Source organism: Argopecten irradians, chromosome 16, assembly GCF_041381155.1.
Source record: "Argopecten irradians isolate NY chromosome 16, Ai_NY, whole genome shotgun sequence".
In the NCBI taxonomy this organism is placed as follows: Eukaryota; Metazoa; Mollusca; class Bivalvia; order Pectinida; family Pectinidae; genus Argopecten; species Argopecten irradians.
The window spans coordinates 12,399,506-12,511,012 of NC_091149.1; the positions used below are offsets into that span (position 1 = coordinate 12,399,506).

Below are 111,507 nucleotides of genomic sequence, written 5' to 3' on the forward strand. Positions count from 1 at the left end.
CACAAAATTGAAGAAACTCTCTGTTTGTCACACCTCCTTGACACAGGCGGTTTGAATCGGACGTCGCGTCACAACTACGTTAAATATCCTGCCACGTTATGAATTGTGTAAGCGTGTGTAATCATACGAAGTAAAAGATTAAACCTAAGAGTGCTTTGCACCATGGTGTTTTTAACAACAGATAAATAGAACGATTTATAGTTTCATACCGGGAAAACCCCAGATATATGCTTCATCAGACGGAACTCATTTTATTTGTATGTTCATTGATAAATTGGCGGGAATTTCCGCCACTTCGAGTGGCTGTTCCAAATGCCTGTCGGAACCAAACGATATAATTCAATTTTAGTCATATAAATGCCAGAAACACTATTAAGGGTACATTTTGAGCTATGAAAATAATAGGTAAGACTGTAAATATAAGGATTAAAGTCTCTTTCTGGTGGTTCTATCGAAGGATAAAGTTGAGTAGGGTATCGATATTTGTTTCATGGACCGCTTCGCGGTCCATTCCAAATATCGATACCCTACTCAACTTTATCCTTCGATAGAACCACCAGAAAGAGACTTTAATCCTTAAATAATGTAAGTTAACAAGATGTGAATGTAAAACGAGATCGATAACTTTGTAGAGTCGTAAAAATTATTAACTTACTGTTAATACTACACGTATCATCACCTTCTAAATAATTTGATTAAAATAAATAAAATGTTAATTTTCATAACGCGGGTCGTCTTATGCAGAAACATATATACATAGGTATATATGTTTCTGTCTTATGTTTCCCGCCGTCGTCCTAAATACCGCGCGGTAGTTGAGTATCATTGCGTCAGACGGCAAATCAGCGAAGTGACTCTCAACTGTTGTCACATATTACACAGAAAATCTTGCATATGAACATGTATATTTGGTGTTGTAACCTCATCTTAGCCCATCGGTATATAATTTCTGATGTTATCAATGTTTTAAGAAACCTTTAATTTTTGCTCCGAAAAGGTGGTGGGCCTTTTTAAAGATAACCTACCAGTCAGTTGTACATGTACATGTGTATATGAAATAAATAAAATATTAAGAGTGTCATTCTCAGTAACTTCTGTGTTAAAACAAAATCATTTTCAAATTATTCCTTGAATAGTAAATACTTCATAGCAAAAGGAAAGCTTCATAGACACTATATATAATTTCATTTAATAATTTACCTGATCTACCAAAACTTACAGAGTCAGAGTCACAGTCTCTAGAAGGGGAGATCACTCTCAGAGAAGCAAGCTATTTTTAAAAAAACATGAAGAATAACAAAAGTCCAGGATTAGATGGTTTCACAGTAGAGGTTTTTTTTTATATTTTTTTTGAACAAAATTGGTAAATTTGTAGTTCTATCTTTAAATTTTGTTTTTTTTTCAAAGGAAGAATTATCAGTAACCCAGCGGCAAGGAATTATTACATGCATACCAAAAGGTGATAAAGTTTTTTTGGCTTTGGTAGTGATATTTTAAGATGGTTTAATACTCTACATAACAATGTTACATCTGCAATTAATCAAGGTGGAAATCTTTCTCAATTTTTCGATGTAAAACGATCTTGTCGTCAAGGTGACCCAATAGCTCCCTGTATTTTTATTCTTTGTGCAGAAGTATTAGCAATTCGACTAAGAAAAAAATTGAATATAAATGGAATCATAACAGAGAACTTTGATATTCTCACATCACAATATGCTGATGATACCTCTCTCACTTTAGATGGGTCTGAGAAATCACTTCGTGAGACTCCAGGGCTTTTTTTCAGCATGATTTGGGGCCGAAAATCGGCCCATTCCCCATGGCAAAACCTCTAAATTTTTCCCAATTCAACCCTAAAATTTCTTAAAATCAAAGTTTCTTGAAACTATCCAAAAATAAAGCATGAACTTAGTTGGTTAAGGCTAAATATTTGTGAATTGGCTTCAAAAAAAGTATATAAACTACACTGGAAATAAAAAAATCTTAATTGTTATGCTTTATTTCATATTTCATAATTTTCCCAAATCTTGGTTTTGGCGCTCCATTTTCCCAAATTCAAATCCACAGGCCCCATTCCCAAAGCAGTGAGAAAAAATCCCTGGACTCTAACAGAACTTACTTCTTTTCAAAAAATATCTGGTCTAAAAATGAATGTAGACAAAACTGAAATAATTTGGATTGGTAGTGTATGGTGGCATATTTCTGCCATCGAGTTGCCGACTTACGACTTAATGATGTCGACATAATTAAGGCATTAAGTCGACATCATATCGGAAGATGTCGACATAAACAGAAGAATATGTCGACTGACACCGACTTGTCAGTTATTGATGTCGACATCTAAACTAAAAGATGTCGACATCTGGTCTTGAAAGTGGAATTCAAAGGCCACCCTTTCATAGGGCACTGTGTATATGCAGCAAGGCACCATACAGCAGAGTTCGACGTTGATCTTGTTAATTCAGAAAAGTTTTTATTTATTTGATTTCAAAATTAAAAATTGTGATCCTGCACATCCCGGCCATGCAGCTGTAGCCTGCGTGTATGTACACATTGTAACTGTTAGTCCGAGCTGAGGAAGTTAGAGTGCAAAAGGACTCTGCTTTGTACAACAAATTTCCATCTTCTTGGCCATAATCATTTATTAATATATATAACCGTGGGTTGAAAATTCGTTTAAAAGCTGTGTTTGTGCTTTGTGGATTAGCATTCGTACCAAGTCCATGTGGTACATACCGTACTATACTATATTACAATGATTTTTTCAAGATTTCATTTTTTTTTTGCGAATCACGAAAAATACCAGTTACGTAATTTAAAAGCCAAAAAGGTCACAGTACAGATACACAATACCCATTTGGAAACCAGCTTTACTTGTTAGCTTGCCCTGTCCATATATACATGTGTACATAAATATTTACATCCCTCGATACACTTAAATAAAGGCACAACGAATTTTTGTTACGGTCTTAATGGCCAGATTCAACCTTTGGGCTAAAAATCCTCCCGCGGGACGCGGTTTTAGCTCCAAACTCGGGATATACATTGTATCTGCATCTATTTTTTGTAGTAAAAACGTAGTAAAAAAGTCACGTGCTTATACCTCATTCATGCCATTGGCCGGAATATACAATTGTATTATTGGTAACTAGTGATCACGTGATTTTGTGTTTACTTCCAAATATGGTGATAGTTTGCATGCCATTTCTTCGGAGAAATTGATTTATTTGAAAATATTTAGACTCCAAAATGTTATTAATATTGCATGCATATCATTTTGACTTGCACATATGTATTATTTTACTATAAATAATGAACTGAAATGAGTTATAAAACTGTCATTTCCACGTTTTGTAAATAAATGATATAATGCGAATTGACCAATTCAATAGGTCTAACCGTCTAATCTAGGATCAGCGAAGATCGGCTACTCCCGGCTAAATTCGTAGAATTCTAAATTTATATTTATATGTATTATTACCTGCTTTAGGGTTCAGAACATATTCATATAACACAGAGAAAATAAGATCTTCTTCAAAAGGCCTAATTATGTATAAATACCAGATCAGAGAAATCATTCTATTTGGAAGTAAACACACACTCATGTGATCACTAGTTACCCACTAATACAATTCCATATTTATTTTGGCCAATGGCATGAATGAGGTATAATCACGTGACTTGTTTTACTACGTTTTACAACAAAGAAAGCGTGTTTTGTACCATTATGGGGGAAATCCTCCGCGGATCGTGGTTTCATTTCCACCATTTGAAACAGAAGGCTTAGAGTAGACTTTGATTGTGAAACATTGATAAATTGAAGATTACATGTTGTGCCATGGCAGATGTCAAAGTTCATGTATATATACTCGACAATTACTTCATCTAATAAATTTGTGTTAATGTACCAGGCTAAATTTTGGTTGAATAATACATGGGAAGTGAATTAATCCAGAGATTTAAATAGTATCTTTTAGGAAATGCGCCGCAAAGCGGCAAAATTTTCTAAAATGAAGTACGAAAAATGTGCAGGAGGACCCTTTTCTTCCTACGCCCCTGCAGTTGCACATTTAAAAAGTTTAATGAACTTGGTACCCACTACTGACTGATGTAAATCATGTCAATAAAAGATGGATCTTTTCTCTATTTCTGTTATTCTTTACCTTTTTCTTTCCTCTTGGAAATGTTTTTATAACATGGGAAAACTAAAAATGAAGTCTATATAGCAGGAATAACAAAACACATAGCCACCTGTCAGCCATGCATGTTTTTTTTCTTCTGATTGGTCACCCGAGTTCGGATAAATAATGAAACAAATACATACACTGTACAATAATGTATATAAGCACCATATATTTGGCCTATCAGGCCCATGAAATCAGCCAGTGATGATACCCATTTAACCTTTTAATATATGAAGAGTATTTGTTTCAATTGCATCTGTTTCCTATGAAAATTGAGCGAATAATGCTCATAAATGTGTTTCCCTATATAAACTATGTTACAGACCCTATCCCCTGGGGAAAATTCCGAGACCCCAGGGCCATGAAATTCACAATATTGGTAGAGGGCCTTGAGACCTTTCAATCTATGAAGAGTTATTCTGACAAACAAAATGATACATTTTCGTACGGAACCTACCGAAGCAAATAATGAGTTAGGTCCTAGGTCCCAATTTACCAGGCGAGAAGCTGCCATGTAAGCACATATACCCGTGTTTCTTAGTATATGTGTACATACATGTACATGTATGTATTAGATTCCCAAAAAGCAAAGTGGGCTATGCGGAAGCTTATACTAGTTGTTTGGAAATAATATGGAAAATAAACTATGATATGATAGTATTGCTAACAATTTCAAATGGTGCAAATGAAACCACGATCCGCGGAGGATTTCCCCCATAATGGTACAAAAACACGCGTTGTTTGTAGTAAAACGTAGTAAAACAAGTCACGTGATTATACCTCATTCATGCCATTGGCTGAAATAAATATGGAATTGTATTAGTGGGTAACTAGTGATCACATGAGTGTGTGTTTACTTCCAAATAGAGTGATTTCTCTGACCTGGTATTTATACATAATTAGGCCTTTTGAAGAAGATCTTATTTTCTCTGTGTTATATGTATATGTTCTGAACCCTAAAGCAGGTAATAATATATATATAAATATAAATTTAGAATTCTACGAATTTAGCCGGGAGTAGCCGATCTTCGCTGATTTTAGATTAGACGGTTAGACCTATTGAATTGGTCAATTCGTATTGTATCATTTATTTCCAAAACGGGAAAATGGCAGTTTTACAACTCATTTCAGTTCATTATTTATAGTAAAACAGTCCATATGTGCAAGTCAAAATGATATGCATGCAATATTAATAGCATTTTGGAGTCTAAATATTTTCAAATAAATCAATTTCCCCGAAGAAATGGCAAGCAAACTATCACCATATTTGGAAGTAAACACAAAATCACGTGATCACTAGTTACCCATAATACAATTGTATATTCCGGCCAATGGCATGAATGTGGTACAAGCACGTGACTTTTTTTTTACTACGTTTGACTACAAAGAATGCATGTTTTTACTACGAAAAATAGATGCAGATGTATCGCGAGTTGGGAGTTTAAAACCGCGTCCCTGGAGGATTTTTGTAGAAATCGGCCAATATTACATGTGATGTATTAGAATCGCATGATTATTTTCTAAATACCACAGGTAAGATAACATTTGTGTCATTTGTAGGCCATGTTCAGAAAACATCACGGGACATATGAAGAAAGCCCGTTGAATGAAACCTATTTGTCACATGACCAAGTGTCACTAGAGGTCACTGCCATGTTTCCACCTTGTATGTCACATGTACACAACATCCTTTCATCAAGACATCGACTTCAGCACAACGCACGGGTATGTATATGTTCATTCATCACACAAAAATTCATCCCCGATACTCCAGGGGTTCCGATCACTTCCAATCTCTACACCCCTGGACTATCTCATAGCGAAATTGAAGGCATCTCAGTGGAAAACATTTGACCAATCACAGGCTAGCAAAGATTCCCTTTGAAGACTACAGAGAGAGCGACGCCTAACATCAAAGCCACACAGTTGACCACAGTGTACTGTTATACGGCTCTTTTGATGTACATCAAATGACTAAATTACCTGTTCTATTCTGTTACCTCCAGTTTTACAATGAGATAGTCCAGGGGTGTAGAGATCATAAGTGAACGGAACCCCTGGAATATGGAGGTTGACAAAAATTTTGATTTTATAGTTTTTCAAAAAAAAAAAAAAGTCAAATAGAGATTGCCAGATGGATACTAAAAGACTAAAGCTAGTTACTATGGAAACTTTATAGGATTAATAATTATAAATAGATTTATAATTTCTTTATTTTTCAATATAGATACAGTATACTCTATTTCTGAAAGAAATTGGAATGCCAGTTCACGAAGCCCTGATGTTTTGGAGGAAAGAATACTCTGAGCCTGTGGAATCTTCTGATGGCTGCTGTCACCGCTGGCAACAAGATGGCCGCCGTTATACGTACAACATTCGTCATCTATATGGTTTAGAAGGTGCTTGTATAAACTACAGAGGGCACAGCTGTTCAACATTACAGGTAAATCAGCTTTAAAGATGCTCCGCCGCTGACAGAGCATAAATGATATTAATCACTTGAACAATAATTAGTGTTTAATCGTGTATATATTTCTAATTAACACTAAAAATTTTATAAAATAATTTATTTTGCCTTTGGTGCTTGTGCAATCAGTGCTTAATTCCATAAAGGATATAGTGCCACGGAATTTTTTCGGGACGCAATTAATTATTTTTTGTAACTTTAACTTGAAGTGAAATTAGAAGCTCAAACTTTTCAATGGTGGTAATGGTGTAAAGTAAGGAACTTTTGTAACTGAAGAAAACACTAAATCGTCTGCTCGTATTTTTGATTGTGAAAAAAGGTCATTTGTCAACGGTTGAGCATCTTTGTATAACTAAACTATTAATGTTATAGACAACATATTCAACTACATATACAAAGGTAGTCAGAACTATTTTTCTGTTCCACTGTTATTTTTATATATTTACACTTGCTAGGCTTGGTCACTATACGCTAATACTAGCCGATTTTGTTTACCATAACTGCATGGTAACATTGAACTTTGAACTTGCGTAAGGAAATGTTCTGTGCAACGTAAAAGGACTACTTTTTTTAAAAAGAAACACATGGCTTTGTTTACATTTTGAACATTACGTGTATATTGTTGTTTTTCATATAATTTTGGAAAACTTTAAACAATATATACATGTTTTATATTTATATGTGATTCAAACAATTTTTAAATTAACAATTGTATAAAGAAACGGAAAAATATCCCGACCGGGGCGACGTGCTTTCATTTTTGTTAAAAATGATGGGTGTCAAATGTAAACATTACCTCTGTGCCTATGTTCGTCCTACGATCGAGCCTTTGGGGTGGATGGGTGTGAGACCCTCTGATAGAGGTCAGTTATAAACATATCCTCTTGTCTTTGTTCTTTGAGTATTTAATCATGTGTATTATAAAACATGCACCGCTAATAATCCACGTGTTGATAGTTCCGCGTCACCACAAATACATTGTATCCCTCGAACACAAGTGAATTTGTTTCATCTATCGATGGCGATATGGATCTAAGCGTAGATTATATAATCACATGGCTCCCAAGGATGTAATACCGTCAAGTCAGACGACATCTCAAACACATTGAGCTACTTGAAAATCGGTGTTTTGCCAACTTCGGCAAACTAAAGTGTGTAATTAAGCATGCGTCAGCTTCGCCTCGCTGCACAATAACGGTCACCGAGTTCACACATGTGGCCGTGTACAAATTCTTTATGTTATTATGCTATATATATTTAAAGTTCTGATCTGATTAAATAAAATTATCTCTGAAATTTACTTTGTTTGTCATGTTTATTTTACACTAAAATATTGAACTTTTTTGTCGTCGCGGATGAATAATTCTATCTTACGTGAAGCGTCACCATTCGCTGTTCAAATGAGTAAGCTTCTCCCACTAGAATAGAATATATTCTTAGAGGAATTGCTCCATACAAGCATGGTTAACATAAAAACGAAATCCAATCCCTATATATGCCTTGAGCCCATGAACGTCAGAATTCCGTCCTTATATAAACTTGATGACATCATTAGCAGGCAGCCTTATGTCTAGGGCTGGATCAACATATCGATATACAATATTTATCGGTTTTCAGCAGCGTATCGAATATCGATACGCAAACATGCTGTATATCGCTGTATCGTTTTAACAACTCAACCTACTGTTTTCGTCATAGAAATAGAAAATTCCAAACAAAATTCATTCTAAAACATTATTCAAGTAAGAACATTTCAATTGAAAGGAAGTGTTTAAAGCATCCGTGTCACGAAGATGGATTAGAAATGCCTCTTCATAACTAAGAATACGAATTGACAGAAATTAATTCACACAGATGATATAACTCAAATCAAATGTTTGGTTGATTTTTTCCAAGTTATAGAATGTTTTATCAAAATTATCTTTTATTGTCACAATATTCAAAACACAATGGTCAGCTGAATTTGAAAAAGAGGTCCACTGTATCGTAAATACGTATCGTGTATTGTTTCAGTGTATTGTCAATACGTATCGTATTGTTTTAGACCTTCCAATACCCAGCCCTACTTATATCTAGTATGAGGATCACCTTGAGGATGGCTTTCTTTACATTACACACATACAAATGTACACTCTTGATTTGTTTAATGTCCTGTTAAATGCCAGTGTCATTAAAAGATGTGCCAGGTTTAGTTAGTAGAGGATTTCAGGAGTACCACGAGAAAAGACATCGACCATTGGTCAGTACCTGGCAACTGCCCCACATGGGATTCAAACTCACAACCCAGAGGTATAGTACCAGGTATGTTGGGACATCTTAAAGGCCAAATATACATAACTTTTATGTTTTTTTTTTGTTTTTTTTTTGTAATCACAAACATTTATAAGAAATTACCACATTCTCTCTGCATAACATGTTGGCCAAAGCCAGGCAAGTTGTTATTGAGACTAACTGTTCTATGATGACAGGTATGTTTACAAGACAATTTACTTGCATTAATATACATACAGCGCCTCAGGAGATTTTTCAAACCGAGATGCCTACCTTTAACAGAGATATAGCTAATTTAATTATCTATTTAAATCTCTGCTTTTAATAGTGCTGTTAACACGTTGCCAACGACTTGACTGGCCTGTACTTGCGAGTTTAGATAATATTTACATAATTTTTTGTTACGTACTTTTTTAGAAAACCGTATCTTAATTATCTTATTAAACATGTTGGCCAAAGCCAGGCAAGTTGTTACCGAGACGAACTGTGAAATTTAAAAAAAAAAAAATATTAATGTGGTTCACAATAAATACAAACTGATATGATACAAAGAAGTTCATGGAAAGTCTCAATATCTGGAAAATATCCTGTGACACAATCAACTTCGAACGAGAAAAACAGAAACAAACATGTTATCGGTAGTAGGAAATGTGTAGACCTACATATATATACGAAATGCTTCTGTAATTGTTGGTTTTGCAATGACAACTGTTTTAAGATGACAGGTATGTTTACAAGACGATTTTTGACAGTTTGATATCATAGGTTTATCTACACGGAATTATGTCATAATACACGTCTTTCATCTTTATTCTAGGTCATTGGTACACTATTCGACCATTGTATATGTTTGTGATTACAAAAAATCCTGAAAAGTGACATATATTGGCCTTTAACAACTCAGCCACAGCAGTATCTCTGCCTTTGGTCATTGATATGTAATTTATTGGTTGAGTGGTTAACATGTTCCAACAGATTATTGCTAACCATCCACCTTTCAGTTGCAAGTTTGAGACCCATGTGGGACAGCAGCGTGCTGCTGATGGTAGGCTGTGATTTTTCTCTGAGTACTCTGGCTTCTCTCCCCTTTAAACCTGGCACATCTTGAAATAACCCTGGCTGTTACAGCCTGTAATAGGAGACATATCAGTCCAACTTGCCATTTGTTGAATGTTAAAATATACCTGTTACCTGTTGTTGAGGTCGTTAAATATGCCGGAGGCATCTTTGACCCATTTGTAAGTCTAAAATAAGTTAAAATATGGAAGATCCATACCGTATTCGACCCAATAAGCGCCCATGTCCCTATAAGCGCCCTGCCCATTTTTGAGGCCTTCATTTCAATTGCCAAGGCATAAATAAAGACTAAAAACTGTATAGATTTTCAATAATTTCGTCTTATTTGCACTTTTAGCCCACCATCATCAGATGGTGGGCTATTCAAATCGCCCTGCGTCCGTGGTCCGTCGTCCGCCGTCCGTGGTCCGTCGTCCGCCGTCCGCGATCCATCCGTGAACAATGCTTGTTATCACTATTTCTTAAAAACTGCTGCAGGGATTTTGTTCAAACTTCACATGGAGGGTCCCCTTGGTCGATATTTGTGCCATACAGATTTTGAGGCTGATCGGAAAAACAAGATGGCCGCCAGGCAGCCATCTTTGATTTTGGCAGTTGAAGTTTGTTATCAATATTTCTAGAGAACTACTGAAGGGATTTTGTTCAAACTTCACATAGAGGTTACCCTTGGTCCCTAGTTGTGCCATACAGATTTTGCGGCTGATCGGAAAAACAAGATGGCCGCCAGGCAGCCATCTTTGATTTTGGCAGTTGAAGTTTGTTATCGATATTTCTTGAGAACTACTGAAGGGATTTTGTTCAAACTTCACATGGAGGTTACCCTTGGTCTTTAGTTGTGCCATACAGATTTTGCGGCTGATCGGAAAAACAAGATGGCCGCCAGGCGGCCATCTTTGATTTTGGCAGTTGAAGTTTGTTATCGATATTTCTTGAGAACTACTGAAGGGATTTTGTTCAAACTTCGCATGGAGGTTACCCTTGGTCCCTAGTTGTGCCATACAGATTTTGAGGCTGATCGGAAAAACAAGATGGCCGCCAGGCAGCCATCGTTGATTTTGGCAGTTGAAGTTTGTTATTGATATTTCTAGAGAACTACTGAAGGGATTTTGTTCAAACTTCACATGGAGGGTACCCTTGGTCCCTAGTTGTGCCATACAGATTTTGCGGCTGATCGGAAAAACAAGATGGCGGCAGGCAGCCATCTTTGATTTTGGCAGTTGAAGTTTGTTATCGATATTTCTTGAGAACTACTGAAGGAATTTTGTTCAAACTTCACATGGAGGTTACCCTTGGTCCCTATTTGTGCCATACAGATTTTGAGGCTGATAGGAAAAACAAGATGGCCGCCAGGCGGCCATCTTGGATTTTGATAGTTAAGGTTTGATATCCCTATTTCTCAAAAAGTGCAGAAGGGATCTTTCTCAAATTTAATATGTAGGTTCCCCTAGGGCCCTTGATGTGCAAATTGCAATTTTGGACCAATCGGTGTACAAGATGGCCGCCAGGCAGCCATCTTTGATTTTGGCAGTTGAAGTTTGTTATCGATATTTCTTGAGAACTACTGAAGGGATTTTGTTCAAACTTCACATGGAGGTTACCCTTGGTCTTTAGTTGTGCCATACAGATTTTGCGGCTGATCGGAAAAACAAGATGGCCGCCAGGCGGCCATCTTTGATTTTGGCAGTTGAAGTTTGTTATCGATATTTCTTGAGAACTACTGAAGGGATTTTGTTCAAACTTCGCATGGAGGTTACCCTTGGTCCCTAGTTGTGCCATACAGATTTTGAGGCTGATCGGAAAAACAAGATGGCCGCCAGGCAGCCATCGTTGATTTTGGCAGTTGAAGTTTGTTATTGATATTTCTAGAGAACTACTGAAGGGATTTTGTTCAAACTTCACATGGAGGGTACCCTTGGTCCCTAGTTGTGCCATACAGATTTTGCGGCTGATCGGAAAAACAAGATGGCGGCAGGCAGCCATCTTTGATTTTGGCAGTTGAAGTTTGTTATCGATATTTCTTGAGAACTACTGAAGGAATTTTGTTCAAACTTCACATGGAGGTTACCCTTGGTCCCTATTTGTGCCATACAGATTTTGAGGCTGATAGGAAAAACAAGATGGCCGCCAGGCGGCCATCTTGGATTTTGATAGTTAAGGTTTGATATCCCTATTTCTCAAAAAGTGCAGAAGGGATCTTTCTCAAATTTAATATGTAGGTTCCCCTAGGGCCCTTGATGTGCAAATTGCAATTTTGGACCAATCGGTGTACAAGATGGCCGCCAGGCAGCCATCTTGGATTTCGATAGTTAAAGTTTGTTATGGCTATTTCTCAGATAGTACTGAAGGGATCTGTCTCAAATTTCATATGTAGGTTCCCCTAGGGACCTAGTTGTGCATATTGCATTTTGGGACCAATCGGTTTACAAGATGGCCGCCAGGCAGCCATCTTGGATTTTGTTATTCAAAGTTTGTTATGGCTATTTCTCAGAAAGTACTGAAGGAATCTGTCTCAAAATTCATATGTAGGTTCCCCTAGGGCCCTAGTTGTGCATATTGTGATTTGGGACCGATCGGTCAACAAAATTGCTGCCAGACAGCCATCTTGGATTTTTATGTTTAAAGTTTGTTATCGCTATTTCTCAGAAAGTATTGAATGGATCTTTCTCAAATTTCACATGTAGATTCCCATAGGGCCCTAGTTGTGCATATTGTGATTTGGGACCGATTGATCAACAAGATGGCCGCCAAGGAGTCATCTGGGATTTTGATAGTTGAAGTTTGTTACCGCTATTTCTCAAAAGGTACTGAAGCGATCTGTCTCAAATTTTATATGTAGTATGTTTGAAAAAGTTTAAAAAGTAGAGAAAAGATCCATCTTTCCTTTGTCAGATATAGATCATTCTTTGGTGGGCGCCAAGATCCCTCTGGTTCAATATTTTAAATGCCCTGGGCGCTTATTGGGTCAAATACGGTAATATCTTTAGTTCATGTTGGACAGCTTATTATGGAGTAACATCAAAATATTTTGAAATAAATGCTTTGTTTGATTATAACCAATTTTGTTTGACAGAATTCTTCGTCTGGTGTAGGGGAACAAGGTGGATGTCCATTCCAGTGCTTTGACCTTGAACATTTGGACCGTATACTTCAGAGAGAAGAAATTCATGATTCCAGGAAGGTAATTCATCAACTCGCATCAAATGGGAAATACTCGGAGGCATGTAAAACTCTTTTTGTCGAAAAAACTAAGAAAATGATGCAGAGAATGGAAGACCAGTGTACACATTATTTAACAGACGCTCAATCCGGATGTGACGGATACCAGGAGAATTGTGAATATAAAGTCATGTCCAACGCTAAAACAAACACCACTTTTGATGGCAGTGAATTGGACGCTTTCCCACATTGTCCAGACAGAGTAGGAAAGGATTTTTTTCCAAGTGTTAAAACATCAGAGAGACATTCAGTTGATGATACAAACTCTGATTTAAGCATTGAAACATTAGAATGTGATTTCCATAAAGCGAGGACTTTGTCAGAGGATTGTGAGGTGACAGTACGTAGCTCCTGTCCAGGTAGTAAATATTGTCCTAGATCTTCAGAAACACAGAATTCAGAAAGAGGAATCGAAGTTGTATTTGATCATATATACAAACCGTCACAATATTACTTCAGTCTCAGAAAATTGATTGAAGGTTTAAAACATGTAAAAAAGTAAACTTTATAAAACAATTATTTCTTGGATTTTCTTTCCTGATTTTCCTCACCATTCAAATATAATGAGCACAAGGCTCTTTTTGATTTTTAGGTCATCTGACCCAAGGGGTCAGGATGCTTGGGTCAGGATGACTTATATTCATCATGCTTCCTCCCTTGACCTGTGCCACGCTCAGTGTGCCGTTCGTTAACTTTTCATTCAAACAACTTTTTCTAAATTACCGAAAGGCCTAGGGTACGTTTTGGCCTGAAGCATGCTGGGATGAAGTGCTACCAAGTTTGTTCAAACGAATGACCTTGACCTTCCTTCAAGGTTACTGGGGTCAAATAGACTAAAATCTTTAAACAACCTTTTCTGAATAACTAAGAGGCCTAGAGACCTGATATTGGGCCTGTGACATGCTGGGATGAAGGGCTACCAAGTTTGCTCAAATGAATGACCTTGATCTTCATCAAATATATCAGAACCTGAACTTCTTCTATTGAAAGAACTCTTTGTATTCCCTTAATTGTTTGGGATTCTTGTTCTGTTTTGTGTCGTTGTATTGTGCCAATAGTCAGATGACTCTTAAGGCCCATGGGATTCTTGTCCTGTTTTGTGTCCTTTCGGTTTTGTGGAACCTGCAAGCAAGGTTAAAAACATACTCAATTAATAAACTCAACATTTTCTTTAAGAACAAAAGCTTTCTAGCCATTCAAACTGATAGTTTATTTTGCAATTTCTTCAAAAATAAATGAACTCATTGTAATTGATCAAATTGAGAGAATAGTTTCAATGTTTCATTGATTTTACACCTTTGGAGATGGTAGGAAGCGTTGTTACCGCTATTCCTGAAAAGAATCTGTTGTGAATTATCGTTTTAAAACTCCATGAGACAAATAACAAAAATCGGATAAACAAGCAACACATTTATTTAGTGATATAAATTAATGAGTTTTTAGTAAACGGTTTTTATGAACATGCAGCATAGAAGATGTTTAAAATCAATTCCCTTACCTAGGTAATCTAGACTTTTACAAAGTCAAAGTGTCTTTATGTGAACTCTAGTCGATTCCAATTCCATGTGAAAAGTTTGAAGTCAAATTTACCCGAAGGCATGTATAAACGTAAGCTAATGTAAAAGTTCTTATGTTAAGTGAGACATTAAAATTAATTTTTCCAGTGCAAATGTACCGAGTGTGCAATAACTAGACAAAAGTGTATTGATCTGCGGTATCATGTGAAGTAAGAAGCTTTTAAAAAGCGTCTACCTACATCGAATCATCAAATTAACGATTGGTTTTAAAAGCTGAACATTGACTTAAAGATGCTCGACCAACGAAAGAACATATTCTATACCAGGTATATCATTTGAAAAAAACCCTGATTATAGTCATATTATTTGTGTCTAATTAACACAAAAATGCATATAAAACAATTGATCTTGCTTTTGGTGCGTTCACAACCAGTACTTAATGTATCAATATAGGACATATTGCCATGGGATTTTTGTGGGACGCAATTAATTATTTTTAATATTTTTATCTTAAATTAGAATAGGAATCTCAAACTTTTTAATGATGGAAATGGTGTACATTAAGTTACTTTTGTAACTTAAGAAAATACTTATTCATTGATCATCGGCTCTTGTTTTTGATAGAGAAAAATACCATTTGTCGGCGGTGGGACATCTTTAATAAAATGATAATTGCGAATAAAATCACAAACAAAACTTTCCACTAGCAATTGGTCTATCAATCAATGTTGTATGAGTAAGTTTTATAATATACAAATGAAGCGATCATGTTTGACAGTGGCAGGTAATAACACATGTATCAAAACATTATTTACAAAAAAATGTATGAGCAAGCAACTTTGTATGAGCAAGTAAATTATGAGTAAATACATGTATAACATTATGCCTAAAATCAAAACCTATGCGCCATCCTAACATGACAACAGTTTAAACATCATTACTAATTTTTAAAACAAAAATTTATTTCGTATTTATAGCAATAAACACAAAATCACATATTTTAATTTGTTGAACAAAATGAGTTGTTCTACACTCGCACACAGTTTTCCCCGTTACTATTAATAATGATATGATGAAAGAAGCATAAAAACATAATTCACGTCAAACAATCCGTACACAACATAATTTATACATGTCTATAATAATTAAGATTTATCATGCTGACGAAACAGTCTAAAGTTAAACTGAATTTTATTAGGAATGGTCACGGATCATTTTAATCGAAAATAACATCGTTCTTTTTCCCTTTTTTGAGCCAAAATCACTTTATAATATATGCAAGTGGTCGACACAATAATATAGTATGAATTTTGTGAGTACAGCACATACAACATACCGTAGTGACAACCTTTGTGCGACGACCGCCTGCTTCATAAATTATTTTCATTGGGTATGTTCATCACATTTTTACTGGTGTACAAAAACTATACTAGCCCATAAATAACCCAAACCCGCCTTTAAATAAAATATTTTTCTCCGTTTGGTGGTATTTATAGGCAGGTCGTACCAATATTAACTGACATACATACATAGCTGTATAATCCTTTATTACATGGATACAACATTAACTTCATTATATACCATTATCACAGATAAAATATACCTTTGTTTGTTTGATTAATTAACGTCCTATTAACAGCTTTGGTCATGTAAGGACGGCCTCCCATGTATGCGGTGTGTTGCATGTATGTTGGACAAGGTTCGTGTTTTGGGAGACTGCGGTATATTCATGTTGTGTCTTCTTGTATAGTGGAACTGTTGCCCTTTTTATAGTACTATATCACAAAAGCATGCCGCCGAAGACACCAAGCAACACACCCCACCCGGTCACATTATACTGACAACGGGCGAAATATACCTGGTGCAAGCAATAAGCTTCCATTAAGTCTGAAGCCTACATGTTAGGGTCTTTCAAGTTTATTGCAATGTCAAATCCACTGAAGATTGCCTCCTTGGAGCTGCAAATTGTCCCGGTTCCCATGACCACATAGATTTTTTGAGGACTTTACATACAATTAAAATAAGCTATTGTTATGTCATCTGTTGAAAAACTCGACTTGGTATGTTTATCAAATCAACTTTTTTAATCTTAAAAGGGCGTAATAATCAATGACTGTCAAAGTAAATAATAAATGATAAATAAATATAGAAATAAAGCTATATTACACAGATAAAGGAAATGATATGCTATATATTGAATAAATTTAAATAAATGATAAATAGATATAATAAATAAAAATTACATAGATAAAGGAAATGCTACGCTATATAAATAGATTTAATTAAAAGATAATTAAATAAAATAAATAAATATTACTTAGATAAAAGAAATACAACGCTATAAAAGTAAATCTAAATAAATGAGAAATAAATCTAATAAATATTACACAGATAAAGGAAATGTTATGCTGTATGATAATGTACGTTATATAAACTCGCCCACTCACTCATGTAATTGTACAAGGTGTTCCAAGTTTAGGTCAAAGAGAGTTCAAATACATGTTTACGGGTGAATGATTTACAAAAACAGGTAAACAATTCAATTATTTATCTAAATCTCTACACATGATTTTTTTTTTAAACTAGTACATAATTAATGACGCTCTACAAACACAGAATAAATATCACATACATATACAAGACAGGTAGTCATTTTGTCTATAAGGCTGCATACTTATTAATGTACATGTGGAAATTACACTAGATTGATGACTCAAGGAGTTTGGATGTTTTAGCTTCTTTTTCATTCCAGAGATGTAGAGAGCGAATATGCATAGCTGTATATCTACACCTGTTAAACATTCTTAGGAAATTCAGATTATGCTTACTACATCAGACAATGTAACTAACAGTTGATAAATGACAACAAGAATAAGTACGCTAATTCCACATTTTGCCGTAGTTATACATAAGAAACACTTACAGACTTTCTTATGTTAATATGCTTCGGAACATATTCCGTCTTTGAATATTATAGATTTATCTCCCTTGTGGGAAAGTTTCGATCGGTAGGTCATTGATTTGCATGAAAAACATACGTTATCTTTGAAACACCTGGCGTCACAATGTATACCTGCCCGCAAGGGAAGATAATTATTTGATAAGATGGAACTGTATATGTTAAAGCTTCTTAATATCAACATGTCGGGTAATATGGACAATGTTTCGTCAATTACAACCAAGCTTAATTAGAACCAAATTAATTAATTCAAAAATGAAAATGATATAAATGCACAAATATTTGAATTTATATATATTGCATACTATATACCACCAGGAATCAGTTGCCAGAGTCAGCGAATAACGTATAGCCAGTTAAAGTAAAACAATCTTTCAAAACCAGGATATAAAATTAAATTCTGGCGAATTAGAATAAGTATCTGCATATACTATACTGTATATATGTACAACCTAAACTTGACTTCGCACTTAACTGTTGTGAATAAAATTATCATTTTTATAACAATATTCAAAAGATCTATCCTAAAATCGATTATGAATGTTCTTGAAAAATGAAGCAGCACTTGTCTCAGAACACTATTTTATGATTAGGCTAAAATGGTAATACTTAAATGGAATTATCTCCCTTGTGTGAAAGTATCAAATGTGGCGCTATTTCTATGTGAGCAAAACTTTCGTTGTTTTTCCTTCTTGAAAAATATGACATTACACTCATACAGACATGACGTAACAATCAAAACCTCCTCTCAAAGGCAATAAAGCATCACTTGGACTTATTAACGTACCACGTGATACCCGATAACGTTTGTACGGGACTCCAGATCTCTAGTGGTGATGGGAAGGAACTCTGTAATCTTCCCTATGGAATGACGTTAGAGTGGGATATCATATTTTGACGTCTTTACATCGCCAGTAGAAATAACATTCCCGCACAAACATTATATCACATATTGACGTCATTCCATCACCAATAGTGATAATAGTCCCGCACAAACATGATCACATGCACCCCTCTCCGAAACCTGCGAACCAATATTTTTCTGAACCCTTAATTATGACCTACTGATCATCAAGATGGCCGCCATCTCGAATTTCACTAAAAATGAAAAATAGTGATAACATTGACATTCAGTTTTATGCCCCTACATGCTCGATGTGTTGCTCTTGCTATCCAGACAAGTGTATTGCTGTTGTCTGAAGTAATTTAGCGCTGGTTTCGACCTCAAATCCTGAGCATTTGGTAAGCTTAACATAAGGAGCTCGGCATCTGCAAGTATAAACATAGTTTTTTAGATGATTATTGAAGATGCTCCATCGCCGACAGAGCATAAACACTACTCATAATTATGATAATAATTGGTGTTTAATCGTGTATATACATAATATAGTTAACACAAAAAATGATATAAAATAATTTATATTGCTTTTTGCGCATGCGTAATCAGTACTTCATTCCACATAGGAAAAAGCGCCACGGGATGCAATTAATTATTTGTAAGTAAGTAACTTCTGTAACCGGAGAAAAAAACTAAATCGTCTGCTCCTGTTTTTGATAGAGAAAACATACCATTTGTCAGCTGTGGAGCATCTTTAAATAATGGTGATTAAATATAGTGTAAGGTTGGACTGAGTGGTTCTGGACAAAAGAAAAGAACCTCGTTGCCCATGTGCTAATTACCGTAATCAACAAGAAAGTAAATTTAGTTTGGTGTTTTTCAATGTTACTTTAATATACTAAATAATGAGTGGTTAATGCACTATTCCTACAACTTTCTAATGCAGCTAGTTAATTTATAATTTATTGTCATGATTACGATTCAATTTAGCTTTTAGATTTCTTATAATCAATTATCATTTTCAATATTCGTTTAACACATTCCGGTATACATGTACTAACCTAAAAGGCTCACGGCATATCAAGTTAATTAACTTGTTTAATAAATTTCATATTTCATATTAGTCGCCCTATTTAAAGCATTCCATTATATATTATGCTTTTGGCATAGTCGCCCTACGCTTTAACAGTAGTATTATCGATTAGTAAGTTCTATTGACCTTTTCACCTTTAACAGGTATTCCGGCTAATTGCAGTAATGATAGTAGTTATATAGTCAGAAATGACGATAACTCTATGAGACAATGTCTTTAGGGATGTCCGATGGGCCATTGCGATAAGGCAACTGTTATCATGAACTGGGTAAGGAATGTTCGACAATATATTGACCATTAATGATCAATTATGCGATTGCAAGACTGTAAACAAATGTAATCAGAAAAGTTCAAATAGGGTATTGGCGTATAAGTTAGTTAAGCTTTGAAATACCGTAAACAAACTTTCTTTCGAGGGCGTTTTATTTCTGCAAATTTCCCGATCAAAGTAAATTTGAGAAAGTTTATCTCCGCGAATTAATATCTTAGACAATTCCAGCACAGTTCAATTCAAAGATATCTCCATTCAATTTCAAATCTCCGCGAATTAATATCTTAGACAATTCCAGCACAGTTCAATTCAAAGATATCTCCATTCAATTTCAAATCCGCGAAACTTTATATTCGCAAAAATGCTTTGAAAGGGAAATCGCGAAATTTAGTAACAGCAAAAGAAAGTTGGTGTATAGTAGGTCATTACCGGAACCTGAATGAATTCATTAGACATTAACAGATACGTGATGCGTATAATATGGGGGTAGTCATTTCGCCCTTCATACACACCGGGGCTAATCGTACAAACTGGGCTACTCTATTTACGCGCGTGGAAACGCTTCTTTTACATAGAAAATTGTGTATTTGAGTGGTATTCAACTCATGGCCAAGAATTCAAAAATACAAGATGCCCACGGAACAGTAGAGTGTTTCACCAATGCGTAGAAGCAAAATTGATGTTTAATTGTATTCGCGCACAGTATAGACAGGTATGCCATATCATGGTTGAAAAAGAATGTCGTATATTCAAACAGATATATATCTTAAAGAGATAAAACTGGATTCAGTTCATCAAATTACCCAGATTCTAATGATTCGGTGTACTTTTCTTGTTAAATGTTACTGTTATAACTATATTTTCATAATTACGCATGCGAAAACGCTGCGGACTGGTATAGCTACACGCATATGGAACACTTGAAACAATGTGCAAGGCAGTATATAAAATATAATTTCTTCAGTCAAAAGCCATTTCCATGTATATATGTATACACGCGATATGTTATTAGTTTAATTATTCGAATAAATTGAATCCTTTCTTATGAAAACGGATCAACTTCGCTTAATTTTGATAATTCCAAGAATTACTAGCAGCATGTCCCAGTTACAGAAACGTTTCTGTTTTTAGTACGTACCTGGCTTTCCGTCAAATTGAATACGACATACGACATCCCGTTTGAACGAAACCGGTTCGTCTTGTACATCTCGTTGTATTAAATAATGCATGCTTAGAATATGATTGATTCATAAAATATAAACTAGAACGTTCCCTAAAATTTTAATTTCTCTGTTTAAATTGTCTAATACCTTATTGGATTATATGCATACATGTATGAAAATGTCTAAAAGAAAAAAGAAAAAAAAAACAACTTCGGCATCAAACCAAGAAAAACGATACATGTATTTTAGAATCTACGTTATATAGATTCTAAAATATCGCGCGCATACCATGTATATATCTGTAACCATGAAAATGATTTTTGATTTTTTTCGTTGATAATAAGGACGACCTCCCATGTGTCCGGTGTGTTGCGAGTGTGAAGTGCATGGTTCGTGTTTTGGGAGACTGTGGTATATTCGTGGGGTATCTTCTTGTATAGTGAAACTCTTGTCCTTTTTATAGAGATGTACACTGTAAGTATGTCAACGAAGACATCAAGCAACACACCCCGCCCAGTGGCATTCAGTCTGCTTAGCCGGCCCATATTATGCAGGTTTTTCGGTCAAGTAAGGAAAAAAACTTATATTATGCAGGTTTATCGGTCAAGGTCGCATAATACAGACAACGGGAGAACCAGTCGTCTCCCTTCCATAATGCTGAGCGCTACATGTATAAGAACCTAAATACTACCTCGTGTCAGCTGTTGTCAAGAGAGACGTTACGAAGGAGAAAATAAGTAAAGAAGAGAAAAGATAACAATCTAAATTATAGTTTTTCAATCATGTAATAGGGGCAGCACGTACTGTTCTACTGAAAAATAAAGAAATGATTTAGGAACTTATATGTATCCACTGCCTTGTATGTTGTTTAGTGTACATGTACATACCGGTTAGCGTTTTTACATTCGTAATTTAGAATTTATAGTTATAGAAGTTAAATTTAACAAGTAAAGTTATCTTATCATTAAAATCTGTGATAGTTTTATCGTCTGAATCAAGTTTTATCTCTGATTCTCGTTTAGATATATATCTGTTTCAATACATAACAAAAATCACACTTTTCAACCATGATATGGCATACCTGCCTATAATGTGCGCGAAATACAGGACAAAGTCTAATACAATCAAAGATCGATTTTGTTTCTAGGCATTGGTGAAACACTCTACTGTTCCGTGGGCAACTTGTATTTTTGGATTCTTGACCGTGAAATGAACACCGAGCAAATATTTATCATATACGCTCTCCCAGACAACAGTTTTCTACGTAAAAGAAGCATTTCCACGAGTGTAAATAGCGTAGCCCGGTTTGTACGATTAGCCCCGGTGATACAACTCTGATTGAGCTTACCTTTTAATAAAAGTGTATACGAGGAACATTCCTTGGTATATTAAAATGATCTTAGAATATCCTAAATAGATATAATAGATTTAATATTAAATTACATCTCATGTTTTTAAAGCACACCAATGGACCACTGATCCAAACTTAAAGCAGATATCATAGAAACGATGTGATTTATTAGAAGATGAAAAATTTAACGCTCCCATTGATAACACACAGACTGAAAATAAGAAAAGGAAAATGGTGATATAAATTAATCAACTTTTCTTTTTCTCAATTTTAATTTACATCCATTTAACGCCAAGTGTCATTTGAGGACGTGCCAGGTTTAGGATGAAGGAAAGCCGGTGTAGCCGCCGGAGGAAAACACAACCTAGTGCAAGTTACTGGCAAGTGCTGAACGTAGGATTCGAACTCAAAACCAGAGGTTAAGAGCTTGTGATTGTGTGTCGGCACAGTTTAATCGCTCAGCCAACGCTGTCCCTATATAACTATATCTCCACAAGGGTACTGCTATAATCATGCTGTTAGTGTTTTCCTCTACCATTATTTTGGCTTTCCTCGACGAATATATTTGCTTTCCTCAACCAATACATTGACTTTTATCAATCAATATATTGCTTTCATCAGCCAATCTATTAGATGTGTTTGCAAGTATCCATCGGTTTTTAGTATAGACACCAAAAGACTCTTATTTATTGTAGCTTATACGTTTAAAAATATAAACAATATTTTTCTGTCGTAAATCAATTCCTATCGTGATCTTATTTACCTTTTACAGTGTATCAGTTAGTATCAGAAAATGCTATGTCAGTACAGGTAAGATCAGTGACCAGGTGAGGGGGTGTGGCGCCAGGGGACATGCTTGGTGGAGTTGGTAGTGACGTCAGTGGAGAAAGATGCGTCGGTGGCTTTTGTGACGTCACGTGTATTATCTCTGACGTCACTTTAGAAGGTGGGAGTGCTGGCGTGAGTGGCGGCAGATGTCCGGGTAAGGTTGGAAGGGTCGAGACGTTACCTGATAGGGGAGGTAACGCTGTTTTCTTTGGTATCTTTCCAAAAAATATGTTATGTGTCGCCGTTTGAGCTGCAATAAAGAATTAAGCAAGCTTGTTAAATTATGATATTCTACATTTGCATATTTAAGAGTTGTCTGCCCTTGTGGATATATATTGATTGTTACTTCATATATTTTCAATGCAAGTCCTATTTTTCAATAAAAACGACGTAATATTCGCTCACAAAATGATGACGTCAAAATCGATACCTACCAGGAAAGGATGATAACTCTGCAAAGATGGAATAAATACAAAACGGCACCAGTGAGTTGTCGGTTTGATTAATACTTATTCATCCTTAATTAGATTTATCTTTTATGTGTTCGTAAAGGGAGCCTTTGTCATGTCATGGGTGATTGTTTATAATAAACCAGATATTTCTGACGTAAGTCTGAAGTCGATGTACACTGTAGGGACCATACATTATTTACATACAATACCACAAGTACATAACTATGGATATTACCTTTTGGTGTCGGCATTTTCTGCGCTAGATTATCGGTTGTGTCGACCTGCTTGTTCCTTTTCCTGTCCTGGAACTTTTTGAACAGGATGGCAACTGCCAACAGGAGGGCGAAGAGAAATAACGCACCAATAGCAACCCCCACAACTGTACCGAGGGCAACACTGGTCTCACTTCCGGCCGTAGAACTTCCGGTTGATTGCGCTGAAGACATATGATACAATTATTTGCAATTGATAGCAAAACTATCAATATTTATTTGAAAAATATACAACAAATGCATGCATTTCTATTTTCCACGTTCAAAGGTCAAATATAGACAATAAATCTGTGACGTTACATCTTTAAATAATATATTGAAATTGTTCTCACATTGTAGTTAGCATCGAAGCATATTCCAACAAGTACTGCGAAAAATAAGGATTATTTATTGTAATATAAAATATCAATAAAATCTATTGAAATAGAATATAAGATATAAAATATTCCGAATTTGCATATTACAGAGTTATCTGCACTTGCGAGTAGGTATCGATTGTGACGTCATGCGTTTGGGAGCGTAACGTCTGGCGTTTCGGAGAAAACGACGTGGATTGCGCTCACAATATAATGACGTTACAATCGATACCTATCCGCAAGGGAGCTAACTCTGTAATATGCAAAGACGGAATATGTAAGGTTAGTACACCATATACCACTGTTACACAATGACGAAAATATGTTTACCTTCTTATAATGGTTATTGTTAATGTGTTAAAAGTTAATCTCATTGGTATTAGACAATATCACAAAACAGTGTTAGAGGCAAGAAACATCACGGAATACATGAAATTAGAGAATTATTATCTCCATTTATTCATTTCTCGATCCTCCTCTTCCCGTCCTGGCGTTTCATCTCTTTCTGAAGGGAATGATACAGCCTGTTGTCGTTAAATGCATGGCAAGACAGCGAATTTAGTGAGTATCAAAACCTTGGTTTCCTTTCATATGAACTTAATTTTAAACTTTATTTAAGCAATTTCTCATACAAAAGTTACAATGTAAATTAAATTCTCAATTAATGTGTATTCATCATCAACCATGATATATAAAAATTCAAAACGTGATCATTCTGATCAATTAATATCACTTCCCTTAGTTTCAATGACTGACGGGGTGAAACGAAGGGAAGTAACTCTAATATATCAGAATGGACGTGTACAAACTATTAATGTGGTATAAAATCATACTTACAGCAGGTGACTGTTGAAAATGAAAAGAAACACATGTTAAGGTAAAATATACAAATCAAAGTAAAATATCAAATAATAAATTAATTATGTCTTTAGACAAAATTGAAAATAAAAACTAAGTACAATGTTGATTTAGTTCATGATTAAGCGGCGCCTCTTACCTTGAGCAGTGAGAGTAGCTTTGGCACCACCGGAAGGTATAGAAGTAGCTACCTGATCTCGGTCACAACTACCATGCTGGACACTCGTCAGGACATTTGATCCCTGTGACGTCACTGCCTATAACAGTTATAAAAAGACTAATAAGTAGAAAGTATGTACAATTTGTTATTTGTTTCGATGAAAGTTGAGTCAAAAGTATAGGGCAAATTATATGTTCTACACAAAATAATGTGTAACATATTTGATAAATAATTGGGGTAGAAGTAGCGATTAAATACCTTGGAATTTATATGTAAGATCAATTAACGTAAAAAATATGTCCAAAAGTTTGCGATGAAATGTGGATGCGCTAAAATGTTTTCTGTTGGTTGTTCATGTAATAATCCGTGGTTGCAACATAAATTTGTTTGAAATCAATTTTAAACTAAAGTATTATTGCGCCAGAAATAAGTATACGTTTAGACTGTTATACCATACCCTGATACCGTATGTATATTTCAAAAATTATCAGTAGTGCTATCATCACTGCTAGCAAGATAAAACAGCGCGGAAAGACCATGTCAGGAAATTTAAAACTTAAATTTTAATTGTTCTTTTCCTGATACATCAAGTGAAATTAATCGGCATTGGAAACAATTTTTACAGGATATTGTAAAGAAACTAGATAACTACATATACAGCTAATGATTAAAATCTACGAAAAGATAACTCCTTATTTCAACTCCATTCGTTAATATATGTAGACATCAAACACATAACATTATTTTTCCATTTGAAATAGTACGATCATAGCAAAGTTAACTTACGAAACACGAAAACCGGAAGTAGTTCGTGTTGTCCACTGTACCGGTGTTTATAGCGGACTGGTAATAAATATTTCCGGAAGTGAGTGTGTTAACACAGTAGAGCTGACCTTCCTCTGTAAATAGAAAATCAAGCAATGTGTCAGTGGAATATATGTATAAGGGACATATATTTAAATAAAAAAATATGAATTTGAATGGAATGAAATGATTAAAAACAAAATTTAAACTCCCCAATTTGATCCACATTTTCTTACCGTACAAGTCGTTTAAATATAAAAAAAAAAAAAAAAAAAAAAATAACCCCCCCCCAGTTTGATCCACATTTTCTAACCGGAAGTCGTTTAAATTATTAAAAATTATATGCTATTACTATGATTATACATTTATAAGTTAAAGATTATGAAGCAAACATAACAACAATATATATCATCCATACACGTGTATCAGCAGTATTCCTATTCTTTGATTTATTTTAAATTTTGTCTTCAAAAACATATATATTTTCCTTGCATTTGGTTTGGTATGATTCCGCCATCTAGTTTAAATAAGTGTGAATGGTTATAGAACAAAAGACTACATTCTGCTTTACGTACGTGTAAAGGCGACCTTCGTGGAACACATGCTGTAGTTGAAGGTCATCATAGAGTTATCTGAGCAGACGTCCCACTCACTTCCGGCTCCACATGTGGTACTACTACCATCATTATACTCGTATGTAAATGCTCCCAAAAATGGTGAAGCACAAGTTTGCTTCGAATTAGTTTCATATCCTGTTGAAAGACAAAGAATGACAATATATCTTATTCTTTAATGAAGTTCATGTATATGACGTAAGGTAGAAGTATATGTTATTGTTTATTGAAAAAAACCCACTATTTATTGGCAATTTAAAAGCAGTCCAATGACCACCTGACTTTTGCAAAAGTGAAAATAAAAGACTAGTCATCAAAATACAGAAAACATCATTTACAAATCATAAATCGCTGATAGAAAACTAATGACGTGATTGGAATAAGAAACGGAAATAACCTTGTTTTACGAGTACGTGGAACTCTTCAGTGTTTGGAGGGGAGGTTGTCGAGCAATACGTTGTGACAGACCCAAGTGCGTTTGTAGCATCTAAGAGCAACACACGGAAATTGTTTCCATTTGAATTCGTGTCTGCAAAAACAAAGTTAACATCGCAATAATTAAAATGTTAAGAAACTTTGATGCTTTGTAAGTTATCAGAAGTTTAAAAAAAAAGTAAAATTGTGCAATGTGATCTTTGTAAGTTATCAGTAGTTTAATACAGTTCAATTTTGCAGTATGACCTTTGTATGTTATCAGTAGTTTAATAAAGTAAAGTTTTTGCAGTATGATATTTGTAAGTTATCAGTAGTTTAATACATTTCAATTTTGCAGTATGACCTTTGTAAGTTATCAGTAGTTTAATACAGTTCAATTTTGCAGTATGATATTTGTAAGTTATCAGTAGTTTAATACAGTTGATTTTTTTGTAGTATGACCTTTGTAAGTTATCAGTAGTTTAATAAAGTTAATTTTTTGCAGTATGACCTTTGTAAGTTATCAGTAGTTTAATAAAGTTAATTATTTTGCAGTATGATATTTGTAAGTTATCAGTAGTTTAATAAAGTTAATTTTTTGTAGTATGACCTTTGTAAGTTATCAGTAAATTAATAAAGTTAATTTTTTGCAGTATGACCTTTGTAAGTTATCAGTAGTTTAATAAAGTTAATTTTTTGCTGTATGATATTTGTAAGTTATCAGTAGTTTAATAAAGTTAATTTTTTGTAGTATGACCTTTGTAAGTTATCAGTAGTTTAATAAAGTTAATTTTTGCAGTATGATCTTTGTAAGTTATCATTTTATAATGTAAACTGATGTTATTTGTAACGACGTCTCTGATTGGCTGATATAATGGCGTATTTATTCATCAGAAAAAAAGTCCCTCATAAGAATTGAAATTCTGACGGGATTAGATATGTAAGGATTATTTTAATATATGAATTCATATGAAGGTGTTATTGTACATAAATCAGAGTGCACTTCGACTAAACAGCTATAATAATATCCATGCTTTAAATCTATTCAAGTTTATATTTAAATATCACAAAAAGAGTGTCTTACCTGCATGAAGATAGTAGTAGTAGGTGTAATCTGTTATTTGCGTCCACCTCATACAGAGGAAAGCACTGTACGTCGTCCCAGACAGCGTGACGTTAACGTCACCCCTGGTACATTATACATTCATATTAGTCAAATCCTGACTCCCGAAACAGATCAATAAGCATTACATCTTGTATTATATAAATATTTTATAAGCCAATCTTGGTTGTAACAAGGATTTTCATTGCCTTAAATTACTTTATCATAGCCGTAGCCGTTTGGAACAGCGCTTCTTATTGGCTAATACAACTGTGTAATGATTGAGGATTTTATGAAGTGATCTTCGTTAAAAATTGAATTATAAGGATTAAACATATTAATCGCTATAACAAATAATTATCATATTTGGTCAGCGTTTTAGACATATACTACATTGCGATAAGAATTACAAAAATGGACTAACATTTGGTGAATGATTTTAATTAATTTTTTCTCATCCCGAGCAAAGCATCATAAATTAATTTTAAACATATATCACGCATTTGTATCTATGTTGTTGAATTCAGTCTTATTTAAGCAGATTTAAATAAATAGAATAACCTTTATTATAATATTTATTTATTCTGTACCAGTTAAATAAAGATAATATCATTCAGTGATGCAGTTAGTACAGGTGTTATATTTCTGTTCTAATTTTTTCAGTCGTTTATCGACCAAATGCCACCAATCTTTGCACTGTAATATAATCAAATTCAACAAATTCGTGCACAAAGACAAAATTATGTCTTAAGCTTGAAGAAAACATATAAAAAAGACAACAAAAACAAAATATAAACACTTCAGATTCAAACGCTACAAACCTGAAAATAAAAATATCCTGAGCTGTGTCCTCAATGACGCATGTCCATGACGTAATAGTTGTAGATGACACAACCACCGACCAACCAGATACTTGGGAACTGGAGAACGTGAATGTGACGTCACTGTCATGTTGACTGTCCCACCATTTGTTGTCCCAGGTTAGCGGGAATATACATGCTCCTTTCGGAAAAAAGATATAGTATGTTTGTTGAGAAAAAGTAAAAAAAAGTTATCGTCTGGAAACGAAATCCGGACAGACAGACACTATAAAGATAGCACATGCTATTTATGTACTCGATTTCTGCTGAACCTCTGTAATACTCAGTGATAAGCATAAACTAAAAGGCCTAATCTCTAGACAAAGATGAAATATCGAATATATAATGTTCTGTCATAGGGGATTTATACTCACTTTTATTTTCGCAGTTCGTGCCATAATAGCCTACGACACATGAACAAACGTGCGACCCCGATGACGGGTTGCTACAAGAAGCGCCATTTTGACATGGATTGTTTATCTGACATGGATCTGAGGAGAACAACAAGAAATGTCACGGAAATAATAATACACAGTTACGTGCATACTAATAATTAAACATATTTAAACATATCGCAATGAAGTAAACTGCATCACTTTATTGTGATATTATTCTATATGCAGGATGCATCCCCATAATTGAAATTTCATTAATTGATTCAGTCAGTAAAGCAAAAATGATGGAGTCAAACGTGCAATATATATTGCATTTTTCCTAATGTAAAAGTATGAAAATATGGAAAACAACAGTTATTATAAATGCATCAAAAGCCTTTTAGCCTAGAATAATGCCCCAATCTGTATATTCTAGCTGTATATCCTTTGATGAGGACAAAATCGACTGATATGGCCATACTTACTAGCATATGTACAGTTGTCACCACTATATCCGCTAGCACATGTGCATTGATATGACAAACCACTACTCTGGCAACTTCCGCCATTCTCACAAGGATTTGAGAGGACACAGGGTACTTCGTAATAAAAAGAAAATTAATTTGATTAATGACAAAAATATTTAAAACTCAACAAAACTAGAACACTGACACGTCAGAAAGGGCCCCGCTATGTGTCTGACGTGCCAAGATGACTGATTTGCAGCCATTTTGATTCAAATCATATTGACTTTAATTAATATATTAAGCAATGAATAATTTTATTTATTATGTCATAACAAATTGTAAATAAGTCCAAAAATGGAAAATGTGTCCACAACCTTTGATGCAGTGACCCCATGATCTTACCTTTGGTCAGTCAAAACTTTGGTGAGTTGACTTCTTGTTTAATTCTGAACAACTCTGCTTCATTATAAATGTTGTAGCAAAATGTTCATGAGAAAATAATTTTTTTTAAATTTGACCTTGACCTTTGACTTAGTAACCTTGGCCCATGACCTTACCTTTGGACAGTCAACTCCTTGTTTAATTCTGAACAACTTTGCATCATAATGTTATAACAAAATGTTTATCAGTTAAGAGCAACAACATTGTGATTTTTTTAAATGATAAAATCCAAGATGGCCGATTTTTTAATTTAATTTCAGCCTGAAAAATTACCAAGAAGATCTAGGATGGATGGGGAATCATCATGTAAAATATGGGGAAAATACTCCACTCCCTTCCATCATTAATGTGCAAAAGAAAAAAAACGGACAGACGGACGGACGGAAGGACAGACGGACGGACGGACAACCTGATTACTATAGGGCACCCGCATCTCGATGCGGGCCCTAATAACGATGTCCATTTATCAGAACTGATAATCTTAGTAAAAATGGATAGCAGTAAAAATAATATGATTCACAAGGAATGGCTTAATGAAGCCTTACTTTCGCTAATGCATGTAAGGTAAATTCGATTTATGACAAGAATACTTAAAAAAATTCAACCAACTCAAAATAGCGATGTTCTAGGAATATGGATAGCAGTTAGAATAACACGAGAAAGCTTACTTTCGCTATCGCATGTTGTTCCACTGTATCCGGTTGAACATGCGCAGGAATAACTTCCGGATGATGGATTAGAACAGGTTGCACCGTTCAAGCATGGATTTGTTGTTATACAAGGATCTACAACGGAAACAAATAAAATAAAAAATAAAAATAAATCGTAGAAATTAAAATTCATATAGAGCTACATGTATTGCATTCTATTGAAACTATTTCGCTATGATGGTCTACAAATAATCTTAACAATATTTGCGCATTGAAACAAAATATCATATTCCCCTCTCATGTGTCAACAACCTTCTCGAAATTGATTTGACTAAAGTATCATTTACAATGTACGTAGTTTGTCTATACAGGCTAAATATATTGCTGTTGTAAAAATATTTGATAGCACTGTTATTAAATCGTGTATTAAAATTAACTATCGCAGCTAATTAAACATTACCTGACCAAGTACAATTAGTATCGCTGTATCCGTTGACGCATGCGCAGGTGTATGAAAAACCGGAAGGTTGGCATGTTCCCCCATTCTGGCAAGGATTAGACAGCACACACGGTACTAGATTTAAAAAAATAGATAGTTACAAATTCTCGAAAGGCACATTTCAAATGGTAAATTATAAAACAGAAAACAATTTTCATTTTCTTATTTCTAGTTTCACGAATAATAATTTATACTTACGTTCACTTTCGCAGTCTCCTCCACTGTAACCAGATGCGCATGCACACGTATAGGTATCGGAAGATGGATTTGCGCATGTCGCACCATTTTGACAAGGGGTATCGACAATACAGGAATCTTAAAATCAAATTAACACAAAGAAATAAAATCAAGTTAAAATGGAATTATAATAATACATCATAATAGTTTCGTGAATGACACATATACGATCTGTACTACCCTATGATGAGATTTTAGCATCATCCTTGTACCTTTTTGCGTAACACTACATAGACATAAAATTATATATGCTATGAGTAGTAGGAAAGTTTAATGCTCGAAAATACTGTTTGCATAAAGAAGTATTGTTTATACTGAATATCTTACCTTTATAAGTACAGTTGGTGTCACTGTATCCTGATACGCATGCGCATGTGTAGTCAAATCCAGATGGCTGACATGTTCCGCCATTTTGACACGGGAGGTCGATTATACAAGGTACTGTAGGATAACAACACTCCATCATAAGGCATACAAAGTACTTAGAACAAAGATTGTTATAGAGTACACTGTCTTGTATCATACCTACAGTCAAATGATTTCCATTTCATTAAATATACTTCTGATTTCAACAATTTCATCTCAAATTTCTCGAGAAATGCTTGTATTATCATTGCAAAAACTTTAGAAGATTACGTGGGTGTAGACTATGTTCGTTTTAAATTTTGGAAGATGTAAAATGTTGTCACAGAATAGTAATAGGTTGTTTACCATAAGATCAGTACCAGGAGTGTCGTATACTAGTGTATAGCGCTTACTGTTTAATTAGGATAAAGTATATGTATAACTTTAAGAACTATAAGGCAAAGAAGTAATTCTAAGTGTGAACAAAAGATTGTCGAATTTTCGAGGCGATCTGCCCCTTTGTCAAGACAAAACTTTAAGAACTGTAATATTGATAGCTTGTATATGAACTGCGTTTTTAAACATGAAATTGCTTGTACAAATATAAGTGCAGCAAATACCATGATGAAATAACATTATTTGATATCAAGACCTTGAGATAAAATTTCGTTCGAATTTTTGCTTGACTCCAAGGTAGACTGTAAAAACTTGTAATAGAAGTAACTTTTTGTTTGAAACATATCAATCTTACAATTTACTACCTTAAATATGACTAAATATGTAAATTCTCATTTAAAATGCTAATTTATATATCTACCGTTCGGAATTTTTAGCCAAATAGACCTCTCAACTTACACTTGTTATCACAATCTGAGCCACTGTAACCATTTACGCATGTGCACGTGTAGGTCCCGGATGATGGGTTGATGCACGTGGCTCCATTCTGGCATGGTGACGTCAACACACATGGGTCTGAAAAAATATAGATTATTAAGTATCATTTTCAGGATTAGTATATCCTTCATATTAGGATCATTTTACTGTTGTTATACTGTCTTTGTAGATAGGTATTATGACGTCATCATTTTAGCGGAAATAACGTTATTTCTTTAATAATGTGACGTTATGCTCACAAAAACATGAGGTAACAATCAGCACCAATGCACAAGGACATATATCTCTGTAATATACAAATGAATTATTGTACCTGATAGTTCACAGTTGTCCCCGCTGTACCCCGCCACACATCCACACGTGTAATTAAAGCCTACTGGCTGACAAGTTCCTCCGTTTTGGCACGGCGTACCCAGCTCACATGGTACTGAAAGTAAGAATGAAATGATATTCTTGAAAGTGTATTTGCTCGAGGCTTTTTGATCTACTTTTTCATTATGGCGTCCTTATATCCCACCATTCTTTGCCATGCCACATTTTGTCGAAACCATTCGATCCAGTTCTTATCAAGCTGCACATTTCATTTAATTCTATACAAAATATCATAATCTCTATAGCAACTTCGTTGGTCAAAGGTACAATTAACTATAACATTCTATGCATCATAAAATACAAAGGCCTAAACGAAAGAAATGATAATCTTTGAAATACTTCATTACCCTGAAAAAGTCGACACTTACACGTGTTTTCACAGTTAGTTCCACTGTAGCCCGTCCCGCACGTGCAGGTGTACACATGTGATGAAGGATTATTGCACGTGGCACTATTCTGGCAAGGAGAGGTCAATGTACACGGATCTAAAATACACAATGCTTATGTTTTTAAACTTGTTTATGGGCATTGCCGGTATCATTGCAAAATTATTACAGGCACTTCAATTCTGTTATGTACATTGATTTTTTTTATTTGATTGGACAATCTTTCATCGACTTGAATCTTGAAATAAAATTTTTAAAAATATGATTTCAACATTATCACTACTATTGTATTACAAATGGAATGTACTGTTACTCACGGAGCTTATGTGTATATGTAAGTATTGCAAATAGTAATATTACCTGACCAAGTACAATTAGTATCACTATATCCGTTAGCGCATGCGCAAGTATATTCAAAACCGGAAGGTTGGCATGTTCCTCCATTCTGACAGGGATTTGATAGTTCACATGGCACTAAAAATTCAAGGTCGGTCGCATCATTAATGACAAGTGCAGTAATACAAAGTATAAAGATAAACCATTTATAAGTCATTCCTGTTTTGTAATACATTAAAACTGTATATTTTCGTTCGTTTTTTTCTGTTTTTAAATCTTTGGTTAATATAATCCACCGCTGACAAATGGTATTTTTTCACTATCAAAAACAGGAGCAGACGATTTAGTATTTTTCTTCAGTTACAAAAGTTACTTACTTTACACCATAACCACCATTGAAAAGTTTGAGCTTCTAAATTTACTTCAAGTTAAAAATATGAAAAATAATTAATTGCATCCCGAAAAAAATCTGTGGCACTATATCCTATATTAAATGAAGTACTGATGCGCATGCATCAAAGGCAAAATAAATTTTTATATATTATTTTTTGTGTTAATTAGACATATATATATATACGATTAAACACCAATTATTGTTCAAATGATGAATATCATTTATGCTCTGTCGTTTTTAAATCTTTGGTTAATATAATAATGTAATATAATTTGTTAATCGAATGTTTTCTCTCTAAATGCATCACAATATAACGTCTTTACTTGTTAAAACATCAAATAAATAATTCTTTATAAATATTTTCATCTTACATTCACTTTCGCAGTCACCGCCGCTGTAACCGGCTGTACAGGAACACGTGTATGTACCGGAAGACGAGCTTGCGCATGTTGCACCATTCTGGCAAGGAACATCCACCACACAGGAATCTTGAAATGAGATAGAAATTAAAACTTCAATGCAGAAAAGTAAATTTAGAACTTAAATTGTGAATGACACTTCATCAGCCTTTTTTATAGACAATGACATGTTAATTTTAAAAAATTTGAAATTGCAAACAAATTATCTGTTTGAACCATATATAGAGATATGAAAATTCACACTGATAATTGTAACACACTTAAAGTCGTCACTGAGAAAACGAGTCGCACTTAGTAAAAGTATATAATGTTTTATCCATTCAAGCAATTTACATGCGATGCGTAAATTGTACGTATATGGAAGCATATTTCCGTCATCGTGTTACTGCATGTCGCGTTACGGTACTCGACTTTGCCGAGATACCTTGTTAATAACTCGACTTGTCCACATTATAATCTTGGTTAGTCGATATTATCGCGGCTTGCAATCATGGAGATCAGCGTAATAAAACAGAGGAATTTTCAAAACCGACTTCCCGACATAAATATCGCACAAAGTTGCGAGGTATACGCATGTGGGTTTTATCCGCTGATGACAATATCTCAATTATTGCTTATAGTAGTTTTTACTAATGATATGTCTACAGTTTTCATAAAGATGGTTCATGAAATGTTATTTCTTTTGTATGGTTTTTACAGTTTAAAAATCTACGTTAAGAAATAGCCTATGCCAACACACAATACAAGACAATTTCTGCGGATTATCCACTACAAAGTATTGTATTAGATATCCAACAATATATCACATTTACATTAATGGCGTTGTGGGTCAAATTATAAAGGAAAACACAAAGAAAATGTGTGTATGCAAATATGTTTTTGCATGCAATGATGCGTTAACTAAAAAAAAAAGATCGTATCATATGTACATAGTACATCAATAAATCGTACAGAATATGATTACATTATATGCATTGTAAGCTAGGAAACATCCAACAACATTATGCAAATTTATCAACATATTGGATTAAAATAATCCAGAACCTTTATTTATTTATTCCCAGTTGGTACAAGATTCACATGCAAACTCATACTCGACATGTTTTGCTACATTTACTTTAGAATTAGTACGAATTAATGCAGATTTTCCTGGAAGATTTTCCGCAGAATTCATTTGTAGACACATTTCACTCCAGATTATCATGGTGATTTAGGTGATGTTTTTTCCTTTGATGATGCTGTCACAATAAATAGCCAGAGAAGTTAACTCTCGTCGCTATCATCCTCCTGGTTGTATCCATTGGTCCAGATTTGACGGCAATGTTAAAATTTACATTACGGACCTTTATGTTAATGTTGTTTACGTGCTGTACTGACAAACATCTTCTATTCAGCAACACGCTGCATGATTGCATTGTGTGAATCCATATCTACAATGCCAAGCACAAAGTATATTTACAAATCGGGTGTCGACTACATGTTTACTAGCGTGGATGTGAATAGTTATGAAAAGCAGCTTAAAGCGTTAACCGAGAGTCATCAATAAAGACAATTTAAGGTGTATTCTATTATTTTGAAGTAAACATAAATATTGCAAGCCAATTTCGAATTAAGCAAATGTGATTAAAATAAAATGAATCAGGAACATCTAAGGTAAGCGTGTGTGTAAACAACCAAAGAAATCTAAATAAAAACCTAACATATACATAGGTTATCTGTTGTTTACCCAAGGCGGGGATATTTTTTTTCTCTCCAAAATGTTCCTAGACTTCCTGATTACGAGTATGAATACCACTCAAATGCAGTGACAGTGACACAATAAAGCATACTTAACATCACCAATTCTACCAAAATTATAATCACAAAAATAGTAGATATGTCGGAAAATTTCACTTTGACCCCAATACTTATTTTTTTTTACCTTTTCAGTACCAATAATTACAATAAGGCAAAAGGTCCACAAAAAGCACTGGCTGAAATATTCATATCAATCTGTGACACATTCATTAAGATTGAAATGATAATTAAATAGAAGGTAACATTGTTTTGTAAATATGTTACCTTTATAGGTACAGTTGGTGTCGCTGTATCCTGATACGCATGCGCATGTGTAGTCAAATCCAGACGGCTGACAAGTTCCACCATTTTGACAAGGGAACTCGAGTATACAAGGTACTGTGGGATAAAATCAGAACATCCCATTAGAATGTACATAGACACCAATCAAAGAAGGGGGGATGGCATGTTAAGCCAATTTATATTCTAACTTATAGTGAAATTTTGATTTCAATTAAATTAATTTAAATTTGAAAACAAAACTGGAAAAGATGCCGTTATTGTGGAGATATTTCGTATAAATTCATAGAAGATCAAAAATGTTAATTTTTTAATTGGTTGTTTACCATTCGACCAGTTGCACGGTTTTCGTTGTCGTAGGTATATCTTCAAGGTAACATTGGGGCGCAATTAACCCTTCGGTAAATGACAGCCGAAGGCCGGATCTACCAAAATGTAGCCATCATAATTGCGCTCCATTGTGCTGTTAAATGTTTGTCTACTTCTATTGTCCCGTATTACTCTTCGCATCATATTATGTAATCCTGTCGTTTTGTGTGTCTTTATAAAGGGGCAGATCGCCTCGAAAATTTGACAATATTTTTTCACTCATTTTCAATTAGACCAAATATTTTAAAGTACACACTTTTAAAAAAAAATGATTTTTGAAATAATGTTCCGTGATTATTTACTACATATCATGCATTATTGGTCCTTACGTATATTGTCGCAATCAGGTCCGCTGTAACCATCTACGCATGTGCAGGTGTAAGTTCCAAATGATGGGCTGAAGCACGTGGCACCATTCTGACACGGTGACGTCACAATACATGGATCTACGTATTAGAATAAGAACATGACATTGATATTTTGATTAACCATATTTTGACTAAATACGTTTGTTCACGATTTCGCAAGCAAATTTGACTCATCAAAGCTTTCATTATTTACCTGACAGTTCACAGTTGTCCCCGCTGTACCCCGCCACACATCCACACGTGTAATTAAAGCCTACTGGCTGACAAGTTCCTCCGTTTTGGCACGGCGTACCCAGCTCACACGGTACTGTAAAATGTAACATGCTCGTTATTAATAGAAACCATATAAATTTCAAAAGAACTGTCTTCAATATTATGATGGAATTTACAAACCACACATGTAAAGATACTTTATATTGATGCGCAGTTGATGTTAGTAGACATAGCTTATGCTGGTGGTATCAGGATGTATCTTGGGGATATCGTGGACGACTTTCGCAACATTTTAAAATGTGAAAATGAGTGCATTACATTTGAAATGAATATTTGACTGATTTCTATATCAAAAGTAATATTATTCACACAAGCGCGTCTTAAAATTTGTTTTCGCAATATTCTGGTTATGAATAATATAGCGCTATGTTAAAGAAAAATGATGTTATTGAACATCCGAGTAGAGTTCATATCTGTATACACATATACCTTTTATACACATATGCCTTTTATATCCCTCTTGTAATTACTTTTCTTTCAATAAATTTGTACAATATGCATGTCCCGATGTTAGATATTTTCATGAATCGGAGTGTAGCAACAAACCATGTTCCAAATCTTGCAAAATCTTATATACTTGTAGTACATGTATGCATTGAAGCAGTAAAAGGAATTCCACCAATAAGATACCTTATAAAAGGAGGAGGATTCTTACATCACATCAAAATGAAATTGCGGAGTAAAATAAAATATTATTTGAAACTTGAACATAAACATGTTTAATGTATGCTCACGTTTATTTTCACAGTCGGTTCCACTATGACCATTAGCGCACGTGCATGTATACACATCTGATGAGGGGTTATCGCACGTGGCGCCATTTTGACAGGGAGACGTCAAAGTACAGGGGTCTAAAATAAAGTGTAACGTAAGTAATTTAAGATAAAAAAATGTCTTCATATTCTTATCAAACAATTTCACTTGTCGGAAAATATGTTTTGTGTTGGCTATGTGCTGTGTTGAGAATTTTTTTACTTTAAATCCAATTCTACAGTATCGAACACAACATTCTAACATAGCTCTTTTAGCAATCATTCCGATATATTCTACGTCGATTTGCTCTTACAAAATACTTCAAACCACTTAACTTTTGAGTATAGAACAGTTCGCGGTTTCGATCGGTGATCCTGACTGAAAATCACGCATTGATATAGCGGTATTTAATATACATGTACACTAATTGTTGAAACAGTTCCAGCTCTCTCGCGGAAATTTTTATATCACGATGAAACATTTACAGTAGTCCGAATAAAACAATATGATAACATCAAAATAAAATGGAAATAGTAAAAATTTTCAGACAATATTATCAAAATATATAATGATAGCATCATTGTAGCTTGGAACGTTAGACTTTCAACAATCCAACGCCAATTTTATATGTAAGAGGATCATAAGGCATTGACTGAAATATCCGGTACACCATCCATTTATCATAATTGATCTGGTAAATAATACATGGATTTTGAGAAGCAAACATAACTTCATACAATTATCTTACCTTTATAAGTGCAGTTGGTGTCACTGTATCCTGATACGCACGCGCATGTGTAGTCGAATCCAGACGGCTGACATGTCCCGCCATTTTGGCAAGGAAACTCGAGTATACAAGGTACTGCAAAAGAAAAACCAAAAAGACTCGTACGTGATTCTTATACCCATTAATGATAAAATAACAAAATATTCCCTTGGCAGTATTATAATCAAATTGAAATTAAAGATTATAAGTAACATCTGTCTTTTTTCTTCATTTATTACATTTTCGCAGCAATTATAAGGTTTTAGAGTGAACATAAAAGCGATATACTTTACTCCCGTGAAAATATCAATTTTGATGTTTTCATTCGCTCTTGACCAATCGGAATGGAGCATTGACAGTGAAAATATCATTTTGATTGTTACCTCATTTTTTTGTGTGCGAAAATTACATCATATTTTTGTGTAGATATATGACATTATGTTCACAAAAATACGACATAATAATCGCAAAGACAAACAACTGTGTAACATACAATGACAAAATAACCTTTGGCGGAAATTGTCGTAATAGTCTTTTAATATTTCTTCTTTCGAAATGAATCTGCAGCTCCAACCCGCGAATGAATGTAACCTCTAATATTTCATTTCGTACAATTTCAATTTCACTCACTTTTTTTTCACGGAACGAATTTTCGTGATCAATTCAATCTACCGCACAAGCGCGTAATTAATCATATATCCTTCAAAACATTTCATAATATTGTTTATCACATAACTGGCCAGTACATCCATGCCATATGGTAAATATTGTAAGACAAAGGTCTAATAACATTAGTATGACGCTACAAGTAATTGCAGATATGACGTAATAATCAGTATACTATTGCATGACTGTTTCGGTAGGCGTTTTGCCTATATTTCCAATAACACAGAAATGTGATAAATGCAATATAACACCCGTGTTTACGTAAAATAATTTGAAAAACAAAGAAACTTTAATATTTCCTATCACATAGCCACTCATTTAAGATTCTTCATTGCTAACATATCAAGAGTGGAGTTAATTGTTTACCGCAAAAGAAATATGTATTAATTAAATATTTCGCTCTTACAGGTGTTATCACAATCAGGTCCGCTATAGCCATCAACGCATGCGCAGGTGTAGGTCCCGGATGATGGGTTGATGCATGTGGCGCCATTATGACACGGTGACGATAATATACACGGATCTACCAAACAGAAACATGGAGGATTATTGAAAATTGCATTGAAACCATAGTTATAAGTAGTTATGCATACTTTATATAAACAACAACATCATATTTTTTTTCTTTCGTCAGTAACTTTTACCTGACAGTTCACAGTTGTCCCCGCTGTACCCCGCCACACATCCACACGTGTAATTAAAGCCTACTGGCTGACAAGTTCCTCCGTTCTGGCACGGTGTGCCCAGCTCACATGGTACTGAAAGCAATGTGAATCACACTGTTAAACTTATTCGATACCGTCTCATTCCGTTTTATGTGAAAAATATGAATATACATGTAAAACAAAAGATAATTATAATATTCTATTATGGCCCTTTCCAGAGGGAACAGTTCTCCTATAGTGTTGTCTGGCGAGGTATAGTTCCCGAGACGAAGACGAGGAGACTATACCTCGCCATACAACACTATAGGAGAACTGTTCCCTCTGGAAAGGGCCATAATATATTTAGTACGTCACATGACATTCATTATGACGTCATATATTTGGTCGCGTGCTTTTTCCCGGGGGACTATACTTTGGTATAGTTCCCGTAGTCAGGTATAGTCTCCCGAAGTCAAGAAGGACAGGGAACTATCGCAAAATAGACCATGGCTGTTATCCAATCGAATTCCTAGTAATTATCATGTGATGTACTAAAACATGTTAAATCCCCTTCCCCATTCATACCATTTGTAAATCAAACGACAATTCTAAAATATCTTAAATCGTCACTCCTTTCCTATTTGTAAACCATGAGACAATTCGAAATACCTCCCCTCCCAATATTTTTGTTTGACAACACAGAATATTATTGGAAAATATATGAACATTACAACAAAAAATATAATGATTCTTGCACATATCGTCCGTCAAACATTTTAGGTAAAAAAATAGATTTTGAAGAGATATAGTTTGTTTGATAACTGCCTATACCCACGTGTATTTTCACACTCGGTTCCACTATAACCAGTAGAGCACGTACAGGTATACACGTCTGATGACGGATTGTTGCACGTGGCGCCGTTTTGGCAGGGAGAAGTCAGAGTACAGGGATCTTAAAGCAAAAATAAACATTAGTTATATAATTAACCTCAATCGTAATGAAGTGAATGATTGTTCATTTTAAATATAACTGATATATAAAAATGTTATTTTCAGTCGAAAATATCAAAGATAATTGAATACGCTTTTACTTTGATGATCAATGAAACCTAATACCAAATTATCGTTACCACTATGCATCACACGTTGTCACAAAAGCGGTTACAGAAGGACGCTCTTTCTGTACATACAAAAACCATATAACTATTCTACAAATACGTAGCTCCCATACATTACCTGACCAAGTGCAATTTGTATCGCTGTATCCATCGGCGCATGCGCATGTATATGTAAAACCGGAAGGTTGACACAATCCCCCATTTTGACATGGGTTTGACAGAACACATGGTACTGCAAATACAACAAGAACTCTGTTTTGTTTACGTTTTTTGTCATTGTAAACTGCCATAGATTCAGTTGTATTTTTTTGACATACAACACAGATCATAAATAACTTTAATGATTTTTACGGCATGAACATTAAAGATGCTCCACCGCTGACAAATGATATTTTTTCACTATCAAAAACAGGAGGAGACGATTTAGTAATTTTCTTTATTTACAAAAGTTACTTACTTTACACCATTACCACCGTTAAAACGTTTGAGCTTCTAATTTTAATTCAAGTTAAAATATGAAATATAATTAATTGCATCCCGAAAAAATTCCGTGGCACTATATATCCTATATGGAATGAAGTACTGATTGCGCATGCACCAAAGGCGAAATAAATTATTTTATATTATTTTTTGTTTTAATTAGGCATATATATACACGATTAAACACCAATTATTGTTCAAATGAAGAATATCATTTATGATTTTTACGGCATGAACATTAAGGTCATTAATCAATACAGTATCAGTTAAGAATTTACTTACGTGCACTTTCACAATCTCCGCCACTATAACCGGAAGCGCAGGAACACGTGTAAGAACCGGAAGAGGGGTTTGCGCATGTTGCACCATTCTGACAAGGATCATCAACGATGCAGGGATCTGTTGAATGAAATAAAATTATTCTTAAAATAATTTTTTTGCTTGAAGGGAAAACAATAACCTCTTCTGAGAGAATATATAAAGAGTTCATAGATCACAGTTTGCCGTGTTAATTTGTATAACACTTAAGACGGTCGAACTATCTCCATTGGCTAAGACCTATTGTATTATGACAAAAGTAGTTTTTGCTCCTGCTTAGTGTTCATCATTTAGAGAGTAGGACGACGTGTTTAAGTGTGTTGCTCGGTGTCTTCAAATCGCATGTTTCAGAGAAATAATAGTGCTCTCAGTAGGTAATTCTTGAAATATTGCAAATATAATTTGATTATATATATAAAGATGGATCTTTTTTGAATTATTAGTAGATAAAGGTTATACAAAAGACTCTGCAAATCATTCTGAATGTCCACCTTATTAAACAAATATTGTCCCCAAATGTGTTTTCGGTACAAAGACTACACTTAATATCCACCCTCTATTGGCAACACGTGCACGAGACATGCATGGTGGAAGGAAAAAAAGAATAACAATGTAATTCGACCTAATCCTGGATATCTTGAAACGAATTTTCCTGAAATAATATTACCTTTATAAGTACAGTTGGTATCACTGTATCCTGATACGCATGCGCAGGTGTAGTCGAATCCTGACGACTGACATGTCCCGCCATTTTGACAAGGGAGATCAAGTATACAAGGTACTGTGGTGTAAAAAATAATTTAAAGATATATGTGCCGTAACTGGGCGAAAATTTTGACATGTGATTTTTTTCTTTTTTAACTTATTGTAATCCATATGGTTTGGTAAATTAAGTTCAGATGTCTTATAAACCTAAGCTACAACACAGCAATTATGTATTGTAAAACTATTGTTTTTTATGTCTGAAGTATGTTTAGATGGAAACATATTTGCAGAAATCACTTTACAATTACTAATAACACTATAAAATGTGCAATTAAAATGTAGACCACAACTTGGCTTCATGGTCTTACCGTATGTACTCATTTCACTTTAATATAGATGTAAATATAATGATTTTTGGCAGTACTGCCATAAATCATTTTCAGCTCTTATTTGTGCATGTAAAATTAAAACCTCTGCATTCAAAGTACTGGAATTCTCAAATTGTTAGTAACTTTTGGTGATGAATAACATATTAGAAGCTCATCTTAATTCGTGAGTATGAAAAATACGCACATATAACTTTAAGTGTTAAGACAGACAAATGATACGATACTGCAGGAAATTTAGTCAATACGCTCCAAACCCAATTCTTTCCATATTTTTTTAGTTTGAATAATGTAAACGCGTCTAAGCATTTTGAGTCTTACATTCGTTATCACAATCTGTTCCACTGAAACCATTTACGCATGTGCAGGTGTAGGTCCCGGATGATGGGTTAATGCACGTGGCGCCATTCTTGCATGGTGACGTCAGTATACATGGATCTGGAAAATGGAAAATTAATAAATTATTCGTGCGTTACACTTGCGGATTCTTGCCATTTATACTAAATCGAAATGGCATCTTTCGAGCATTACGAATATAAACCAATAAAAAATAAGTTTTAAAATGCATTAAATTACGTAATAAATCAAATTTAACGAATACAACATCTATTACGTCTCGTTTTCACCAAACCTGATATTTCAACGCCAAACGAAATACATCAGGTCCGCTATCTTAGATCAAAGTCGTATGCCTCAAGAAACGAACCAGTTACGTTCCATAACTGCAGAACCCACAAATGAATCACACAAGGTATTACTCAATCATTTTCAATAAATAGTTTCTTTTAAGTTATATATATATTCATCCAACATTTATGCTACCTGACAGTTCACAGTTGTCCCCGGTGTACCCCACCACACATCCACACGTGTAATTAAACCCTACTGGCTGGCAAGTTCCTCCGTTCTGGCATGGCGTACCTAGCTCACATGGTACTGTAAACATAAAGTATAATTATACCATTATGAAACAATACTGTTAAAACAAACCAAACCCAAAAAATGACAAAATGAAAATGAAAACGTTTATAAAGATCTATTTTAATATAAGGTATGTTCTCTCTATCACACCTTTTAAAATTGTTCCACATTACTGTATTACAGATTCCCTGAATTTTTGTAGACGTAATTTTATGAAATATCATACTTTTTCTTCAATGGTTTAGAGATTATGATTTGATCATTTGTTATAAGAATAAATACAATGCAAAAATAATGCATACAATGTTATATTCTAATTATGAGAACTTTGAAAATGTACAGTAAGCATGATTCGGAGAAGGAATACGTAAGGACATGATAAAGTAAAGATGTAGCCGATCTTTCCTGTTTCATACTGTTAAAGGCAGGCGATCTCCTAATTTTCATTCATGTCATCAGTGAAACAAAGTAATAAAGGTATGTAGTAAATTCAAATTATTATGTAGTTCTAAACATATTAATATATCAAAATGTATATATAGACAATGACCACTACTTACATTCATTTTCACAGTCGGTTCCACTATATCCAGACGCGCACGTGCATGTATACATGTTTGATGAAGGATTATTGCACGTGGCGCCATTTTGGCACGGAGAAGACCAAACACAAGGATCTATAAATAACAGCGATGTAAAAGTATAACTAGGATAATAATGTAAAAAGCAATAGAATAATTTATCTACATTATCATTTCTGTGCAAGATTACTAGTTCAATCAGCAACTAGACCAGATTAAACTTGAATTTCGATCGACTTAGAATTTCTAATCATAAGATTCGAATAAATTTTTATTGAATATACTTCACCTGACCATGTACAATTTGTATCGCTAAATCCGCTAGCGCATGCGCAGGTATATGTAAACCCAGATGGTTGGCATGTTCCTCCATTATCACAAGGATTCGATAGAACACATGGCACTAAAATAAGGGGAAAGATAAAGCATTTATGTTCCCAATGAAAAGATTCGTTTTGGCTGCCATTAACCTTGGTAAATAAGTTACATTATGAGCATAATAATGATGATAATATATTTCATAAAAAAATAATTCTTTTCCAAAAATATATCGAGTTAAATCATTGTTTCCAAGTTTAAAGTCGTAGCATATAATTAATTATCATTACAAATTGCTTGGTGTTAGTCTGGGCATTCACCAGAATTTTATCAATGATACAATATACTTACGCTCACTTTCACAGTCTCCGCCACTATAACCGGAAGCACAGGAACACGTGTAAGAGCCGGAAGAAGGGTTTGCGCATGTCGCGCCGTTCTGACAAGGAGCATCGACTATACAGGAATCTTTGAATTCGGATTAAAATATTGATCATATCTTATTACGAACACTATCATTGAATGAATAACCATTTTTCTTCCCATTGAATAGATAAATACATTTTCTATATTAAACATTGTAATGGTATATTCAAGCAATGAAATTTGATATTTCAAAACATACATGTTCTTTAAAAATAATGTCATGTTTACACATCATAATCTGCTGCTTCAATTTCTGAAAGGCAATTTTTGGGTTATATGTTCGTCATCAAAGATTTTGATAGTAAAACGATATGGCCTTCATTACCGAGACCAGTCTATAAAAGTGGTAGTATTATTACGCTGAATACATACAACATTAAAGAAGTGGAAATTTTTTTTCTGCCGTTTGGTATTAAATCCAGAGTAACCAGAGTGATTGTGCAGCGTGTTTCGATGTCATAACATTATACAATGGACAATTATTCCATCTTAAACATTTATACCACAGCTTCAAAAAACACATATGCACTCACCACACAAACATTTGGAAAAATTGGAAACTCATACAGATGAATCGTGATAATATCTTCATGAAATGAAATCTGAGGCACATACCAACAAAGACAATCATGGTAGACCCAAGCATTTCACAAAGGTGAGACCAACGCTTTATTGCAAAACAACTTTCTTTCGCGTGCGATTTACTTTCGCGAAATTCACGATCAAAGTAAATTCGCCAAAGTTGATGTCAGTGAATTAATATTTACATCATTGATATTGATAGGAAATTTCATCAAATGTTTAAATCCGCGAATCTTTGCGAATTTGTTTTGAAATGGAAATTGCGAAATTTAGTTGCCTCAAAAGAAATTTGGTTTACAGTGATTACATTTACCTGCTTCTGTAATGTGAGGCTTAAAACAAGATTCTTTGGTTTTAGAAATATTAACAAATGCTCCCATTCCTACTTGGTTTGAAATTTGAATTTGAAATGATGTTATTTCTTATGGTGGTCTTATGACGTAAAGGGAAAAAAATCACCGAGGACCTACAAATATGAAAAAATAAATGATAAATTTGGCCAACGCTAATTGACAAAAACTGAAACATTATAAAGAAACATTACCTTTATAAGTGCAGTTAGTGTCACTGTATCCTGATACGCATGCGCATGTGTAGTCAAATCCAGACGGCTGACATGTTCCGCCATTTTGACACGGAAGATCGATTATGCACGGTACTGTAGAAAAAAGTTTAATTTAGAATCAACGACTTTATACATATATAAAAATTGTTTATATGTATATAATAACATTGACACTTCTTTAAATACTAAAGTAATCTTTCTTTCTTAGGCTTAAAAACTACTGCGATAAAACAATGTAAAAGTATAAAAGAACGAACAAACAGTCTTCTTCATTTAAGAAAAAATAAGAAAAAACAATGATAATCGCAAGCTTAATAAACGAAATTCCTGCGTTGAATCAGCATTGAAACTTACATCTGTTATCGCAGTCCGTCCCACTGTAACCATTTACGCATGTGCACGTATAGGTCCCGGATGATGGGTTGATGCACGTGGCGCCATTCTGGCATGGTGACGTCAGAATGCATGGATCTAAAATGAGAATGGTATGACATAACTTATGTTTACATATTTTAATCCATCTTTAAAGAAACTTTACGTTGATCAATATTTATTTTACCTGAGAGTTCACAGTTGTCCCCGCTGTATCCCGCCACACATCCACACGTGTAATTAAACCCTACTGGCTGACAAGTTCCTCCGTTCTGGCACGGCGTACCCAACTCACATGGTACTGAAATGTTATTAAAAAGAAATTTCTGGGCAATAACCCAGACTTCGCAACATGTCTATTTGTTGAGCAAAATTATATAGGAAATAGACGAAAGAATGAAGATTACGTTATAAGAGATGGCTGATTGCCAAGCGGTCTGAGCCCAATAAAGATGATATATCACCGATAGATACATGTATAACAATACTGTTTTTGACCTCACAATAGTGGTTTTGATCTTGGCGAATGAAGTTCATTCAATACGGGCCGGACGGCTAAAGAATTTCGTTCTTCTGTGTGTGTTAACTATAACGAAACCATAAGAAGCTATAAGTTCTCAAAATTGTTAATATGTCACCTATCTATACCCCTCTGTATTACTCACGTGTATTTTCACAGTCGGTTCCACTATAAGCAGTAGCGCACGTGCAGGTATACACGTTTGAGGACGGGTTGTCACAGGTGGCGCCATTTTGGCACGGGGCAGACAAAGTACACGGATCTATGAACAAACGTCTTAGAAACATGATATATTATCATAAATGCAATAAAGTGACGGTCCGGATTGAAATGTTTTATAAACATGACATGTTATTATCAAAGTAATAGGGTTTTAGAGTTTGGATTTTATTTCATTACCGTTCTATTAACAGCCAGGTACATGTAGGGACGTGCTAGGTTTGTTGGTGGAGGAAAGCCGGAGTACCCGGAGAAAAACCACCGACCAGCGGTCAGTACCTGGCGACTTCCACACGTGGGATTCGACCTCACGACCCAGAGGTGATCGGTCTGGTGATTATATGTCGAGACATCTTAACCACACGGCCACCGCAGCCTCTAATGTTAATGGGCAGGACGTAAATGCAGGAATATTTAATACGAATAGCTAACAAAACATTTTTTACCGAAATAATTTTATTGAAGAAGTTATGTGTGTACATAGGTATGATAATGTCTGTGAGACTTTCTGGGGAGATCTGTATTTTTGAATTTTGACCTTGATGTGTTTTTGGTAATCAATCGAGCACTTTATCGCACTTTTGCATATGTTACATGTATTAGAGCCGGTATATTACTTCCTGCACACCTATCTAATGGTTATGATACATTGAACCTGTTCATTAACTACCTGATTTACACACGCTTAGAAAATTATTTAATATGGTACCGGGATTACTTTAACATTTCAAAAAGTGAAATATAAACTTCTAATGATAGTTGATCTTTTATGAAAAAAGATCGAACAGTAATTTAAACCCCATTCTAAGTTTGTATTTCTAATCCTGGACTAACCCTGTCGAACACACCTCGCGGTACGTAAAGCGATTTTTGTATCAATAACATTACAATAGGTATATCAAAATGAATTACAAAGTTGTGAATAGGTCTAAATTAAGCTATTAATATTCAAGGTATGGATATATAGAAGATCACAATCTGTATCGTTCGACAATAAATTAAACGCCCCGCGGTGTCATCGCGTTGATGCATTGTATCTCTGTTTAATGATATACTCCTTTACAATGTGGTCATTTTACCAGTAATTCCAAATATCACATTTTTGTTACAATGCATTTGCAGCCCGATCTATATTGCTATTGTGTCTTGTCAGTCACAGTATTAAAATCAATATTAGACATGAGGAGTCCGATACAAAATGGTTCCATGTGTCGTCTTCAATGGTCTATCAAATACCATTGACAGGTGAACATGTAAGCTGGAACCATGTTAACACTAGCCCAAAAACCATGCAAGAAGAGTTTTGAAGGATGGCTTATATTGTATAACGACTTTTAATGTTGTTGATCATTGTAAAGTAGCATGTGTTGTTATATAATTGTTGACAATGCAATTCATTTTAGTATTTCTGGCTTTTCACTTTTAGTTAGTATACTGACTCGTGCTTTGAGTGATTGTACGGAAATTGCACAACAATATAATCCAAAGAGCAATGTAGATTAATCAAACGGGACATTATTTTTACTGAAACTTAAGCTTTATTCTTATTCATAATTGTTTTTTTCCTGTGTGACAAAAAATAAAAGCATAATTTAAATGAGATTTATACAATGTTCTGAATAGATATTTAATTATTACAAAAAGAAAGGAAACATAGTCAATTACCTTTAAAAAACGGAAACCAATTACGTAAATTTACATGCATAAAAAAGTTGATTGGATCAAATATTCAAATGAAAATACTTACGTAATTTTAGCCGCTTATTCCAAGAATATCCAATGGTTGACTTAGTATTTATATTCATTGTTAGATATAACACGGGGTAAAGGGGGTATTTTACATTTATTAAAGTAGGAATGACACGTTCACGCACACTCCATTAGTTTTAATTGTTACCAGTACTACTGTACAGTCGGTTCTTTTCGCGGGATGATATTTCCGCGATTTCGCTGTACGTCATGGTCACGAAATTTAGATCCGTAAAATATCAAAAACTACTTGAATCATTTATAGCTTTACAGCCAAATAGCGAAATTTTTATTTCTAGTTTAAGTCAAAATCAAGAACTTTTGAATCCGTGAAAATATCCGACTATACTGTAACGTAGACATTGTGTGTGTAAAAGCCATGTATACTGTAAATTATTATTTTAGAACATGTACATACGTACGAGTTGACGCAAACGAATCTTTATTATCTTTTGCCCAATGGGTAGATAAAGAACAAAACCAAGCATCAGAGTTATCGTTTTAATCATAACTATATATAGCTATTATCTAAAAGGTATTTTACTCCGTAAAAGCATATTAAAGAATAATACTGTTATATAATATTTTACATTATAAATAAGCTGTACACGTGGTTATACTGTAGGTGTTATGATCATATAAAATGTTTGTTGTTAAATTGTCAGAAAAATATTTTGAATGCTTATTTGTGAGTGAAAACAGCATCACAAACCAACACAAATAACTTACCAATCAGCTCACAGTTTGTTCCTCCGTAACCAGCTTGGCACGTGCACGTGTACACTACGCCCGCATATGTGCACGTGCCTCCATTCTGACAGGGGTCAGGGTCACATGGCCCTGGATAACAAAAGTGATATACCAAGTTATCTGTGTTGAATAATTCGCTATATCTATCGTGTGTCTTTATTTTGAAAAGGGACCGTTGAAGCCAACGATATTATATTCTACAATACAAACGCAATGGTATTTTTCCTTATTCTATCTGTACCTCGACAATTACAGGAGTGATAATTGTAAATTGTTTTAAATGATTTGACGAGTTTAAAGATGATTTATTTCTATTTTTTAATCAGTCATGCACTTGTAGAAATCCATGTAGTATTTTGCTGATGGATAAACAAAATTCCTAACTAGACATGAGCAATGAGAAACCCTTGATTTAATTCTTCCAATTAATTTGAGGTATATGCTTGGTAATGTGTGACTATGATACTGTATTGATTAAGTGAAATAAAATTATACTTACGACACAAAACTGCAAACGGCACATGAAAAATAACCATATTTATTTTATAAAAGAAAAAAATACAGACAGTATTAGACTAGGAATATTGTTTTATAGAGTTTTGTGCCAACGGTCGTTGGAGATAAAAAAAAATGATACTTTTTCGTTGAGTAATATCCTAATGATACCATATACTGATTAACCCTATTTGTATAATATACTAATTATTTAAATGAGTTATAAATCATTATCTTACAATGAGACCGATGTCACATAACGAATTATTTTATTTTATTAATTGAACATGCGTACAATCAATCTATTTACCGTCAGGCGTAAGAGTTGCTATTCCGCCAGCAGTCGGAGCCACCGTCGGCGATTGACTTTTGTCACAACTCCCGTGGGACATACTGACCTCTGTGGTAGAGCCCGACATCTGAACGGCCTTCAAAGCAAACATATAAGGCATGAAACCATACAGCAGAACCCAGCATATAACATTACCAACAGAGTATGTAACAAGTGTGAAATGTTATGGGAGGAATCGGCATCGCTCAAAACCCTCATATAATGGCATAAAACCCTCATATACCGGCATAAAACCCTCAAATACCGGCATAAACAAATTTTCACTGGAATCGTATGATATATATATATTTTGACAAACCAGAAGCTTTGTATCGTGACTTGATTACAAAAAATGTATACAAATAACTGAAATCAAGATTTTGAAATCTTTGAAACTTTTATAGCTTATTTTGGAATGTACGCCATTTTATATGCAAACGAGAGAAGACAGAACAAAAACTATTGCAATGTCCATTATGTCAAAGGCAATTGAAAACCAATATGACAGAAGAAAATACAAAGGGAACTGAATTATGTATGGTTATCGATGTTCTGACAGCAACAGACAATTTATTGATATTGCGCAAGTATCAAAAGAAAAAGTACTATGATATGTAGTGTTGGTTAAAGCTTAAGTTGTGTCAATAAAACCGCATTGATACCAAACATACTGTTGATACTTACAAAACAAGTAAACCGGAAGTAGTTTGTATTGTCAACACTGCCCGTGTTGAGTGCCGATACGTAGGACACTGTACTGTTAGTGACGTAGTTCACACAGTTTAATGTTCCTTCCTCTGAAACAAAAAGTCATCGGAAATCTCTTTTTAATTCGACATATAATTCATTTAATGTCTCTTATTGTTAAAAACATTTCCCATGTTTATAATATGTAAGAGATCCCCGATAATGTAATGACATTAAAACCATCGGGGTAGTTACAATTTCTGTTTTGAGACATATTAATAGATATGTTCCTATCTGTAAATGGCACATTTAGTGTTACCTCTCACGTGTTAATGCCACATTTGTGGCACATGCTACATTAGAAAATTCAGTGTTAAAACTCACGAGTAAATGCCACATTTGTGGCACATTTAGTGTTAACACTCACGTGTAAATGCCACATTTGTGGCACATTCAGTGTTAAAACTCAAGTGTAAATGCCACATTTGTGGCTCATTTAGTGTTAACACTCGACACGTGTAAATGCCACATTTGTTGTACATTTAGTGGTAAAACTGAAATGTAAAGGCCACAATTGTGGCACATTTTATATTAACACTCACTTGTAAAGGCCGCTTTTGTGGCATTTTAGTGTTACACTTACGTATTAAACAGTTGGCAAATTCAGTGTTAACACTCACGTATAAAGACTACATTTGTGGCACGTTCAGTGTTAACACTCACGTGTAAAGGTCACTCACGTGTAAAGGTCACATTTGTGGCACATTCAGTGTTAACACTCACGTGTAAAGGTCACATTTGTGGCACATTTAGTGTTAACACTCACGTGTAAAGGTCACATTTGTGGCACATTCAGTATTAACACTCACGTGTAAAGGCCACATTTGTGGCACATTTAGTGTTAACACTCACGTGTAAATGCCACATTTGTGGCACATTTAGTGTAGTCGAACGTCATTATGGTACGGTTGTTGCACACATCCCATTGGCTGTCAGATGAACACGAGGTGGCGCCACTGCTGCTTGTGTATGCGTAGGTGAAGGTCCCCATCAGATCTACGGGAACGAATTGTCTTGACGCTGCCTCGTGACCTGTAGTGAAGGTGTTTTAAGTGCTAGTATTACTTATTGATAATTATCCAGTTGATAACTAACACAAGTTCGGTGACAGAGATTTAATAGATTAAGAATAAAATTAAATGTAATGAACTAATCCAAACACCCTTCCGGAGATTCTGGTTCCATTTAATCCTTGTACTTCATGGTATTATTTATTCCTATCTGTATACTAGATAAATCGAATTTACTATTATATCAGATACCTGAAAATTCACCTATTTAACTAATTCATTATTTTCAATTTAATCATTCAACAAAAATTCAATGTTACTGTGCAACTAAAGGGAAATTAACTCAATCAAATAATATTTAAAAGACTATAATGGAAATGATTGGAGCTTATGAAAGAGTAGTAATATGCTCTTTCCTTCAGAATTGGCAGATTGGATATGATTATCTTCCATAACTCGCCACTAGGGTGCGCTATTAAATATGTTTTCGAAGCAATTATCGGTGAGGCCTACCCAGTCTATCTACTGAATGGTGTACACTGACCTGACTTCACCATCATGTGGAACTCTTCAGTGCCCGGACCGGAAGTGCAGTATTTTGATATACTGGATGATAGTGGAAACGCGGCATCCTCTACCAGTACTCTGAAGAAGGCTGCGTTTACTTCTTCCTCTGTACAGAAAGATTCAATGTAGTTCAAAAGATACTCTACCATGCATATTAGTGTTATATGATTTCAATCTTATTTGTAACGAGCATCTTCATTGGCTTAAAAATTATGTTGGCATCTCAGAACGTAAAACATGAAATAATAGTTTGTAATGCTGCCTTTGGTTGGCTGATATAACAGCGTACAAATTCATAGAGATAAGAGTCCCAAAAATTTGGAATTATCAGGGATAAGATTCAAATACAATATGATTAACTTGAATATTTTTTTTATTTTATGGTGATACAACACAAAACATTAGTTAGAGTATTTCAATAAGATAAAAAATCTATTCAAGTTAATCCTTAAAACGAACTAGATCCAGAATTGTACAATTATATCAAGTGTATTACTGATATTGTACAAGTGTATTACTGATATTGTACAAGTATATTACTGATATTGTACAAGTATATTACTGATATTGTACAAGTGTATTACTGATATTGTACAAGTGTATTACTGATATTGTACAAGTGTATTACTGTTGTTAAGCTTATTACTGATGCACGGGTTAGTGTGTTTATATAAATTTTACACGTACCACGATGGGGTGAAGCATAAAGACAGTTATTATTTCATATTTGATAAGGTTATTAATGAAAGGAGAAATTAATCCCTTAAGCATGATAAGAAAACGACTATTGGAATGAGTATTTAAAGATGTTCCTCTACCGACAGAGCATAAACGATACTCATCATTTGAACAATAACTGGTGTTTAATTAAGTACATATATGTCTAATTAACACAAAAGAAAATATGACATATTCATTTTTGTTCACGCCAATCAGTATTTCATTCCATGTAGGACATAGTACTGTGAATATTTTTTCGGTATGCACTTAATTATTTCTAATATTTTCAACCTTGAAGTAAACTTAGAAGCTCGAATGTTTCAATGGTGGTAATGGTGCAAAGTAACTTAAGTAAGTAACTTTTTTTAGTGAAGAAAAATACTTATTCGTCTTCTCCTGTTTTTGATAGAGAAAAAATTACCATTTGTCACCGGTGTAGCATCTTTAAAATGGGAATGAAATTCAATTTTCAAGTGAAATTTCTTTAGAACCAATGTCGTACCGCCCGAGGTTTTCCCGGGATTCAGAAAGAAATGAGATACTTACTATACATGAAGTAGTAGTAATATGAGTAATCTGTGACTTGGTACCATTTTACACACAGATAAGAATTTTGAAGGGCTCCGAACAGGTCAACGCTTTGGTCCCCTCTGAAAAAAATAAAGTAAACCATCCCTGTTAAAAATGAATTCTTCCAAACAATGTCATTCCAATTAAACATGCAATGCCAACCAACAGTGCATTTTATTTAATCAATGATGCAATTCATATAAGCAAGCCATTCAAATTAAAACATGCAATTCGAATTACACATGCAATTCTAATTAATATGTAAAACCTAATTAAAAATGTAATTCCAGTTAAACATGTAATTCTAATTAAACATGCAATTCCAATTAACCATGTAAATCCAATTAAACACGTAATTCTTATTAAACACGCAATTCCAGTTAAACATGTAATTCTAATTAAACATGCAATCCAATTAACCATGCAATTCCAATTAACCAGAATTCTTAACCATGAATCCATTAAACAGTAATTCTAATTAAACAGAATTCAATTAAACACGTAATTCCAGTTAAACAGCCGTTCTATTTAATCATGTTATTCTTTTCCAATTAAAATGCAACTTCAATCAAATGTGTAATTCCAATTAAATACGCGAATGTCAATTAAAAATGCCATCCCAATTAACAATGAAGTTTCTATTAAACAAGCAAGTCATTTGATGAATTAGAATTGTTAATTTGCTTAAGCTATTATATTGATAAACAATTTTTCAGTTATCAATTTTCCAAAAACTGTTAGTGTCTTTGATGATTCTTTCGTGTGTTTGCTCTATGACCAGTATAATGTAGGATGTACCAGATTTGGATGAAACATCCTACCTATAATGTACATGACGTTTGGTAAACCGGAATATTCTATGAAGCTCTACCGTCACGAACTGTGTCGTCATAGACTTGGCCGAAAGTCATTAAACTTGAAATTGATAATTGGCAAAGTCCGCTTACATGACCCCTGAAATTTGTAATGGGGCTAGAAATAATGACTTCTTTTTATTTAATTCATGACTTTGAGAGATATTGTAGCGTATTAATATCTAGTGCTAACATGAATGAATCTCAGTGAGTCCATCTCTATACACAATATCACTGACATAAATAACAGTAAAACGTCAAAAGTAACATACCGACACGAGTGTGTTCTCATCTATCGATCTCAACATCTAGATTTAATTTAAATGTTTACCGCCTCGCCCTAAACAATTCACAAACAATCAATGCATACGGAATGCAAATAAGGTCACTTAGTCCAGCGGAAGTTCCATTAAACCAAAAAAAATCGAACGTTGTTGATCATTTCGTTTACTAACGGTATGGTATGGTATGTGTTTGTATGTAATAAATCGATAGATTAGAGTATAACTGAAACTTGGCTTATCTAAAACTATTTCATTGGGGAACTACAACCACTATTTGTGGGAAATATTCGTTTGATATGCAATAAATGTTAGATAAATTACTAAAGTACATTTTCCGATTAAAATTTGTCAAAACATTTTCCTTGGATTTATGTTTCTTGTTGTAAATTGTTATCGTATATAAATGTGTGTCTTTTTAATTGAATTCCTTTGACAACAACGTTTGAAAGCAGAAAGCGTATATACTAGTCACTTTAACACCTTCAAAATAGCGATATGGCTACCCTACAGAAATAATCACAAAGCTTTGTTGATGTTTGAAGACGTTGTAAGTGCTCACTATCGACACAATGGAGCTGTGTACTGGTGCTCTTTACCAAGGTAAAGTTGTTCATTGGCCAGACTAATCACAACTTTTTGTTTACCTTTTTATGTTGATTAATTATACAAAAAAAAAACTTCAATCGCCCATGAAAAAGAAAAAAATACACCGTACACGTAAATGACTTGGTATTCAGTTATTTAAGAATTAACTTGAATATATTTTTTATGTTATGGAGATATAACACAAAAATCTGAGTGTACTTTATGATGAAAAGTTATCTCAGAATTTTGTGTTATATCTCCATAACATAAAACTATATTCAAAATAATCCTTATAAATCAATTTACTAAAGATAATCTATTCAAAATTACGGATTCACTATGGGACTATTTTTTATGAAATCATTACGCCTTTAAATTAGCCAATCAGAACCGACGTTACAAACGGCGATGCCATTTTTATCCTTTATGGACTAATAAAGTAAATGTTTAAGCCAATGGAAATGCTTTGTTAAATGCAGAATTGAATTATTTTCTTTGTAAGACTAAGCATATCATGATCACGTTGACCGATAGTTTGATTATCTTTTATAATCTGAGTTCGAATCAAATACTCTAGTCAAATCAGAAGAGATCTAGGTAGATAATGTTTTCTATAAATAATTTTTCATCTTTAAGACCCGGGAATTTATTTATTGATCACACGGCCTTCATATATATATAGAATTGTTTATCAAACTTAACAGAGTATTTTGTGTCTATTACGTTGTTTATTTCCCTATAATTTCACATTTGAACATCTTTAAATAATCAAATACCACAATAAATCACAAAACATGACTTAACAGATACATCGAGCGAGTATATCTGTTAATATATTTGTAATGAATACAAACAATATATTCCAATGTCATCTTTATTCAAATGACATCCGTTTACAAAGACCACACCTGAATTATTTCACTAAACACACATCCTATTATTCCTATCAATCGTTGTTTCCGGATTATAATAGGTAGACTTTGTTGGTTGAAATTGATTTAATGTTAATAACTGGGATCACACACTAGACCGCGCACCCCCAGGGTGTATCCATCATAATTGATTTAGCTTTTTTTTAATTTGCAGATTTTTATTGATCAAACGTCACGCTGATCCGGGCAATAAAGGTAGATTGAGCGTTACACAATGCACGATTGTTCTCTGTCAACATCAGGCTCTTAAAGCACATTAGAAGAGCGAGTGAAAATATCGGAAATTCCGCAAATTTACCATTTCACTTCAGTAAGCAATTTGACATGTGCTTACAGGACACAACGTATAAAGGTAGTGCCAGACTGAAGTCATGAAAAAATCGGGAAAAAATTGCTAGCTTTCGACAGATAAAGATATTTTCCCAACAACGTTGCTAAATGCGTCGGACTGCAAAAAATAAGCAACAGTGTTGCCATTGTTGCTTGACGTTGCAGACGATGTCCACTTATGTCCCTCGCTTCCCAATATTCCGCGGAGATACCTAGCTTATTGGATGTCATGTGATAAAGTTTTATGCAATCAATTCATTATAAATGATATGCGGTATAACAACAAAGAAAATACAATGGGTATACATCATATAATAGACTAGGACAATTTGTATTTCACGGTTAGAAACCAAATTATAACTTTTAATCCATTAATGAATTCATTGAAATATGTTACAGATTTATCTCCATTCATGGCACCGTGAATTAAAATTGAATAGACTAATTTTATTTTCATTGGCAACGAAATCCGATATCATTAACATTCGATATTGAAAACATGATATCCAGGGGTCGAAGATTGATCTCAAGGTTTTGTGAATTTAACAATCTTATTCCTGAATTTATGAATATTGGCCAATTGAACAGATGAGAATCCTATCAACTAATAAAACTGAGAAAAAAACGTACTCAACATAAAAATTAACAATCATTAGTAATCCTGCTTTTAAGCATTGATGTCACTTATATAGCATAGTAGAGAAGCGGTAAAATGATTACAGACTGGGTGAAACCACTTTTAATTAGGCCAAGATTTTCAGGGAAGTGTGTATCGCCATTTCTTGAATTTGTTTCCGAAGAGGTATCAAAGAAATCCAATCAAAGAATCCGATTATGTACGAAAAAAAAAAATAGAAAAAATATTTATATATATTTGATTTCAAGAGTATATATATTTTAATAATTTTTTAATATTTCACGATGAAATTTGCGAAAAAAACCGCTATGCGGTATCTATACATCAATGGTATATTCAAGGTAGATTGATTCTTTAATAGATATCGACTACAGATGTAAAACTAAAGGACTTAACATGCTGCCCCCTGGAGAGTCTAATTACTGACATCATGGTATCGCGAGGACAACTAAGGTGATTACTGACGAAGCCACAGCTCTGTTGATAACTGACGAAGCCACAGCTCTGTTGATAACTGACGAAGCCACAACTCTGTTGATAACTGACGAAGCCACATATCTGGTGTTTACTGAAAAAACCACAGCTTCACATCACGATCGATAAAACCATCAATAAAATTTACAAAACTTGCATAAAGACTCCTGAACAAAAGCAAGAAATAGAATAAGATGCTATTGAAGTGCAACGCATTGCTTCATGCTTCATGTTAACGACCTGTAAACAGCCACTTTCATTTCAAGACGCGCTAGGCTGAGGTGGTGGAGGTAAGTTTGAGTACCCGGAGAAAAAACATCGACCAATGATCAGTACCTGGTAACTGCCCGACATAAGATTCAAACTCGTGACCCCAAGATGGAGAGGTTGTAGAAATATGTCAGGACATCTGAACCATTCAAATATTACAATTGTCTTATATGTGATATACCGGTCAAACAAAACTACATGTACATAATAATCCGGGTCTAGTAATGGTAAAAGACAGATTTAAGTCTGAGTGACATTACGAGGAACAACGAGATGGCGAATAGTGGTTGTCTATATTTCTTCTGGTGCTCCTACATAATACCCTATCTTATGGAGTAAGTATTAAATGATATTGCAAAAAGAAGTCGTAAAGGATGAACGTATTGTCTTAGAAATACATTGTCATTGGACAAGGAATAAGTTATTAATTTGTATGGTTTTAATTGACTATGCGTATTCGTTGTATTGACAATATTAAAGTTGAAGACCCCGTTTAATTTTTAATTTAGTGATTTTTGTATGCCTATAAATCATTTCTCAGGTGAACATTACTAAGTTGATATATAGTGTCAAATAACCTTAGACATCGCTGTTGACTCGTAGATTGATGTGTTGTTTGTAAAGTTTGGCAAGATTTGGAAACAAAATGTACATTTCAGTTTTGCAAGTCCACAGGGTTCAGTACACATTATGTTTACTAGTGTTTATAGCATGTAGTAGGAGCGCTGGTTTGACCGGATTCGACGTTACAAAGGCATACACATCGAGTGTTTTTAGCTTTATCAGGAAAATGGCGGCTGTAGATTATAAAATGCAAATATGGCATGTATGGGACGTCTCAATTGATATCAATGTACCTATTCAATGTTATGTCATCTGAACATAGTGGGAATAATGTTTTTTAAGAAAAAATGTTTAATTTAAGAGGTTAGTGCATTTCCACAAATCTGCATGTTTTGACTCAAATACAGCTGCAGTTAAACATTTTTTCTTAAAACTATTCTTCAGTTAATGTTCAGTGTTTCTAAAAGTGTATATGAGACGTATTTTAGAGGATTGAAATGCCTTCCTTTATGCCATATTTGCATCATATGATCTGTAGCCGCCATTTTTCTGACAAGGTAAAAATAGACTTAATGTGTATGCCTTTGTAAAGTCGAATCCGGTAAATCATCGCTGCTACTGCATGCTGTAAACACTAGTAAACATAATGGCATGGTTATTTGGTGACAGAAATATGTTCTGCACCTTGTGGACTTGCAAAACTGAAATGTTCATTTTTTTTTTTGCATATTTTGCCAAAATGTACAAACAACGCAACACTCTACGAGTCAATAGCAATATCTAAGGTTAGGGCGGATGCGTTGACACTTTTTAGTAACTAAGTTATGTAAGTACACCTAAGAAGTGATATATAGGCATACAAAATCAGCAGATTAAACGGGGTCTTAAACCTTGACAACTACATTTATTTAAAGAAATGAGAAGATATGACGAATATCTAGCGCTTGGCAACTTCTTCATATGGGTTTCGAACTTGAAGGGGACGGAGTGGCCGAGTGGTTAAGATGTCCCGACATATTACCACAAGCCCTCCACCTCTGGGATGCGGGTTCGAATCCCATGTGGGGCAGTTGCCAGGTACTGACCGCTGGCCGGTGGTTTTTCTCCAGGTACTCCGGCTTTCCTCCACCAACAAATCTGACACGTCCTTACATGACCCTGGCTGTTAAAAGGACGTTAAACGAATAAAACCAAACGGTTTCGGACTCTCATGATTAGCACTAAAAGTATTTCTTACTTGAAGACGAGGTAGTTGTTAGTTGTGTCGTCCATGACGCATGTCCACGAGGTGACGGTCGAACTGTAGGCCTGTATTGTCCAGCCAATCACATTCTTTGTTGAGTAGGTCATGGTTAAACTGTCGGACAAACTATCATGCCATGTGCCATCCCATTGGCTGGAGGGCAGGGTGCACGCTCCGTCTACACCAGCAATAGTTTTATTAATAATGTGTATATAATATTACCCACGTAGTCTTACATTCCACAGATTAGAAGCAATGTTATTAAATTCTCAAAATAATTGAAAATTTAGAAATCGTAGTAGACTGGTTACACTATGTAAGTGCAAAAATATACTCTGTTTACTTCAGTTTATGATGCAAATGTACCCCATCTAGTATTAGGTTTACTTGACATTAAATATGCAATTCTGAAAATACTTATTTTTTCATATTTTTTCTGTCTTATTGTCAGATACGCCAATGACATCACAAGTCGTTAAAACCTTACTAAAGTCATATACTGTAGTAGACACCTAGGAATATTTAGTAGTACTAATGGTCAAAATGATTTATGCTTTAAAGCGAAACTTGATAAAGATGACACATATATGTCAACAAAACTCAATCTTTTGAACAGCATTACCATAGCATTTTGCAAATCTTAAATGTATTTCTATATTCTTGACTTGGCCACTAAAAGACAACTCCTTGTTATCATTTTCGTTATTATTTTTTCAGTACCAAATATTATTTGCGTAATTAAAATTCAAACTTGCAGAAGGCGAATGTAGTCGGCATCATCGATAGCAGTTAAGTGCAACTCGTCACAATAGTTTAGATGACTATGTTTGAGAATTTGAGAAATAATTAAAGATGCTCTACCGCTGACAAATGGTATTTTTCTCCATCGAAAACAGGAGCAAACGATTTAGTATTTTTCTTAAAGTTACTTACTTTACCCCATTACCACAATAAGCTTCTTATTTCAATACAAGATAATAATATTAAAAAGAATTAATTGTGTCCCGAAAAAATCCATGGCACTATGTCCTACATGTATATGGAATTAAGTTTGTTTGTTTGTTTGTTTGAGTTTTAAGGCCCATCGACAACTAAGGTCATTTAGGGCCAAACTACAAGTCAGGCATTAATATCAGGATAAAAAATCGGGGTAAGGAAAGGCAAGTAAGGATTAAAGTACGAATCAAGTACTTATTGTCCATGTACCAAAGGTAAAAGAGTTTTTTATAGGCATTTTTGTGTTAATTAGACACATAAAAACACGATTATTCAAACGATGGATATCGTTTATGCTATCGGGAGGGGGGAGCATCCGTAAGAATTATTTAAAAATCCATTAAATTCATTAGTTTGAAACTTGAGGTATCTAAATTAACATATCCTGGAGGCAAAAATTACCAAGCCAAATATTGATAATTTCAAAACACCTGTAACTGATGGCTATTTTAGTCGCTGAAAGCATATACATTATATCGGGTTTTTATTGTCTGCTATTCATCATTTTGTACAGAAAACATGAAAGTATTACAAATTTTTCCTTAAAACGTAAAAGCCATTTTATGGTTTTGTTCTGAAGATGCAGTCAACGCATGTCACACACGAGGGCTGCGTCAGCACAAATAAAGATTTTCCATATGAAACCTTTTTAAAGCTGAGCTGATATTGTTTTACTGAAATCAATAACCATCGATTGCAGTTTTGAAATTTACAGCTATTTACATTTCTCTATCGCCAACCTATAATATTCAGCAGAAATGGATTTTTGGTATGTTTTCGTGTGGATATTAATCAAACCTCTAAGAGATTGTAATTAAATTTAGTAGAGGTGAAAAAATAATATAACTTCAAAACCTTAATTCGTTGTTTTTTTTTAAATTGAGATTTAATTGATAATAATTATATGATCCATAAATCGAATAGTGAAGGGCGCCAACAATGATTTGGTACAGCTTAAATTATTGCTTGATTATTTATCATCGTAGTATGTTATTTGGAAATCGCTCATTTTAACTTATCATTGAACTGCTTAAATATACGGTTGTCACAGGAAAATGAATACCAACATGACAATGGCGACTGTATCATGATGTAGTACAAACACATTTCATTAAATGCGGTTTTTTTTCATTTGGCATTCATGATTTACTTCCAACTTATTTGAAAAAAAAAACCCAACAACAAAACATTAGACTTTGTGATATTTTCATACATTTGATTCGATTTCTGTGATGTAATAAAAAAACCATCGTATTGAGAATTGAATCATTTATTGTGCATATTTACCATGCGATTTATGAAAATATATATTGACGGGCATTCCAACCTTTATTACAAGTCATGAATCGTTTTTTCACTCCCTTCCTTTGAGAGGAACACTAATGTTACTAAGGAACACTAAGTTAGAGGCATACTTTATACCACTATCAGTGTATGATAGATCTGAGTCAATATAAACATGGTTAATCCAGCTAGCTAATCTCCATTAAGTATCACACTGAGATTATATAAGGCATACAGGAAGAATAACTGTAGCCGATACACATTCCCCTTTTTAATTAAATAATTCCACAATAACTTTGAATAATGAGATAAAATGTAACTGTCCAGCAGAAAGAATAACTGTAGCCAAAACACATCCACCTAAGCTTAGGTACTCAAGGTTGTAATAGACATCTGGATTCTTACTTTTAATTCAATAATTCGACAATAACTTTGTTACAAATTTTGAGAAAAAAAGTCTAAGCAGCAATACACTTATGTATTATCTTAATAATATCGAGCTTTTTAATTGGAAAGCCGTATTTGATTTTTCAGAAGCAAAAAATAATAAATTCAATATTCATTGAATATACAAGTAATATTATGAGATATTTAAGAAAATAAGTTTAGGTTTCATATCAATATAAAAGAAATTAAGTTACCATTGACTTGATATAAAAAAAGAATCTATTTAAACTATACGAAGATTGATATGTATATCAGTGAATGACATTATTATACATTTATCAAAACATCCAAAATCACAAGAAATTTCGTAAAACAATAGTTGATGAGCATTGATCCATTATCATTTTAAATATTCATTAAAAAACAACGGTTGATTATTTTGATAGTGTATGTTTTAATGCATAACAATAACTATTTATCTGTTCAACAAATAAAACAAGGTATTTAAAACAAAGGAAGATAAATCCTAAATTCAAAATGTTCAACGCATAACACTATCAATTTATCTAGTCAACAAATGAAATAAGGTACTTGAAATAATATTAATATACTCACCGATTTCCGACGGCAACAACACTAAAACAAAACAATAGAAATAAATCCGAATGGCCTCCATGTTGTGTTCAGAGTGGCCAACTGGACGGGATTCCAACGTTGTTATACGATCTCTGCATGTTAAAACCCCACGTTATAAAGGAAGCTGTCGGTAAAATGATAAAAACGAATTGTTGGATAGAAATCAATGCTGTCACCAAGGTGGCTAGTTTGCCTCTGAATCCTGCTTAGGTCGTCACCTACCCACGTGAGAGCGTTACAGGTAAAAGTATACAGGTAGACGTGCTCACTACAGTGCGTCCGTATCTGCGGGCGGTTTTGAATTTGATCCCCCGATTTCCTGAATTTAATCGTTTTAAATATTTCACGGGAGTTGAATAAAGAAATGACTTAAGTGTTGACACATGTCGACGCCTTTTGTTTGAGAATTGTTGCCAAACCATTTATTGTTAACATTTTTCTTATTTTGAGTTCCCAAAAAGTTGAGAAGTTTCGTTGAATTTCATAATATTTTATTTATTATTTTGATTGATTTATATCAATCGTTTGAACTTATTTTTTATCGATTTTGATGAGTCATCCTTCTGTATGGTAGTAAACAGATATACTCACATTTCTCTGTTTCTACTTGAATGCACTATTAGGCTCTCTCACTGACAGAGACATTATAGCGTAATCTTAGAGAACCGCATCGTTGAAAAGTTTGTTTTTTATAAGTTGTATGTCCTATTAACAACTATGATCAATTGACGGCCTTTCTTGTATAATCGTGTTGTATAGCATTACAATAGTGGAACTTTTACCAGTCGTCCCACTCCCTTATGATTTGTTTCTTCATTACTTGTATCAACTTGTGCGTTTAATTCAATTTTTCTTGTACAGACAATGTTTAAAGACAAAGTCCTCTTTATGCAAGGAAGAAGCAGTAACAACATCTTTTATAGACTAAGGTGTGCTCAGTTATTGGTCTAAACTAAGAGAACTGAATATGGTCTGCTGCCTAATAAAAAATAATCCTCCGCAGTATTGATACAGTGTTATCATGCAGAATTACACTGCTGCCAGGCAGGATATCACAACATATTCATAAACGAATATGTCTACTTTAAGTTCCAAAACCCTTGTCTTTGCATTTCATTGTATATACGACAACTTTTTATATATTTCATTTCATCTCATCTTGCTTATGCCGTTTGTGGAAAGCATTTAAATGCAGGTTTTGCCTATCATGCATCCACATAATTTGCTATGCATAAATATATTTTCTTTTCTGAAATAGAATGAGGTCCCAATCCTCGATACTTCTGGGGTTCCGATCACTTACGATCTCTACACCCTTGAAATATATCATAGTAAAACTGAAGACAGCTCAGCGGAAAATATCTGAACCAATCACAGGCCTGCAAAAATTTTCTTTGGAGTCTACAGAAAGTATAGACCTGTTGACATTAGACATAGCTAGCCACTCATTTCCAGGTTAAAGCAAGCTAGTCTGCATCGTTAGATCCATGCCACTTTTAACTGTCCGTGATCAATTTGGCATTTTTTCAAGTGATGTTTTCTTTTGCAATTACCAAGATGAAACAAGATATTACAATAGGCAGCCAAAGCAAATGGAACATTAACAAAACGTCGCACAGTAACCTTTTACAAGATAATTATACATTTCTTTAGTAACCAGTCTTGTTAAGTTGGGATGCATGCCTTTATAGGGGGTCAGTACATGTAACTGACTATATAACTAATAATAACAAATATAGAATGTAATCAAGTCACAACATAAGTATTATATTTTATTATGTATTTCGATTTCACGCTTTTTTTCGAAATAAGTATTGAGAAAAATTATAACAACACCCTTTGTTAAGGAAGGGGCTTGAAGTTTTGTTATGCTTTCCTGTGGATAATTTTAGGAACTATTCTTTGGTCCAAAAAACTGTTAATAAAACAGGCCCTGGTGTCAAACTCTATATAACAGTAATTCCATTGTATAGCTTATTTAAGATATTACAGCAATGTTCGCGAACGATCTTCAGATAGTAATAAACGGTGGTAACCTTACCGGGAGAAACGGACACCTTGTAATCGATACACCATAGCGAGTTGAATCACTAATGACGATTAACGTTTAATACGCCACATACAAAAGATCACGCTGACTTTTTAAGCTGGCGAGAATACATGTAAGACGTATTATGTGTCCGGGGCGAGGCTAATGAGTAGTTGTAAGGTCTGGGTCAGAAAGGGACAAAGATCAACGAACATCTGTACAGACTGGCATATACTTTTAATTTGTAGGGATATACGTTAAATAACTCTATATTTTACCAATGATATGAAGCAAGGATTGGGAGATTAACACATATTTACATCTTATGAGATTTAATAGCGATATTTTACTTATCGCCTTTTTATTTTATGGAAGACACTGACTAGTCCTTAAAGTTTGCCGGTATTTAAAATTACCTTTGGAGACGCTTCTTCATCCGGTGCATACGGTATCATTTTCATCAGACCTTTACCTCTGATACATATGGATATACATTATGTGTGTTAAAAAAAGACAACATTTTATTAATGCACTGCATGAAGCATGGATTGCAAGGTTAATCTGTATTTTCACGACACTTATGAGAATACATGTAGATAGTGTCATTTAACGCTTATAGAAAATTGGTTGCGAGATCGAATCCCATGTGGGGTAATTGCCAGGTACTGACAACTGATCGGATGGATTTTCTCCGGCTTTCCTCTACCAGCTAAACCTTGCACGTTCTTAAATGACCTTGACTGTTAATAGGAAGTTTCACTAACCAATCGTGTCGAAGCTTTCGTTGCTAACTATCATATGAAAATTTCCCTTCATATTTGTCCTTGTCTTGATCATCGAAGAAGGCGCTTGTTCCTCAGATGCATATGTGCAAATATATTTTCTTGACAGGATTTATAAAATATAAATTTATGTATCTATTTAACTTTAGTAGACTTTTAACAGATTCATTATTTTATTTTCTCTTGTTACATTTCAAGAACAAATGAAACAGTATGGATGCTCTTTGAGAAATTTATTTGTGGCGACCTTGGATTTTCTTCCGGGTTTCGTTTTGATGACAAAACCAAAGTGGCATGACTAAAGGCGAATGCCAGAAAAACGAAACGAATTAAAAAAAATATCATGAATAAAGTTAATCGTTAAATATGTAACCTTCATATCCTTTTTTGTACCTTAGTGATTCGTTTAATACACAGATTGTATATTTTTAACATTTTAAAACTCTTAGGGACTCCTTATGTTTGCAATTCTAATTTTGCTTTTCAAATCAAACGATTAACTTTGGTATTTACCTATCTAACAAAGTGTATGTCAAGTCAATTAATCCCAAGGTTTCTCTGTAAAAGTTATAATGTGATGAAATCGGTCGTTAACAATTTTTAAATCTGTGGTACAGGGCATAGTGCATTAAATATGTGACCACGGTACTACTGGTTAACTAATTTTAAGGTTCTTTAGTCCTTTACTTTTCTTCGTTAACTTTCATATTAAAGTTAAAGACCAACCTGTAACATTCCTTTAGAAACATTTTTATCAGTTTGTGCACATCCAATAGTTTGATACAACAATGAAATCTTCCTTACCATATGTTTGAGATTCCCTGCCAACTTACCACAATCACGTAAAAGTCGCTCAACAACCGTCGAGTTCTGTAATGCCATCAAGTCTATATCTGTCTCATGAGGCGATCGCAACATCCTTGTTTCTGTCCCCTGGTTCTGTTCTTCCCCTTATAGTCCACTGGTTTAAGTAATTCCGTGGCTTTCGTGACGAAAATTGACACCATATATCAAAAGGTTCAGTAGGCCACCCTCTTTTCAAAAAAAAAAAAAAAAGATAATGGTTTTTTTACCATGTGGAGGGGTCAAGGTCATGGGTCAAAGGTCTGATGGTTAATTAGCTGAAAACGACTAAAGACTGATGGAAGTGAGATTATATTTTGACTTTCAGAGGACCTAACTTGATTTTTTCTTCTTGAATATACATGTATGTCACAAATCTAATTTATTCACTTAAGATTTTTTGTGGGTTCATAATGGGATATTTCTGGAAAATGTCAGATGGAGTTAAGGCCATAGGTTATACTAGCTACTGCTATACATGTAGGTACTTAAGTAAAATACACAATGGTGGCTTATATATGTGATTCCGTGTACTTTTCTTGATAAAGCTTGACACTACATACCAAAATGTTCAGTAAATTATACTGTTTGGAAAAAAATATGGTGTTTTTTTTTTGGTCATGCGTTGGGGTCAACGTCAGGTGTCAAAGGCCAAATGCCTCAAGATATGGGGAAACAAAATTGTTATTTGGCTTTCAGAAGAAATAAAAAAACATTTTTGTTCATCATTCTTACGTCAAATTCCTGATTTCGTCACTGTTGTTCACACTATGTTGGATTTGGCAACATTTCATAATGTCGGAGTTGAGGTAAAAGGTCAAAAATATCTAAATGGGAAAAAAACCACTTAAATGCCATATATTTAAAAGACCATGCTAGTAGCCATTAAGATTCAGATGGAAAGTTAAAAAAATGAATAAGAAAATATGGTCAAAACATGTTACTAGTAAAACATTAACATAACTTCATTAAACTTATTTCAGTTAAAATTTTCAAAAGACCTGTGTATATTGACCTGGTTACCATGACAACCAACATAACGGCAAATGAAAACCAGCATGCACATCTACACATGGTCATCAACGTTGCTGTCAAGTTATAATGAGGTTTAATCAGTAGTTAAGAAGGAGTTATTTGAAAATATTTTTCTTGAGATAGACAGACAGGCAAGCAAGTCAATTCAATATAACCCCCTCCCCATTGCTTCTTTTCGTTGCGCGGGGTGGGGGTGGAGTATAGCAATGTTTTGATTATATTGTATTTCCAAAAGGCATACTTAATAATTCTGAAGTTTGGTCAATGTGTCTTAACCAACATAGGAACGTTTATATTACCTGTATACAACTGATGCGTCATGGTCCCGTCGTGTGGTAAGTTCTACTTCCTTGGTTGTTTCGGCGCTGTTCACTACGTACAACCTCCGGAGATGCGCCGACTGGGGTGATCAGGTCCCAGCCCGGAACCACTCAGCTGTCCGCTGTTATATTGCAACACTGTTGTTCTGATATTTAATGTTCATACACAACTTGATGTTACTGGTGTTGCCCTCTCCACTGTTCCTCTCTCTTCTTCCACAGCCACATTGATGCCACCCCAGCATCTCTGCAGATCCGCCCTATCAATCTTCTATATTTGCCAGTGATACCGATGATCCGCAGGGCCCTCCACATAGACTATGATAACCAACCTCTACAGGAAGACACCACATTCTCTATCCTCGTTGTTGGCAGCCTGATACCAAATCTTGATACTTGGCCTGTTTTCGCCCGTAGGCATCGTTGATACGATCCTCCCACGGTACTGTCAGCTCCGCCAGCACTGCCTGTTTTGACGATAAAGACCAAATTCCTATTACTGGTCTTTGATTGGTTACTGCTATTTCTGGTGAGAACGTCATCCGGCCATTTAAGATCTGCCCCGAGTGCCAATCTTCTACTGTACCTAGCACTCCACTGCCTAAAACACTCTTTTCTCCGGTCTTGGCGAAATCGATAAATTTCAAGCCGCCTTTGTCCCTCTTTGGTCTCTTTCTACTGTTCTCCAGAGTGTCTGCAAGTACAGAAAGAACCTAGCTGTGACGCCAGGTGTACAGTCCATCCGCTATGGCCACTCAGCAAGAAGAAAGGATATGTTCTAAATTGGCTGGTCTTCCACAGAGTTTACAAGCTGGGTCGTCTGCCATTCCCAACGTTGCCAAGTTAGATGGAGTCGGCAATACGTCGTACACAAGACTTTAATTGGAATTGCAGCCTCTGAGGGTCCATGCACCAAATGTCATTCCACGAGTTTCAAAACCATTTTTGGGTAAATACCGATTTAATAATATTCATTTACTATTTATGTGTATAGCTAAGACCATAACTGTTATATAACTTGCCCTCAGTTTCCCCTAAAATGACCAAAAATTGATTTGTTTAGCGATATTTTGACAACATATCTATCTAAAAAAGTGTAATAAAGTATCCGTACTTAAAATAATAATCGCTAAAATATTAGGAACTAAAATGTGATCAACTTTTAAACTTGAAGTTTTGGCTGCCAAATGAGTATTATTGCATATTTGACCATATGACTTTTGACCCTAACTTTGACTCAACTGCATGGTCAAAAAATCCCCCACCGGGATTCCGGTTTCCTAAACTGGGATCCCGGTTAGATTGTTCAATCCACCCAGGATCCCAGTTGAATTCTAATCTTTGTACCCATTAATCATGATTTGGTCTTTAACAAATAACTCGTGAAACTAAAATTATTTTTTACATTTTTAACATTTTTATTTATGTATAGCATTGATCAATAATTTTCATAATAAACAATACTTGCAACAAGAGTTATTTCCCTTGAATAATAACATAAATTTAGCCTAACAGAAATATCTAGCAAGTAAACCATAGATTCAGTTTAAAGAAAACTTAGGAAATTGTTCATCAAGTCAATTAAATTCATTCATCCCCGCAAACACATTTTAACTCGTTCTAATTCAAAGGCTAGAAGAGTTCATTATGAATTTCCAGGGGTCAATGAGTCTATACATCAGATTCAAGGAAAGTAACTCTAGTCATGGCATAATATTAAAAATATTTAAGAATGGCAGAATGGCATACAATAACATGTGACATGATAACATCTTTCTCGCCCCAATATCAACAATCGCACTCTTCAACTCAATAATTTCAAAATGCTTACTACCTCTCATTTTCTTCTTCTCATATCTCCTTCTCACACACCTAACCATACACCTTATATAGTTAGACTTCATATCATAACACAAACTATCAGAGACAAGTTTGGTATACATTTTTGTCAAGTACTTGTTTTTTTGAGATAAAGGAATTACAAAATGTAACATGAGGTCAAATGACTTGAAAAAGTTCAAAAGTGTGAAGGAAATAAATAAATTGTGTGCCCTAGTTGTAGCTACCATATATACAAGAAAATGTATTCATATACAATACCTGTTGCTTTTCCTCAAGGGAGATTAAATTTTGATATAACGGTATTTTCAGTAATTTAAAGTAATATCCACAAACTTAACTGCCTGTATTTGCTGTAATTAACACCTAGGATGCTTATAATTAACAATGTAACAAAGAAGGACGTTTATTAATGAATCAAAATGTAAGTTGTTGACGAAAAATGTCAGCCATATTTTAACTCTTTCTGTACTCATGGTACATTAATATCTGTCACAGTAAACATGTACATGCCTTCATCCTTTGAGACCCATAAACATGTCCTGATTCAAATGTAACTTTCAAGTTCATGTAATATGGGATACAATGTTAATGTTATTGGCATCACATGTTGTAAAACATTGTTGAATCCATGGGATGGGGGAATTTATACAACTTCAACTCCTCTCCAGAAAAGGGGAGGGGCGCTAATTACAGCGAATATGGTATATGTATGTACTATAAGCTTTAATCTCATTATGTAAATAGCCAATAACCGGGTAGATAATGTTACATCATGTCTGTTTATCACTTACTTTGTTTTACTCTTTCTGTTGATCAGTGTATGATTGTCGATTAATTTTATCTTAACAATATACCAACACAACAAACATAACAAACTAAGTCTGTCAACAAACAAGGGGAAATAACTCTGTCTTTGACAAATTTTTGGAAAGAAAAGTAGGAAATGACCAAACCTAGCTACATATCATTATAAGTGACACTGCAATGATCTTTTTTAGAATATTTTGCTGCAGAGTAGATATAAGAGTTAGAAAATGCTCTGAAAGTTTGTATTTAACACCAAACAATAAATAAACAGACATCTCCTGTATCACTCGTACTAACAATGTCCTATATATATGTAGCACAACATGGTAAACCATGAAACAAGTAATTTTCTGTTTCAAAAGAAAACCTCAAGTAGATCAAACTTTGATTGTGAATATATATTGACATATGAATTTTGAATTAGGTTCATTCTTTAGATTTGATAATTGGGATGTAAAATAATATACAGATGTTTTAAACATGCATGGACAATACTATCATTTTTCAACTGTTGTTTATGTGGCCATATGATCAGCCATTCAGAGAGCAAGTAGAAGATACATTTCTTACCCTGGACAGGGATATCCACATTTTTAACCGGTGCGAGATTTTTCTATCTCACCCTAGGGTAAAGACAAGCTACAAGAGATCTTTGCACGTGCTCAACAATGGTATGACGTCAAGGCAACAGTATCATGACGTTGCAGTAACAGTAGTTTAACATCACGACAACAATGAAATGATGTCACTAATGATGACAATTTATTGGCGGCTCGTGTTTGACAACCTAAGAATCTTAATCCTCGGGTTGAGATTCTCTTGTCTGAACCCAAAGGGGGTGAAAGATTCTATAAATCTTTAAAGTTCAATTTAGCTTCCATATAGAATGACAATGACAATTTTAAAGTTTAAAGAATTCAAACTGAGATAATCAAGTTCAATACAAAAATGTAACTGACAATGTTTTTGATATAATGAGCTTGATTATTTGTTGCTTTGATAATTATATAATGACTGTCTGAAAACTATGTATACTAAAAATATCAGGTGAAAACTACATATATTGGAAATGGGAAACAAAACTGTATATATTGGCTCGGGACTAGTGTGTGCAGTTTCATCCTTCTAATTCACAAACATTATGCAAGATCCATACCCACTCATATACATAACTTAATAAATTTGAGAATGTACAATATGAATTTCATCAGTTTTACCCCTCAGTAACATGTAGGTATACAGCACTTCCATGGTCACAAACATTACAGCAGCATACATGCTAGTCTGTTTTAGCATATTGCAGAGTTATCTGCCCTTGCAGGTAATTATTGTTATGTGTTTGCGAGTGTAACATCACATTTTACAGAGAAAATAATGCAGGGTTTGTACACACAAAATAGTAGCGTAACAATGAATATATACCCACATGGGAGATAACTCTGTAATATACAAAGGCAGTTTATCCTCTCATAGCAATACACAAGACACCGAACTTGTACTGTCACACCTTGTACACACATCGCATCCTGTACGGTGACAACAAACAGGGACACACAGTGTCCTTTACTCACTACCATAAATATGTAGCTCCTTAGTCATGGACATAGCCTATCTTAAATCAGCGCTCATTTCACAGGAGATTTCATGAAACAAGAGTAGTTTTTTTTTTGCAATTTATGGCAAGCAAAAATTAAAACGCGTGAGACAAGTTTCATAAAATTTCGTATGGAAGGAAAACAAATTTAAATGTTTTATCACATATAATCACAAGAACCCATTTTGAAGATTTCAACATTAAAATGTGTTGCAAAATGCACTGAGGCATGGCTAGCATTTTGTTACTATGCCCTCTAATCCTGACATTATTGTTTATTGACACCAAGTAATGACGTTACAATGAATTTGAATTTCTAACTAATGGAGAGGTGTTCCAGTTTATATAACATGGGCAAAAGTCACTGGAAATCAGGCAGATCTAGTGATAAAAGTTGTTTTTTCTCTTTGTAGGTGGGGCGCCAGAGGAACAGGGTGGGGGAGATTCAGAGGTAGATAGAGAGACGTTACAAACAATAAGACATCATCAATAAATTAATTTTGTTCATTTTAGCAGAATAAACTTACAGGGATAGCCTCCCTTGCATTATTTTTCTCTAAAAGATTTCTTTAATACTTGGATTACCTCCCTTTACACACGCCGGTTGCTGTTTAAATCCTATTTTGCACCAACATCTTTTGTTGGTGGTGTCTTAACTGGTAAACATGACTAAGAAGCTACAGAATTAAATATCAGATTCCATACATAAACAATAATGAGTTTAAAAACATGCATACAAAACTGTACTTCATTAAAAGTCTATTTGTACAATTTTATCATACCTTCAGTCCTGTGTGGCGATACCCTTTACCACACAGTAAATTGTAGTATACATTTTGTCCGTCATCACTGCCGAGGACAGGATTAATCACTCTCAAAGCACCACCTGTCTCCCACCCATTAAAGTCACAGGGGCAAATTCCTCATACAGATCCCATCAGTGGAAATCCTGCAATATCCTGTCCGCTGAAAACTATTTTGATTTAATTTTATAATGATTCCGAACCTTAATATGAAAATATTTCTTTTAAACAGTTTGAAAGTCCAGTAGAACTAATAGCATTACTGCAATCCAAATGGAAATTTCCAATAATCACATCCAAAGAGTGCTAGAAGGTATGTACATGGTGATCTAGATTATATTTATACTGTAAGATGTAAAGGAGAAATTCCAGAATACCCAGGCCTTTTCTTAAACAATTAGTAAGCTTAAGTGAAATAGAAATCCTGGAATTTCAGGTTTCTTATGATGCTAAGAAAGGAGTGTAGGAATGTTCCGGAATTGAGGTCTTTCCTTTCACTATTTATAGAATTTCCATGTCTCTTCCGACGCTAATTTTACAGTGCAGCATAGATATCCTTCAAGATCTTTAATTAATTTTATCTAAGTGTAGCCATGAATCCGGAACTCCTAGGTTGTTTCCTATAATGGAGTGCACCTGGGATATCCGAGAAGTCAAAGTCTTTTTCAAAGAAATGGGAGAGTAATCACAGTCCATCTAAAACAACTTTTAACTTCCAAGTGAACTAAGGGAGATAACTGCAGCAATACATGCAGATCACTTTAACAGCTATCCACAATGATACAATACCATATTTAAAATGTTAAAATCACTTAAAATATATATATAACCTCCTATTTCTCAAGTAAGGGCCAGACGACTCTCAGACTGAGTTTATGAGAAGAATGAATTCCTCCAGCAGTTGAGATACCGTCCTGTATGAAATCCAACCTTCTGCTGTTGCACATTAAAGTTTATCGACATCGATATGTTGCAAATCCACCAGAAAATTAAGACTTCTCACGTGCTTTTCTCAAAGAAAGAAAATGTAAGCCGACCCTCATGAGACAAAGATAAAGAGTAGTCTCCCTTTAAAAACCTTTGGTTATTTTTTTTTGTTTATCCAGAGTTCTTTACATGTTATGTTCAAAATCACAATGACTTTGGGAATGAAACAACTCTGCCATCCATAAGTTCATGTTCAGAACCTATTTAGTCCGTCTTATAACCCAGTGGCGAATCGTTTCGTCCAAAGTCGTGCAACACGGTCGTGCTCGGGTCTGTTCTGGACATACTGTGTGGCAATGCTTCCGACAAGAGGATCTGAAGGGTTACAGTCGGTGAGTAGAGAACAGATGGACAATAGGACCTTACTAATGGTCAAGGCTGGACTCCAGTTGTCCTTGAGAATGTCCAGACAGATCACACCCTGGCTGTTTATGTTACAGTGGTATATCCTTGTCCGGAACATCACCTGCAAAGGTCATAAAAGGTCAAAGGTTACAAAAATGTTAAAAGTCATGAAACGTAACACAAGATTAAAGGTCATCAAAAACGTCATAAAATGTTTTATGTTACATAAGATTAAAGGTCATTTAAAATTATAAAACTTTTAAGATTACGAAAGAAGAAAGGTCATCAAAAACAGCCATAAAATGTTAAAGGTCAAGAAAGAATAAAGTTCACACAAAATGTTGAAAATCACATGTTCTGACTGACCTTGACCTACCCTTTATAATTACAATCAAATAAACTCTGTTAATATTCTGAGTGGCCTAATGCTGCAATTGACCGATCGCCAGGTGTCATATAGTCACGCTCGTGCTCGCAAACACACATATTTCTGATCAATGTCAGAACAAACATCGTAGCAAACAACATAGCACATACAATACAAAATGCAAAGTCACGTGCGGTTTGATTGACAGCTGGCGAACTGTCATTATTTTCTAACTTAATTACCTTCGGTGGTTTAAATGGATAATCCGGTGCAAAGTGAATATCCAGGAAAAACACTCCGCCCTCGTATACGGAGCCAGGAGGTCCAAGTATAGTTGATACCCACTCATACATGTTGTCTCCTTTAGGTCCAGCACTGAAATACAGAAACAAGGATTAGATAATGGTCAAAGTATGGAAATATGTATAAATCAATGGTCGTCTTTAGTTAGCAGAAATAGAGTCCAAGCATTTCACACATCTCAATTTCTCAGATCACTTAGAAACACAAACAGCACGATTCATCAATTACCCTTGCTCATGATTAAAACATGGCAGTTTACTGTTTATACTGTCGATTACTTCAGACACACTCAAACAGTCAGGTGAGAAGTAATCAGGATTGCTAATTTGTTTTAAATGTGTATGAGCCAGTAAAATGATCTACAAGGTTTTTAGTACATATTAAAGTTACAAATATAGTTCATAACCTGTGTTTACAGATATATGGAATGGAAAGAGTTTAATATTGACCAATGGCCTTTCACTCCATAACCAGGAAGACGTTGTTTTTTTGCTTTATTTTTTACCTCATTTCAAGATGAACAATTGGAGGATAATTCCAAAAGTGAATTGATTTTTTTCCCCATAACTTTGTTAAAAATTGAAACTTATTTCCATTGTTAGAATAGGTCTATTAATAGTCACAAAATGTCACTAGAAAAGATGTTGGGTCCTTCCATCTTGATATCCAGTACTAGCCATCAGCTACCATATATATATTTATACACAGAGTATTAATATTTAATTCTGCCTTAATTAACAACCATATCTGTATAAAGACTACAAGCTTTAAAGCTGTGCATGTTCTGAACAGTTCCCATGGGTCCAAATTTAGCCAATTACAATTTCAACAGAATTAGACCCTGTACCGAAGTGTTATAAATACCATCTATCTTGGTCCCTGATAGATGGTCTTTATAGACACTTTTGACTATATATGGCATTTGTTTTACACTAGCAATGAAAGATAGAGAGCGCACCAACCTACAATTGGTGATCATGTGTGCTAGTCAGCTATAGAAGTGATACATAGTGTAGTTTTTGGGGGCTCCCTTGTCATAAAATGACCTAAGCTATATGGTTAACAGTAGATTGACTATTCCTTCACCACTAGAGAGTCTTCTGTACTATTGATCACAGAGAACTCCTCCTCAATGATGTGATTTCACTTCCTCACATGATCTGGGATGGCTAAGTAATTGAGTTTGACCAGGGACTGTCCATTATATTCTCAATGGTGATACTATTTATGTTCACTTCATCATAAAACGATTGAACTCAAACTACGGTAATTACATAATAAGTACCTAGTTTCATTCAAAATAAGCCACCACTGACAGAGCATAAGTAATACCCATCATACGAACAATAACTGATGTATAGTCGTGTTAACATGTATCTAACCAACACAAAAATGCATATAAAATAATTTATTTTGCTTTTGGTGAATGCACAATTAGAACTTTATTCCATATGTGTTAATTGAAATTTTTCGGGATGCAATTAATTATTTCTAAATCTTAATTTAAATAAGAAGCTCAAATTTTTCAATTGTGGTAATGGTGCTTTTGTAACTGAAGAAAAATACTAATTCGTCTGTTCCTGTTTTTGATAGAGAAAAAATAACATTTGTCGGTGGTGGAGCATCTAAAAGTAAAGTAGGTTTAACTGCACTTGATCTAAAACTTTTCAATCGAAATAAGACCTTTGTATTTTTCATTAATACAATAAAACCATCAAAGCATTGTATAACACTGTATGTAATTACTGGTGAAGTAAAAGGGATAGCAAGCCAAGAGAAGGATAATTTCTACTTGAAAATGAGCCAGTCTGTAAACTTAAACCAAAACAATCCATCGCCACAGTAACAAGAGCCATCGCCGTGGTAACATTTCCTCTCCCCTTAACACTTCAGCATGTTATACCATAGTGATTCCCAAGACTGTATGAATTTTATTGATTATTCGTGAGGTTCTAAAAACTTCTTCGGTGATGAGGCATCAATTTGCTTGAATTACAATCACAGAAAGGCTATGTTCTTCCGAGATGATAACAAAATACTTCAAGTTAACTTGTGCCGAAGCTCAAGGTCATCATATCTTGTCCCAAGGTCGAGTATAAACCTGGTGACATTAGACAAAGCTAGCCACACATTCCCAGGTTAAAACAAGCTAGTCTGCACCGATTCTATCATTAGATCCAATGCCACTTGTAACTGTCCATGATCATCTTGGCATTTTTTCAAGTGATGTTTTCTTTTGCAATTACAAAGATGAAAGAAGATATTACAATAGGCAGCCACGGCAAATGGAACATTAACAATATGTTTCACAGTAACCTTTTTACAAGATAATTATACCTTTCTTTAGTTACCAGTCTTGTTGAGCAGGGATGCATGCAGTATGGATTAAAAGCTACAGTCAAATAATGATTTTTGTACATGGTTACCTCCCCTTTTACAATCACCTCCCTTCCCATTATCATTAACAGAATTTCATACGTTCCCGTTGACAGCAATTACATGTCTGAAAATAAAATGTGATATATTACCACCTTTTGTCTTGTAAGATTATAATATATCACCCTTTGACAAAACACCATTTCCTTGTTGCATTGCCCCCTTTTGTTGTTAGCTGCCATGAACTCCCTTTGTATGTAGCCACCATGAATTACCTCCCTTCGTTGATTGCCAAGCAATTGCAACATCTCGGAGTAATTTCCAGCAATCTTCAGCAATATGTGTAATATTTCCAAAGATTGCCAGAAATTTCTTCAGGGTGATGTGATTTAAGATAGCCAACATGAATGAATTATCTCCCTTTTTCTGTGGCAACCATGAATTATCTCCCTTGTCTTTGGCAACCATGAATTATCTCCCTTTGTCAATGGTCACAAATTATCTCCCTTTGTTGATGACAACAAATGAATTGATGTAAATATATCATCTCCACATTAAATAGAAATGGGACCTTATATAATTACAGGTAAATCCCTCTCTTCATTATTTCATGGCAAGAAGGCATGAATAATTATTGAAATATAATAGAAGTATTTGTCTTAACTGAACTGGTAGCCACATATCTCAGATTTCTAAATGAAGGCCATCCTGGATTTCTAAACTGGTGGCCATCTTAAACTGATAAACTAGTGGCAATCTTAGATCTTGAATTGGCAATCATATTGGATTTTTCAGAAAGCTTTAAAACCTTCTCATTTTCATACAATAGGATGTTACTATGTGTAATTCTATAACAATCAAAGCAGCTTATCTTTTGAGACCAATTGAGGTTTGCTGAACATGTTAGTTTATCACCATGCTCTCCCGTCCATGTTTACCATAGTAGGTTTTCTCCACTAGGCATTCTCCATAATCCAAGGGTTCCGATCACTTACCATCTCTACACCCCTAGATTATATAATTATCTCATAGTAAAATTGAAGGTAACAGAACAGAACAGGTAATTTAGTCCTTTGATGTACATCAAAAGAGCCGTATAATGGTACACTGTGGTTGGCTGTGTGGCTTTGATGTGAGGCGTCTTCTCTCTGTAGTCTTCAAAGGAAATCTTTGCAGGCCTGTGATTGGTTAAGATTCTTTCCTCTGAGCTGCTTTCAGTTTTACTATGAGATAGGCCAGTGGTGTAGAGATTGTAAGTGATTTGAACCCCTGGAGTATTGAGGATGTCCACTAGGATGTATGACTATAACAATTAAAAAAGAAACTAGACAATAAGTTAGTGTGGGATATATTAGATCATTCACCCCTGAAATTTCACAATGGACTGTTCTGTTCCTTGATATGGGAGAGTATAAACGTGTCTTCAGGGGTAAAATAATTTGTCATATCCACTTATGGCAGGATTTATATCAGTAGCTATGACAAGGAGACCCTATAATCATAAAACAACATTTGGTATCAATGTAAACACCTACATTTGGGGTATTGCTGAAACTTAACAATAATTCTCGAGGTTATGGCAACGGCGACCTTAATTTACCTTACAAGACAGAATCCCAAACTTACCCAAGATAGGTTTTTTTTTAAACATTTATATTTAGAAAAGGTAACTTATAAAGTTGACCTGTTGACCCCAAAATCAATAAATTGTAACTCTGTATTACTTCATAATTCATTCATCATACTACAACTTCACTAGGTCAATTTTATCTCTTTCATATACCACTTTCCTTCTATATCTGGTGGCATTGGCAGAATTATACCCTATAACGGAGTATAATGAGAGCGTTCCATTTCAATATTTTCAGTGTGCAGTGTGGTCATAGTAACTGTTTTAGGAAGTTAATAACCAGTTTTTAAATTAATTTAACCCTGTAGAAACAATGAGACAATGTAATCACCAGTGTAAATTTCTGATGGTGATAATGTGTAGTCTCTGATGCATGCAGCACAAATGAGGATACTTGTAGGATCAGTGCTAACAGACACAACAATAGTATAAGGTGGAGTAATTGACTGTTATGTACGACAATAATTTGACTTTATCTGATAATGACAGACTGACTAGACTCTGTAACGACTGACAGACAACATCAGGAACATCCATCAATATCATGATTGTCTGTCTGATTTATATCTAATGATTTACTCCTATAATACGACAACTCTACATACAGACAACATCAGGAACATCCATCAATATCATGATTGTCTGTCTGATTTATATCTAATGATTTACTCCTATAATACGACAACTCTATATACCGACAACATCAGGAACATCCATCAATATCATGATTGTCTGTCTGATTTATATCTAATGATTTACTCCTATAATACGACAACTCTATATACCGACAACATCAGGAACATCCATCAATATCATGATTGTCTGTCTGATTTATATCTAATGATTAACTCTTATAATACGACAACTCTATATACCGACAACATCAGGTACATCCATCAATATCATGATTGTCTGTCTGATTTATATCTAATTATTTACTCCTATAATACGACAACTCTGTATACCGACAACATCAGGAACATCCATCTACATCATGATTGTCTGTCTGATTTATATCTAATGATTTACTTTTATAATACGACAACTCTATATACCGACAACATCAGGAACATCCTTCAATATCAAGTCTATATGTAATGATTTACTCCTATAATACGACAACTCTACATACCGACAACATCAGGAACATCCATCAACATCATGATTATCTGTCTGATTTATATCTAATGATTTACTCCTATAATACAACAACTCTATATTCCGACAACATCAGGAACATCAATCAATATCATGATTGTCTGTCTGATTTATATCTAATGATTTACTCCTATAATACGACAACTCTATATACCGACAACATCAGGAACATCCATTAATATAAGGTCTATATCTAATGATTTACTCCTGTAATACGACAACTCTATATACCGACAACATCAGGAACATCCATCAATATCATGATTGTCTGTCTGATTTATATCTAATGATTTACTCTTATAATACGACAACTCTATATACCGACAACATCAGGAACATCCATCAACATCATGATTGTCTGTCTGATTTATATCTAATGATTTACTCTTATAATACGACAACTCTACATACAGACAACATCAGGAACATCCATTAATATCATGATTGTCTGTATATCTAATTATTTACTCCTATAATACGACAACTCTATATACCAACAACATCAGGAACATCCATCTACATCATGATTGTCTGTCGGATTTATATCTAATGATTTACTCTTATAATACGACAACTCTATATACCGACAACATCAGGAACATCCATCAATATCATGATTGTCTGTCTGATTTATATCTAATGATTTACTCCTATAATACGACAACTCTATATACCGACAACATCAGGAACATCCATCAACATCATGATTGTCTGTCTGATTTATATCTAATGATTTACTCCTATAATACGACAACTCTATATACCGACAACATCAGGAACATCCATCAATATCATGATTGTCTGTCTGATTTATATCTAATGATTTACTCTTATAATACGACAACTCTATATACCGACAACATCAGGAACATCCTTCAATATCAAGTCTATATGTAATGATTTACTCCTATAATACGACAACTCTACATACCGACAACATCAGGAACATCCATCAACATCATGATTGTCTGTCTGATTTATATCTAATGATTTACTCCTATAATACAACAACTCTATATTCCGACAACATCAGGAACATCAATCAATATCATGATTGTCTGTCTGATTTATATCTAATGATTTACTCCTATAATACGACAACTCTATATACCGACAACATCAGGAACATCCATCAATATCATGATTGGTCTATATCTAATGATTTACTCCTGTAATACGACAACTCTATATACCGACAACAACAGGAACATCCATCAATATCATGATTGTCTGTCTGATTTATATCTAATGATTTACTCCTATAATACGACAACTCTATATACCGACAACATCAGGAACATCCATCAACATCATGATTGTCTGTCTGATTTATATCTAATGATTTACTCCTATAATACGACAACTCTATATACCGACAACATCAGGAACATCCATCAACATCATGATTGTCTGTCTGATCTATATCTAATGATTTACTACTATAATATGACAACTCTATATACCGACAACATCAGGAACATCCATCATCAACATCATGATTGTCTGTCTGATCTATATCTAATGATTTACTACTATAATATGACAACTCTATATACCGACAACATCAGGAACATCCATCAACATCATGATTGTCTGTCTGATTTATATCTAATGATTTACTACTATAATATGACAACTCTATATACCGACAACATCAGGACCATCCATCAATATCACAATTGTTCGTTGATTTATATCTAATAATTTTACTCCTATAATATGATATCTCTACATATACCGACATCAAACCTAGATTAACCCCTGTAATGATACCTCTATATAATGACACCTCTGTATAATGACATCTCTTTATAATGACACCTCGATCTGTATAATGACATATCTCTATAATGATATCTCTATATTGTTATATAATGATCACTCATGATCACCATCCATCAATATTTTGATTGGCTTTTTCTAGTACATCTAATGGTTTACCATTGATAAATGTCTGGTCTGTAAAAGCAACATCCCCCTCCCAGTAGTTTTTGTTCTGCTGTGGTGTAATTCTACCTTGAGAGTATCCGATAGCCTATATACGATACATGTACTACAATATGACTCAATCGCTGTCATCACTACTCTCTTTATTCAAATGAATTATTCCTGGCTGATCAATAAACACCAAAACAGTTGATTAATTTATCTCAATAACTGAAGTTTTTTATGCCAATCAACATCATATTAACAACGATTCTTAAAACGACAATTTAATTTCTCGCCCCAATTCTTCTATATAAATCTTTCAATCAGAATATCTTTTATATGAATAACAAAATCTGATAACACATACTGCCTTATAAAGCGCAAAACTGTATAATTAAGAATATTCATTAACCGGACAAAAACGATCCCAAGCACCTGGATCATTTTTATGGCATTTTACTGTCAATGGTATTAAAGATCTATATAAGAGAAGAAAGGTCAGTGTACAATTATAACACAAAGAGTAGTGGTATTTACACCATAATCGTCCGTCATAGGCTATGTATATAGGGCTATATATGTTAACATACATAGGGAACATTTGTCTGTAATCTCCAAGCAATCTGATAGCTGTAGACCGGTAGTATTTAAAACTCCTTTGTGTGCATGTTACTCGTTTCTTATTATCTGTGTGTAATATACACCAATCACCACGATTCACCCGTATTCCTGACAAAGGTGCTTCACCTGTATTCCTGACGAAGGTGGAAGTATCCACCGAGACCCAGAAATCTGTGGTGACACGCTTCACTGAATGCTTCATCAACCATGAGAAGAGTTTTACGACAGTTTCTATTGTACATTCTCTTTGGGTGTCACTTAAACAACAGTTAAAAGATGGAGAAGTATTACTTTCTTTTTATATTCTTGCTAATTTTGAATAGGTACCATACAAAACACTGGCAGCAATCTATTAAATCCTGTTTATAACAAGGTGCTGCATAAATATATAACAAGAACTCTGTCTACAACTTAAACATAAAAAAATGTATTCGTCTGACTGTATTATTATTAGCTTATTCTGATGGAGTCTTTACCAATAACCCGTACCCAGGAGTGGTTGTATATATACATTAAAATCAATCAAGTAAGTTACAGCTGATTCTATATTCTGCCCTTAAGGCATATCTTCCCCCCAAAAAAGGAAAAGATGTTTTCATTGTTTGGAAAAGGTAAAATTTGGAAAATATTTGGATTTGTCATGATTTGGGAGGTGGAATAAAGCCTGGATTATTCAGATTCACCAACCAGAATCCAGTACCTGGCAAATGCCCCAAATGGGATTCAGACTCGCCAGCCAGATGTGGAGAGTGAGATATTGGGACACCTTATAAATAATAATTCAACCACCGAAGTCCCCAATTAAACATCTCCGGAAAACTCAACAACCGAAGCCCCCAATTAAACATCTCCGGAAAACTCAACCACCGAAGCCCCCAATTAAACATCTCCGGAAAACTCAACCACCGAAGCCCCCAATTAAACATCTCCGGAAAACTCAACCACCGAAGCCCCCAATTAAACATCTCCGGAAAACTCAACCACCGAAGCCCCCAATTAAACATCTCCAGAAAGCTAAGATAACAAGTGATTATGTGTATAATTAGGTATCTATTTCTTTACCCAAGTCAATAAAAAATCACAGAAACTTAGAAAGTAAATAAAATGATTCAAGAACCATTAAAATAGAGACATTATCACCTTACAGAATTCCGACCACATACCTGAGATATTGACACGCAGTTTAAGTAAACAATACAGAGGCTATATACAGGTAACATTAGCATGGCTATAAATCACACCTCATCATACACGACTCCGAATGGTCAATTCATTTTGCATTTTTAGCATATGATGAACTCGGCTGGTCCTATATATGTCACATGACTTTTGTTCAGATCTAGTGTTTTTTATCAATAAGGTTCAGTCCCACTGAGGATTTCTCACTCATTCTACATTTATTTTGTGCTGGAAACCCTACATGGGTGTGGTATTCAACATATTACGGCCGGCTAGCCCTTGGGAGTTGTGAGATCCTTGGTCAGGTGCTTGGTACTGACCGTATGTCAAGTTGTAAGATCATTGAGCAGGTGCAATAGGTACTGACCATATAGGTTGATATGTAAGAGATGTATAAGAGTCTTCCTCAGGTGCTATACCTACTGACCATACGTCAGAGATTTGTCTGTAGTTACTCGGGTTTCCTGTACCTCCTTTTCACAATTTTATCAATTGACCCTTGAGTTGTGTAGATTATATATAAACAAGGAAAATACTAATTTTTGTTGAGTGCTCCACAAACAAACATCTTTACTGACTGAGCCGAAGAAGCATGCTCTGTGATCAACTGACAATGCAAAACACCTGCTATCTATCACAACAAACTGACATTTTTACATTTAGGCTCCATTCTATTTCCTCTATCCTATTTCCATTTTGACATTTTTACAATTAATTAGAGATGTAAAAAAACCGCATCCCAATTAACAAATGAAATTACACATTTTGTACTTGAATATCATGCAAAAAATACTTTACATAAACGGAACCTGAGGAACAACTTTTATGTAAGTTGTACATGAGACACTGATTTAAGATTTCAAGACTGAACCATGCCTGCTTAGTAGTTACCAACAGTTTATAACTTTATGCGCACTGCCAAGATTTTTGAACCTGAATGGATGATAAATTAATCAGTAAATTGAGTCACCAGTACTGACACCCCTACACCAACAGAATGGACTTTTCCTATTGAGATTCATTCCGGTTAACAGATGAGTTCATTCCTGATAAAGGAGGGGTGTCAAGAATGTCAAGTCAGTAAAATTAATCACAGCTTTATAGCTTCCTCTCCCTAAGGTGAGCCTGCGACTAGGTCCATAAGCATTGGAACAGAATAGTCTATTTCAATAATAGGGTGAGTCACCTTACAAAAAAAGCCTTTTCTTATTTCCATGACGACTGACAATGATTGTTCTCTATCAAACAGGTGAGGGAAGGAGACAAACACAGGAAATGTGTGTAGAAGTAGAAGTGATACAATAGGTGGTATATCGGTGTTAAAACGCCACCGCCATCATAAACACCCTCCCACCTCACCTGAATGGTGTAATCATTTCTCTGTATAATGATCATGATCATGAATGACACAAGTTCTAAATCTGATAAAGAAAATTTAATGAAGATGTTCAAAACATTAAAAAGAGGCTGTATCTCTTTAATAACACATTAACTGTTTGGTTTTTAACGCTTAAAACCCAATTGTTACAATTTTATGTTGTTTGCTGGTAATTTTTCTTCCATCGATGTGATCAAAACAGATCTATGACTGAGGCCATACAACAAATATTTGGCCAATACAATTGGTGCTTCGATCAAATACCTGAAAATGTTTGATTGGTTAATCATCAGCAAAAAATAAACAAAAATATCAGGAAATAATTCATTCCATATATACACGACATCCATATTCAGTTTCATGACGTGATCAGTTGTGAGAAGGATCAGTTTACACAGGGAAGTCGATCAAGCTATATGTTTTTTTCTGAATGAATTTAACCTATTTCAAGTTAATATCATCTAGTAAAATATGCGACTTAGTTTACAGCATTATACACTTTGTTTTCAGCAAAAATCCTATTCTGAAGAAACATCAATTTCATTCAAGATGCTCCCTGACGACAGAGCATAATTGGTACTCGTTATTTGAACAATAAATGATGTTTAATTGTATGTATATATATATATTTAATTTACACAAAAATACATATAAAATAATTTATTTCGCTTTTGGTACATACACACTCAGTACTTCATTCCATATAGGGCATAGTGCTATGGATTTTTTTCAGGGCTCAATTAATCATATATTATTTATAATTTCTCTAATATTTGTATCATGAAGTAAATTAAGAATTAAGCTCAAACTTCTCAATGATTATAAAGTAAAGCAAGTAACTGTTATAAAAACGACATTCTTCAGGTACCATAATACAAGGAAACTACACAAGGAAACTGTCTGTTTATGGTGATTTGGGAAGTCAATAGATATATGACCCCACTGTCCAAAATCAATTCCAACCTTACTCCACAGCTTTGTTCTAATTCCTGTAGTGAAGTGCCTGGTATTGATCACAGAGCCACAGGAGGAGGCTACAGTACAGGTTCAGAACACCATTCACAACTTCAGTTTGCCTGTATTTTGTTTAAAAGTTCTATTAATGAATTTGTCAGGTGTGGAAGTGGATGAAAGTCAGAGTACCAGGAGGAAAACCAGAGTTCCTGGGGAACATGTAGTCATACTATAGCTACCAGTTGTAACCTCTAAGTAGGGAAAAATTCTTTTAGACCCCATAAATAGACATTTGAGGTCCAATGAAGTAGTCCTCATCTGTAAAAGTTTAGCCACCACTAATAGACATCAGAGGTCCAATGAAATAGTCCTCATCTGTAAAAGTTTAGCCACCATTAATAGACATTTGAGGTCCAATGAAATAGTCCTCATCTGTAAAAGTTTAGCCACCATTAATAGACATCAGAGGTCCAATGAAATAGTCCTCATCTGTAAAAGTTTAGCCACCATTAATAGACATTTGAGGTCCAATGAAACAGTCCTCATTTGTAAAAGTTTAGCCACCATTAATAGACATTTGAGGTCCTATGAAATAGTCCTCATCTGTAAAAGTTTAGCCACCATTAATAGACATCAGAGGTCCAATGAAATAGTCCTCATCTGTAAAAGTTTAGCCACCATTAATAGACATTTGAGGTCCAATGAAATAGTCCTCATCTGTAAAAGTTTAGCCACCATTAATAGACATCAGAGGTCCAATGAAATAGTCCTCATCTGTAAAAGTTTAGCCACCATTAATAGACATTTGAGGTCCAATGAAATAGTCCTCATCTGTAAAAGTTTAGCCACCATTAATAGACACCATTAATAGACATTTGAGGTCCAATGAAATAGTCCTCATCTGTAAAAGTTTAGCCACCATTAATAGACATCAGAGGTCCAATGAAATAGTCCTCATCTGTAAAAGTTTAGCCACCATTAATAGACATTGAGGTCCAATGAAGTAGCCCTGATCTGTAAAAGTTCAGCCACCATAAAAAGATATTGAGGTCCAATGAAGTAGCCCTGATCTGTCAAAATTTAGCCACCATAACAGACATTGAAGGTACAATGAAGTAGCCCCAATCTGTAAAAGTTTAGTTACTATTAATAGACATTGGAGGCCAGGGAACATCCCTGCAATACAACACAAATGGTAATGAGTTTTCCGTTGACTCACCGATGAGATTTATCACTGGGGAATTGACTGTGTCACCAGGAGGAACAGTGAAATACAGTGGAGATATATATGATAGTGTTGAAATTCTGTGCAACTTTATCACAAAGCCATAATTCTACTGATATAATATATACAGATTATCCAGCAAAACTGACAAGGTAACTAAAAACAATGAAGATAATGCTTAATGGACACAACCAAGGCCATCTATCTAATAGCCACTTCTGAGATATGCTGATCAAAGCACTAGCCCCACTAGTACTATCACTACCAAACCTTCTGTTGGTTTAGTTATGCAGTGTCCGATGTCCATGACTCCGATGTCCATGACTAGTAATTTTACAGTCGGACTGGTGCCAATTGTAATGAACTAGTCCGATTGGACTAGTGGCCCACACCCTATTAAAATCAGAAAATACTTTTTACAACAGCGGTGATCAATTACATTTTTTAACACATTTTCAGTCTGGATGCATCATTTTGTGAGAAGTTGCATTCACAAACACATCCATGAAGTGATATACCCGGAAAAAGGCCACTGACCAGTGGTCAGTACCTAGCAGCTCCCTAATGGTATATGGGAGTTCAGGGCAGAGAGTTAGCTATAGTGGTAGAATGTCAGATATATTTTCCACTCCATAACCACAGCCCAGAGACGAGGCAGAGAGTTAGCTTATAGTGGTAGAATGTCAGATATATTTACCACTCCATAACCACAGCCCAGAGACGAGGCAGAGAGTTACCTTATAGTGGTAGAATGTCAGATATATTTACCACTCCATAACCACAGCCCAGAGCCGAGGCAGAGAGTTAGCTTATAGTGGTAGAATGTCAGATATATTTACTACTCCATAACCACAGCACAGAGCTGAGGCAGAGAGTTACCTTATAGTGGTAGAATGTCAGATATATTTACCACTACATAACCACAGCCCAGAGCCGAGGCAGAGAGTTACCTTATAGTGGTAGAATGTCAGATACCTTTCCCACTACATAACCACAGCCCAGAGACGAGGCAGAGAGTTAGCTTTTAGTGGTAGAATGTCAGATACCTTTCCCACTACATAACCACAGTCCAGAGCTGAGGCAGCGAGTTAACTTATACCACTACATAACCACAGACCGGAGCTGAGGCAGAGAGTTAGCTTCTAGTGGTAGAATGTCGGATATATTTACCACTCCATAACCACAGCCCAGAGCTGAGGCAGAGAGTTAGCTTATAGTGGTAGAATGTCAGATATATTTACTACTCCATAACCACAGCCCAGAGCTGAGGCAGAGAGTTACCTTATAGTGGTAGAATGTCAGAAACCTTTCCCACTACATAACCACAGCCCAGAGACGAGGCAGAGAGTTAGCTTATAGTGGTAGAATGTCAGATATATTTACCACTACATAACCACAGCCCAGAGACAAGGCAGAGAGTTAGCTTATAGTGGTAAAATGTCAGATATATTTACCTCTCCATAACCACTGCCCAGAGACAAGGCAGAGAGTTTGCTTTTAGTGCACGTGGTAGAATGTCAGATATATTTACCACTACATAACCACAGCCCAGAGACGAGGCAGAGAGTTACCTTATAGTGGTAGAATGTCACCACTACATAACCACAGCCCAAAGCTGTGGCAGAGAGTTGGCTTATAGTAGAAGAATGTCAGATATATTTACCACTCCTTAACCACAGCCGAGGGCCGAGGCAGATCGAGAGTTACCTTATAGTTGTAGAATGTCAGATATATTTACCACTACATAACCACAGCCCAGAGACGAGGCAGAGAGTTAGCTTATATTGGTAGAATGTCGGATATATTTACCACTCCTTAACCACAGCCGAGAGCCGAGGCAGATCGAGAGTTACCTTATAGTTGTAGAATGTCAGATATATTTACCACTACATAACCACAGCCCAGAGACGAGGCAGAGAGTTAGCTTATATTGGTAGAATGTCGGATATATTTACCTCTCCATAACCACAGCCCAGAGACGAGGCAGAGAGTTAGCTTATATTGGTAGAATGTCGGATATATTTACCTCTCCATAACCACAGCCCAGAGACGAGGCAGAGAGTTAGCTTATAGTGGTAGAATGTCGGATATATTTACCACTCCATAACCACAGGCCAAAGCTGAGGCAGAGAGTTACCTTATAGTGGTAGAATTTCAGATATATTTACCACTCCATAACCACAGGCCAAAGCTGAGGCAGAGAGTTACCTTATAGTGGTAGAATTTCAGATATATTTACCACTCCATAACCACAGACCAGAGCTGAGGCAGAGAGTTACCTTATAGTGGTAGAATTTCAGATATATTTACCACTACATAACCACAGCCCAGAGACGAGGCAGAGAGTTAGCTTATAGTGGTAGAATGTCGGATATATTTACCTCTCCATAACCACAGCCCAGAGACGAGGCAGAGAGTTAGCTTATATTGGTAGAATGTCGGATATATTTACCTCTCCATAACCACAGCCTAGAGCCGAGGCAGATCGAGAGTTAGCTTATAGTCGTAGAATTTCAGATATATTTACCACTACATAACCGCAGCCCAGAGCTGAGGCAGAGAGTTGGCTATAGTGGCAAAATGTGAGATATCTATATCCACAACCACAGTCCAGAGCTGAGGCAGAGAGAAAGCTATATAGTGGCAGATCATGTTTAATTAGTGGTTAATTATAAGATGTGCATGTCTTGACCTTTTAACCCTGTACGGTATGACCAGAGACTTTGAATGCTGATGAGTGATTTTATATCCTTTTATTCTACTATCTCTGTGCAATTAATGTTTACGAGTGGTCATACGACATTCTTGCACTATAGCTAGCTCATTTCTCTGCCCTTTAGATCTATAGCAAACTATATATCTGCCTTTGCTTCGGGCTGTGGTTATGGAGTGGCAAATATATACAACATTCTACCACTATAAGCTAACTCTCTACCTTGGCTCCAGGCTGTGGTTATGGAGTGGCAAATATATATGACATTTTACCAAGTATAATAAGCTAACTCTCTGCCTTGGCTTTTGGCTTTGGTAATTATGATGTGGTAAGATATCTGACTTTCTGACACTTAATATATAGCTAGCTCTGTGTCTGTCCACTATAGCAAACTCTCTGCCTCAGCTCTGGGTAAATATATCCCACATTCTCTATGAGGTCGAGCTGGAGGTGGAGAACTTAATGGTAGATTTCCAGGACACCTTATATAAGCTCAGCTACAGTAACTCAAGAGGCTGGAAACCTTGGGCTAAATGGTACAATAGCAAGGTATCTTTTACTTATCAACCATGACCCGTAAGATTTAAACTTTATTTATCTTACATCGATTGCGAATTAAGTTATACAACTTATACAAATCATTTTTGATGGCCCGGATGAAAGCACATCAGGGGTGTTAGTGTGGGAGGAAACCAGAGTGCCCGGAGAAAATCCATGTGATCGGGCGTAGGTGACACGTGATTACTAATTACGGTAAACCTTCGGTTAGTTCAAACTAAATTAAATAAATATTGATGGACCAGTTCGAATTATCCGAAATTAAGCTTCAGGAAAAAATCTTGAGTTCTAACTATCCGAGTTGAAATCGGTAAAAACCAGTTTTGTACCGATGTACCTGGCATAAGCAATGTAAGGCAGAAAATCTATAGGGAAAGTATTCCTGAAGATATCATATTCAACCATTTTCTCGTATACATGAGCATCTAATTGGTGAATTTATAATTAATTGCGTAGCAGAAGCCGCATGCATATGTGCACGTGGACAAGGCCCCAAACAGCACCGTTCACGATCGCGGCCTATAATTTACATCGACGTCCGTTAACTGAGATAGAAACTTTATTTAAACCACAGAAAATCTAGTTAGATCTTTTTTATATTTCGTAACAAACGTAAAGAAAATATGGTTGCATTTACGAAACTGCTGTTGAAAATATTTGTTTACATTCATTTCGTAAAATTAGGTCACATGCGCACTGTGACTGTCAGATTGTCCAAAACCCGATTGCATATTGTCTGCTTCTAAATTTACGTAACTAGTTTTAACCTGATGAAAAGCTACGTATCTATTGTTCAATTACCCAACATGTGGATTGTTTTGGCTGGAGCTGAATATGTAATCACACTCACTTGCTGTAACCCAGCGGCTGGCTTTTGATGCTCGCTGTGACACCTAGTAACTGGCCTGTCCAAGCCAGCGTGAGGTACGTGTTTACAGGTAATTTAACACCTTGATTGGCTGATTAAAGATAGATTGATTGCATATTTTAATGTCGACTTAAACTGATATCCGTATCTAGATTGGACTTAACAAACATTGGCGATTTCTTCCACGTGTTTCCATCAGGTACAGCGAATTTAAATATTCATTGTCGGGGCCTAAGATTAAACATTTGGCCTTGCTGCTTTGTGTACGATATATCGGCATAAATAATTTTTATTCATGGCTTAAAATGTTCATTACTTATCTGTCGTATGGTCATTATAATGATCATTTATACAATCTTTATTCCAAACATCAAAACTGTTGTAATATGCAAAATATATCGCCATATTTAGGGACCCCATTGCGCCGGTTTGCCGTCAAAAATCTTACTTTTACGTTCATAATTTGACGTGTTCGAACTATCCGAAATAGGATTGATTATAAAAAGTCAGTGTTCGAACTATCACTAGCTAAAAAATTACCGTTTTTATGGAAAAAAATGTGTGTTCGAACTATCCGGCGGTTCGAATTAACCGGAGGTTTACCGTACATGTGTTTTAAGAAATTGCCTTCATTTTTACTCTGTGTAGGGTTGACTTAAAGCTGCATTTTGCGCTATCAATTAGGAATTAAAAGGCCTAGCTAGTCCCACAAGTTAGCATGGACGATATTTATAGCAGTGTATTAACTAGATAAGATCATTTGTCGTGTGTTCTAGTGTTAAATTAGCTCATTGTTATTGAAAATATGTAATTGTTAAATTAAATTTAGATGATACTTAATTGTTTTATGTATATATCCACTACACCGAAAGGTTTATCACAATGGTCCCCATTTATGCATAATGTATAACGTTAACAAAGAGTCCCAATACCTATAGTTCTCCATTATTTTAAAAAACAATATTTCTGCGATTTACTTATTCAATATTTTCAGGGCCCATACCTTATTCAGAAAATAATAAATTTGTAATAATCCTTCAAAACTAATATACATTTAAAATAAATATTTCTGCATCATTTCTTAAATATTTCAATTTTCACTGAAGTTGGACTCAATGAAACTACTTAAAAAATCTGGTTTATCTGCCCATAAACTTGGGTACGAACTTGGGTATCTTAACATCGGTTTTCGTACAAGAAATTATTTTATCTAGGCCTTCTTTTGCCTTAGATGTAGCTTCCTACCCCTAGACCTAGACATAGATCTAAACAGTGTTTTTTTTTAAAGTGCAAATATTACGCACATATTTCTTCAATTTTAAAAGCATTTTTATGAATTCGTGTTTTACTGACTCGACTTTGTGTATCGTTCGAGTCAGCAACATTGCCTACTGAAGAAAAATAAAATGTGTCATGTCCCTGTGCGACGTGTGTCGAAACTATGTTAGAACGTCTCAGTTACAAACAAATGATGAAGCCTAAGCGGCGATAAGAAATACTATATAAAAGTCAATGATTGTTGATTTACCTTTAATCAGTTGTTGAACTTGTATCAAGGCTAAAGACTACATAAGCCACTAGAACTTTTCCGTTCCCATCACGTTATGTTGACTCCATTTTGAATCGAAGCAGGAGACAACCGTATCAAACAGTCTAAACATTATCCTTCCACATCTTCGGCGGACCATTTTTGCAAGTAATTCTAATCTATTGTAAATGTTTTATGTTTCATATGGATTACATTGATAATAAAGTTGTTTCTAAATAAATATATGACAAATTGCAATATTTGCGCTATTTCTTTTTAATTAGTTGTATTCTAATGACGCACTATTTTCTTACGTCTGTCATTGTAGACTTGCACAAGCCCAGAAACTCGCAATTTCTTAAACAAAAATCAACAAAGTCTTACACAATTGAATTGAAATAAAAGGATTGAACCTTGCTTTGGTCGATTTCATGGGGTGATGAATTGAGTTGCTCTTGAAACAAAGTCAACATGCATATGAACTGCTTCACAGTTCATTCAATTTGTTTCAAGAGCAACTCAATTCATCACCCAATAAAATCGACCAAAGCAAGATTCAATCCTTAAAACATTCACATGAAATTGGGATATTATTAAAATTGCACAAGCTAAAGGTGAATGGGCCTTTCTTCAGCCCCTAAATATATCCAACAAAATTACAGCATCTTTTGTTCTCTGATCTATGTTCTTTGTATGAAGCAGTTTTTAGAGCATCACAAAACTAAAGGAGAAATAAGTAAACAGTGAAACATATTTAATATGGAATAAAGTAGGAAGGTACATATAAATAAGATTTATTACTACATATTACTGCAGTACTAGTGGTATCAGTAGAGCTAGGTCAACTACGTACCTTTCTGAAACGGCTTTTAAATTTAAAATGGGAATGCAAAACGAGATCAATAATTTTGTAAACATCGCAAAGGTTATTAACTTGCCGTTGATAATACATGCATCATTATATTTAAATTACCTTCTGAGCAATTTGATTAAAATAAATAAAATGTTAATTATGTTTCCCGCCGTCGTCCTAAATACAGTGTGGTAGCTAGTTGACTATCACTGCGCCAGACGGCAAAACAGCGAAATGACTCTCCACTGTTATCATATATTACGCAGGAAATCTTGCATATGTTTGGTATTGTAACTCAGATCTTAGGCCATCGGTATGTATTTTCTGATCGATGTTATTATGTTTTTAAGAAACATTTTGCTACGAAAAGGTAGTTGGCTTTTATGTAAGCTGTTAATTTAACTCTATTACCCATCATCATGAATAGCCACCAATATGACTTTTTTATTTCAGTATCACACATAGCCACAATACACAGCGGGAGAGCTGATAACTATTTGCCAACATAACAGTTTTCCGTGTGATTTAGTAATAATTCTATGAATGACATGCATTTCATCATAGTGAGATATCTTAACCACTAGGTCATATTTCGGCCCAAAGCTCAAGATGGATGGCTGGTGGTAGAATGTTGGACACCTTATTTTATTAACCACTTAGCCATCATGACACAGGGGTGGAAGGCTAGTGGTAGAATGTCAGACATCTTAACCACTTAGCCATCATGACCTAGAGATGGAGGGCTAGTGGTAGAAAGTCAGACACCTTATATTCTTTAATAACCACTCAGCCATCATGACCCAGGGGTGGAGGGCTATAGTGGTTGAATGTCAGACATCTTAACAACTTAGCCATCATGACCCTGAGATGGAGGGCTAGGAGTAGAAAGTCAGACACCTTATATTCTTTAATAACCACTCAGCCACAAGGACCCAGAGGTGGAGGGCTAGTGGTAGAATGTCAGACATCTTAACCACTTAGCCATCATGACCCAGAGATGGAGGGCTAGGAGTAGAAAGTCAGACACCTTATATTCTTTAATAACCACTCAGCCACAAGGACCCAGAGGTGGAGGGCTAGTGGTAGAATGTCAGACATCTAAACCACTTAGCCATCATGACCTAGAGATGGAGGGCTATAGTGGTTGAATGTCAGACATCTTAACCACTTTGCCATCATGACTCAGAGATGGAGGGCTAGTGGTAGAAAGTCAGACACCTTATATTCTTTAATAACCACTTAGTCATCATGACCCAGGGGTGGAGGGCTATAGTGGTTGGATGTCAGACATCTTAACCACTCAGCTATCATGACCATGAGGTGCAGGGCTATTGGTAGAAAGTCAGACACCTTAACCACTTATCATGATCAGCCATCATGTTCAAGAGATAGAGTGCTAGTAGTAGAATTTCAGACATCTAACCACAGCCACAATGATCCAGAGGTGTAGGGCTAGTGGTAGAAAGTCAGACACCTGAACCACTCAGCCATCATTTTCCAGCGATGGAGTACTAGTGCTAGTGGTAGAATTTCAGACATCTAAACCACTGTGCCACAATGATCCAGAGGTGCAGGGCTAGTGGTAGAAAGTCAGACACCTGAACCACTCATCATGATGTTCCAGAGATGGAGTGCTAGTTGCAATTGTAGAATTTCAGACATCTTAACCACTGTGCCACAATGATCCAGAGGTGGAGGGCTAGTGGTAGAATGTTGGACACATTAACCAATCAGCCAACATGGCCCAAAGGTGGAAGGCTAGAGTGTCAGACATCTTAACCACTTAAAAACATAGTGATTTACTACTAGTGATCTTTGGATGTTGGTACATATATCTTACAAGCCAGAGATTTACTAAACAAGCAGTAGAATGTTGAGTTTCAGACTTTCTACAAACACAGTTTTATCATTCATATTCCATGCTCTGGATAAAGATCATCAGTAGGTATTTGTAGAATCTACAGACTGGAAAGTGAAATTAAAGCAAATTCCGCTTTACAGAGGTGTTATGCAAACACTTTATAAGAAATTAAAGAATCAATAAGTTTGATATCAGATACACTAGCTAGCTGATCATGACACCTGCAAGTTACGTTTTTTAAATAATGTTTGTCCTGTGTACACATTCAGATAATCCTTTCCACAATCAATCAAAACTAAAACATTAACATATTGATATAACCTTGAATCAATCTTTCTAAAAGATATAATCCAATATTCATGCTGAATACATGTATATGTACATATCCATGAAATTAATCACTGAGGTTGTCATTCAGATATGTACATAGATCATAACTATACTTTATCATACAAACCACAATCAAACTATGCTTATTCTACATCCAATGTCTCTATAGCTACATGAAGATGGTAACTGGAACTGCATCATGTGGCATATATATATACATACTATAGTCGAGCAATCTGTTCAAACTACTGGCTTGAACTAGTACTATACCAGACCTCAAATCCTTTACTTGCTATTTGCAAGTAGAGGTCGCATAAAAGCGAGTGAAAAAAAAAATAATTTAAATATATACATTCTTTTTTGAGCAAGTGGTTTTCATCACAGGCAACTGTAACAATGACATAATGTTTGTACATGTGAATAGATAGATTTTATTTGAAAATATGGGGACATATTTCTTATTTTAAGGTTGCATGGATATACCTGTACATCTCACATCATCATGCAAAAATAAATCATATCTATAACTTAATTTTGCATATATATGGAAATTTAAAGATGCTCCACCGCCGACAGAGCGTAAATGATATTCTTCATTTGAACAATAATTGGTGTTTAATAGTGTATATATATGCCTAATTAAAACAAAAAATAATATAAAATAATTTATTTCGCCTTTGGTGCATGGGCAATCAGTACTTCATTCCATATAGGACATAGTGCCACGGAATTTTTTCGGGATGCAATTAATTATTTTCATATTTTCAACTTGAAGTAAAATTAGAAGCTCTAACTTTTTAACGGTGGTAATGGTGTAAAGTAAGTAACTTTTGTAACTGAAGAAAAATACTAAATCGTCTGCTCCTGTTTTTGATAGTGAAAAAATACCATTTGTCAGCGGTGGAGCATCTTTAACCAAAAGTACAAAGATATTAGAGCGTTTCCAAATTTACAACACTTGCCATTTTTAGCATGTGATGTAAAATGTTAAATCTGAGGCCCTGAATACCAAAGAAATATTATGATAAAAGTGCAATTGATTTTCAATCCAATAGTTATTAGTAAACTTATGGTTTCAACTTTAACTTATCAAGCATTGATTTAGAGGAGGGGGCATCAATCTTAATGTAAGTTATATCTATGAAAGAAAAATAAACCCCCCACACACACACCTTAGGCCTCCATTCAACTTTCTCTAAATCGGTTAAATTTGAAGATCATTTTCTGATTTAGAAGTAATGATTATGCACAATACCACAAAAAAGGAAACAGCACCTATGGATTAACCAAATCATTTTTAAGGATAACTATAATTTAAAATTATATGGTAATCCGAGAAAATTGATATAATGTAACAAACAACAACACTAAGTATTTCAATCAATAAATAAACATTTGTTTCTTAGACATTATTGCTAAATCTCAATCATCATAGATTAAAGATTTCCTGATCTAACATGTCGAGAGTGAAGCATAGCCGAGTACTCAAGATTGCGATATGTTTGTACAGTAGAGAATGATAAACAGCTGATATCATCAGACAATCAAAACCATTGTTTATATATGTTACTTACCTGCAGTTTGGAGGTGGGTCCAAAGTAATCTCTGCTAGTTCTTTCTGGATCCTATGGAAAGAGTTGATAAACATATAATTAGGTACTTAAAAAGTTCTCTCTTCGCTATTTTCAGATTAACTTAGATCAATGTGGACAGCGCAATATGGCTAGCTACACAACAGGGCTTAGTTCTGACTGGTGTGCAAGCTATGCTAAAACCACAAAACTTCATTTCTCAGCAACCACTTAACCAATCTTGATAATTTTTACACCAGACTGAAGTTTATGCCGAAAGTAATCGAATGGCATGTCACATGATCAAAATTAATTAGCCGATTTGAGAAATTTAGGTGTTAAAGCTTATATGCAAATGAGCTGACTGTGTGTGTGTATATACAGTTCAGTGAACAAGGCTCGTAGAATACTGAGCGAACAGAGATTAACATTTCTCAGTGTGTTATGTGAAAACAGACGGGAAATGTTACCTTTTCAAGCTGGTACCCATTGTTTTAGAGGATTTAGGGGTCGCTTTGGGTACGGCAACAGGGGGCTGGGAATCAGAGGGACTCGACCCAGAGGAACTAGTGCCGGGCTGTGCCCCATCATCACTAGCGACTGGCGTGCTGTTGTTACTGTTGTTCGCCGTACCCCCTCGGGATCGCCTGCCCCTCCCCCGGCCCCCTGTACCGTTTACCGTGGCCCTCTCGCTCGACATCATGTGATCTGAAGTAAATGGACACAGTAGTTAATTCACTGCTATAATACACATCAATTATTTACTAACAATAGACTTGTCAAACACTACGCATACCAGTATTCAACTGATAAAAAACTTCGATTTCTTGATCAAACAAAAAATAATATTATCGGTAATCGTATTTGTTACTCTGTAAACTACCGGGACATTTAGGTATTACGACTATCGCATAATTACCAACATGTGTTAATTGTCAATATTTCTAATTAATCAGCTAAGAAAACGGAAGGCAAATAGCAGTGTGTCACACACGAGCTCGCGGACTCGACCGTTCTCAACAAAGACATTCCACAGATTAGGACAGATTTCGGACAAATCAGGACAAAATGGACATATCTGACCACACATCAACATAGAACATGTATTTACCTAGGCTTCTGGAGGAAACACGGACCCAAAAATGAAGAGAATTAAGCAAAATCCAATAAAAATATTACTCCACAACCATCCGTCTCAAAACGTGCGAAGCGATGAAACGGCTGTTACTTTCACCTCCCCCGTAGCCAATTTTTAGAAAACGATGCAAAATACACGTTGTCATCGTCAAATGATTTAATTTAACCTATAGGTACAGTATTCATTAGGTTTTCGTTGAATTAAATTGGTTATTTGATTTGTTGTATCCGTAGTTGTTGACCACTTGTTTGACGAAATTACCTAGATAAAAATCTTATACGGGGGAGAATAAAGTAACAGCGGTAATCTTCCCAAATGATTAGGTTTTCCGTGTATTCATAGTAAAAAATATGGCTCGAAACATGCTAAAGCTTTTCATGGGAGATTAGATCAAGGTTTATTATAAGTTTGATAAACTAATAACAATACAATTTGCTATAAATACACAAAATCTGTCGATGATTTTTTTTACAGATTGATTTTTAATTTCAGAAACAGTGGCAAACCAACATTTAATTACGATCACAACCTGAAGTTTCATGCATGTGTGAAATTAAATTATAAAAATGAAACAAACAACAGTATAATGTCGATATGGATACATTACGCTTATTTTTTTAGGGTGTTTAAAATTTTAAAATGCATGCAAAAGATTAAACCAGAATTAGTATTAATTAGTATTACTCTACCTCATTGGGCAATTATTCATTCAAAAGGATAATAGAATTTTTTATTTTTCAAAATTGTATTTATTGGATTGGCACCGTACATTAATGGAAACACGGAAACATTAATAAAGCATTTGACTGGTTAAGCACCTGTTTTTTTGCAGCATGTTAATAACAGTATGACATTTATGCCACTAATCTGTTTAATCACGTTTTGATTTACTCATTACAATATTATCGGATGCTGACAGCTGAAGATTTAACAATTCTCTTTTCAATGCTTTCTGCTCTTTCAAATGTCTACCACATCCCATCTGTTTATATCTAGTATCTAATATATTTATTTAATATATCTAACCTTTTTTTTTTATAAGTTGCAAATAACTTTTTTACCGATGATCCTTTTGTCTTTTATTTTGGCAATTAAATACCATTAAACTAAAACCGGATTGTTTATAAAGAAAAGGCGCAAAAATAATTTTGAAATAGTTTTACTTTATCATATATAAATCGCTTATTGTAAAACATCGATTTTTCAAAATCATATAATTTAAGCCAACATATATATATATCAGTATCTTACATGGAAAATTAAACAGTTTAAGACGACCCGAGTAAAGAAAATATCTAATTAATTCTAATTGGTTTATGTAAATTGTTCATGACCAGGCAGTGATGAAAAGTATAGTATTAACGATCAGTCATTAACCTGTGCCATTCTATATCAAATAACAAAACTCGTTTTACGAAATATTGTCCATTCACATTAAAAATCAAAGGCGGCGCCGTTAATGAACTACGGTCAAAGTTAATAAAATACTATTTCTTTTAATTGATTGGTTATTTATTAAACTTTTAGCCTTGTGGCTCACAAGTTCATGTACATACATCATGGTGTAATGGATGAAAATGCGATTACTATATTTTTGGGGTTAATAATCAGCAAAAGATGGACATAACATTGATGATTATACCATAATTCTGTGCAACACTTTAACATACATAGTACATTTTGTATTCAAAACGACTACCTAAATATCGATACAACATCACGTCAGTAGTAGATCTATGAACTTAACATGCATAACAATTTGGTTTTATTAGTTTAACGTCCTTTTAACGTCATGTAAGGATGTGCCATGTTTGTTGGTGGAGGAAAGCTGGAATACCCGGAGAAAAACCACCGTCCAGCGGTCAGTACCTGGCAACTGCTCCATATGGGATTCGAACCCGCATCCCAAAAGGGGAAGGCTTGTGGTCATATGTCGGGACATTTTAACCACTCGGCCACCATGGCCCCTCACATGGATAACAAGAAAACTACTAAAGTACCAAATGTCATTATTGGCACATTATTGGCACAAAATGACAAATGTAACAGTGCGAGAGTAGTGTGTCGCCAGCCGGGCTCGAACACGCGACTCCGGACTTACTGGTCCACCGCTGCACCGACCGCTACACAATGATATATAAGAAACTGGAGGATATACAGTTAAGTTAGTAGATAACAATTGTATTCAACAATTTAATGATGATTTCAGAAACGAGACGATTGCATTATAAATCCCATATCTAAGAAGTAAAGTCAATAATATGAGGAAATGTTAATGAATTATATATCGAAAACCTCAGCTTCAAGGTCCATATCTTCAAACTTTAACTTGTATATGTATTTGTACATGCTTATTCATGAAACATATTTATATATTTTGCTTATACTAGACCATGTTCTTAAGTTTTAATTACACATTTATCTCTTATGACGCCTTATATATGATTGCAAGGGTTTATAACTCTCATATACGTCCTTGATTATTGCTACCGTTTTTGTTTACACAGGGTCCTAACAGTTCCTTAGAACTGGTGTCTCTGTTCCCCACTTCATATTTAGGTATCTAAAATGGAATATACTATATTCATATAGACATATGCTTATAAGGATCCAGTGTTATATGGGCAACAATTGTTGATATTTTTCCTTTTGACCAGAATCTAAAATGTACCTTATAGACTATCATGTATGATAGCTTTCCTTTTTAGTTAGTAAGCTAAATATATATATATATATATATATATATATATGTGTGTGTGTGTGTGTGGTGTGTGTGTGTGTGTGTGTGTGTGTGTGTGTGTGTGTGTGTGTGTGTGTGTGTGTGTGTGTGTGTGTGTGTTACATATTATACAAGCCATATGAGGGTGCGTGTGCGTGTGCGTGTGCGAGAGCTATCCTTGTTAGATACACATTATACAAGCCATATATGTGTGCATGTGTGACAGAGAGCTATATCCTTGTTAGTTACACATCATACTAGCCATATGTGTGCTGTGTGACAGAGTGCTATCATTGTTAGTTACACATTATACTTGCTATATATGTGCGTGTGTGACAGAGAGCTATCCTTGTTAGTTACACATCATACAAGCCATATATGTGTGCATGTGTGACAGAGAGCTATCCTTGTTAGTTACACATTATACTAGCTATATGTGTGCGTGTGTGACAGAGAGCTATCCTTGTTAGTTACACATCATACTAGCCATATGTGTGCTGTGTGACAGAGTGCTATCATTGTTAGTTACACATTATACTTGCTATATATGTGCGTGTGTGACAGAGAGCTATCCTTGTTAGTTACACATCATACCAGCCATATGTGTGCATGTGTGACAGAGAGCTATCCTTGTTAGTTACACATTATACAAGCCATATATGTGTGCATGTGTGACAGAGAGCTATATCCTTGTTAGTTACACATCATACTAGCCATATGTGTGCGTGTGTGACAGAGAGCTATCCCTGTTAGTTACACATTATACAAGCCATATATGTGTGCATGTGTGACAGAGAGCTATCATTGTTAGTTACACATTATACAAGCCATATATATGTGCATGTGTGACAGAGAGCTATCATGGTTAGTTACACATTATACAAGCCATATGTGTGCGTGTGTGTGTGAGAGAGAGCTATCCTTGTTAGTTACACATTATACTAGCTATATGTGTGCGTGTGTGTGTGAGAGAACGTTAGTTACACATTTACAGCTAAAAGAACTATCCTTGTTGTTACACATATACTAGCATATATGTGCGTGGTGTGGAGAGAGAGCTATCCTTGTTAGTTACACATCATACTAGCCATATGTGTGCGTGTGTGTGTGAGAGAGAGCTATCCTTGTTAGTTACACATTATACTAGCTATATGTGTGCGTGTGTGTGTGAGAGAGCTATCCTTGTTAGTTACACATTATACAAGCCATATATGTGTGCATGTGTGACAGAGAGCTATCCTTGTTAGTTACACATTATACTAGCTATATATGTGCGTGTGTGGGAGAGAGAGAGCTATCCTTGTTAGTTACACATCATACTAGCCATATGTGTGCGTGTGTGTGTGTGTGAGCTATCCTTGTTAGTTACACATTATACTAGCCATATGTGTGCGTGTGTGACAGAGAGCTATCCTTGTTAGTTACACATTATACAAGCCATATATGTGCGTGTGTGACAGAGAGCTATCCTTGTTAGTTACACATTATACAAGCCACATGTGTGCATGTGTGACAGAGAGCTATCCTTGTTAGTTATACATTATACTGGTATATGTGTGCGTGTGTGGGAGAGTTATCCTTGTTAGTTACACATTATACCTAACCACAGTAACTATCTTGTATATCATATTAAACAAGGCCACCAGGTATCAGACGATTAAATAGGTAGGTCGCTGATTTACGAACACTACCTGTCCGGATTTCTGTGTTAAAGTGACTTAATGTAACATATATATGACTTATCACGAGTTAGAGTGGGACCATATGTCAGCATTTAGTGGGACTGAGTCGGGTCTAATCCTGTTATGGCATGTATACGTAAGTATATATATACTGCGTGGGTGTATACACTACAGTGGTAAATACCATATACAGCTGACTGGCTTTGTTAGGTGCGGTCAGTGAAATATCATCCCGAGGGTCATTAGAAAGGGGTCATAAAAAGGGGGGGGGGGGCGGTTGGGTAATTGGGCACATCAAGGTGAGATGTCCTTAACCGGTCCCAAGTATGTTGAGAAAGGAGGAGGGAAGGTCTCGAGTAAAGGTATTTCAAAACCTAAATATTGACCTAAAACAACAAAAAATCAAAAGCACATATACAAATTATATACTAACATGTACAGTATATGGACATATACTAACATGTACAGTATATGGACATATAAAGATTATATAGGGCAAAGAAATAATTCTTATATGGACTAAATACATTTACTTTCTGACTGAATTTTTGAAAATCATATAATAGATATTATTTCACAATCACTAATAATTAAATTTGTCTATCTTGACTTGTATAATCAACAGTATTGAAGATATTTAAACAACGTACAAATCATACATCGTCTAAAATCAAAGATTTATAAGTTAGACTTATAAATCCATGTCTAAAATATATTTCAATTAAACTTTATTTGCACTTTTACAATTACAATAAACTTCGATTGCTAAACAAATAACGAACAAAAGAAACATTCAATTCACAAGAACAATGGATCAAACTGGATGCATGGACTTTTTCGATGGAAACGTTTACCTTGGTTTAGGATAGGTCAAACTCCTGTGGGTTTAGGGTGGACGGCTAATAGAGCTTTACGCCTTATAAGTCTGGTTTCCTGGGAAGTTTGAACTTGTTCAGACTTTAATATATATAAATATAGTCTGACAAGGACGTATATATATACTTATAAATCCTTGAGTCTGGGTATTGGGCGGCTAGAATCGAAAGTTCATGGCCAGCTAAAATTCATCATTTGGTGTCAACGGGTTTCATAAGGTACGTAGTGGAGATTTGTGGCTAGGAACACAGGGACCAGAGAATTAGTAGTAGTTTATATATATATGAACCACATATGTAGGCCTATATAAATTATAACTAATTATTTATATATAATTCCAGGTCCCTGTGGGAGGAAGAGTGGTGCAGGTATCAATAAGAGTCGATGTGTTATGTGTACAATCCACAAAATCATAGATTGATTTCCACTTATTATAAATCAATATAATTTGTGTACATTGCTTGGAATAAGATCATGTTATTTCTATTCATACATATATACAGAATAAAACTCCACGACCTTCCTCTAGTACTTTCGCCATTTCATGATGGCTCTCCAGGAATAATTCCCGAAGAGCCACCATGAATTCGCGAAAGTACTAGAGGAAGGTCGTGGGGTTTTATTTTTCATATATTCAACTCTACATGGACACGTACTTTTTCTTGACATATATACAGATATATATATTATGCGATATCCATTGGTTAATACATCGACATGGACAAGTAAGCGCTTCTTTTATAGGTAATGAGAGACCACTGAAGTAGACCGCTATCTCCCCCGCAATGCAGTGACACGAAACTCCCTTGAGTGACTTCACCAATATGATGAATATATATATATATGTGTGTGTTACTTGTATTAAGATTACCGATGGTAACTTATTACAATCTAGATAATTCAATAGAGAGCTCAAATTGCATCGGAGCTTCTGCATGTTAACGTACGGTCATCTGACTATTATCACAGCAAAAATGTATATACATTAGTCAGGAGAAAATCGATCAATAAATAAGAATCAAAGAGGCTGAAAATTCTCACCTATTCCTCAGCTCACGATGAAGACATCGAACACTAAGAACTAAGGAACTCTTCAGCAGAATTTGTTAATTTCTGATATATCTGACCACTGTGACCTTGAAAGTAGGTTAAGGTCAGCCAAGTTAACAAACTTGAAAGTGCTTTATCCAGCACTCTGCAGGCCTGATATCGGAGCTCATTAGACCTTTTATATATTGAGAAGTTGTTGAAAGGATTTCACTTATTTGATCTCTCTGTGGTCTTGGAAATAAGGAATCCCTTCTTTTCAGCATACTTTTAAACTTCTCAGTTATTGACAAGAAGTTGTCTAAATATCTGATATCACCACTGTGACCTTGAATAAAGGTCAAGATAAGTTATTTGAACGAACTTGGTAGCCCTTCCTCACAGCATACTACTAGCCCAATATCAGGGCTCTAAGCTTCTTAGTTATTGACAAGAAGTTGTTTGAAAGACCTGTAACCTTTAATGACGACCAAGGCCATTCATTTGATAACATGGCATCTACCATGCCACATGTCCAATATCAAATCTCTAATCTGTTATTGACAAGAAGTCAGTTAAAAATGTTAGACTATTTGATCCAATACGATGAACGATTTAGCCTATTTGATCCCTGTGAACTTGAATCACGGTCAAGGTCATCCAATGGAACAAATTTGGTAGCCTTTCAGTACAGCTTGCTACAGACTCAATATAAGGACTACAGCTTATGATCGTTTAAATTTTTTAGTATTTTTTTGATCACTATACATGTGACATTTTTAGTTGCTGCTATATGGATAATCTCTGTTGTTGATGTCATTTATATCTATATTACATTTGTTTAACTTCTTTATAAGTGATTATGTAGTTTTTTGAATGCACCTATAGTACTTATTTTCCAGAGAACAGGGAAAGAACTTCGATTTTCAGTATGATTTTGATTGTATAATACTGTCTCGTCGTAAAAAGTAAATTAAGATATAAAATTCTGAGCTGTAGTGATTGAGAAACGCATTGGTTTTATGCTGTTGTTATTAGCATGTACAGTATACTAGTATGCATAAAATGGAATCTGTAGAGGTTGTTCAAAACCAATTCATTTGTTCAAAAGGTCTTTAGATCTGTTGAGGATGTGTTTGGAACTAGTTTAAAGGCCCATTACCTTTCCGGAGCAAATATAAAGGTTTCTCAAAACCATTTTTAACATCAGAAAATATATACCGATGGACTCAGATGAGGTTACAACACCAAACATATGCAAGGTTTCCTGCGTAATAAATGAAAATAGTGGGAGAGTCATTTCGCTGTTTAGGTGTCTGGTGCAGTTATAGCCAACAAAGTATACCGCGCGGTATTTAGGACGACGGCGGGAAACAGAAGACGACCCGCGCTATGAATATAATTTTTTATTTATTTTAATTCAATTGTTGAGAAAGTAATGATAAATATAGTATTTAGCGGTAAGTTAAAAACTTTTGCGACTCTACAAAATTATCAATCTTACAATTTTTACATTCCCATTTTAAAAATTAAAAGCCGTTTCAGAAAGGCAGCGGGCCTTTAACGTTGTGAAATTATCGTGTTGATGTTGTTGTATCTATTTAAAATTGCAATTACATAACCGACAAGATAAGCATGTTCTCACAGCAAGTGTTTACAGATGCTCCACCGCCGACAAATAGTATTTTTTAACTATCAAAAACAGGAGCAGACGATTTAGTATTTTTCTACAGTTACAAAAGTTACTTACTTTACACCATTACCACCATTGAAAAGTTTGAGCTTCTTATTCTAAGTCAACTTAAAAATATGAAAAATAATTAATTGCATCCCGAAAAAATTCCGACGCACTATATCCTATATGGAATGAAGTACTGATTGCGCATGCACCAAAGGCAAAATGAAAACATATATATTATTTTTTGTGTTAATTGGACATATATACACACGATTGAACACCAATTATTGTTCAAATAATGAATATCATTTATGCTCTGTCGGCGGTGGAGCATCTTTAAAATTAAATTGTGTATATTTGCAAATTACGTTCGTATTGGTACTCGAAATCCATCTTCTGTCATACTTAGGCCAAAAATATATGTCTGTTTAGGGTTACACGACCGACCCAAATATTTTTTCCATTTTTCTACGAAAAAATATATTAAAAGTTGAGGTTTCTATCTCAGAGTCCGGTTCGGGCATTATTTTAGAGTAGCGTGAAAGACAATTAAAAAAACAACGAGCTGTTGGAGAACAGCAAAGCTCGCCTATTCAAAAACCCCTAAAGGGCCCCAAATTGGTTGTATTATCACGTTCAGCATCCATACACATTAGGAAAATAAAATCATAAACATTTATGATGACTTAAGCTTAAACAATTGACGAAACAGAAACTTGCTCAAAAACTTTAACGTGAAATGGGACGCCAACGCTGACGCCGACGCCGACGCCGGGGTGACAACATTAGCTCCCCCTATTCTTCGAATAAGCGAGCTAAAAAAAGATCCCGACCTACCAACCCTATTTTTTGACAATGTAACCCTAAACAGACACATATATATATTTTTTTGGCCTCGTCAATATACTGTATACGTTTTCATCACCAACATAAAACAATTTAGTATCCATACATTCCACGAGGTTTCAGATCTAAACCAATGTATTTGTACAGGCCATGTATTACTATTTCTGTTGGTGCACTATTTTGTTTATAAAGTTATAAATCCTTGACTGCATGGAAATCGACCGTTCTCACTAGCTAGTTCCAATTCTGTCACTACCCCATGAACGCTGCTACTCCCAAAGCATTTATAAGGCTGTAAGAGTTATTTCCCCTGTTACAATGAAGCAAATGCGAAGTTCTACAATGAAAAAAAACCCACATACTGCCGTCTTCAAATAAGTTCTACAATAAAAAAAAATAAAATAAAAAACAACAAAAAACAAACAGACTTATGACTTCAAATCTAATCATTAAATCTTGAAACACAACAACCCAACTGTCCACATTCTAGCTACAATTTTATTCATAAAATTACAAAAATAACTTTCTAATATAGGTTTTATTCTTGAAAACCAGTTAAGAGAATTAACATGTTCACAAATAATCGTAGATAAATGCATAAATACTACACAAAGTACTATTTATATGTATAAACAATGTCATGTTGTAGTTATTCAAGTCCATATAAAGAGAGTTTCCCTGTACAAACTGGCTTATTGTCAAAGTCATTTGAGGATAATACCTGTATAAATACCGTAGCAATATTATTTTCTAGTTTTCAGGAGAACTAATAAATTTTACTGTATCCATTACCAGACACACTCCTGTTCAGAGAAAACAATATTTCACTTTTTCAAATATAAGATTGGATTTTTTTTTTACAATCGACAAACTTAACACACAAGCTATTCTATATGGTTTAAATAGCGATCTAAAGTCTATAACATTGTTAAAGTGAATAGTTCGGGATTCAGTTACAAAGAAAACCAGTCCTAAACGCGTTCACTGGCCTTCCAAAAGTTCTCACATATTAATACGACGGTCAAGTTCTGCTTAGTTTCCCAGTTCTGACCATTAAAGTAAAGAAAAGTTGAAAGCATTGAAAGCGAGGCTGTGTGGAAATGTAACCACGGACATAGTGAGCCGGGAGGACGTTTTAGAATTCCCATACTTTAGATTAATTTCTTCGTACGCAGACAGATTTTGACGAGAGATTTTATTTTTCCATTTCATAAGAAATTATACTGGATACATTCACACCATTTTTACAGACTTCAGCCATCCTTGTCCGACTGTTCACTTTAAATGGTTAGATTTAGATTAAAATTTTTTGTTAGATGATATTGACTTGTATCGTAAAAGTACAAATTCAATCTGCAAATGTTAAAAGCAATGAAATATTTTAATTATTCCAAAAAAAAAATGAAGTGTATGTTATTTATAATTTTAATGCCCCCTTTTCAACTCTGAGTACAGAAGTGTATGTGACCTTGACCTCTTGATTACATAAGTATATGTGACCTTGACCCTTGACCTCTGCCTAGAGTTTTGTTTACGGGTAGGCCTACATTGAAATATTTTGCGAGACTGCAGTGTTTAAGATCACATGCTAAAGATGTATACAAAACTTCTGAACACTTGTGATCTTTCTCAAAATGTACAATCAAAATAGAAAATTATGGAATAAACAATTCAATATGAGCCTTTAACGAAAAACATTTCTTTAGAATGTTCATTATACAGTAAAGGAAATCTTTAAAATAGTTGTTCATTTCCTTATACATTTATTACACTCTTGAAATATATAAATATGAATGTGTGAAGTTCGAGAAAAATAAGTCTTTTAAATGATATATATATATTGTACATACAAAAGTAAAATGCAATTTCTTTTGTTCATAAATAACCCACTTAAATGCAATTATAATTAAAAAAAAAGTGTCATTTGGTGTAAATTTTTTATAAAAGAATCATTAAAAATATTTATTTTCT

General features: G+C 34.7%; 3 protein-coding genes across 3 annotated transcripts; 1 reads left to right on the plus strand and 2 right to left on the minus strand.

The window, feature by feature from the left end:
- The first annotated feature begins 5,747 nt into the window (after nucleotides 1-5,747).
- On the plus strand, nucleotides 5,748-13,717 carry LOC138310922 (DNA primase large subunit-like). The gene is made up of 3 exons (XM_069252246.1): nucleotides 5,748-5,909; nucleotides 6,412-6,627; nucleotides 13,070-13,717. Exons 1-3 carry the CDS (start codon nucleotides 5,748-5,750, stop codon nucleotides 13,715-13,717), a joined length of 1,026 nt encoding a protein of 341 aa, XP_069108347.1.
- Nucleotides 13,718-14,612: 895 nt separating this feature from the next.
- Nucleotides 14,613-68,511, minus strand: LOC138309993 (neurogenic locus Notch protein-like). The gene is made up of 41 exons (XM_069251144.1): nucleotides 68,427-68,511; nucleotides 64,762-64,887; nucleotides 61,474-61,657; nucleotides 55,283-55,386; nucleotides 53,994-54,122; nucleotides 53,292-53,471; nucleotides 52,377-52,489; nucleotides 51,672-51,789; nucleotides 51,366-51,374; nucleotides 50,846-50,956; nucleotides 48,294-48,410; nucleotides 47,816-47,929; nucleotides 47,611-47,727; nucleotides 47,236-47,349; nucleotides 46,035-46,151; nucleotides 45,655-45,768; nucleotides 45,345-45,461; nucleotides 44,686-44,799; nucleotides 44,185-44,301; nucleotides 43,440-43,553; nucleotides 42,737-42,853; nucleotides 42,093-42,206; nucleotides 33,775-33,891; nucleotides 33,348-33,461; nucleotides 32,996-33,112; nucleotides 32,123-32,236; nucleotides 31,757-31,873; nucleotides 31,520-31,633; nucleotides 31,078-31,194; nucleotides 29,987-30,100; nucleotides 29,502-29,618; nucleotides 29,089-29,269; nucleotides 28,250-28,353; nucleotides 27,149-27,280; nucleotides 26,713-26,889; nucleotides 26,120-26,232; nucleotides 25,313-25,430; nucleotides 25,153-25,161; nucleotides 23,923-24,123; nucleotides 23,171-23,485; nucleotides 14,613-18,960 (listed from the first exon to the last, which is right to left on the minus strand). The coding sequence occupies exons 1-40, from the start codon at nucleotides 68,509-68,511 to the stop codon at nucleotides 23,184-23,186; spliced, it is 4,923 nt and encodes a 1,640-aa protein (XP_069107245.1). The 3' UTR covers nucleotides 14,613-18,960; nucleotides 23,171-23,183.
- Nucleotides 68,512-71,185: 2,674 nt separating this feature from the next.
- LOC138311104 (ubiquitin-conjugating enzyme E2 E1-like) lies at nucleotides 71,186-100,801 on the minus strand. The gene is made up of 5 exons (XM_069252543.1): nucleotides 100,683-100,801; nucleotides 100,042-100,279; nucleotides 99,575-99,625; nucleotides 76,779-76,911; nucleotides 71,186-76,290 (listed from the first exon to the last, which is right to left on the minus strand). The coding sequence occupies exons 2-5, from the start codon at nucleotides 100,272-100,274 to the stop codon at nucleotides 76,039-76,041; spliced, it is 669 nt and encodes a 222-aa protein (XP_069108644.1). The 5' UTR covers nucleotides 100,275-100,279; nucleotides 100,683-100,801; the 3' UTR covers nucleotides 71,186-76,038.
- Nucleotides 100,802-111,507: the final 10,706 nt, after the last annotated feature.

What these genes read in the sequence shown, in the direction of transcription:
- LOC138309993 (XM_069251144.1), bottom strand. Translation starts at nt 68,511, where the DNA reads ATGTTGCGATCGCCTCATGAGACAGATATAGACTTGATGGCATTACAG. An exon ending in GCGACTTTTACGTGATTGTG is followed by an intron (nt 64,888 to 68,426) that starts GTAAGTTGGCAG and finishes TATAACGTGGGG; the next exon opens with TTTTAACATGCAGAGATCGT. An exon ending in AACCGACTGTGAAAATACAC is followed by an intron (nt 47,930 to 48,293) that starts GTGAGTAATACA and finishes ATAACATTTCAG; the next exon opens with TACCATGTGAGTTGGGTACG.
- LOC138311104 (XM_069252543.1), bottom strand. Translation starts at nt 100,274, where the DNA reads ATGATGTCGAGCGAGAGGGCCACGGTAAACGGTACAGGGGGCCGGGGG. An exon ending in ATGGGTACCAGCTTGAAAAG is followed by an intron (nt 99,626 to 100,041) that starts GTAACATTTCCC and finishes CTCTTTCCATAG; the next exon opens with GATCCAGAAAGAACTAGCAG. An exon ending in GACCCACCTCCAAACTGCAG is followed by an intron (nt 76,912 to 99,574) that starts GTAAGTAACATA and finishes TCTGTATTTCAG; the next exon opens with TGCTGGACCTAAAGGAGACA.
- LOC138310922 (XM_069252246.1), top strand. Translation starts at nt 5,748, where the DNA reads ATGTTCAGAAAACATCACGGGACATATGAAGAAAGCCCGTTGAATGAA. An exon ending in GACTTCAGCACAACGCACGG is followed by an intron (nt 5,910 to 6,411) that starts GTATGTATATGT and finishes TTTTCAATATAG; the next exon opens with ATACAGTATACTCTATTTCT. An exon ending in ACAGCTGTTCAACATTACAG is followed by an intron (nt 6,628 to 13,069) that starts GTAAATCAGCTT and finishes TTTGTTTGACAG; the next exon opens with AATTCTTCGTCTGGTGTAGG.